Source organism: Oreochromis niloticus, linkage group LG11 (assembly GCF_001858045.2).
Source record: "Oreochromis niloticus isolate F11D_XX linkage group LG11, O_niloticus_UMD_NMBU, whole genome shotgun sequence".
Classification (NCBI taxonomy): Eukaryota; Metazoa; Chordata; class Actinopteri; order Cichliformes; family Cichlidae; genus Oreochromis; species Oreochromis niloticus.
In genome coordinates this window covers 18,722,883-18,841,325 of record NC_031976.2, presented here as the reverse complement: position 1 = coordinate 18,841,325, position 118,443 = coordinate 18,722,883, and the positions used below count along the sequence as shown (strand labels likewise).

At 40.6% G+C, this 118,443-nt stretch overlaps 10 protein-coding genes and 1 long non-coding RNA gene across 23 annotated transcripts; 10 read left to right on the top strand and 1 right to left on the bottom strand.

The window, feature by feature from the left end:
• The first annotated feature begins 624 nt into the window (after window positions 1-624).
• plekhg4b (pleckstrin homology domain containing, family G (with RhoGef domain) member 4B) lies at window positions 625-25,949 on the top strand. 4 transcript variants are annotated; one of them, XM_005472422.4, is made up of 25 exons: window positions 627-927; window positions 5,774-5,971; window positions 6,937-8,176; window positions 12,778-12,981; window positions 13,440-13,563; window positions 13,989-14,082; window positions 14,609-14,695; window positions 14,920-15,036; window positions 15,458-15,556; window positions 15,783-15,925; window positions 16,040-16,178; window positions 16,296-16,418; window positions 16,510-16,671; window positions 16,805-17,163; window positions 17,296-17,676; window positions 18,269-18,518; window positions 18,811-18,900; window positions 19,479-19,703; window positions 19,877-20,047; window positions 20,138-20,315; window positions 20,436-20,552; window positions 20,741-21,019; window positions 21,492-21,718; window positions 23,288-23,357; window positions 25,443-25,949. In XM_005472422.4, the coding sequence occupies exons 1-24, from the start codon at window positions 859-861 to the stop codon at window positions 23,330-23,332; spliced, it is 5,121 nt and encodes a 1,706-aa protein (XP_005472479.1). In that variant the 5' UTR covers window positions 627-858; the 3' UTR covers window positions 23,333-23,357; window positions 25,443-25,949. The 4 variants fall into 4 exon arrangements, with proteins under 4 accessions (XP_025767385.1, XP_005472479.1, XP_005472477.1 ...); XM_005472420.4 differs by having other exon boundaries at window positions 628-927; window positions 16,805-17,676; XM_005472421.4 differs by lacking the exon at window positions 23,288-23,357 and having other exon boundaries at window positions 628-927; window positions 16,805-17,676.
• A 7,333-nt stretch (window positions 25,950-33,282) lies between these two features.
• LOC100709813 (membrane-spanning 4-domains subfamily A member 4A) lies at window positions 33,283-36,204 on the top strand. Of its 2 annotated transcripts, none has more exons than XM_019364581.2 (7): window positions 33,283-33,397; window positions 33,481-33,648; window positions 33,808-33,903; window positions 34,023-34,079; window positions 34,463-34,561; window positions 34,667-34,783; window positions 34,873-36,204. In XM_019364581.2, the coding sequence occupies exons 2-7, from the start codon at window positions 33,487-33,489 to the stop codon at window positions 34,900-34,902; spliced, it is 561 nt and encodes a 186-aa protein (XP_019220126.1). In that variant the 5' UTR covers window positions 33,283-33,397; window positions 33,481-33,486; the 3' UTR covers window positions 34,903-36,204. The 2 variants fall into 2 exon arrangements, with proteins under 2 accessions (XP_019220126.1, XP_003454494.1); XM_003454446.4 differs by having other exon boundaries at window positions 33,294-33,401; window positions 33,483-33,648.
• A 1,875-nt stretch (window positions 36,205-38,079) lies between these two features.
• Window positions 38,080-47,743, top strand: ptdss1a (phosphatidylserine synthase 1a). Its single transcript, XM_003454445.5, has 13 exons — window positions 38,080-38,692; window positions 39,204-39,295; window positions 39,598-39,642; window positions 39,726-39,850; window positions 39,970-40,128; window positions 40,388-40,539; window positions 40,764-40,905; window positions 43,593-43,705; window positions 43,812-43,877; window positions 44,276-44,375; window positions 44,546-44,614; window positions 45,915-45,981; window positions 46,187-47,743. Exons 1-13 carry the CDS (start codon window positions 38,511-38,513, stop codon window positions 46,279-46,281), a joined length of 1,407 nt encoding a protein of 468 aa, XP_003454493.1. The 5' UTR covers window positions 38,080-38,510; the 3' UTR covers window positions 46,282-47,743.
• A 543-nt stretch (window positions 47,744-48,286) lies between these two features.
• On the top strand, window positions 48,287-50,560 carry LOC100709276 (E3 ubiquitin-protein ligase NHLRC1). Its single transcript, XM_005472425.4, has one exon. The coding sequence runs from the start codon at window positions 48,458-48,460 to the stop codon at window positions 49,694-49,696; it is 1,239 nt and encodes a 412-aa protein (XP_005472482.1). The 5' UTR covers window positions 48,287-48,457; the 3' UTR covers window positions 49,697-50,560.
• Window positions 50,561-50,829: 269 nt separating this feature from the next.
• kif13a (kinesin family member 13A) lies at window positions 50,830-89,821 on the top strand. 6 transcript variants are annotated; one of them, XM_013276993.3, is made up of 40 exons: window positions 50,830-51,183; window positions 51,410-51,500; window positions 62,109-62,121; window positions 64,559-64,619; window positions 65,550-65,642; window positions 66,227-66,407; window positions 68,276-68,363; window positions 68,885-69,019; window positions 69,138-69,250; window positions 69,335-69,446; window positions 69,539-69,751; window positions 69,860-69,970; window positions 70,062-70,196; window positions 72,265-72,395; window positions 72,663-72,749; window positions 72,834-73,009; window positions 73,499-73,718; window positions 74,043-74,205; window positions 74,338-74,481; window positions 74,573-74,722; window positions 75,104-75,268; window positions 75,397-75,570; window positions 75,698-75,849; window positions 75,929-76,061; window positions 76,175-76,321; window positions 76,872-76,904; window positions 77,845-77,944; window positions 78,030-78,156; window positions 78,258-78,313; window positions 78,395-78,519; window positions 79,419-79,595; window positions 79,700-79,792; window positions 79,877-80,029; window positions 80,151-80,219; window positions 80,332-80,382; window positions 80,475-80,559; window positions 80,635-80,786; window positions 82,467-82,631; window positions 84,775-85,993; window positions 88,215-89,821. In XM_013276993.3, exons 1-40 carry the CDS (start codon window positions 51,129-51,131, stop codon window positions 88,346-88,348), a joined length of 5,982 nt encoding a protein of 1,993 aa, XP_013132447.1. In that variant the 5' UTR covers window positions 50,830-51,128; the 3' UTR covers window positions 88,349-89,821. The 6 variants fall into 6 exon arrangements, with proteins under 6 accessions (XP_013132447.1, XP_019220127.1, XP_005472483.1 ...); XM_019364582.2 differs by having other exon boundaries at window positions 80,151-80,228; window positions 84,778-85,993; XM_005472426.4 differs by having other exon boundaries at window positions 80,151-80,228.
• On the bottom strand, window positions 85,905-91,137 carry LOC102078284 (uncharacterized). Its single transcript, XR_269547.3, has 3 exons — window positions 90,893-91,137; window positions 86,339-86,417; window positions 85,905-86,012 (listed from the first exon to the last, which is right to left on the bottom strand). It is a non-coding gene; the product is annotated as an uncharacterized LOC102078284 (long non-coding RNA).
• A 484-nt stretch (window positions 91,138-91,621) lies between these two features.
• Window positions 91,622-97,187, top strand: rbm24b (RNA binding motif protein 24b). Its single transcript, XM_003454396.5, has 4 exons — window positions 91,622-92,490; window positions 92,605-92,728; window positions 92,922-92,976; window positions 95,592-97,187. Exons 1-4 carry the CDS (start codon window positions 92,323-92,325, stop codon window positions 95,950-95,952), a joined length of 708 nt encoding a protein of 235 aa, XP_003454444.1. The 5' UTR covers window positions 91,622-92,322; the 3' UTR covers window positions 95,953-97,187.
• Window positions 97,188-98,652: 1,465 nt separating this feature from the next.
• grinab (glutamate receptor, ionotropic, N-methyl D-aspartate-associated protein 1b (glutamate binding)) lies at window positions 98,653-103,555 on the top strand. The gene is made up of 7 exons (XM_003454442.4): window positions 98,653-98,823; window positions 99,396-99,749; window positions 99,822-99,922; window positions 100,136-100,336; window positions 100,578-100,706; window positions 100,803-100,946; window positions 102,095-103,555. The coding sequence occupies exons 2-7, from the start codon at window positions 99,452-99,454 to the stop codon at window positions 102,245-102,247; spliced, it is 1,026 nt and encodes a 341-aa protein (XP_003454490.1). The 5' UTR covers window positions 98,653-98,823; window positions 99,396-99,451; the 3' UTR covers window positions 102,248-103,555.
• Window positions 103,031-105,158, top strand: LOC100708467 (speriolin-like protein). Of its 2 annotated transcripts, none has more exons than XM_003454441.4 (4): window positions 103,031-103,218; window positions 104,196-104,414; window positions 104,518-104,642; window positions 104,763-105,158. In XM_003454441.4, exons 1-4 carry the CDS (start codon window positions 103,059-103,061, stop codon window positions 105,093-105,095), a joined length of 837 nt encoding a protein of 278 aa, XP_003454489.1. In that variant the 5' UTR covers window positions 103,031-103,058; the 3' UTR covers window positions 105,096-105,158. The 2 variants fall into 2 exon arrangements, with proteins under 2 accessions (XP_003454489.1, XP_005472485.1); XM_005472428.3 differs by having other exon boundaries at window positions 104,512-104,642.
• Window positions 105,159-106,364: 1,206 nt separating this feature from the next.
• On the top strand, window positions 106,365-110,981 carry smpd5 (sphingomyelin phosphodiesterase 5). Of its 3 annotated transcripts, none has more exons than XM_005472430.3 (9): window positions 106,365-106,609; window positions 107,582-108,271; window positions 108,416-108,778; window positions 109,289-109,364; window positions 109,488-109,628; window positions 109,725-109,814; window positions 109,908-109,971; window positions 110,081-110,240; window positions 110,426-110,981. In XM_005472430.3, the coding sequence occupies exons 2-9, from the start codon at window positions 107,687-107,689 to the stop codon at window positions 110,531-110,533; spliced, it is 1,587 nt and encodes a 528-aa protein (XP_005472487.1). In that variant the 5' UTR covers window positions 106,365-106,609; window positions 107,582-107,686; the 3' UTR covers window positions 110,534-110,981. The 3 variants fall into 3 exon arrangements, with proteins under 3 accessions (XP_005472487.1, XP_003454443.1, XP_005472486.1); XM_005472429.3 differs by having other exon boundaries at window positions 106,366-106,609; window positions 108,413-108,778; XM_003454395.4 differs by having other exon boundaries at window positions 107,582-108,778.
• A 1,785-nt stretch (window positions 110,982-112,766) lies between these two features.
• Window positions 112,767-116,631, top strand: malsu1 (mitochondrial assembly of ribosomal large subunit 1). Its single transcript, XM_003454394.4, has 4 exons — window positions 112,767-113,177; window positions 114,382-114,557; window positions 114,646-114,727; window positions 114,819-116,631. The coding sequence occupies exons 1-4, from the start codon at window positions 112,856-112,858 to the stop codon at window positions 114,971-114,973; spliced, it is 735 nt and encodes a 244-aa protein (XP_003454442.1). The 5' UTR covers window positions 112,767-112,855; the 3' UTR covers window positions 114,974-116,631.
• The last annotated feature ends 1,812 nt before the right edge of the window (window positions 116,632-118,443 follow it).

Here is a 118,443-nt window from a genome sequence, read left to right as displayed (position 1 = left end):
GAGAGGGATATTTTGCAGTGCTTGTCACAATTCCTCATTATGGAATCAGGTAAAACCGATTTTAATATTTCAAAACATTTTTAGAGTCGTCATAAAGAAGTTATATCTGGCTTCTGTAGCGGGAGGATGTCTCCATATGTCACTGGTTTGAGTCAGTTAAAGGATAGGGCAGTCCCCTGACAATATTTAAGAGGAATGCCATTGTAATGAGTGACCTGAGCCAACCAATCCTATGCTGATGTCTTCCTTTCTTTTTTCTTTTGAAAAGCAGCAGAATAAGCTGAAACCCTAGTCCATTTGTATTGTCAGGACAAAGAGAGACCATTGTGGGCAAGAGGGGTAGAGGGGAGCTGGTGGAGGTAGGGGTGTAGAGGGTCAGGGAGGGCAGAGAGGAGTTAGTCAACGTCTGATGCCTGCTGGGTGGAGTGCTGGGGCTCACGGCAGTCAGGGTGTGCAGGTCAGGTAGTGTGTATGCGTCTTTTTTCTTGTTTTTCCCCCCATCTTTTTTTTTTTATGAATGATGAGCTTGAAGTTGCAGGAGTGTGCATTTGTCCAGCTGGATGGAGCTTCATTAGAAAAGCAAGCAGCAGGGCGGGGGAGGTTATGTTGGAGGAAGGGAGGGTGAGTGACGGGGAAGCCAGCGCACTGCCTCTCTCATGCTCTGAAGTTTAGTCTACTCCAGCTACAGACACCACAGCATAGAGAAAAGGAGAGAGACAGGGGAGAGAAATGGTGCCGGACCCGCTGATACCACAGCAATGACTTACTGCACTCACAGTGTGGATTACAAAAGTCTTTCACCTGGAGTTTGGAGACACGTGTTTTATTGAATTTTGGGATTGTTTCTTTGGTGGCTAAATGCTTCCTTTGGGCAAAATGCACTCCAGAGCAAAATCACGGAGCTGTGACAACTACCTGTGTATAAAGGTATGAGCTTGAAATATGTTTTAATTACAAGATTTCTGTGACTCTCTGGAAGTTTTTGCACGTTTGAACTTTTCTTACCTTTTTTTTTTCCAGCCACTTTATTGCGTGTGTGTTTCTGTATTATGGCGGTAGATGTTTTTGATGTCACTGTTCAGAGATGGCTGATATTTTGACTTGTCGCTGTGTAGTCAAAACACAGCAGGAAGCTTTTCATACATGCATTGTGTAAGAAGAAAAGGGAGGACAACACGAATGATGATTGGGATTATGTTATTGCTCGATATGCACATATATGACTTGTTTGTTTGTAGCGTGCACGGCCTCTCTGGATCATTACTTTTGTTGTGCAGTCTTTAAAGATGAGCGTTTTATATTTATTTCTTCACTAGTTATAGATCGTGTGTGTGTTGATGATGATTAGAAATTAGAAACGTGGACTTTTATCTGTAGGGGGAAAAGAGAAAGCAAGATATGATAAACAGACTATTATTTCTGGGAGTCACTGAGATACACAACTTTGTATCCTCTCTGATATCGTTATCAACCTCCCACTTATAATGGAATGCACCCACTCTATATTTACCCTGCAGAGGTATCAACAGACTTTGTCAGGCTCCTTTGTCTCTGTTGTCACTACTTATCACTGCCCTGATTGGCTGAAGGACCTCCATTCACTATTTTGTCTTCCTTAATGAGTTTTATTGAATTGAACATAATATTTAAATGTGTGAGATTCAGTGTTTCATACACACTGGCAGAACAATAAGCCTGTCGGTGCTGTTTACATCCTGAAGCAAAGTCATTAGTCGCTTTCCGGTGATATAAAATGAGTCTTTTCCATAAACACTGTGGGAATATGTGAAAATTACTCTTTAATCCATCAGTAGTGGTAGTTTTTGTTGGTCTTATTAAAAAAATTTAAAATAAATCAAAATAATATGACTTACTGACCCAGATTAAAAAATATGTTGAATGTAATCTGACAGAAACACCACTACTTACTTTACTGTAAAAAATAGTACTTTTGGCTGTGGGTATGTGGGTGGTCCAGTTTATCACCTCACCTCTCACACTTATCTGTGTTCATCACACAATCCTTTTGTCTCGCCGGGTTATCTGCTAAGATAACAACGCTACAATTTACAGCAACAGCTAATCTTCTTACGGACCACAGCATTAGTATGATTATGCTTTTCTTTCTTGAAGCGTGTGCTGTGTGTTGTACACAGAGAGCGTGGCGTTCGTGTGTACAGTTTGATGTGTAATTACATGTCTTAACAGCGATCTCAAGTAACCTCATTGACTTTGTTATGGCTCCTTGACATAATCAAAAACTGTGGCTTTTAAATGTATTCAGAGTACAGCGTGCACCTTTTGTCTGACCACACATCCCAGCCTCTCTCCTCTTACTGTCTTTCTCTCATGAGATAGGATTTCTATTGGTGCAGATCAAAAGCTGAAACTTACTGCGGGCTTAATGGGGAGGTCTCACTAGACTCTTTTGTTGGCATCCTGGCACCTGGCAGCGGGGCAGGTCTGAGCAACCTGTGGCCTTTGTCGTCCCGCTGCCTTTGAGGCTGTTAGCAGGTTGGTTAGCGAGCAGCCTCTGTGGGGGCTCCAGCGCTCTCCTGTTACACTCCCCTGGTGGCTTCATGCTCCACTGGAGTCCTGGCAGGCAGCGTCTTTTGTGTCCCTGACCCACTAAATGTGTCAGTGACCACCTCGTGTTTGCTTCTGTGTGTCTCTCACTTTTTCTTTTGGTTTTGATACGCTTCTTTCCGTATTTACCCGACTTTTCAGTCTTGACACATGATTTCACTAAGCGTTGGAATAGAAGAATCACCAACTAATCAAGCATTTCACCACCATCCGTATATGTTTAACTTTATAAAAAAGGAGGGGGGTTAACAAAACAGAAAAGGTCAAACATAACCAGGATCAACCCTCTTGGTTTGCTTTTTTCATCAAGAGACGAAACCCTTTAATGTTTAACCATCCCATTTGCTCTGATCACCTTTTTGACAGCTTGTTTACTGATGGCACAGACAAAAGTGTCCCACCTTGAGCTTTAAAGCCATTAATTACCACCTCAGTCTGCCATCAAACAAGCAGCCCATTAGAAAGATCTGGCATCAGAGAGGTTGGGACTTCCCAATTTGCTCCTCTCCTGCCTGAAGCTCTGAAGCTAGACATACACAGCTATATACACTGCATTCCTGTGTGGCTCAGAGCGGATGGGAGGCTCAGCTCTGGTGGCTAAACTCGGTCACTCTGCTGAGACGTGCAAATATATCTCGTGCTAGACAGGTGACACTTAATGAAAAGCCTCCATTTTTTTCATGCCAGTGGCAAGCTCTGTGTCTCTTACCTTAGGTAGGATTTTATTTACATGTGTCACTACTCTGAGTGTAAACAATGGATTATCCGTCTGTTGTTATTTTTAGTGCGGGTTTTTTGTATCCATACTGTAGCACTGGATTACATAGACAGCCACTCCTGCGCAACACGATGTCTAGCCTTTGAATCGTAATGTTGGCTAATTGTTCTTCAAAACACTGCGTCTGTCACTACCCTTGTTTTTCTGCCTTAGGAACCTGAATTGAAACTTGCTGGTGTGTCCGAACTATGCGGCCGAGGCTTTCCTCCCATTGTTAGCTCTCCTCCAATAAAACACCACGTTACTCCTCTCCTCCTGGGCGCAACAGTGACTAATGCCCAGAAACGTTTTTGTCTCGCTAAAGCAAGCCGACTGCTAATGGAAGTGGGTGTTTTGTTTCAGGGCACCGACACTGTACTGCACATACCACTTAGAGAGGCGGAGTGCACAATGAGCGCCTTGTAGTAGAGTCGTGGCATGTGTACGAATGCGCTCAACTGTACTCACTCTCCTCTAATTGATGGTGCTGCACTGCTTAGATCAACAAGACAGATCCTACAAAGGGTGAAACATGGGCTGTCTGACCACCAAAACTCAATAGTGTAAAGGCGATCTCTTGATTTGTTGGCAGCTTCTATTTACATGCAAATGTCGCATAGAGATTCAACTCAAAGTAGCAAAATGCATCGAGGAGCTGCATATTAAAGCCCTGTGTTGGTCAACATCTTGCAAAGTTGTAACACTTTATTATACAGCCCCCTACTGAGGGTGTAATTCGCCTGTACCTAACTGGAATTTCAATGTATTTTACTTGTAATTACAGTGTAGTTATATACTTACAGCTAGGTACTTTAGAATAAAGGCATGAAAAGGCAGGTCTTTGCAGGAAAAAATAATTATACTATAAGTAAATTGTGTCAGTAAAAATGTGTTAGTAAATTTAAAGTAATGTGTAAGTAATTTTAAATCATTCATGAGTAATTTTAAGTAGTGCATAACTTAAGTAGTGATCAATCTTTCCTTTTTTACAATATTCATTGTGTCAATGTAACTGATGGATGTTATAAGATTCAATTTCCCCACTTTATAGGGTTAATTCTGTGGTGTTCAATTTTGATTGAATTAAATCTAATGATACATTTCTATTTATTTATTGGAGTCTTTCTTCAGTCATGCAAAGGCATTTTTTTTTAATTTACTACTTTTGAAAGCTATGTTTGAACTGTGATTGTAAAAGAAGAAAAAAGTAAACTTAAGTAAATAAATTTAATTTACTGTACATACATAGGTCTATAAAAAATTTAAAAAGGGAGGACAGTCCTTGTAACATTTATTTTAGGTAGGTACACATTTATATAAATGTGTACCTACCTTTAAATATTTGTCAGTAAATAGAATTACATTAGAATTTCAAATAAATACATACAGGAATATTATGCCCTTAGTCATGGGCTGTATTATAAAGTGTCACCCAAAGTTGTTATATGTGAGACATTTCCTGACATTGCTATTTATCTATGCGCTTATCATGAGAGACAGATGTCTCTATTCCACGGCTGTGTTCCATTCAGGAAGGACACATACTGGAGTGATGTTTGGCCTTGGCACCGACAGAACAGAGGAAGGTCAGAGCTTGAACCATGACTCCAGCTACTACTACAGGTCATCCTCATTCAGATCTGTTGTAATCCCAAATATCCTGTCCTCATCATCAGACAAACTGTGTTGGACATGCAGTTTTGGGGACCAGTGGCGGTGGCCCGGGTCATGTAGGGGTCAGATCATACTGTGTGGCAACACGGATGCTGTTGGAAGGTCATGTTCCACTGTCTTGATCGCAACTGGAGTCCAGTTTGGACTTTCCAGTTTGCCTGTTTGTGTTAGCTGAAGGTGACGTCATGGTAACCAGGTGTTTCCCCTCTGCCGGGATGCCTGATATTCCCTGTCATGTTCAAACTTCCTGACAGTCTTGCTAAATGGGATCCTGCATGCATATGTTTGTCTAGTTATATATTTGTGTACTGTGCACAGATAGCTTTTATTTGACTGTCGTTGCATGCATTGCATTTCATGGAATTCGTTACAAGCTGTCTGGATTAGTAGTTACTAACCTGTGACTCCAAGAAAAATCTTACTATGAAATGTTTGTTTCTTCTCCTTCTTGTAAAACTCAGGAAACTTCAAAAATCTGAAAACTCCTTTACACAGCACTTAGGCTATAAGTAGACTTATTTGAATTGTAAAAAGTACTGGCAAGGGGATGGCACACACACACACACACACACACACACACACACACACACACACACACACACAGACAATCGGCAGACTGTTGCTTTTATTCAACAGGAAAAGGAAAAATTGGCAATTCATTAAAAGAAAAAATCTCCATGTCAAAAAGACTGGAAGCCGCTTATTTAGACTCACATCTGCTCATATGTTAATGTACCTGTCTCTTGTTTTTCTCAGGACGCTGAGTCTTTGGACAACTGTATCCAGAGCACTTTGTCTGCCCTGTACCGTCCCTTCAGTGCCACTGCTGTCACCGTCCTCTGGCAGCTGTTCAGTGTGGTCGAGAGGCAATATCGTGGAGACGGCCTCCGCTGCCTCATCGACTTCTTGCTTCCTGCCAAGAGGATCCTACAGATCATACAGAAAGAAACCTGTGTGAGTTTTTGATAGTAATGGTATCTGAGGTTAAATTGAGGAAACCAAGAATGTCTGTATTTTTTTATATGTCTGTTCTTTTTAAAGAGATTTAATTCCGATCTGTGTTTGGAAGAGAAGATGGATAGAAATATAGAGAGAGGACATGGGGATTTAAGAAATGAAACCAAAACTATCTCACTGTCTGGAAAGAGATAAACAACTAGAAGTTAAACTGTGAACAGTTCTGCTGAGTGTGAATATTTTTCCTGAGTGGGAAAAGTGAGACTGAAACAGAGTTGATTATTGTTCCGAAAACAGGCAACAAGCTGAAAAGCAGCCATCATTCTCTGAATAGCGAAACACAGGGAAACTGTGGAGTGCTTGAGAGGGAGCCATGGACTCTAGGGTCCAGCGTGAAATTCAATATTCTCTCTCAAAAGCTTTGATTGCTGTGGGTTAGGGCCCTATCACCAAAGCACTGAAACTTTATTCCTCTGCATTCATCTCTCTGGTGATTACACTGTGACGATAGCCACAGAGCAATAGTTTCATCTAAGCCTAGCCCCTGAGAACAGCTTGCTGTGCAGGAGAGTCTTTGTAATGTAGGCAATATGAGAGGCTTCGGAGGAAGATCACATCCTCAGCCTTTGCCATGACATTCATAAGAGATGAAAAAAGCCAACCCTTGAGCACCGTGTTTTTGCTCTTAGGGTTTCACGCTGTCACAACACAGATTTGTGTTGTGGTTGCTGTGAAAACGGGCCTGATCAGACAGGTTTTCGTCTTTAGCTGACAGTGATTCACTCAGTGCGCCCCATGAAAACACCTTGCCTCTCCATTACAGCTAAACATGTGTTTAAATACTGCTTTGCAGATGTCAGTCGAAATGATGCAAGTCGTACCACAGCTGAGGCATGACTCACATATATGATAACAATGTTTTATGCGAGTTGGTACTGACTGACTTCTCTTTCTCTTCACAGGTAAAGTTCAGAGGCTTGCTCTTTTATCATGAGGGATGGCCTCTTTGCATCCATGAGAAAGTTGTCCTGCAGCTTGCACCTCTGCATAAAGTCAGATTAAAGCAAGGAGATTTCTACCTTCAAATTGTTCCTTTAGGACGCAAGGCTGCCAAGCTAGTGATAAAATGTTTGTCAATCAGTGGGCAGGCCATTGCAGAAATCCCTATTTCAGAGAGCATGTACGGCAGCATCTTCACAGCTGAGTTCTTACAGAATGTAACACGTGACCGAAACCTGCATCCGCTACAGAACTGTCTGCTTACCACTGGTACGGCTGTGTTCAGGACACCGTGGAAGAACGTGGTCAACCCGCTCTTTGTCAGCAACACAGCAGACGCTATAATGCAAGCGCACTGCAGCCGAGGTGGTTTCCGTGCCCATCTCAGCACTTGCAGCACCAGCGGATCTACGGGGACTCTGGACAGCCATCGCAGCTCCAGAGAGTCCCTGCACTCTCAAGGAGCTGACTCCATTTTCTCTGAGCCCAACTCCCCGAACAGAAACCGCATGGACTCTAGCAGTGAGAGCCATAGCACCAGCACAGCTGACAATGCTATACCCAAAATTAAAATAGAAAGTCTCACTGAGGAGTGTGGTATAGGAAAGGGCGGTGAGGACAGCAGTGCAAGAGAGGGAGGACTGGGGTCCAAGATGCTCTCTTTCAGCACAGACCTCAGTAACCCAGGCCCTCGGCGCCGTCTCCACAGAGACTCTGCAACTTTTGAGACCAGGAGACTTTTCAGAAAATCTTACATGGAAGCACTACAGAACCCCATGACCCTTGGGTCGAGCTCTGAATCCATCTTGGAGGAGAGCTCAGAGCATAGTGCTACCCTAAGAGAGAGAACTGTGACACCGGGTAACAGTCCCGACACGCAGACCTCCTCCAGAGAACATTCATCGCGGAGGTTGGGTAGCCGGGGATGGCTTAGCAGTGATGACTCCAGACCCAGCACACCTTTACTTTACTTACAGAGAGGTTTGCGGAGTGCTGAGAGACGAGCAGATAGGCGCTCCAAGTCACTGGAGAGGACTAACAAAGCAGGCCAGGTTAAAGGCCACCGGGAACGCTCTTCTTCTGGAGGATCAGCTGGAATTTCACCCAAAAAACTAATAAATGGCTATGCCTTTCGTTTCGGAAAGCTGGATGTGGAGGCCATAATTCCTGGAATTGAGAGGAGAAACAGCAAGGATGAGTCGGGTAAGTCCTGATGTTAAACCTCAGTGCACAAAGATTACACTTAAAATCATAGATTTTGGTAATTTTTTGCAAAAATACATAAAGAACATTTGCTTATAAATGATTTTTTATGCTTTTCAAGTAAATTTCAAATGCAGTATTTGAAAAGTAGTCATTATATATAATCATTATTATGATCAGTAATGTCATGAACACAGCAAACCAGCAAATCAATTAATTGATCCTAGCCAAATGTAAAGACATAGGAGCCAGTTGGTGGCTCACGTCCTGAAAATCCTATTATGGCAAAATTGCTGCAATTCATTTAGCGGGTACTTATTAAATTTTTCTCAAGAAACAGGAATGAAAGAAACCAAACGGCTAAAATACCTATTTACACCTAATAAACAATACATAACTATGCTAGTGCTAACTAACCTCCGACGAATATCAGGAGCATTAATTAAACTCAATTTATACTGTATGGCCACTTATAGTATAAATTATCCTTGAGAAAACCCAACAAACAAGCTACTTCCACCCCCCTATGAGCACAGGACTTTGTGACAGTAGGAAGGAAAAACTCCTTTTTAACAAAAACTAAAAAACCTCCAGCAGAACTAAGCTCAGGGAGGGGCAGCCATCTGCTGCAACCATTTGGGGGATGAGAGGAAAGAGAAAAGAAAAAGAAGAACATAAGGAGACAGGACAAAACACAGACTAAGAAAAGCACCTCACACAGAGTGCTGCAACAGTCTGAGACTATAGTAGAGTAACAAAGAGATGGTTCAGGGTCACCTGATTGAGCCCTAACTATAAGCTTTATCAAAAAGGAAAGTATTGATAACATAGAGAGGGTGTCTGTCTCACAAATCCAAACTCGGTGCTGAAGGGTCTGCCTCCAATTCTATTTTTAGAAACTCTTAAGAAATACAAATAAGCCTGCAGTCTGAGAGTGAAGTAAGAGTGCGGTCTTTAAGATATGGTGCTGCCTGATCATTCAAGACTTCATATATCAGGAGAAGGATTTTAAATACAGGGACTCGATGAAAATAGGCTAATATTGGAGAAAGATGCTCTCTTTCTCATCCTTTTAGTACTCTTGCTGCAGTGTTCCAGATCAACTGATTGCTTTTAGGGAATGTTTAGAACAACCTGATAAGAATGAATTATATATATATATATTATCAGCCTAGAAGTAATGAATGAGACAGGATGTTCCTAAATTTACAAATGTTGTGCAGATAAAAGAAGGCAGTCTTACAAATTTGTTTTGAAATAGTAAATAAGGTGTTAATAGAGGCCAAGGTTATGCCATCCAGAGTAAGCTGGGCACCATGCTTCTAAGATTTTTAGGACCAAATGTAACAAGAAAGAAAATTACAGGACATACAGGATGTTATGTCTTTATGACATGCCAGTAGTTTAACTAATTAATTTGTTTCATCTAGCTTCATCTGGGTAGCAAATATATGCATTGTTTTCTAATAATGTTGCCTAAGAGAACCATGTGTAATGTAAAAAGTAGTGGTCCCAGCACAGAACTTTGTGGAACTCCATAACTAAATTACACATGTGAAGAAGCCTCTGTGTTTACCTGTACAAAGAGGAGTCTATCTAATATGGAGTCTATGATTCCTTTAATATTAGTGTCTTCTAATCTCCATAGGAAAATCTTGTAATCAGCAGTATCAAATGCCGTTCTAAGTTCTAACAAGACAAGAGGACAGATGAGTCCACCATCAGAGTCATTTGTAACATCATTAGGACTATCTGGATTATTTTGTAAACAATCTCTATGACACAAGAAGTCCAGAGACTGGGACTTTTTGCCTATTTATTACTAAACTAAGGATGTATTGTAGTTGCACATTTTCCTTCATTACCGTGAACAATGAGACTTTAAGTTGCATTAACCCCATTCTCGTGGTGCTGCTGTTGTACATATTCACTAATAAAATCATACAAAATAATTGATTTGTACTTTTTAAAAGACACAACTAAAAAGTGATACACAGTCAGGATAAAATCCACACCAAGTGTAGCCTAAAAATCCTGACATGCATGCAAGCATGTATGTACCTACCTGAATGGGCAAGGCCTTGCCATGCAGGCAAGTACGTGCATGGTAAATATGTGCATGCAGGCAAGTACGCTGTGATTAATAAAACTTTACAATGAATACTAAGTTTAAGTGGAAGCAAGTGGTGGAAGGAAAGAAACGGTGTTGATATGTCATCGCTAGCTGCTTCTTTTTTGTTTGTTAACGAAGAGGATGGGCTGGGTAGAATTCCACATAAAGATATGTGAGGGAGACAGCATGTAGTAAAAATCCAAAGTTATTAACTGACAATACAGGTTGTTTTTTTTCTTTTGTTTTGGGTTTGGGGGGTTTGCAATTTTTCTTATTTGAAAGAAGCAGGATAAGTTTAGAGACTCAAATGCTAATCAAAAAAAAGTATTAAGACCATTATTAGCATAACAGATGGTGATTTATGCCTCTGATAAATGCCTCTGAACTTCTGATTTTGAGCTTTCTTTGGTAAACTCTACAGCACCCTGTAGTTTTAGAAAACTGCACAAGGCATTTTCAAAAACCTGACTGAATCTAAAACTTCTTCAGTGTTAACAGGTTTGGTTTACCGATGGTTAAATCATCGTGACAATCTGAGGCTCATCATTTGTCGCTAATCAAATAATACACCCTGAGGTTATAAAAACCTCTTAATAACTAGATGGTGGTTTTGCAATAACAGCCTGCAGCAGGACTGGTTATAACAGTTCATTAGATGACTAGAGTTGGAGTCTGAATGCTCATAACTCTCAGCTACTCTGTTCCGATTGGTGACAGATAGCCTTTCAAAGCCCACTCTGTGTGTTTTTTGGCACGTCGAGGGAACAGGTACGGCCCTACCCTGGAAAGAGCACTTTAGTCACAATCCTGTGTTTTCTTTACTGCTGTCAGTCTGTTTTGTTTTCTGTTGGTGCGTTCTGGGTAGCTCAGGAAAACAGTGATGTGAGAGTACCACCTAGGGAATCATGTTGTTTTTAGAGCTTCTTCCGTGAATTGAAATGTGAGGTTAAAAAAGGCAGTTTTGTTCATTCTCTAGTATTTAACATTGGGCAGTGTCAGACATTAGCTGTGAGTATTTGTGTTTTGTTTTTTTTAATAAACATGCTTGTAATTATGTTGAAAGAGCAGCACTGGGCAAAAATACAGTAGTTAAATCAGATTTTTCAGAGATTACTTCAGAGGGATTGAATTTCAGCTTTTGGCAAGCAGGGTTTTCCAGCAGCATTATAGAAAATCATGTAAATTCTGTAAAAACTGGCATCCTATAGTGAGATGACCCTTATCGGGACTAGGAGCTGCAGCAATCCCAGATGGGTTGCTGGTTTACAGACGTTTACAAATCAGCCGCTGGGGAAGTTTTTGGAAAGCAAACTTTTATAAATTGAGCCTTTGTCTTTTAACTACAGAAACCTGAAAGCTCGCTGACTCATACAAGTCTGAAAAACAAATACTCTATGATTAATTAAATTACTTGTGATATGAGCCAACAAATATCCTGAATCATACGTGCGATCAGTAAGCGATAATAACCAGCGCTTGTTTAGAGTCTTTGATGACTTAAAAAAGTGTCAAACACAGAAGATAGAAAGCAGACTGTGACACAGGACAATACACAGGAAGCTTTAGCCTACTTTTGTCACATCCTCTCAAAACAAAGCATTTTAGGAAACCTGCAGCAAACACAAGCGTGGTCACACAGTCGCACAGGAAATGCACTAATTCTCTGAAGACAATAGAGGCTGAGCTGGGAGGGCTTATTATCACAGAACAGAGCAGGACAATACTCAAACTGCTTATAAAGACAACACATGATGGTTGTACATCACAGATGGATAGTCGCAAATTTATTACAGACAAAACATTGAGTTTGTGTAACGTTTAAGGATCTGTGAATAGTTGGAATACTTTTTAAAAACTTTATTTTTAACTAAATGGCATATACACCGTCCAAAACCCACAAAAATTCAATTAGTTATCATGTAGGACAAAGAAAAGCAGCAAATTGTCACATCACACATGATAAAATCAGTGTTTTCAGGGATTTTAGCTTCTGGACCACTATTTTCTGTTGATTAAGTCTTAGTATGTACCATGCATACTCATCTGTCTATTTCATCCCAGTTGTTGGCCAAGACACCATGAAGTATCCTGTAGGATGTAGAGATACTGGATTGGATATTAGAATGCTGGTTTGCAGCCTCAGGTTCAGGTCTGTAAACTGTGATATCTATTAAAAATGCCAGGAATATAATTCTTGTAAAAGGAGCCTTGAGCTATGTAGAAGTGAATAGGAGGAGGTGAAGGTATGAGAGTCTGCCTGTGACTCAGCCTGACTAAACACCTGGACTCTGTGATGACTCAGGTGAACTCACTAATTGAGTGCACTTAGCTGGCCACTAATAAACACACTTTCATGAGGTATCACCGCTAGGAAAGAGAGTACAGAAGTGAAAGGAAGCTTCTAATTTCTATTGATTGCACTGTGTTGTTGATTCCTTGCTTAGTAAACATCAGACTAGTGCTCAGATCTTTTTGTTTGTCTTTACAGGACAGCGTAACGACAGCCTGAACAGTGAAAGCAGGCGGCACAGAGCTAGTGGAGAAGAGTCACACAGTCCCAAAGCTGCAAATGGGACAACAATCAGAGCGGCCTCGGTACAAAGCTCATCATGTGACTATAATTTAACCTTCCCCAAACTGGTGTCAGAGGTCAATCAGGAGCTGCTCACATCAGCGGCTGTGATCCTGCCAGGTAAAAGACAGCTGATTCAGACCCATCAACCTGTACTGAAATTATTTCCATCCATCCATCCATCCATCCATCCATCCATCCATCCATCCATCCATTTTCTCATAAATCCTGAACCATGAAATAATTGCCAGAACATTCAACTTTTTTTTTGAAATTGCAGTGTTTATTGAACTTTCTGACAAATTAAGAAAAAAAAGACACTGAATATCAATTTCCATATATGAGTTTTAATCTTGATCATATTTGCTCATTTTATCACATTTCTTATCTCCAACATTTCTGTGCATCTTAAAAATGTTCACTTTACTTAAGTTTTTGGTGAAAATTATGATGTAGTGTCTCAAAAATTTAAAAAAACGATGAGAGGTATTTCACTTCTTTTCGACACTGAAATCATTCAAAAATAAAATAACAATAACAATAATAATACTGACCCCCATCTCTGCTATCTCTACCAGGAACCAGAGACCGCAGTGGGAGAGCAGTGGTGCAGGTGTGCACAAGAGCTCCGATGTGGGCAGGTGAGACCTGCACCGTCCACGATCTGACGTGCTTACTTAGCTACTACTACTCAACTCTGCGGTAAGTCATGCATGCAGCATGCCGGTTTATTTTGTCTGGGTTAAAAATGACTTCTACACCTATCATTAACTTCTAAGGTGAACTCGGTCCCATCCAAGCTAATGTTTTTAACACTTTTTCCAGTTTTCTTTCCATTCCAGCTTTTATTTGGAGCCTATAGAACAAAGAAGTCTTTCTACTAAGTTTAGTTGAACGTATTTGTTTGTACCTTATTAGATCTCTTATTAAACAACACAATGTGTTTGCTTTAAGGTCAACATCCATCCCAAAAAAATTGCTTATAGGTCTGAAACTTAACTTTAAGTGTCACTTCATCATCACAAAAATCTGTGTTCGTGTACAAATTTGTCAGGTGTCAAAATATTGTATCACATGCCAACATGTGTTTGACAGATGCTACAATAACTTTAATGCTTTGGTTTTAGGAAAGAAAGGCGTGATCAAGGTATAACTGTTGTGATAGACTGCAGAAGGCAGCAGCCTGTTCCAGCTCTGTTGTCATCGCTGTCTGAGTTTCAGGTGAGCCCACACTGGAAAACATGTAATTACCCTCCAACACACCCGGAGAGTTTTCAGGCCCTGCTGGAGTCTCTGCTGCCTCCTGCGCTGTAATGTTATGTGTCAGAGATAAAATACTGCCTCATTCCTTACACATTTCCTATAGTTCTGCCTCTCGGTCTCTTGCATAGTGCGGTTTTTCTTTTTAAGAGGCACACCTTAAACTTGTAGTGTGCGCACTTCCAAGACATTTTTCTGAAAAAGGCTGGCCTCAGGGCTTTCGTGGACGAGCCTGTCCTTGCTTGTCTGCTTTTAACCACACGCTGGGAGCAGGCTGGCTGCAGCTGACTCGCAGCAGAGATATCATACTATGATAATATTTCTTACTGATGTAAAGGTGATAATGCTGTAAACCTTGACACAAACATCTGAAGTCACTTTGAACGCACAGTACTTAGCTGTTCACAGCATAAGAACTATATGCTGTATTATAATTTATGTGCTTTAAGTGTATCTTAAATAAAACGTGCTCATCTGTTTTTTCTAGACTTTAATACCACATGCACTTTACTCAGTTCTGTTCCTGTCGGACAAGGAGGCAGCAAACAAACCCGAGAGAGACATCAGTGTGCAGGTAAAAATAGAATAAATGTGCAGTATTCATGTTGGTGAAGGCTAGGCCTAATTTTGTTTACACATTTGCAAGAATTCATTTCCATTTGTTACAGGGATGATTTTTGGAAGTTTCTTATCTAATGTTGTTACTGCAAGCCGTGATGACAGAGATTTTTTAAGCGGTGCAGGAGACGTGCTGTGACTGAAATCTGGATGTTTGTTTATATTTTTCTTTTTCTCCAGACAGAAACTGTGTCATCTTTGAAGGCCCTGTTGAAGTACCTTGACCAAACCCAGCTCACACGAGACCTGGAGGGCACCTTCCACTACGATCACAACCACTGGATCCAGTTCAGACAGGTGAGTGTGACTAAGGCGACTGGAGTAGAGTGTAAACATATATGTAATACCCTTTTTCCAGTTTCATGGTTAGATGCTTGATTTCATAATGGAAAAAAAGACCCAGATTTACAGGGCAATGCACCTCTAAGCCAGATAAACATAGGAGAAGTTTGCTTTGAACTCTTACTAAGAGATGACTAATGTAACCAAGGATTTTGCTGTCTAAACCAAATTATAGCCGAGTACTGAAAATAATGTAAAAGGGGAAAAAACGACAAGCGTTCTGGCAGAAAGCCCCAAAGGCAAACTTCCCCCACCAGCAAGCCAGTTGAAACATGATCAGTTTCACATTTGGTAATATCACTGTTTTGACACTGTAGGTGTTAACAGTCTCACTTCCCTTGCTTTCTTTTTTCCTCTTGTCTTCTTTTACTTACAGAAAATCGAACCTTTTGCCGCCAGCTGTAGTGCGGCCATCGCCTCCCTTCAGGAGTCTATTAGCTCACTGAGCGCCAGCAGCAACCTGAAGACCTCTAAGGTCAGAGCCAAGCCCTGCAAACAGTCTGGCCTTCTGATTTATGTGTCTCCACTCACACACAATAGATGTCTGCTGGCTTTTTCTTTGTAGTAAAATGTTTACCAGTTTGTTTTATTCTTAGTTTCCAGAATATTTGTAAAAAAAATAAAATAAAAAAAAAAGGGTTGATAACCTTGATCTACTGTGTAAATGTGTATCCGTTTACCCCTCTCCGTGTTTATATCAGGAGGTGTCTGAGGTGTTAGAGAAGCAGAAGCATCTCATGAAGTGTGTACTAGATGACACCTGTCTAAACCGACTCCGTCTGGAAGGTGGAACTGTACTTGCCCGTATCAGGAAGGAAGAAGCCTGCGACAATGAAAACTACAGGTAGATCATGATAGGACGCAATGGTGCCCAGTGATCATAATGAGTAGTACCCATGATGATTAAAAGGAACGTCTTGTAACCTGTCTGAATATTGGTTTTTTTTATTTATTTCAGGGACACTGTCGACATGTTAAATGCACTCTACAATCAAGTAGATGAAGAAGTTCATAAGCTTGTGATCCTTTCAAACAAGTCACAGAAACAGTTAGAGAGCTTGCTGGAGGCGCACAGGTTTGAGGAGCAAACTCAGCAGGTGACTTTTACATTAAATACCATCTTCCCACCTGCTCTGCAGAGCTTTTCTTGTTTGTTTTTATCTCTTTAAAAAAAAAGCATCCTCAGTAATTGACAATTCCTTTCTCTTTTTCAGATCAAACTTTGGTTCAGTGTAGCGGGAGAGAAGCAGCTTGCACCTTTGGAATCATTAACTCTGTCTGCAGCCAAAATAAAGGAGATGAGAGAGAGCTTGAGCCAATTTCTGGAGGAATCAGTGGTAAAGATACCTCAACTTTTATGTGAACTGATTATGTTATATGTAACTTTTAGAAGGGATTCGGTGCTAAATTGATCTTTTTCGCTCACAGAACCAGCAGAGACGTGGCCTGCAGCTGGTCAAAGAGTCTCCAGAGGCCCTTCCAGAGGTTCTTCTTGACTTTAAACAACATCTGGGTTCCATTTTGAGCAGAGTTGAGCAAAGGAAGGCGAAACTAGACATCCTAGCCAACCTGTATGAGTTCTATGATTCGGTAAGTGAAATTCATGCAAAGTGATATCACATTTTAATTGATCACCTTTCTTAAAAGATTGAACATTGAATGATTTGTGTTTAGCCATATTGTGTATATCTAAGATATTTAAACCACCTTTTTACATCTGTAGGCAAACCAGTGGACGGATCACTGTCAAGATTACTTCCATCAACTGAATCTGGCCAGCCCAGGGGGAAGATTTTCGCCCTCTGTGGTGCAGGTCCTACAGGATTACTGCACTGAGGCATCCAAGTTCTCCATGGAAAACTTCAGCACGCTTAATGACATGGTGCTTTCACTGGAGTCTCCTGAGCAGCTGCAGCAGTGGAACGCCGTGTGGCACAAATGTCAACAGACCAAGCAGCAGCTGGAGGAGACTTTGGCTCGAGCCATGGAAGCAGCTCAGGACTCCACAGCTGCTGATACGCCGGATTCTCTGAACCCTGCAGAAGTTCAGATCATCACTCCAGAGCAGCGTGGAGCTAATGGGTGTGTGCGTCTACCTGGACCAATTAAGCCATTAAATTTTGAGGACAACAAAAATCTCTCTGTCAGGCCTTTTTCCAAGAGTCCCACAAGTTCGATCTCCTCTTCATCGCACTTCCCTTTCTCCCCCGACAGCGAGAGCAAACTGAGACAGAGCCCACCCATGTTTGATGACACAGACAGCGACTGCACTATCGACTCGATCGTCTCCTGCCGCTCCGAGCCCATCTACTCTGGAGCCTCCCGGGTGCGCAAGCAACCCATGAAGAAGATCATGAAGAAGACCATGAGCCATGAGCTATCCCCGAGAGACAGCACCCACTCGGATGTCAGTCACATTCACGGATATACAGGCGTCTACATTAAGGGTTTGGAAGTGACCAATAACGTGTCTGCAGAGAAGAAGCTGCAGAGACCTGATGTGACGAGCCCCACGCTAGGCCGCAGCCGCAGCATGTCTACGCCCTGCAGGATCCATACCAGGCGCAGCGAGGGAGATGGAAAGAAACAGAGCAGGTGAGGAATTAATCAGTTATATCAAGAATACGCTGGGATAGAACCTGATGTATATGTAGTTATAAACAACACGTTTATGATGTTTTTGTAATATATGGGGAAAAAATAACACCAAAAGCTAACATTTTCATGACAAACTACACCAGCCTCAGTCCTGTTAAGCCAGACATGTGAATTTGTGGTTTATTTTTAAAAAGCCTTCATATTCTCATATTAAGTAACTGCTTTAAACCTGCCTCATACTTTCTTGGGACTGACCTGTTAAAACCAGTGTGTAGTTTTCAGGTGATTACTAGACTTTAATGACAGTCTTGTGGTATTACTTTAATGGTGTTACAGTCACTCATTGTCAGATTAGTCATAGACTTGCGTACCTGTGACTATTACAGGTAAAAACAACACAGACAACCCAAAATATTCAACTTTTTATATTATGAAGTGAAGTCGAACAAATCTAACCCTCAGATTTGGATATTTTTTTACTGTTTTTTTTTTGGGGGGGGGGGGACTCACTGTCAAACAATCAAAATTGTCCACATTATCATCCCTGTTGTTCTCAGTCGTAACCCTGATGCGTCCTTCTGTTCAACAGTAAAGTGCAGCACATCATGGACGAAATGATTTCCACAGAGAGGGAGTACGTTCGCTCACTCAGCTACATCATTGAGCACTATTTCCCCGAAATGGAGCGCCTCGATTTGCCTCAGGACCTGCGGGGGAAACGGAGCATCATTTTTGGGAATGTGGAGAAACTGTGGGACTTCCACAGCCAGTATTTCTTAAAGGAGCTGGAGGCGTGCACCCAATCCCCGCTGTCCATCAGTAGCTGTTTTCTGCGGCATGTGAGTATCTTTACACTTAATTTGAAACAGCTTTCAGGTCTCGTTGCTTCATCGAGATGTGTTACTGTGTAGCTACTAGCTTTAAACACCGGTTTAGTGTAGTTTGTCATGTAGTGATTGTTTCATTATCCCACACTGCTCCATTATTGCTTGTGTGCTCATGTACTCAGCAACAAAATGAAAGTACCTGGTGAATTACAGTCTCTGAATCATGCGGCATGCTTTGTGAATCATACTGACATGTCAGCATACATTTTGCTGTAGTGTTGTAACTTGTTAATGTTGTGTGCAGGAGGATCAGTTTGGAATGTATGCTCTGTACAGCAAAAATAAGCCGCAGTCCGACGCTTTGCTCAGCAGCCACGGGAACGAATTCTTTAAGGTGCGTCTGGAATCTCTTACTTTGGTTACATTCCTCACACAGTGACTGAATACAGGCTGCAAAACAACCTTTCAACCTCTCTGATTATAGAAAGGTTTACGAGAAAATGACCCTACTGTGCACTGAACTTATTCATTTATGTGTCTCAGTTTCTATTTTAGGTTTTTCTTTTTAATCCAGCATCCAGTAAATTAAGCATAATTAGGTGTTAAAACAGGATATAATTTAGGGCATACGTAGTTTGTAATCATCAACCCCTCATGATTTTGTAAGGATATCACAAACCCACGAATGAAGTGATGGTAGTTCTTTTTTTTTAATCCAGGCAGTATTTAAAACTGAGACTTGCATACAGAAATCATAAATAACAGTACACATTTACGAGTTGCTAATAGTTCAGCATGGGTAGTAGTAATGGATGATGTGGCTGAGAATTGGTGTGATATAATTATTTATATCCGGATGAAGCAGAATTGACCAACAGATCAGTGAATTTAAAAAAAAAACACTGACAAAAGTAGCCCTGTTTTCAAAATTGTGCTGATTAGTAGAGGAGTAATGATGATTTCTCCCTCCAGAATAAGCAGATGGAGCTCGGGGATAAGATGGACCTGGCATCCTACTTGCTGAAGCCCATTCAGAGGATGAGTAAATATGCGCTGTTGCTCAAAGACCTGATAAAAGAGTGCAGCCAGTCCCAGGAGCAGGAGCTGAGTGACCTTCGCACTGCAGAAGAGATGGTCAAGTTTCAGCTGCGCCATGGGAATGATCTGTTGGCTATGGACGCCATTCGAGGATGTGATGTAAGTTATAGGCAGGCACAGATATGAAACAGAGGTACTCAAACTTAGGTCATCAAAGCTATTTTTGCTGGAGTTCATTGTTTTAAATGTGATACAGTAGAATAAGGTCAGACTCCCACCAGGAATCGCATTGTTCTCGCTGATGTGTGCAAGCAGCCATGTTTCCTCTCCAGGTGAACCTGAAAGAACAGGGTCAGCTCCGCTGCCAGGATGAGTTCATGGTCTGGTGTGGTCGCAGGAAATACCTCCGCCAAGTCTTCTTGTTTGAAGACCTCATCCTCTTCAGCAAGACCAAGAAGATAGAGGGAGGATATGACATTTACATCTACAAACAGTCTTTCAAAGTAAGAATTTATTGCTTGAGGAGGATTTTTTTGTCTGGACTGCTATTAGAGTAGAGCTTTACTTTTATATTCTTATTGTTTTCTGTATAGACAGCAGAGATAGGCATGACTGAAAATGTCGGTGACAGCGGCCTACGCTTTGAGATCTGGTTCCGTCGGAGGAAGTCACAAGACACGTTTATACTCCAAGCCAGCTCTGCAGAGGTCAAGGCAGTGTGGACAACTATTATTGGGAAGATTCTGTGGAGGCAGGCGCTCAGAAACAGAGGTCTGTTTCTGTGAAAGATTGTGCATTTTGACACAAACTCTTAAATACATCACACAAAACAAATAAGGTGACACACACAAACATTTTGTCATTGGAGATATTTTTGTTTTGTCATTGTAGAGCTGCGCATGCAGGAGATGGTGTCTATGGGAATTGGAAGCAAACCGTTCATGGACATCAAGCCAAGTGACGCAGCTATCAGTGACAGAGCCATTGATTATACCATGAAGGGGACAGGTGAGCTGACTTTGGGAACTAAATATTCTTTTTCTTTCCAATGGAATATCTGTTTGCTATTTACGTCATAATCAGTACAATTAACGCATTAATCTTTCTGAAGGTGTGATAACAAAAAAAAAAGTACCACAACATTGGTTTTCATTGTTGCTTATCTAACAGCTCACTTCACTTCTCTGTAACGCCAGAGTCGAGGACGAGAGCGTCCATCGCAGTGTCCTCATTTGAACACGTGGCCTCGTTCAAGAGGCCTCACTCCACCATCTCCAACAGCAGCACCTCCTCCTCCAGCAGCCAGTCGTCCTCCTCCCTGCTGGGCTCCCTCAATCTCCACCTGTACTCCTCGCCCTCTCACCCGCACACACTTTCGCACCCAGCAGGCAGCGTTCCCTCCTTTACCCAGTGGCCCTATGACTGCATAGAGGAAGATGAGCTGGAGCAGGACACCGTGAGCCAGCCCTCCATGAGTAAGTGACCAGATGTTCATTCGCCGGTTTTGTTTTGTTTGTTTGCTCTGAGGGAGAAATCAGGCACTCATTGGTGATTGACCTTCATTCATCTTTTCTCCCTACAACATTTTCTCAAGCGTGAACTTTATCCAATCTAATCTTGTAGCACAGAACAGAGCAAACTTTGGTAATTTGCACTTCAAACAAATCCAAAATTATTACACAAAATTGCATCGCATGATAAACAATAGAACAAGTAAATAAAACATGCAGTTAGGTGTCTTGTTTGCTGCTACCACAAGGAGTCACCAAAGTTACAAACTCCTACACATAAAATGTGTAAACAAATGTCTTTTTGAATGCTTTAATAACATGCAAATGACAGAAAACTTTAAACTCGGCCTGTGAATGAGGTGAACAGAGTCCTCTCTTGCTGATCTTGTATTGCTTTATTTATATATCTAATCTTTCTCCATGCTTTCTGTGACAGTCATTGAGAGCTCTGAGACATCTTCTCAGTGTACATCCAGTGAAAGTGTGACAGGACTGAATACGCTCGCCATACCCGGGCACACCAACGCCACCATGGACTCTTACAACAACAACGAGTCCTCTTCTTTCCTCTGCTCCACCACACCTCCATCCTCCATAGCAGAGCCCTCGATTTTCCAGAAAGATGAAGACCTCCACCCCCAAGGCACCAAGTTTATCACAGCAGTGAGTGTTTGATTTCTGTCATTATTATTGTTATATATGTAAAAGAAAACTGAGGCTTTATTGTTGCAGCCATCACATTTTTTCATACTTTACCTCTGCCTTTTTAAAAAAATGTAATGTCATTAGCCGTGTTAACCAAATGTACTAAACTTTTTCTGCTTTCTACATGTCTTTCTATAGTTCTTCTGATTCCATCAATATGCACTGTTAGGCAGTGCATAGTAGTTTGTAGCTTCACTTCTTCCTTTCTCCTATGATAATTTTGGCACATTGTTCCCTATTTGTGGTTCACATGTGCCTCTTTGTGTAGCAGTCTGAAAAACAGAAAAGACCAAGACAAAACACACTCAGTTGCCACTCAGTTAAGGTTTTTGTGGAAACCTTTTTTAAAAGTGTTAAATTGTATGTGTGGTCATTGTGGTTAGTGTTAGCAGTTTCCACTGTTATTCAACTGCATCATTTGTTTCTGATAGTCATTTTCCATTCAGTTAATAAACGCAGGTGGGCTAAATAACACACTGTCTCTTTGTACAATGTATATAACAGGTCACCACAAACAAACCAAAACTAATCAACAGGACTTTTCAGTACAAGTGAGATTTCCTAAAACCCCTTTCAGACGTGCGCTCCCTGCCAGCAACGTGCTGATCTTTGAACATGTCGGCTCCATTTCTGAATTCATCTGTCACGCATTTTCGCCATTCTCAATCTGGAAGCGTGATCTTTCTCTCTTTCTAAGCCCGAGCGTGAGAGGCAGGTGCAGCCGCTGCAGCACGCAGTCTTTTGTATTGAGACGTAAACACCCAGACGATGCCCGCAAGCGCGAGACAACTAAACGATCCAAAGTGTGATGACAGTTCGACAGACTCATTTGGGCATTAGTGGCAAAAATTGCATAAATAAGGCTGTAATGTGTGAAAGTGGACAGAATGCTGTCATTTTAACAGATTGACGAAGCGAGCAACATTTGTAAAGCATTTTGAACAATTTCTGCAAAGAAACTGCATGACTGACTGGAATGGCTGCAGATATATGTGCCTGTTATTGTAGTTTTTAGTTTTTGAGATAAAACAGCTGAGGCAGAAATGAGCAGTTATGTTATTCTAAAATGTCTCTCTGAAAATTTAGGGGGTTTTTGCTCTTGCTTTTACAGACAAACAGCAACAACATTAGGATTGGAAAGAACAGCAATTCAAAAAACAGTTTAAAAACTGTTGAACAAGAAATATAAAAGTACTTTTTAAAGAAACCTCAAGCTGGAAACATAATTTACTTATAATTTTACTTTACATGATACTGCACTACACATAGAGCGGGCCATCCATCGTCTGTAAACCTTTTAAGATCTTTTCTTGAAAATATATATTTTTTCATCACGTTATCTACACTTGGATCTTTAGCTACGAAGCTCACACTCCTTATTAGACAGCATTACTAATGAAGCCGAGTGTCCTGTAAAGGGGAACTGATTACTTAAATGTTATTTTTAAGGTGGGTGTCAGACTTGAAGCAGAAGTAGTTGCTTCCATAGTTTAACTCACCACTTTTTTGCTCTTTTGTTTTTACCAGAGCAAGACCTCTCATATAGCAGTAGGCCTGTCTACATTGGTCTGACTCAGAGCTGAGGGGTTTTAGCTCAGTAAGTAACCGATGTCACAGGGGTGGACATCTGTAATGTTCCCTTCACAACCTCATTAACAACTGTGAGGATGTAGCCGTGGCCTGAATACTAATCTGTGTGGGAAAAAAAATCTTTTGTGTTGCGTGCTGCATGGGAGTTTGTCCTGATGGGTTGAGTGGGTTTAGTGAGCTGTCCTTCTGATGGGTGGTTTGGCTCTTTTTCATGTTTCTCCCCCTTTTTTCATCCATGCTTCTCTTTGGCATGAGGGTGAAGCGTGTATCATAATAAAAACACGTGTTCTTGAGATCGTGCATGCTTGAACACATGCATGCTATGTTTTAAGAGTGATTTTTTTTTTGTATAGCATCTGTGTGAGTTTTGCGTTTTTAAGAATCTTGCTGGTTTTTAGCTCAAAAAATGGAGGAAATTTTATTTTTTTAAAAACAAGCCATTTACAAAATAGCAAGTGCATCTGGCAGTATTAAAGTGTAGACGTAACATATATATGTAAAAAAAAAAAAAAAGAAAGAAAGCACAGGCTCTTTAAATTCTAAGATAATCTTGTCCTTAGCGGCTCTAAAAGTTAGTTAAATTACACCCTATCGATGTTTATGTAACTCCAAACTAAGCAAAATGCAGAAGCAGCGTGTGAAGAATTGGGTATGAAGAGCGTAAGTAACAGCCAGGCGCTGCTGATCTTCAGCAAGCGTGAGAACCTCGATAAAAGAAGAGGTCTGGGAATTTTGCAGTTTTGGGGCGTTCAGGTGTAGGAAGGGTTTCAGGATCATTTTCCAAACAATTTAAAGTTATTCTTTACACACTAGAGAATGTTTTATTCTCAAATGTAACGCTCAAGACATTTGCCGAACGTTCCCAGCAAATTGCTGGGGTCGGACCGTTCGATGCGCAGAGCTACATCTCAGACTCAACACTTCACTTTGCATGTTAAGTGTGTGGCAGTATAATTAGAAAGAGGGTGAAACTGGAGATGTTTGGCAGTTATGAACAGCACCATGTTTGGTAAAAAGCAAAGACAGCATATCACCACAAACACCTCAAAACAACTGTCAAGCGCGGAGGAGGAGGAGTGATGATTTGGGGCCTGTTTTTCAAACACAGAACCTGGGCACCTTGCAATCACAGAGTTGACCGTGAACTTCTCTTTATACCAAAGTATTCTAGCATCAAATGTGAGGCCACCTCTCCAACAGCTATAGTTTGGCCCAAATTGAGTTATGCTGCAGGACGATACAGAGCACAGCAGAATCACGGTTCTGCCGTCCAGTCAACGTCCAGATCTTGAAGAGCGCAGCGGATAAGCAAATATGAACCTCAGTAACATGAAGCACTGTAGTAATAAAGACCAAAATTTCTTCACAGTTGTGTGAGAAAATGATAAGGTCACACAGAAAACCATTACTTCCAGTTACTGCTGCTAAAAGTGGTTATACAGGCTCCTGAATTGTGCGCCGTACGTCATTTTTCACACAGTGCTTCTGCATTTTGACTGCATAGATAAAAACACAGTTTAAGTAGTATTTATATCTTTTAAAAGCTGGTAAGAACTGAGTGTCCTGATAGGTAAAAGCTTTTTATGGTGCCTTTACTTTTAGGCATATTAAAGGTATGCGTTGTGACAAATGAATAAATCACTCATGTACTTTCTGTCCAACTTTAATACATTTAATCAACATTACAGGTTAGAAAAAACACCTTCGCCTATTCAGAATGTTTTTGCTTTAAATGCCACACAAATAAAACGTTTAATGAAAGAAAAAGCTGGCATCTTTATTTCAGCTGCTAAAGGTTGTGTTGTTTTGGTCGTTTCTTTACGCAGTGCACAGTTTTGTCTACATTTTGCTCACCTTCCTGATGTTGTGTGAAACACTGATGCCTTAAAATCACTTAGCATTTTACAGTTGACAGATGTTCATCTAGCATGCGATGTGGTTTTGCTTTATTAAAAGGTGTATTGGGAGCGTTTTCTTGACTTGACATGCTTAATGCTGCATGTTTACTCAACTTAAACCCTTCTGATTGCATATTAAAAAAAGTATTCTTTTACACGTCTTTTAACATTTTTCCTTTTGCATTTCTTTGCAGCTATGAGGTCTGCAGGAGGCAGCAGCTTGTACTTCACGGCGAGGAGACGGGAAAAATAAGCGGATTAAAGCTTCACAGCACTACAACTTTAATGACTAAAATGCAACTTATTACATATTACATTTCGTTACAATACTGTAAATGTATAACTGACACATAATATACGCTGTCGTGATGGTACGTCAGAGGTCTGTACATTTTTTTTGTAAGCTAGCCATGTGTTTATACTGTAGATGTATTTTACAAAACGAAACATAGCTGACCAATCCCGACAATGTTGTACTGTCGCACTTCTCTTGCAGTCAGTCCTTGTACAGAAGATTAAAACGTTTTAAACACGTGGCTGTATTTGTTGTTACACTGGGGGAAGCTGTTCTTTTACAGACAAAAATCTTCAAAGTTGAGCAAAACGCTCAGTGCGTGAAAACATCTCAAAAGTGTGAGTGCACGCAAAAACATGCAACCGATATTTCCACTGATAAAAAAGTAGAGTGTAAAAACCACACACAGAGGGACCCTTGCAAATAAACAGAAGTGAACTAAGAGACTCAGCACTACCGTTAAACAAAGAGATGCAGGGGCTGAGTAGAAAAAAAGTGGTTTTTCCTGCACATGAGAGAAGCTGACACTCGTTTACCACAAGTCCTGTGTTCTCAGTCCGAGTCAGTCTTTACGCACAGACCACAGCCCAGGCTGTGCAGCGGGGGTTTGTACTCCAGTATAGGCAATTGAGACAAAACTGAAAGCCACACTCAGACTATAGAAAACACTAAAGGTTTGCATCACTTAACTTCTTTTAAGCATAAATATATTGTTCCCTATTCCTCTTCATTCAAACACTTTATTTACAGTATAGTATTATTTATTCTCACTTTCTTCTCAGCAAATTTCATCAGTTTGATTATTTGTTTTTCGCACGTTTCTCTTTGGAGAACCAGAAGCAGAGGACTGCAGAGAGGGAAACTTCAAGCCCCAGTACACAAAGCTCCAGTATCTCCATCTGCTAGAAACAAACAAATAAAAACATTAGATTTCTTTTACAAAAATATAAAGAAACAGCTCATCGTTTTGTCATATTTATAATGTGTCATACCCTCAGATGCTCTTCATTTTGTGGATCCCACCTGGCCAGGTCGACGCTTATCAGAAGAACTGCAAGAAAGGCCACGATAATGCAGCCACCGTTTACTGTGAGGCACACCTGTAAAAAACAAAACAACAAAAACACAGTGTTCTTTAAACCAATTATCACATTCACCATCTGTAGCTGTATTTTCAGACTTGTGCTGGGTTTTACTCACACTAAGCAATGCTGGGTATTTGAACAACAGGTTGGAAACAATTCCAGCGATTATGAACTGCGAAGGAGGAAAATAGAGTTTAGAAAGTCCCAGAAATGAGTCTTCGCTACTTAGTGCGTAATTTTCTGTTTGAGCAGAGACGTACCAGTGAGCCGCTCAGTTGGGAAACTCTGAACAGAGAGAAAAGCGACTCATGGATCTCCTGGGTTGCTGCAAAAACTATTCCCACTCCGATGCTGAGGAGGCCACTCACCATCTGCAAAGACTAACGGAGCGACAGAAAAATATTAATATTTACATGCCATTAAGATCAACACTGTTTTTTTAGAGATTTCTTTATTTCCTTTATAAGATGGGATGATATGGATGAAAGGGGCTGGGCTTGAATCGAATTGAGCCCCTTGCAGAAGCATTTGGGTCAACTGTATTTCGCATTAGGAAGCATTCTGTAGTGAGTTCTCAAGCATGGATCACATCATAGACAAAGTCTGAATTCTTGACTTCTTCGTTGTCACCTTTAAAGGCTTCTTATTGACACAGACTTGTGGCCGTGGCCTGGAGGTAGTGGAGGAAAGTGATTAAGCCAACAAGCTGTGGTGACACATTTCTTTGTATCAGATGGACTGCATGTGAAAAGACCGAGATGTTGTAGAACCTGGACTTATTTTTATTCATGCATATTAGCGAGTTCATGGTTTTATTGGTCGGCCTATTTGAGATTACATTGTGCTGTGTGCGGCTTGTGAGCCTAACATAAGAGGGATACATTCACCTGTTATGTAAAGCTCAGAAACACAAGGATTGCTTCATGACAAATACAGTTTTGTGAAAGAGATTTTTCACAGTCGGCTAATTATTCACAGCAGTTTCTTTCTCACACCACATGATTCAACAGCTTGTAGAGCCACTTTTAGCAGCAATAACTTCAAGTTCCTGTATGTATGTATAGTTTATCGGTCACTCACACTGGTGGGGAAGAATTGTGCCTCACTTTTCTTTACAACAGCTTTAGGTTCATTGAGGTTTGTGGGCATTCATTTATATGCAGCTCTTGCCACAGCCAGGGCATTTCAATTAGAGTTGAGGTCTGGATTTTCATTGGGCTATTGCACCATCTTGATTATCTTCTTTTTGGGGTTGTTTTTTCAACTTTTCTACTGGCCTGTTGCGTGACCTGCTTTTCAGCAAAACTGTTGCTGTTGGACAGATGACCTCACATTTGTCTCTAAAATAATTTGATATACAGAGGAGTTTACAGTCACCTCAATGAGTGTAAAGTCCCCAGGTCCTGTAGCTGCAAAAATAAGCACAAATCATCACACCTCCACCCTTTATCTTTGACAGTTTGCATGCGGTGTTTCTGCTAATATGCTATGTTTCTTTTGCCAAACATGCTGCTGTGCATTATGATCAAACATCTGTGCTTTGGTCTCACATGTCGAAAAGATTCCAGAAGTCTTGCTTCAGATGCAGTTTTGCAAACCTAAACTGTGCAGCCGTGTTCTTTTTACGGAGAAGATTCTTTCTTCTGGCACGTCTTCCAAACAAGTTATTCGATTTAGGCTTTTTTAAAACTGTACGATCATAATCATTCAACATTTAAGATACTAACTGAGGCCTGTAGAGCCTGAGATGTGGCTCTTGGGTTTTTTGCAATTTTATGAGAATTGCACGGTTTGACCTTGGAGTGAATTTGCTGAGACCTCCAATCCGGGGAGGATTACATGCACCGGACTGCTCCACACCAACAAACTGACAAAACTTCAGCTTTTCAGGTCCCACGAAAAGTTTCATCTTCACATGATGATATACGAAAAGAATCATCATTATCCCATGCACGCCCAGGCGCAACAATAATACTTTACAAATGAAAATTGTTGCGCTCACATGATCATAAGTGCAGGGACAGAAAACAGCATTGTGCTGTGGACAGGTATGAGAAACATTTACAACATTTATGGTCTTCTGAAAAGCTGGCTAACAGCGGTTTGATGATTTTAACCACTGTTATATCCGACACATACAAGTGTTTGGGTAAATGATAAGCTGCTTTATAAAGTGCACATTGCTAATCTTTCCAGGAAGCTCAGAGCGAAGGTTTTTATTTGAGGACTAAAATTACTTTACAGTTTTTTCTAAGAAAAAATAGGCGCAAGCAACTTTTCTTTCTGTGATTTATTATAGTCATGTACTGTACTGTCTCCTCAGGTTTACAGATTCTTGCGTACCACACTTCTCTACAGTTTATTGCAAAGTCTCTGAATCGCCGCTGCATTCTCTATGGTAGGCCAGTATGCAGAAAATAGCATTGGTAGTCATTTTTATCTATATAGCAATACAGTTTGTACTTTGTACCTTCTGCCCAAGTACCAATAGTTACCAGCTATGCGCCTATAACAGTTGCTTTTAGATGTGCCGAGGGTTTTGACAGACCTGGTGAAAGCAGTATTTTCTTACTACGCGCTGTGGCATGGACTAGTTTGCAGAAAGGGGTCAACTTTGACGCGTATATTTGTTAAAAATTGTTAAATTATAAGAAACAGTTAATGAGATGTGGATGAACTTTTCTAATGTGTTTGTGTTGGGTATTAGTATATTGTTTGTTATACTGTAGATTTTGTATTTTATGATGCGTTTGTTGTATTTTATACAGTAAAATACAAACATTTTATATGATCCCATCTTGATCCCATCTCTCTTGTAAATTGGATGGATTGACTGTATCTCAGTGGCACTTCCTGGTTAAATACAGGTAACTTAATAAATCCCAGACACATTTCCACAGCACCAGGACAGATCAACCTCAGATCCTCTTACAATAACCCTTTTTTATTTATAATTTCCTGAAGAGAACATTCTTAATTAATTTTAATGTGGAAAACTGTTCTTATGTATGTTAATCAGTTACTGTAGGTCATTACTCTAAAGAGCTACTGAATAAACATGCCTACATAAACAAATGAAGGCAAAAAAAATGCAGTATGCATTATGAGCAATTATTCGATGTTATTAATATTAAATAAACAAGTTTGTGAACTTTGTTACCTATCCTTTAGGTTTAAAAGCAACTGTGCACACTTTTTAGTGTTACCAATTAGCACATTAGAAAGGGTTGTATGAAACAGTCTTTATACATGAAGCAACAAAAACTTCCACCGAGCATTTCCTGTTGCTACTGCCCACATCTGCTCAAAGTGCTCTTGTTATTTTGGGTAGGTCTACACATCATATCTGCTTTGCATGAATACTCATAAATATTTTTAAACATTAAATTCAAAAGTAACAAATAAAAATTCCCCTGTGTATGTCTATGTAACATTCATACATTTAGGTATGAGAAAATGAAACAGTTTTGGTCCTTGTTTTTTTTCTCAATGTGCAACATGCGAAGTGTGAAGCATCTTAAATAACACACAAAATAACAAATTCAATATGAGACATTATGCAAGTCAGTAAATCTTTTGCATTTATGAGAGCTTATAGTGTTTAATAACTGCTGGTATCTTTGCTGAGAAAGTAGTTTGTACTATTGTATTTTCTCCTTTTCCTGGTATTAGCAGCCATCAGCGTGCAAACACTCTGTGGGACATCACTCAAATTCACACTTCACAAAGACTTTGCTCCCTTCACAGCTATTATGCTTGTTGTTTGAGCACTCTTACCCCCAACACAGCTGGATGTTTCTGCATCAGATCGTGCAGTGGCCCTTTCTTGTCTGGTATCATCTCAGAGGCCTGATAATAACGCACTACTGGCTGCTCCCTCTGTCCACCTCTGTGCCGATCATCCTCATCATGGATGTCCATATCAACATCAGCGCAGGCCATGGTGCTTCTGGTCTGGAGAGATAATTATTTTCATTAACATGTATAATTAAATCATTGTTAGCTAATTGTTAACTTGCATAGTGTGTGGTGCATTTTTTAGCCTTAATATGGCGCAACTACTGCAAAGGCCTTGAGAACAGTTACATGGTATTTTTTTTAAATAAAATACTGTAATGTAACTGTGCATGTAAAAGATCCAGCAATTACCTTTGTCCTCTGCAGAGGACATGCATATGAGAACACAATTTATGCAATCTATATGAGGCCTACTGTACTGTCAAGAGGACATCCTGGTCTTTCTATTGATACCACATTTGTGGGGCCTGGCTAACAGAGCACATGGACTTTCTTTTCAAAATAAGAGGAACTGCAGTTTCCACGTTTTATAGCCACACAGGAGTTTGAGTGATAAAATTTGAGAGTCTTACCTTTGATTTAGTGGGACTTTAGAAATGAATAGTAATTTTATCCCTTTGAAAACAAAAATATTTATCTCTGCACGAGACAGCAGGACTTACTACCTCTTATTTATTTTCAACCTGGGTCAATACTTCAAGAAGCAGAGGGCAGAGTGAGGCAGAAAGGTTTTTACTCAATATTGTGGAAGTAGAGTCAGATCAAGAGCTGTCAGGAGACGACGTGGGGGAAGGCCAGACATTAAAGGACGAAGGTGAAAGCTCAGCGGAGAACATACCAGGGTTTGAGGTGAAATGTCAGAAGAAGTATTCTTTGATAAAGGGCTTACGATTTCTAGACTACGATTTCACACACACACACACACACACACACACACACACACACACACACACACACACACACCAGCTTTGAGTCTGATGTCTTTTTTACCCTTTTGATTTATATAATTCATACTAGAAGTGCACGAAGCTTTACCTCTCCTGTCTTCATCAATTCAGTTTCAACCAGGGAATTATTTTTAACATGAAACATGAAAACAGAACAACATTGCTCTTAACCACAGCTGGTGCTGATTATATCAGATGGAAAATAGGTAAGTAGGTTTTAGAAAAAAAATGTCAGCACAGACCAGACCAGAGGGAGGTGCTCATCCTCAAAGGCAACATTAAAACCGAAAATACTCTTCAACATATCTGTGTTCACGCATGACTCAGATAACATAAGATCCAAATGTAGTGGTTCCTAGTAATATATATAGGTCAAGAGAGATTAGGCGTCCATCAAAGTAACAAAAAAGAATTAAAGCCCTGTTAAGAGGTGCTGACCACAACGCTGAGACCACCGAAGGATGATTCCCTTCACAGGTCTGTGTCCTGTATGGCCGCTGAGAAACACAATCCCACAACTTCCAAATCCTAATTTACACAATGCTTCCCATCCATATTAGGGTGTCATCATTTTGCTCCTGTTCAGGGCCCTCAAAACCTTTCAGTCTGGCCCTCCTTCACCTCATCTCCCGACAGCACTGAGTACGACTCCCCTTCTACAGGTCCGAGTAAAATCCTTTCTCACTCAGTCCTCTGTAATGCCATCCACGATCATTGTTAAATCATTGTTAGGTGAGTATTTACATGCACAGAATGGGGGGAAAAAGTTGACTATGAGGAGTTCTTTGTTATAATAACAGTATTCCATCATTTAACGGTTTTAATATTAATGAAATAAAAAGACATCCACACAAAAATGGACAAATATCATTACATCACATCAGCCTGTAAGCAACCAAGACCCGATGTCCACTACAAGGGACAAATGATAACACATATGAGAGAAACGTTGCCGTAATGTTTATTTCAATCACAATACTTAAATTATCTGAAAAAAATCTTTTAGGAGGATTTTAAAAAGTAAGAACGAAGGTTTCCTTGAACTTTTTCTAACACTTTGAGGTGATTATTTATGGTTATTGTGTTGCATTCAGGAAACAGTTGCATATATTATTGCTACTTCTTTGCCATATTTGGTGGATACGACACACGATACTGTTTTATTAAATTTGTTTCTTAATTATTTTAAGGAAGCTGGAAAGAGACAGCAAGAAAATTCAAAAGTGAAAGATATTATGTCTTAAAATTATAGCCGTTTAAAGAATCACACATTTACAGACCAAAAAGCAACAAAAATAATGTTAGTTATCATCAAACCCAGTAAGAGTAAAAACGACAAAAAGTGTCTGTGGATTGTGACAGCAGCTGTAATCCACATAGGCTTTAATGACTTTTTAAATTATTTTTTTCTAACATGAAAAAAACAAACAATCTACAAATATACACAGATGGATGTGCACAAATGCAAATATGTATTTTTAAGAAAGATTTTTTTCAGTGCAGTAGAGAAGATCGAGAGTCTTACCCTGTTTGGCTTGAGCAGTCTCTAAATCACACTCTGCTTCTGTCTCACTTCTTAGTGTTTCTCTTTAGACATGAATTCAACTTCCCTGCAGAAACTCAGATGAGGTCATCGTACCCTTCAACTTCCTCACTCAGAAAAAACTCTGCCATAATAATGTCCTCAAGTTTCCGTGCCTCACTACCATATGTTCTATATCAAGTGTTTTCATTTTATTCCTAAACATGATTTGTGAAGGATTTTTTTAAAAACAATGCTCACTGAAATCTTAGATTTTATGTTAGGTCAGTTTTAAATCTTGGCCGAAGTCTGCATGCAAGCCTTTTGTGGGTGTGAAAGAAGGGGGATGGGAGGTGTGCATGTGTGTTTGTGGGGTGGGGGGGGGTTTCAGAAACAAAGACAACTGATGCGTCAGGTCATTTCCTTGTCAAACTCAAAGAAGAGCCAAAGAAGAGAAATTCAAGTCTGAATCAACTTCAGAGAAGAAGAAGAAGAAGAAAAAAAAGGTATTATGTGTTTTGCAGAGATCACCTCAGCAACTAGTGAGTGCTACAAGGCGCTTTAATGCTCTTTCATCTCGTTCACAGGAGAATGAGGAAGACATTCGTATGTGATGAATCGATGATCATCACCATTCCAATTGGAAGTCTCAGGGATCTCCGAGATGGTCAGCTGATGCCAGAGAAATTCCACTGCGTCTTCAGAGACTCCTACAAGGTCTTTGTTATTAAGGGGAAACCTACACCTATGGGAGTAAGTTTAAACTTCATTCTAAGCGGATGGAAAGGCGGGCTGCCGTGCAATAAATAAGTGTAAAGAAATAATTTGCATTTTATCCAAACAATTCCCTGCTTGTTTGTATATTATGCACACTATTTTCTGCTTATTAGTACAATTTTTCTTTTTTATCAGGCAGCTCAAGCCATCGCTGGTGTGTTTCTTTTCACGCTTGGACTGGTTCAAAAAAACAGTCCATACGTGTTCATCTACACTCTACCGAGTATTCTGGTAAAAACAAACAAAAATGCTTTGTTTTGGGGGGGTTATAAGCAAATTGCTAAAACTTTTCATGATTTGGAAAGAATTATTTTCATGCTTTTAACATTTTATGTGTATTATTATTGCAGTTTGTGGTCTGTGGTATGCTGTCCTTTGCTGCAGGAAAATTTCCAAACATGCATGTGGTGAGTAATTTGATTTAAAATTAAGGTTTTGTTTTCATGTGAAATTACTTCTCATAGAAAAGAACATTTCTGCTGATTACAGCAATTTAGCATAAAGATTATGACATATTAGTGACTATTGTCTTGGTCAGACGAAAAAATATATTATTATGCATGTATTAATTATCATCACTTCATTATGTCAGGAAACAGTTTTTATGGTTTTACGCAGATGCGTTCAGTTATAGATATGTAACATTCACTCGAACCTGAACGGAGAGCTTCTTTAAAAAGTTCTTCTTTCGATCTCAGACTGTTGTCCTAAATGAGGAACACGCTAAACCCACATTGGTAGCACTGGTGCGGTTGATGCTTCTAATGAAACGTGTTTTGTAATCTTTCAGACCAAGCTGTCGTTCTCTCTGAACATTATCAGCTTCTTCTGGTCAGTTGCAGCATTTTCTCTCGCCTTGGTCCTCTTTCCTCATCCTCCCAGTGTCAAGGTAAGCTGCAGCTTACAGACACTCTCATTTTGTTTGGTTTGCTTTTTTCTTTTTAATTCCAAGCTAAGTTGAACTACTTCAACCTGCTTTTGATTTGCTTTACAGGTGGCTCAAGGAATCAGCGTGCTGATAATGACCCTGCTGGTTGTTGAAAATTTGATAGCCATATTCTTGATCTACTGGTTGAGCAAAGCTGTGTGCAGAGAACATTTCAACACTTTGGTATGTCATTTTATTTTAAATACTCCAAGACAGTTGTAGTGAAAACAAGATATTTTATAAATAATAATCTTCATCGTTTTTCTCTGCAGCCCACCGTACTGCTGAAACAGGGAGACTGAATTTTAGTGACAGATGGAAACCCGCGAACGACCTACATTTAACTTTCCTGTCAGTGTCATATGCTCCTCAGCATGCAACAAACAACGACTGTGAAAGCCTATATTTGTCATGCACTGCTGCTCAAGTATAAGTTGTATGTATTATTTTTCTTTTTGAACAGTCACAAGTTGCATTCCATGTTTATTTCTGGATCACATGAAAGCAGCGGCCACATCTGTATTCAGTAAAAAAAGAAAAAAATGTGTTTGTAAGCGGTCTTTGATTTTTGCAAAAAGGTAAACGTGCAGTAGTTTGTTTGTTTGTTTTTTTTAATGGGATGCAAACTATAATTCTGAACATTAATAATTTTTTAACAAGAATATTCATGGAGAAACATAATACAGGTGTGAGCTCGGTGCCGCTGGACTCCAGTGCTTGTCATCGACTCTTAGTTTGATTTTATGTCTCCGACTTTTACAATAACACAGAGACTTTTGCTCCCCGGATCCTCGAGCAGTCAAGCTGACAGAATTCCTCAAACTTTCCTGAAATTTAAACTTTCAAAAAATGTCAATATTCGTATTTTTAACCATTTGTAAACACCTATTTAACTGCTTGCTGTTTAATGCATTTTAGCATTATATGTTTTTTATGGTGTTTGTGAATCAGCACATAGTTATATTTTTAAATAAACAGTTCTCTGTGTGTTTTGCTCTGTCGTAGCCTGTGTAAATGTAATACTACCCCGATACAACATGCACAAATGAATCCGAGAAGCAAGGGTTATTTCATGTTTGCTACAAAGTAGAAAATAAGTGAAGCACGCAATGCAGTCTGTAAGATGTAATAGTTTTGATGGGAACAAATAATTTATATATGTAAATATAGATAATTATAATAACTGATTATTGATAACAATTTAAAGATATATAGTGTATAACAAAACATAAAGTAGGAACAAGTCATTTGGATATATTGTGTGTAAAGAACTTTTTATTGTTCTGCGCGTTCCTAAAATCTTGTTAAAATCAGCTGCCTTTGTAGCTCACTGCCTTTTCTGCTCTTTATGAAAAATGACACAGACACTCATCAGTAGGATAAAGCAACTGAGCAGATTTATTTACTTTTAAGGTGTTTGTACTTTCATCAAGTATTCAGCAACTGTTGATCTTTAGGACCGCAGATGGAGGGGCGCTTTTTGTTATTTTGTGCAGATAGTGTGAACGTTTCGAGAGGAAGTCTTTCTTTTTTCGCTTTCTCTTCACTGTAAAGCACTTTGGTTTTAAATGTGCTATATAAATAAAATTTTGTGTGTTACTTGATTTTGTGTCAATATCTGCTTTGGACTTATTTAAGAAGGAAATAATGAGTTTTATTTTCTGTTCCGCTTTCTCAGATCACAGGAAATTATTACTTTAAAAACCTAAAATGATGAAACAAAGGTCACCAAATATGACAAATAGCTTGTTTTAGAACTGATTTTAGGATATGGTGACTTCTAAGATCTGTTATATATGTAACATAACACAGCTGTATAATGGCATGCTTGTAGCTTGAGGTCCTTGGGCAGAGGACGCTTATCTGATCCTGAAATCAGGTCAGCACTGTTGGCGACCTCTTTTAAATGTTTTCTTAAGATGCACATCAATCAGAACATTTCCTGGTTTCACTTGATTTCACTTGGTCTTTGCTACTGTTGTGTATTTTCTCTTTTATTTTAAATTGCTTTTATTGCATGGCCCCATTTTTCTTCAACAAGCTTGCTTTGCTGCTTGTGTACTGACATAATAATCAGTCACTGTATTGCTTTACAGTAAGTTTAGACGCAACGGTATTTTCCCGTTGCGTCTAAACTATTGAACTTTGCAATGTACGTTTAGAAAAGTGTGTTTTAAACACAGCGTGCATTGATACAGCACTTTTATGTATGCCTAAGCGCTTTGTCTAACGTTTACATTTTGATGGAGGCATCTGGGGGAACTCAGTGTTCAGTATCTTGCCCAGGGATACTTTGACACATGGACTGCCAGATCAGGGGGGTGATCTACTGATGTTCTGATTGGTAGATGACTGCTCTACCACCTGAATCACAGCTGCCCATGGAATAATAATAGCTTATTTTACTGTTAGTAAATTTATGTTTGTGAGATCGCCTGTGATCTATGGTTTGGATACGGTGACACAAACAAAAAACAGGAGGCCCTCCCTGTCTGTCAGCTTTGGTAGTGTTACACTTACACTATATATTAATAATATATAAAAACAATAGAAAGAAACAGACTGACAAGACAAACCTAGAGAGAGTTTATAGAACTTCTCGTGGCAAAGCTAATGTGTTTGACACAACAATGCATTCAACACTGTGATTCTACCTTATAAAGCTGCTGGACAGGAAAGGCTGGAAAACAAAAGAACAACAACAAAAAAAAGTCAGGAGGCCAAGTTGGAGGTGGCAGTGCTGATGATGCTCAGGGAGTGACCAGAATGGACAAGATTTAAAATGAGTATCAGAGCTGAGGTCGAGCACTTTGGAGAAAAATTAGAGAGCCTAGGCTGAGATAGTTTGGACATGTGCAGAGGCGGAATATTAGCTATACTGGGCAAAGGATGCTGAAACATGGAGCTTCCAGGCAGGAGGAAAACAGGATAAAGACCACAGAGAAGTCACAGCATGACCTCCACTTAAGGAGGTCATGCTGTGACATGACAGAGGAAGAAGCTAGGGAAAGGTTGGGATGGCGGCAGATGATGACCCTTAAAGGTAGCAGCCGAAGGAAAGAGATTGTTATACGATTAATTTAGCCGCTGCAGTATATAAAATTTGCATAATTATGTCTAAACTGCTCATCTTCCATAAAGTAAATAAAAACATATCCTAGTATCTGATGATTTACTTTAATACTTTAAGCACTTTTTGCACATCACATTTAAATATGTTTACTTAAGTAAAATGTGAAAAGTAGGAGTTTTAAGTGCGAGTACTTCTTTTACCTCTGATGAAAGGCTGTATAAAGGATGCCTCTGACCCCTGCAGGGAGCGGAGAGCTTTCTTTGCCGTGGCATGTGAAACCATGAGAGGCCACAGGGGGGAGACAAGCACGCACCAACTTAAGCCTTTAAGCAAGTGACGCATCCAATTCAGAGAAAACACTCAGGAAACGCGTTCATTTTACATGCAAACGGATGTCCGCCTTTAATTTGTGCAAGCCGCCAAAACCTATGCATAACTTTTAAGTGTTTTTGTGTAGTCACATAATTAACTGAGAGATTTTTGAAGTCAAGAACGTGCGCAGTCACTCAAGCCATAAAATCCTTGCCTGGAAGCCATGCTAAAAACAATCAGCACACGAGCACGTGAACTCTTCCGCCTCGAGACACTCCCAGCAAGCATGTAAACCAATCAACATCAGAAGTGAACAGTTTGACTCTTAACAGTCTTCCCTCTTCTCTAACTCTGCCGCTTGCTTTGCATGCTGCCCCGTTAGTTATGTAACTATTTCCACTGTATCTGGTGTGTTTTTGTTTTTGCTGGTGCTCGTCACTGGTCGAGGTGGTTCACTTTCTCATGCTGCCGTGAGGAGCTGCTGCTGTTGCTGCTGCTGCTCTCCTGCCTGCCTCTGTACCAGCTATGGCGGCCGTGTATAGCGGATCCCATACCTTAAGCAAGAATGATGTGAATTACAGGATGCATTTCCGAATGATAAACGAGCAGCAGGTCGAAGATATCACAATCGATTTTTTCTACAAGCCGCACACGATAACGCTGCTGACATGCACCGTGCTCAGTTTGATGTACTTCGCGTTCACAAGGTGAGTCGCTCACAGCTAGCGCTCGCTAATGGGTTAGCTTAGCTGTGCTAGCAGGAGCAGTGATGCTCAGAGAGCGCCAGGTACAGTAGGAGGCTAGCTAACTATAGCGTTAGCTTTTCGCACTTACAGTACCTGGGACTGGGTCACATTCTTAATCTGTGAGGTAATTAGACTTTAACCTCTTCAGATAGTAATAATCCATTAGTTATATAATGGCACCATATAGGGGACTCTGTTTCCTGTGTTGGCATTAGCTACAACAGTGTAACTAGCAAGGGCATGACTCGTAATGTTAGATTTAAAGTTTTTGTTTGCTTTATAGGATCTGTTTAGAAGCTTAAAGCTATTTAAAGAGCATTCACATCACTTTAGTTTTAAGTAGGATGTTAACCATACTTGGTATACCATACCATACTTGTTAACCATGTGCCTTTTAACTTAACCTCAGTATCACTGCTTATGTTAACTGTCACTGAGATTTCAATTTTCTGTTTCCCCTCCCTGTCTGCAGAGATGATGGAAACCCTGACAATAATCTTTGGGTGGGGCTCATTCTGGTCATCTCCTTCTTCCTTATCATCAGTGTTTTGGCATTTCCTAATGGTAAGACAGCACAATATTATTTCTGTAAAGCTCAGTCAAGTGTGTTTGCATAAAGGGCCTTAATTACAGTGGGTTAGAAGGAGCTTCACACACACTTGTGTTTTATAGAACTGTAAATAACACCCTGCTTCTCACAAGAAGATCCGTAGCAAGAAAGAAAGAGGAACTTCAGAAAGGACCTTACCATTAGTGGAATAAAATGAACTGCTACCTACATGGCCCTTTTTTACTCTGTCTGAGAAATCAAGAGAACTTTGTTACTACATGTCTTTCATGCAGCATCTTAATATACCTTTCTTTAGGTCCATTCACCAGACCACACCCAGCAATATGGCGAATAGTCTTTGGTGAGTATTTTTTTTTTACACAAACTATCTTTATTCAGATCTTAGGTTTTCCTCTACTAACACTGTGTCCTTCTGCTGCCAAGGTCTGAGTGTCCTCTACTTCCTGTTCCTGGTTTTCATCATTTTCCTCAACTGGCAGCAGGTGAAGCAGTTGATGTATTGGCTGGATCCAAACCTGCGCTATGCCAAAAGAGAGGCAGACATAATGGTGAGCGATGGAGGCTTCCAGCAAAAATCATTTTCCTGTTGATTTACATGCTCTACTTGCGGCACTATCCGAGGGATTATTAATCATTTTAATGAGTCTGCATGCACTTCTGCCTGCAGGAATACGCTGTGAACTGCCATGTCATCACCTGGGAGAGAATCCTGAGCCATTTTGACATTTTTGCATTCAGCCATTTCTGGGGCTGGGGTATGAAGGCACTTCTCATTCGAAGTTATGGACTGTGCTGGACCATCAGTATTACGTGGGAACTTACTGAGGTAGAGACGCACACAGCAGATTAGGTTGCCATCACAAGCTGTCACTTTCTCTCTGCCTGCTGGCCTCTCTTTCTCTGTTTCTCTTGATAACGGTGAAGTTTTCAGGTCACCTAAGCTGGTGATGTCAGTGGTTTATCCTGTGGAAAATTGTGGGGTTTGACCATTCTGTATAATTTTACATATTCCTACAAAATATTGCAGGCTACATGCATGTAGTGTGTTCACTATTCTGTTAAATGTTGTTCCTCTGTGTCCATAGCTATTCTTCATGCACCTGCTGCCTAACTTTGCTGAATGCTGGTGGGACCAAGTCATTCTCGATATTCTGCTGTGTAATGGAGGGGGAATCTGGCTTGGCATGACTGTCTGTCGCTTTTTGGAGATGAGGACCTACCACTGGGCCAGTATTAAGTATGTCTATACTTTGATCCACTTTTGCACCGAGTTATGTTGTAGATGAGATGCATAAATTGTTGTTTTGAAAGTAACCCCACATCTTCATCAAGGGGGATTGGTTTGAAAAATTCATGTGATGGTATTGCTTTCATGTGGCTTTGTCTGCTAACACTAACATAATACTTATTGAAAATCTATCTGCATGCCTTTGAAACCCTCCTGCTATGCTTCCCAACCAGGGACATCCACACCACCACAGGGAAGATCAAACGAGCCGTGTTGCAGTTCACCCCTGCAAGCTGGACCTATGTACGCTGGCTTGACCCAAAGTCTTCTCTGCAGCGAGTGACAGGCGTCTACCTGTTCATGATCATTTGGCAGGTGGGTCCGTGAGAAATCTGCTTTTGCCGTGTCATGGTGACTTAGTGCTGACTAGTCAGAGATCATCCTGTGTGCTCTGCGTTCTAAGTCCTGGCTAATCTAATTGGCTGCAATCTAAAACCTGTCCCACACGTACCCACATAATGCTCAAGTGTCCTGCTGGCTGCATATTAACAGCTTATCCCATGAGAATGAGACGGGCTGAACTACTTGGGAGCATTTTATGAAAATGAGAAAACGATGGAGAATTTTAGTTAGCTTCATTGCTCTCCACTGGAGGGTCGAGTATAGCTGCCAAATTTTCTAGCCACAGGCTGCCAGGGTGATGAAAGCTAAAGGCTGGTGTTCCTCCACTTTTTGTGTTTGGTGATGAAACGGCACCATCCTCCACTTTCCCTCTCTCAGTCAGTTGAGAACTCTCTTCAGGCCTTAAATAGTAATTAGCAATCTTTTAGAATTAGTTGAAGAGCTTGGGCACGGCACAGCTGTACTCCACATGGTGACAGTTGAGCTGCTCTTCACTAAATTCAACCACACAGGCTCCTGGCTAAATGAGTGAAAAAACATTGCTGTGGGTCCTCCGCCTCATTATCTGCCAATGCGGGCTTTTACAAAGGCGCCCTCTAAATGCACTGCTGTGACTGTTGCCAAAGTCTTAATCCAAGTGTGACTTGCATTGGGAGAGAATTTTTTATGGTGTCCTTAATTCAACCCAAAATTAGTTCTGTAAATGTTACATTTTTCTGAAATGAATAAGCAGTGCAGTTGTTATAAATATTCTCCAACCAGCGTGACCAGATTCCTGTTTTGATGTGGGACTGTGCAGCGTTTTTATTACTTGTCCCACATCTTGAGATAGTGTCCCACATTTTGGCTACTTCTGCAGGACATGCACTTTTCCATTGTCTGTTTTTTACCCCGTGGATACAAAGGGAAGGCTTTTTATTATATTAGAGTTTTTCTGTTTGTTTGTTTGTTTGTTTTTTGCTAAAAAAAAATGTTTTTCAGTTTTGTGTGGGTGGTTTAATACAAAGTGAAGTGAGGCAATATATGAGTATTTTTGGATTAAAAAATAGCCAAAATTGGCATACTTTTTTTAGCCATATCTAAAAATCTATGGATACATACAGCCTGAAATTCAAAAAAGATGTTAGCACACAGAAGAGCAGCTGATGTAACAGAAAAATAAAATTGAAGGCGTTCAGATTACCTCTCAGTACTGTTGCTGTTTTCCCACTTTATTCCCCACACAGTGTTGCCTCACATTTAGTTTGTTGGGATGTGGTCCTCCTACCTCCAACAAAAAACCGTGGATGATATTGTTTGTCTGAATAATTACCTGAACAATGATAAAATAAACAGTGATCAGGTTAATACAGGTTACTATATTTTTCCTGCACGGTTGTTTTAAAGGCTGAAGGTGAACCCATTCAGCCTGTTGGGGTGACAGTATACTCTGCCATTAATTAACCTGTAATTAAGTCGCTAAAACTTAACAACAGTACATATCTGATCTATGAACAAATGCAGCATACATTTAATTAATACAAATTTTAATTATGTGCATATTATAATGTGACATACACATGTGTGAGAAATGTTAGGTCCTTAAAAAATCTTGTTGAACAACAAGTGAACCTCATGAGAGTAAATGTAGTTTGATGACACTGGACAGACTGCAGAGGCCTAAAGGCCTAATTGCAGTGGATTTAATTAACATATATCAGCAACATTTCTGTATTCACAGCCAAGTCCTTCTCATATTATCTGCTTGATTTTAAAAATGCTAAAATATGATGGGAAAAGTTTTCCTGGCTGCCTTTGCCTCCTTTAAATTATATTTTATAATAAAGTGTGTTAATATTAAAAAGGGTAATGCAGTTCTGCTTATAACTAGTAGTACATGCTAATATATCTTTTTGTCTTGAGACCACATTTGCCTTCAGATGTGCCTTAATCATTCATGGTATAGATTCAAAAAGGTGCTGAAACATGCCTGAGATTTAGGTCCATATCAACATGACTGCATCACACAGTTGATGCAGATTTATCAGCTGCACATTCATGATGTGAATCTTACATTAACCACATCCCAAAGGCGCTCTCTTGGATTGAGATCTGGTGACGGTGGAGGCACAGGTACACACTGAGTGAAGGAGTGAACTCATTTTCATGTTCAACAAACCAGTTTGTGAAGTTTATCTGAGGTGTGCTACATGGTGAGTTATCTTGTGTCAATATTCCCCACACCATTACATCACCAGCAACCTGAGCTGTTGATATAAGAGAGATTGGATCCATGCTTTCATGTCAAACAGTGTAATGTCACTTCAGAAATGGCAATGTTTTCCAAATTTCTGTTTTGCAAGTTTGATGACCTCATGCAAATTGTAGCCTCAGTTTCCTATGCTTAGCTGTTAGGAGTGTCACCCGGTGTGTGCAGTAGCACATCTGCTTTAAGGTTCCATCTAACTCCATACTTGCGTTATGGACCAGTGAAACAGGTGTACCTAACAAAGCGTCCGGTTAGAGTATATAAAAGGGTTTTGTGAGTTTAAGTTTAAAGTTTCAGTATGTTAAAATTAATAGAAATGTCCTACTGTCTGAATAATTATAAACAATCCTATACTTGCTTTTGTTTTTTTACCACAGTCCTTTTTATCATCTGTTCTTTCTTTTTCTCACAGCTTACTGAGTTGAACACATTCTTCCTTAAGCACATTTTCGTCTTTCCTGCAAGCCATGCTCTTAGCTGGTGTCGAATCCTGTTCATCGGTATCATCACAGCTCCAACAGTAAGGTATATCATTTCATGCATTTACCCTCATTATGTGGCAGACGGGTAAAAGGAAACATGAGACACAGACTAGAACTTCAAGTGAAATTTGCTTTGTTTTTTCCTTTAGGCAGTATTATGCGTACCTAACAGACACACAGTGCAAGAGAGTTGGGACCCAGTGTTGGGTATTTGGGTAAGTAACCCGATTTTAAAAACTGACCTGCTGAACATCTTGTATTCCTATGAAAACTTAGTGCTGTGTACACGTAGCCCAGGGCAGTGACAGCAGCTCAAGGAGGAGATGTTACCTGAGCTACCAGAGATTATAAACAGTTGTATTCATGCAGGCATTTCACTGCCTCACTCGAGGACTAAGCTGTCAAACAGCTGACCTACATCAGGAATATTTTTATCCAAAAAAGTTCAAATGTGTAGGTCAGTGACCCAAGCTGTGCTCTCAGATAAAAGCCCAAAACTACTGACATGTTTGATTTGGATGGTATTTTTGGTTTGGATTTCTCTTCTTTTTGCTGCCAGTGAGTTAAAATACTGAACTACATGTTTGTTTTGCCCCCTCCTTCTCATTCACAGGGCAATAGCCTTTCTGGAGGCTTTGGCATGCATTAAGTTTGGACAGGACTTGTTCTCAAAAACACAGATCCTCTATGTGATCCTCTGGCTTTTGTGTTTGGTAAGAAAGTCCATTGTGCACTGAAATATGTGTAATTTTTTCTATGCATATGTCTTTATTGTTTAATATGAATATTCTAACATACAAATAAAATATAATTGTGTAAGTTATTTTTTACACATTTTCCATGAATCATTTTACAGTTTATGTTGCCTTCATTCTGTTTTTAGGCCTTCATTACATTCCTGTGCCTGTATGGAATGGTATGGTACGCAGAAACATATGGTCCAAGGGAAAAGGTATGTTTATTGCTTTAGCTTTCATCAGTTTTTCCATTTAACTGCTCTACTGTGGACCTTAAAGCATTTACAAAGAATTTAAGGCCTCACTCACGCAGGCCTACAGACCAGTCGACAATCCCCTGGCAGCCTCTGGAAACTAGTGTAGTCCCTGCACCAAAAACGTACCCAGACTAACTATTCACGGAGCAGTAGTGAAACTTAAAGTGCAATACAACCAGAAACTGAGAACATTCCTCTTCGAACTGAAAGCTGTGCCTTACCACTGCAACCAAAACATTTCAAATGGGACAACTTTTACTTTGAAGGTGTCACACTTTCAGAGTAAAAGTATCCCTGCTCAGCTGGTAGCTAGTAAGTGTTAAGAGGCTATTGGTGCAGCGCCGTATACGACCATTTTCACCCAGCGACCACTAGCAACCACTTGCCAACCGGAACCAGAAAATATAGTTTCCTTAGTGACCTCTGGTTGCCAGGAGTCTGAAGTGTTTTTCCCTTCTGTTGAGGACAGGAATGATAGGAATTAGGAAAAACAAGGTGAATATCCATAAAACCACTTAACACATGAGCAAATTGGAGTTAATTTCAATCCCAACTCGTTTCTTTATTCTCAGCCTATCTAACAAATACAAAAAACGGATTAGTTAGTTATTTAAAAGGTAATTGTGAGATAATGTTCCTGGAGGTCAAGCTCATGGTGCGCCATTGTGGCAGTTCACACTGTTTGGTTGGCGTCCCGCACTTCAGAAGCCAAGAAAATCCATACCCCACACCCACAGTCATTAACAATATAAAAAAGGATTCAAGTTGAACTTTACTCAGATAAAGACCAGCGCCAGGCAACGCTTGGTGGTTAATATTTTTACACCTGGTTGCCTGTGCCCCACAGTTTGAGAGCTACTGCTCTAGTGATTAAACCAAAACCGGATTATAAAGCCATCATTACTGCTAACATTATTATCCCATCGCGTGATTTCTATAGCAGTGTCACACTTCAGTGCCTTTCTGTAAACTCTTGTTACGTCTAAATAAAGCTACAACAAACTGAGATCTGTGCCTGAATGGCAAAAGGCCAAATGTTCTGTGGTGAAGCCAACCATGCTCTGTAGCTAAATAATCATCTACTCTCAAAGATCATTAGTAAATTTTAACATTCAAGGTTTTCCTTGTAGGGGTTGTTATTGGCTTGTTTACAGAGAAAGCTGTACGGGGTCAGTTAGCCGTGATGCATGCACAGTATGGTCCCTGTTCAGTTGCAGGTATGTGTGTGTCATGTGTCTTAAACCTTTTCTCCCCTCAGAGCCTCTCAGAATGTGAAGACAGTAATTTCGCAGAGTTTGCTGACCATGTGTCTGAGGGATTTAAAGGTACACTGACTTCACTGTAATTCACCCAGCACGCCACATTTAAAAAAAATGCACACCACTATTCAGTTGCTGTCTTGTAAAGGGGTGACCTCTAGTGTTTATTATAGTGCTTTACTCATGCATACTCACACATGTATGAGAAAAAACACAGTGCAGTTCCGTCTCTTTATGGGTTCATTTGAAATGAGTGATCTTCATGTTTCAGGAGAAACTGATGTAGACGGCGACAGCCCTAAAGCCAGACAGAGAAAGAAGGACACAGGAAAGACCAAATCCATCAACGGCCTCGACAGCCAGTAGGAGTTGGAGGCGGAGGCTGTTGGGTAACTCCTGTAACCCGAAGTGTGAAAGATTACAGATGGAGAAGAGGGTAAAGCTACGACCGCTTCCTGATGTGACCGAAGCCTAGAAAGCCACCCACCTACAGTAGATGGAGTGCAGACAGCAGAAGTGGAAAAACAGGTCCATGCAGTGTTATTAGGAGTGCACAGTGGCTCATTCTACAGAGATACACACGTTGGTGTGTGCTGTAGTCATAAAAGCTCCTAAACCACTGATCACTTTTTTTTTGTGTGTTTGCTTTTTGGATGAAAGAGTGGGAGAATTTTATTTTGTGCGAGTGTGTGAGAGAAAGGTGTGGCAACAAAAACTGCCATTTCTAAATATAATTGCATGATCATTGTAGCTAGTGAGCTATAATTCACAGTTATCCTATGAAATAGTATCATTGAAGGCTAATGTACAATTGACTGGTTTATACCAACTCTGGTATCAAACCCATTTCAATGTTAAAAGCCATTATGTAGAATTTATCACTTAGTGGAGCGTCTATGTTTATAGCACAAAAGAAGCTAAAGCCTTTTTATATAAATGTCTGTCACTGATGATCTATTTACATCATAGATGTTCACTATTTTACGTTTTTTTAACTTGAATGTGGGCAGGAGTTCAATACCAGACAGCTTTAGCGTGGTAGGATCACCGGCTTTGGTCTGCGTTTGGCCTGTAATGAAGCAAAGCACACAGTTTAAGCACTTTGCAGAAAGTTTATTGAAAATACTGTACATTATGTAATGTTCGAGTATTTTGTGAATCATTGTGACCTTGAGTGATTTTACTCTCCTTGTCCTCCTGTGGCTGCTAATTTTTTTCTTTTCTTTTGTTTTTACTAATAAGAGAACGTAATTATTCAAATTACTGCATGTATTGTCAGGTTTTTCTGTCTGTGTCTGGTTTGGCCTTCTTGTTGCGTATATTGCATTTGCATGGCTGACTCCAATCAAATCAAGTGTTGTAGTAGGAAACCGTTATAAGAGTCTTTGTATTACACCACACAGCAGGATGCCAGTATTGTTATGTACACCTTTTTCACTGTCGTGGTAACATTTTAATTCACCCCTTGTGCCTGTTTGCATGTTTGTTTTGTTTTTTTAATTCCTATCTTCTTTCAGTTTCTATTAAGACTGACTTGTTTTGTGTGTCTTTGATTCTTCTGGCCTTGAGTATTTTATTTGAAGGTTATATTTCCATTTCATGTGTCAGTATCATCTCAGTACAGATATACTATCCCTCATAATCCTTGACAATCCAGACACTGACCTCTCTGGAACAGACCTGGCTCCCGTGCTACATACAGTAGACACTAAATAGGACCTCGTCTGTGGATTTAGATGTCATTTGCCAAAAACAATTCTGCTGAAAACGACCTGTGCTGTTCTTTTCCACTGTGAAACGTATTAAAAGTGTTTTAATTTCCTCTTAATCTTGTTTGGTCATTTTTACTTGCTGTCACATTCCTACTAGCAGGAAGCCCCTCTATGTTTGCGTACTTAACAAGAGAAATTTTCAATGACATTGTTTGACCCCTGAGGAGTGTCCCGCTGCAGCAAAGGAGGGCTGGATTGGCTGATTCAAGCACGGCCCATAACAGATCAGATTTCACTCCGTCTGCACAGCATGAAACTCAGACTGAAATAGCTGCCCCATGCTGACCTACAGCAAGATGTATTTGAAGGTACGGTTGCTGTTCCTTCGGAAATAAACATCATGTAGTCTTAAACATGAGTAGTGGCAGAGCTTCCAGACACACTGTTGCACATTCAAGAGATTGTGCACTGAACTCTAGCCAAACATATTTCTTTCTTTCCTTTTTTTAAAAGTATTTAATATACAGGCTTTTTTCGTCACTGAATTTACTCTGCGATATCTGCAATTTGGGTTCTGTGTTCTGTGACTGTTTTCCAAAGGAGGGCAGCAGAGAGCCTTAGTTATGTGCAAAATACCACGTGACAGTTGAGGCCTAAAAGCCCAGGGCACCAGTGCTTACACAAAATTGTGCTTCATATGCCTCTCTTCACGATTCTCTATTTCACCACGTAAATTGGCACGTGTTCTATTTTGGTTTCCTGAATTTGCTGCTGCCTGCATCAGCTGACTGAACCATCCCACAGGGTTTAAAGAACAGGATATTTCAGTCATGGCCAAGAGTCTCCAACATCGTGGCTGCCTCAGTCCAGAGGGGATAATCAGAGAGATTCAGATCAACCTACTGGAGTGCAAAGTCTGCTTCGAGACGTTTAGCTCTCAGCAAAGGGAGCGCAGACCACAGAACCTTTCCTGTGGCCATGTACTCTGTCTGGAATGCATCACAGCTTTGTCCCACCCTCTCCTGAGGAAGCTGGAGTGCCCTTTCTGTCGACAGTTATGCAGTGTTGACAGCACCTCCCACTGCCAGGTTCTTAGTGACCTAAAGGATCTTCTGTTGTCTCAAAGTCCCTCACCGTCTGCTCCTTCGTGTAGAGCAAAAGCTGGTTTTATCTTTCCCACAGCTCTGACGTGCACAACTCTTCTCCTGCGTACTGCATTTGGTGGGTGGGGGACTCTTATCAACCCAACTGGAATAGCTGTTTTGGGGTCCTCAGGAACAATAGTTGTGGTCCATGATGGAGAGAAGAGAGTGGTAGTGTTCAATCTACAGGGAAAGAAGCTGCACAGCTTTGGGCAAAAAGGAGCAGCCAGTGGGGAGATCTGTTACCCAGTGGACGTGGCAGTGACCCCAGCTGGTCATGTGGTTGTGACTGATGCGGGTGATAAAGCTGTAAAAGTGTTCACGTCCAGGGGGAATCACGTGTTGACAATCAAAGATTCCTTCCAGATGCCCTGGGGCGTGGACACTGACAGCTGTGGACACATCCTGGTCTCTGATGTTGAGGCCGGCACCCTCTCCAAGGTGAGGGTGGACTATAGTAATGGCGTCATTCTAGAGCATCAAACAACCATTTCAGACCTTCAGTGCCCTAAAGCGGTGGCCTACTGTTGCGTGAATGGGAACACTGCAGTGACGGAGCATCTAACTGATGTCACCAATCCAACGGAGAGACACCAACACAGAAGGATCAGGGTGTTTACAAAAGAGTTCCACCTCCTTTACCAGACAGACACTTTCAGCCTGACCCTGCAGTCCACAGTGAGGCTCAGCTTCTCAGGTGTGGCGTTCGACAGAGATGGAGATTTAATTGTGATTGACTCAGACCAGGGGATGATTTGGAGCTTAGGGAAGCTCCAGAGTGGCCCAGTCCTTACTCCTCTTGTGGGAGACCATCTTGTTCGCCCCGTTGGATTAGCGCTACTGAACAACCTTCTCATCACACTGGACAGTGGCGACCATACAGTGAAGATTTATTCTCCCAAATCTGATGCTGGACCTGTGACATAGTTTATGTATGAACAATCCCAAAGTAGCTGTTCAAGTGAGACGAATTAAATAAAGTGAAGTGAAACGCAGCTTAGCACAGGATGAAGTGATGATAGGTTGTATTACATTTTTTTGTTTGAGTTGCCTTCTGTGACTAGTTTTGAAAATACAAGTTTTACTTTAGATAGAGAGTAAAATGTCATTGTGTTACTTTGAAAGTGTCAAAATGAAAAAAAAAAAAGGTTGTATATGGTGAAACCATTTTCAGCAGGACGTCAGGAATGAAATTATGTCTGTTATTGTGTTAATATTGTAGCAGTTGTTGAAAATGATGTTGTATTATTTAATGACGGTGTAATATAGCAATGTGATGATTCTCAGTCTCTGAACTGATCCAAGGCTTTTGAAAAATGAGGCCAAATGAAACTATCTGAGAAAAAAAGGTCCAGCTGCTAACAGCAGACGGTGAGGACATACATAGATGAAGGTGTTGTAGGATTACAAGTAACCAAGTTTAAACGTTATATGCCACAACGACAGATTATATGTTTACTTTTTCCCCTGGATAACAGAACACTTTTTAAATTAGATTATATCACATGTGTTAAAACACAACTTACAGATTTACGCAAATATATATATTAAAAAATAGCTTTTTAATGCAAAATTTTAAGGTGATGGACAAATGGTAAAACTTAAACTTAAAAAAAAAGTAAAAAAAAAAAAGTCCAACATAAATGCTATTGTAAGGGTTAAATTTGGCAGCTTAGGGATATAAGAGTGAAAAACAGACATTATTTTTAGGCTTTACGTCAACAGAAGTGAGGTGGTGGGTCAAAAAATGATTCTGCTAAATATTATAATAAAGTTATATAAACTGTAAAATTTTTAACCCCTTTTCTTGCTTACCAAAAATGCAAATAATTAAACAATTCAGTGTGTATGTGTGTGTGTGAGAGAACTAAGCGCCAATAAGTCATAGTCAAAAATCATGTGATAACAACTGTTTAAAGCTGACTCCAAGCTCCGCACTGCCTCTCAATGCTCACTGATGCATGTGAACTAACTTGTCACACACGCTCACATTTCTCGTTCATTGGTTTCCCCCAATGCGCCGATGCGCCGGCGGGGTGCGTAAATCCTTTCCCCCTCTTTGGCACAGCCTCTCCAGTCTGCCAGAGGATAGCAGTCGTGCTCCCAGTGGAAGATGGCGGTGGGGATGCTGTCTGGGGCTGGAGCTGAGTGCTGGATTTGCACAAGAAGCGAACCCGGATGGATACTAAGACAAAAATGAACGCTTTCCCATCACTTCTCATCGAGGATTGGACTCTTTTGGGATTGTTTAGCTAGATTCTTTTGCCCTTTTTTCTGGCAAAAAGCCGGGCTTTCTTGTCGGAGACTCTGCGTTGATAGCTGGGCGAATAGACAGGGTGGGAGTGAAAAGTGGACGAAAATGTCGGATACAAAGGTAAAAGTTGCAGTGAGAGTTCGGCCCATGAACCGCAGGGGTAAGTGTTATAACGACGATTTCTGCTTGCAGACTACTTTTCTGTCTCCTTGGCTTCGTGCCACATTACCATAAACTTTTGGTTTCTTCGCCATTGCTGCTTTCAGTTTGAGTTGTGAGCCTGAAGTCAGACTTGAGAATAGTTTAACGAAGGCCAAAGTAACTCCGATTTTATTCTTCACACCCCCGCATTCTGCTTCACTTTCCAAACAAACTTTTCTCTGCAGAAATTGAACTGAATACAAAATGTGTCGTGGACATGGAGGACAACCAAACTGTTCTGCACCCACCGCCCTCCAATGCAAAAGGAGAGAACAGGTAAACAAAACTCACATACTGTCAAGAGTTTAAATGAATATTTGTGCACTAAGTTATTTAGAGAACTATTGTGCAGTGGCCATCTTTTGCGTTAGGGCGCCTTAAGATTTTGCTGTACTCATGGGTGTTTTGGAAATGTCTGTAACCCACCCTGGTTGTAATATGGTAACAAAAGCATTCAAAATGAGCAAATAACTGTACACACAGTGACCTCCTGCAGCAATGTCTGAAAATACACTAAAGCAAGAGCACTTATACACATGACAAACCTTTATCTTTAATTCCAAGGAGAATTTAGTCAAATAAAATGTGTGCAAATGCAACGCTGCTGCTGCAGCAGAGGACATGGTGTCTGTCACCCACCTGCTTGCAATATGATATTATGTTATGTAATTCATGTGAACTTTCCAAGAGTAATCATCTCAGCATAATAACACTACCTTGGTATTTTGCATGGCTGATTTGGGGTTTTCAAAGCCACGAGAGGAGGTTGAGCCTCTTTGATATGAAGACATGTACAAGGCTGAGCAGATAAATGTCTGGCCTCGGGGTGCCACTGTAAATCTCCAAAGTCAGAGGTAATTTGTCATGTTGCGTTCAAAGACATGTTGGATCACACTGATGGTTTTTAAAGACACAACGGGCTGCAGACTTTATCTAAGAGTAAAGAAAAGCTTCTAAGAAAGCTAAGCATCCTTAAACATTTCACACTCTCCGTGCACTCTGAAGGTCATTAAAACTTTGTGCTGTGTCCTGACATGATTTCATACTGTACTGAGGACAAGTCTGAAGCCACACGGAATATAGGCCAACGATGAGTGTATGCTCGTAAATTTCATGCCTGTTAGCAATAGTCAGAGATGTAATATTTCCTCCCATCATGGCTGGAGGATTTTCTGCTGTTTTTTTGGGGGGGTTTTGCGCTTGGTTTGCTTTCTCTCTTGTCACACATGGTTAGACAGCTGACCTGATTACCAACAGGCGCAAATAAAGCTAAAAGGATGCTCAGTCTGAACACAATCCAAGGTTCTTTGTTGCCCCCCTCAACCCACACACAGCATATTTATAATTTGTGTAATGTCCTTACTGATTAGTTAAAGTGAACAAACAAGTCTTCGAGCCACAGTGTGACTGCTGAAAATGAAGTCATAGGAGGCAACTGCCTCCAGTCAAGGCTTTTCTCATGGCCTGCACCCAGCCCTGTTAAAGTTTACAAGTAACTCGCAGTCAGCGTTAAACAGCGTTAAGCTCACTCGCCCAGCAGCTCGAGTACACGCACATTAACCTGTACTTAAGGCAATTATCACAACAGAAATTACCATACAATGGCTGCTTTCCAGACAGTTAAACAAATCCCGCTCACAGCTAACACATGTGGAACGGGAGAGCTGAACAAAAAGCTGCTGTGAGCGAGCGGCCAGAGGAGCGACAGTAACCGAGATGCAGATACGTGCATTATATTCGTCTCCGAGTCTGGATGTTTCCACTCCTCCCAGTTGCCATGTTGATGGGTGAGACACAAACACATTTCACATTTTCATCCAGCGTGAGTTTCCATATCTGATTTTGATGCTGTATCAGTCGTACAGAGATTCCTTTCATGGATGCTCAGTTAAATGTTTTCAGCTTCCCCTGGATTCACCTTATTAGATCCTGAGAGGGTTTGTTGTCTAGCTGCACATCAGCCACGACCTTCGGTGCTCTGACTCGCTTTGGTTTTATTATGTCTCATCGCTATTCTATAGTGCAGTCCAGGCATATAATTACTTGTTAACATTTCAGTACTAGTGCTGTGTGTGTGTTTTGGGTCTCTGTGCTTAGGCTGCCACGGTTTTCCCAAACCATATAATTTTCCCCTTTTGCTGCTTGTGGAGCCACAAAAGAGGATACCCTGATCGCTAAGACTTTGCCTTGTTTTGAAGACACCTGTTCCTGTGTGTTGGGAATGTGTCAGATTGAGTGGGTATTAGCATACCAAATATGGCTGTAGGACCAAGATCCTGGGAACTTTTTCTCTCTCGTGGGAACGATGAGGCACAGCCCTAGAAAGGGATAAGCAGTAACAGATATTTTTAATGTAGACACGTCTTAATTTAATAGGTATTTTGTTTATTTCTTTGGCTGTATATTTTGAAATTCAGGATTTATAAATGGAAAAAGATGACAACATTTGGATCTCAGTGAGACTCTTTTTGCCTCAGCGGTTTTGCTCAGTGCCTAAAATTTTTAAATATTGCTTCAGTCTGATGAAATACAGAAATGATGTCTTTTTGGGAGGAGGAATCGAGTGAATGAGTTTATCAGGTTGGACAACACCTCTAAAAACGTGACTCATGTAAAGAATTTAAAGAAAGGATTTCGTTTGAAGCCTCTCCACCACAGAACGTTATGGCTACACTCGTGACTCCCACCCCACTCTCCTGTTTCCCTGAGAAATGAAGAGTAAGCTCAGTGGTTTGCAAATGAAACGTGGGCTATGACTTCAGGGCTAGAGGTTAAATTTCCTAAGGTTCGTCTTTCGTCTGCTTGCTAAGCTGGCACAAATGGCATATTTGAAACAGGAATCTGGGAAAGGTTTAGTTTTCGTGTGACAGTCTGTCACAATCAGGGTGGGGGTGGACAGGCGGAGAAATACCTGAGGCTGCTGTCTGCACAGGGGATGAGTGCCTGAGCAATATGACCAAAAAAACTCCCTTCCAGTCACACAATAGAGCCATATTACATCTATCAAGTCCCAGCATGTCCGTCAACGTGCAACAACTCAATACAAGGTCATGTTGTGTTGGAAAATCTGCTTTATGTAAATCTCTTGCTTGTCTTGTTCAGATGCACAGTTATTGGAAAAGACAAAAAGCTAACCACAACTAACTTTTTAGACAGACGCAATGGAGTCTGTTTTATGTCACATGGAGGTGCTGCCTTTTGTCTTCTTCCACGAGGTCATTTTTTTTTCAGAAGGCATTTGTCTTTGTCCTGTCGAATATGCAGCTTTTTGGGGCTTCTCATCCCCCATGTCACTGTAGCTCTGCAGTCCTGCATTTCAAGATGATTAGTGGAAGCATGTCTTTATCTGATAATGTCTGTCCCCAAGCTTGTAATTTCACGTCTAATCTCTTCTTATCTCCGATGGTCACAAGAGCTCAATTGGGTTTATCTGCACTTACTAGTGTTATCTTGCTTACTTGGATATGTAATCTGTGCGGTGTGGAGTGCAGCTTCAGTTAAAACACCCGCTGCTTCTTCTGAAACTTCATGAACAAATACATTCTTTTAAATATGTTCAGAAAGATGAGTAGTTTGGCCCGAATGTCCTCATTTCTCTATTTTTCTTAAATGTTCATTTTTTTGAAATAAGGAACTCAACTTTAAAATGTTGTTCTGAGAAGATTTATGCAACCCTCACTGTCTTTGCAATTAATAATAATTAAAAACAAAATCAACCAACACCTGTAATACTTCCATATAAATAATTTAACTGGATTAAATGTAATTCTTATTGATATAATGAAATACTCTGTAATGTGTTTTGCCGCCTGATGGGCCTCAGATTTAACTCTGAATCAGTTTCATTTCCCTGTTATTTAGTTAGCTGCAGTTTACATGTTGAAGCAGCATTGGTGTGAAGGTAGAAGAATAAAAAGCTGAAACAGAACGGGATCAGATCATCTCCATGTTTGCTGCGTCATCTCCGATCAGGAGTGCTGAAAGTGAAAGTCAGTTTCTGATTTCATTGTTGTTTGCCTTATAGACTGTTTCAAGATGCAGAGCTAAAAATCAGAGGGGGAAGTACATTTTTATTTAGATAAAACACAAAACAAAAACCAGTTTATGTAGTAGGTAAGGGATTCCTCTCCATCCTCCCAGCATAACTGTACACAGTAATTAACAAAATATAATATATTTAAAAACTAATTTACCTTTATGTATCGTTAGCTAGCTGCTTTTAGCCTTCATGTTAAGCTAGGCTGATATTTTTTTTATTTACCATACAGACGTGAAGTTTAATAGCAGTCTTTTCATCAAAATCTCATCAAACATTTCCAGAATCTCAACTGTCTCCTTTAAATGCAATCATCCTATTTTTTACTACTTTTTAGCATCCAAGAACTTTGTTTGCTAACCCTAGCTAAAACAGCTAATAAAGACACTGGGCTTTCTGCACTAATGTGTCGAGTAGACGTGACAGTGCACTGTTTTTTAGAGCCTTGGTCACATTTTCTCTTCGTTGCACATCACCAAGTGTCATCCAGCTTTCCAAAACAAGCCTTTACTAAATGACAATGCTGCTTTGTCCACTGGCCGACCTCAGGAATGCTCTCTTTGTTTTTTCACTGGTGCTTCTTGTGTGCCAATAATCAACACTAAAATCTTGTTCTCACAGTTAGTTGCACACTATCAGCACAGATTTTCACTTTAAGGCTGCTTTCTTTGCTATTAGGAGAAAGTGCTAGGAGCACGCTGGTATAACAATTACATTCCCTTGAGGACTGTTCCCTGTTTGTTTAGAGGGTGGGACATTGTTTACATCTTGATCCGGAATTGAGAAAAGATGGTGCCTTCCCTCTTTGTCAGGCCTGTGCCTCATTAATCTCACATGTGGCCTCTAATTCTACAGGCAGTATTTGTGAAAATTCACTCTCAAACACTTTTTCTTCTATAATTATTCTGGTTTTTGTTCCTGGCATGATTCTCTGAGATGAGGCCTTTTTGAAGTTTTTGAGCCCGCTTGTTATATTCTGTTTGCTTTCATAATGAGGTAGTTTTTTATTGTGGACTCGCTTTTGGTCTCGTTCTGTGGAAGTGGAGCCATTCAAGCCCATAACTCTGTTAAAATTACATTTCTGCCTGCAATTAATGACATTAATGATGTGATTTGTACTTCATAAACATTCTCACTCTGGCTTTTGTTATAATCCTCGGCTGCCATATGCCAGATCTATTCAGCTAAGTGACATCCAGCAGGCAGATGGGGTTCACGAGAGGTGTGTCCCGGTAGTAAATGTGTCACTTCATTTGCTCTTCATTTGCTCAGTACTGTACCGAACAAATTGATGCATTGCACTTCTTTTCTGGCTTGTTTGGAACTTACTGGACTTAAGAGTAGATGTGGTCTGTGTTTTAGCATACACGCACGTAGCCTGGTGACCCGCCTCGTCACATTGTTGTCAGAAATGCCAGAGAGGATCAAATTAGACCCTGCCTGCATCATATGTTGCTGTTAACATTTGTTATGGAAACCTCGAGGTACCACACAGCAGTTGGTATGAGCATCACGTGTGCTGCTGGTGACAGTGCTCTTCATTAAGGGTTGTTTTTGGAGATCGTAAATTCGCCTTTCATACTCCAACTTTGACTCATGAGGCTGACTCGCCCTCCATGTTTACCACCGTCACTTAGCAACGGCAGTTTCAAGATACAGAAAAAGTCCTGAAGTTATGTTGATGACTTCATGAGTGATATGATATTCTCCAGCCGCTCATTCCAAATATTTTCAGACTAATTTTAGCTTTTAGAACAATGATGCAAGGACTCCTTTGTTTTAGGCTTTTTAAAAAATGATCATTTTGCCATGACCAGTAGTGGACGCTAATTTAGTGCATTCAGTATTTTAATTTTTCACTACATGTCAATATTACTGCATTACAAAGCAGTGTGCAGGTGTTACTGATCAGTTTGCAGTTTACATTACCAGAATTGTTGCCACTTTTTTGGCCTTAGAGCTCTAATGGCGTAATTTAAATGTGCATACTTAAGTAACACTGAGTATTTCACAAAAAAGCCTCATGTAATCAGCCAATCAGACAGCAGAAACTCGGTGCATTTAGGGTCATACGGTCAAGACGACATGCTGAAGTTCAAACTGGGCATCAAAATGGCGAAGGATGGGAACTTAGTGACATTGAATATGGCATCGCTGCCAGTGCTAGACAGACTGGTCTGAGTATTTCAGAAACTGTTGCCCTACTGGGATTTTCCCACACAACCATCTCTAGGGTTTAGAGAGTGGTCCAAAAGAAAGGAAGCTCTCTGAGTGAAAATGCCAGATTAGTTTCTTGAACATGACAATTCACTCTATTCAAGTTGTTTCCACAGTCACCAGATCTCAGTCCAATACAGCACCTTTGTGATCTGGTGGAACCAAAGATTTGCATTGTGAATGTGCAGCTGACAAATCTGTGAGACGCTGTCATGTCAATATGGACCAAAATCTCTGAGGAATGTTTCCAGCAGAATTAATGCAGCTCTGAAGGCAAAAGGGGGGGATCCAGTTTTTCAGTCTATACCTAATAATCTTTATGCTGTGGGGACCAGTGCACTACAGTGTCAAACTGTAATAGTCGCTTCACCTCAGCTGCTAAAACAGCAAAAAGCTGCTTTCGCATACATGACAAATTATTAATGTGCACATAGCTGATAATTCTATGCTTTTCTTAAGAAGTTTTTTAAATGCAAGGCTTTCATTTGCAGTAGAGAATTTGAGTTGCGGTCCTGGTAAAGGATCCAACACTGACCAAGATGTTGCATATTTAGCTGACAAAGTCTGAGCTTGTATGATATGAATTAGCTGTCTCAGTAGCTGAAATCTGGTTTTCTCATTAACAAATGATCTTCCTTCAATGCTGTCTTGGAAATGTTTTTGTCCAGCATGTAAAGCTCTTAACAGTTATTCGTCATGTTTAATTTAGGATTGTACTCATTTTTCTTGACAGCGTGGTCAGTTATGCATAAAGGCTGGGTGCTACATGGGACCCCCCCTCCCCATCCCCAGCACCCCTCTACTGTAACTCTGCTTGGTGTCTATGCAGCAAGATGACCTCTGCTTTGAGCGGGGACAGGCGTGTCCGGTTCTAAACTTACTGGCAGGCAATTTGAAATGTTAACCTAACACTTAAACACACACATACACACACAGTCTGAAAATTGTGTTTGGCTCTAGAGCTTGCTGAAATCTAATTGTCTTGAAGCATGTCAGAAGCTTACCGAGGAAAAGGTCATATGTGTGGTTAAATTGAGGTTAAAAGGTTGCATGTATGTGTGTGTGTTATGGGGGAGTAATGTTTCAACCATAGATCAAGAGGAGGAATTCGAATATGCGTGTGGGAGCGGCAGCAAAATATGTTATGTGTATGCGAGAGTATGTGCAGAGGGGATGAATGCTGTGCAGTCTTAATGGGGGGGACCTCTTCCATGTGATGTCCATACTCCATTTGTAGAGCAGGATTATGTCATCATAAAGTCTTTGAAAGGCTGCTGAGGAATCTCAGTAAATAATGGCAAGTAGTATAGTATATATAGTAGTATAGAGCTTGTGGGCATAGAATGTAATGCAGTGTAATTTTTTTAAGAGTAGATCTCAGCTTCAGTGGGTGGATAATACAGTACATTAATCTGATGTGTTGTCTGCTGGTTTAGAAGAGTGCATTTTTCAGTGGCACGATAACCCAGTGGCCTTAATCTTGCTCCATAACCACAGGGGGGGGGGATCCCAGTGCTGATTTTCCACTTTTTATACCTTCGTTTTGGCCACACCCATGGATTTAAGCTGAAATGGCCACAAAGATCTGTCAGACCCTTTCCAGACTATCTTTGAAACTGGTCACGGTCTGGTACTGAAGTGATATTTCTTATCGTTTAACAAGAAACAAGGATATTTTCTCCTCTAATCTATCACACACCGCGTGCAGGAGGAGAGTCATAGCAGTGTGAGAGGCCAATTTCCTCCCTTTGGCCAAGTTAGTCATACATGGGTGCTTTGGCGTCAGGTAGCTGGAGTTGCAGGAACCTAAGCGTTCCCCTAAAAGGAAGCACAGAGACACACTTAACCCATCCTGACAGGATTTTTAAGTCCCTCATGCATGTGCTGTGGTACATGAGGATGTCAGCTTTGCAGTATGTCGGATTGAGCACCCTGCTCACAACAACGGCTGGTCAAGCCTTTGCATTGTTTGGCCTCCAATACACAACACGTCACATTGTCACTCGTTTTGTGAGTTGCTCGGCTCATCAGAGAGTGACCTAAGCAGCAAAAGCATGCACACAATAATAATTTCATCTAACTACCTCATGTTTGCATTAAGGTTAATAGAGTTCTTTATGATTCATTTTCTCTCTCTCTCTTGCCAAGCCTGGGTGTGAAGGGTGCGGTCGGCCTGCGCAGCACCACCATGCAGCACGCATGCAGGGAGAGACCCTGCTCTTAATGGTGGAGAGAACTTAATATTCAAAAGTGTGGTTACACATCACCAGAGTTACTGCTTGTTGCCACAAGTGCAAAAAAGTCTTTGCTTTGATTGCAAATATTGTGTGCACACTGCCATGGGTGTGTCTGGATGATGCAAAAGTGGACTATATCTGAAAGACAGAACGCACTAAGTCAAACTGACGAAGGCAGAAATGTTATATTTGCCATGTCTGAAAAGGGCTTTAGATTTCATTCATGCCCTGCTGAGGCTGCAGTGGCTTAGTGCATCTGCCTCTGAGGGGATAATAACCTGATACCACCTGGCACTTCTGTGTCATACATGCGTGTCGCACATTTGTACTGTCCAACCACAGCATAGTCTTTAATAAGCCCTCAAGACATAACTTGACATCCATGCTGATTATTTAGCAAACAGCCTGTGGGCTTCATGCTTGAAGCGTACCATTTTTGACCGCTCTGTCACTGGTAACAATTCTCGAACAGGAATGATGTGAATACAGATGCGTTAGGCCACATTAAACTATTAAGTGATTTTTGGACACCAAGCTTTTTATTTGTTTTATATTTTTGGATCTTATATGGACCAAATGATTCACTGTTGTAATATAAACTACTACATTTGACAACTATAGCCTGAAAAATTATTATTTTTTCTGTGTAAGAAGCATCATTAGAAGTATTTACACATCCAAATGTGACTTCATATGTTGTGAGATCAACGTCAGGGGAGACAGCTTTCAGTTAGAGAGTATGTCCAAAGCAAAGGGGGAGAACTGGAGGATAGTGTGTTTTAACTTACTGAGAGGGAGGTCTTGGCTGTGATAGGGCAGGGTAGGAGGTTAGGGACTCTTTTTGAATAGGAGGCTAAAATGAAGTCAGCTGTTTGGAATTAAATGAATGTCTTGTGAGATTTTGACAAGGAAGTAGGAATTCTATGAAATCCTAAATATAGCCAGTTAGGAACAGTTCCTCTTATTGTCTTGTTCAGCATTCCCAGCATACCGTAACTGGATACATTAACTGTACATACAGTAGATGACACAGTGAGCATGAGCCGCCAAACCACTGCAGCAGCCCCTGTTACTGCTGCTTAGTTTATGCTGCAGATGTAGAGATTCTGCTGTGGAGTGCACTCATTCAAAAACAGCGAGTCTTTCATCTTTTCATCATCAAGTGTGTGTCTCTGGCTCTCTCTTTCCACTCCTCCTCAATTTTCTCCTTTTGTTCTTCATCAGTACTCCATCTTTATATCTCTGCCATGTTTTTTAATTTAAATTTTGCCTTTCAGTTTAGCATGCATTAAGACCTTATCTGTAGTCCCTCTAGCCTGCATATCTCATACTGTAGCGCTTCCTGGGCGTCCACTCTTTGCGCTGCAGTATGGAGTGACAGGCCGGTGGAGGGGAACTGCCTGCTGCAGTCTCTGTGTGCTCTGATTAAGACCAAGTCTCAGTTGTTGTAAGTGGCCCAGATTTAGATACAGGGTATGAACCCAGATGAGGCCCTCTTGCTTTTTGTTCTTCAGCCACACTCTTCTGTCGTAAGAGCTAAAACACAGTTAATACTTTATCTATTCACCTTGCTTTTTTTATTATTCTCAAACTTAGACTTGATAGATTTGAAATTAAAAAACAGAGGCTATTTTTAAATGGATGCTGAGCTCTCTGTGGCCCTGCCGTTGTTGGTGACTCAGCTCAGTTTGTGTGAGAAACATTGGTGCAGTGTTTCAGTCTTCCCAAAGCTTCTGCTCTGTATTGGTTACTGTGTGAAGGTGATGCCCACCTTTGTCTCTGTGCCAGAAGACTTCTGCAGGAGGAATCTGCTGAATCTTGAACTGGATTGTGGAGCATGCATGTCTTAATTAACCACACACCGTAGAGGCTGTAACTTACTGTAAGATGAGGACTTTAGAGAATTAAGAGAATAATCCTGCATATGTTAGAACCATATATGCTACGCTTTTGTCCTTAGTTCCGGGAGCTTGTAATGCACTGTGCAGCTTCCCCAAGCTGGCCTCTGTGTTAAGTCCACAGGCATAAGAGCTATTTATTCAGCAGAGTCAGTGGGACATTGAATCCTAAATCTCTTCCCTTCCTCACACTCCACTGGCTCAATTATGAATCCAATCACAGCACCAGCTCCCACCAGGAAAAGCAACAATGTGGAAGTGAATGAGTGAGTGAGAAAAGGACAGAAGGAGTGAAAGAAGTCAGAGAAGGAATTTCAAAGAAAGAACTGAGGTTACAAGTTTCTTTTTTTTCAGAGCACTGTGGATATCAAGGATTTTCTGAGTGTTAACTTGTTCTGACTGTGAAATTGTTTGCTAACTATGTTCATTTCTCTGTGTTTTTCTCTGTTTTTGGTTCACCTGCTGGGTTCCTACTATTTCCCCTCAATCTCACCAGGAAACAACCTAAGGTATGTATGTTTTATCTGTTTCTTCTACAAAAAAACCTGCTGACATCAACAGAGCTGAATGCCATTTATAGTGACTTCTCAGATCGTTCAGTAGCAGAATGCGGGACAAGCAGCGCTATTCCCCCGAGGAGCTGAGAGACATCCTGCACAGTTCAGTCCACTGCTGTTTCTAGGGACATGACTGAGGGTGTTTTAGTAGTTTGGTTGGTCAGCGGGAGCCGGATAGATGTCCGTGTGAATGTGTCAGCGCTCTAAGATCTCGTGAACACCCACAAAGGCGCTACAATGAGAGAGGGATGAGCGCGGACACTGGGGCAGTGTGTGCGCACATTCAAAGCTGCATTGTTGGAGTGCACCCCCACTTCCCCCCTTGACAACACGCTGGTGACTAGCTCAGAGATGTTTCACACACCAGGGACGGGCTTTGTGCTCAGTACAGTCGGCCCCTGGCTGGACCAAGGGGAGCACTAGTCCGGGCCACGGGTGTGCATGGTCTCTGGGGCCTGTGAACCCGAGCTACCCTATAATACCTTTCAGCTAGACAAGCACGTGGTTGTCTCCTGAGCTATAGTGCCACTCAAATTCTCCCTGCCGTCTACTGGGGAAACAGACGCTGCAGTCCAATCGCATTCGGACAGTTTTCATACTAGAAATGACAAAAAGGGCTTTGTGCGCCTCAGCTGCATCATTATTTGCACTGCTGATTAATAGTAATTGTCCAATCTAGAACAATTTGTGGTGCAGTCACACCCTCAGGCCCGACAGAGACAGACCAAAGGAGGCTGAAGCCCTAGTTACCAAACCAGCCTTAATTGAGAATGATGGCACTTTTGTTCCTTTGAATGGCACCCACTCACTTGTCTGAAGTCACAAGAGGAGGTCTTGCTTTCAAAGCATTCAGTGATCTCAGTGCTTCCCATGCTGACTGTGCAACCACTGCTTCCCTGGCCAGTGGCCCTTATTATGATTAAAGGTCAATTATTATGGGGTATTTGTGTAGAGAAAAGTGTTTTGGCAGAGCACTAAAGCCAGGAATTGTACCATGTGCAGCAGTGCTGTACTTGCACTGCAACAGTGACAGGACAGCAGCTACTCTTCTAACATCAGAAAAACACAAGCAAACAAAATATATGTACACTTTTGGGTCCTGACCAAGATAGGCTGCAATAATACAGATGTGGAAAAAAACATATCAACGATAATCCGAAAAAAATCTGCAATGCATTTTTAAAATCCTGAATATAATGATTATAATTTTAAGCTTTTTATCCTAAATACAAGCTAGATGACTGCTTAAGCAACCAAAAATCTGTCTAAAAACTTCAAAAATCAGATCAAGACTGAAATGTTAATCTGATTTTAAAGGTTTAAGGCAAATGGAGGGAGAAGCATACATAAAGCTCCCATTACCGAGTTCAGGCCACACTTTTTGTCCTAGTGCTTTGAATTCTTGAATCAACACAAATGACCTCTTTTCCATCGATGGAGATAATGTTATGATATTATTTAGCATTACATTATCACAAATATCAGGGTAATTTCCTTTGGCAATACAATATCTGTGGGCTGCATCTCCCAAACATCAGTGAAGTTCCTGCAGTAGCCCCTCCTATATCCGCTGATTTCAGTGTTTCCAACTTTTGGGTCCAGCGAGTACATGGTGCCATGACGACTGCGGTCTTTTTTCTTTCTTTTGGTTGTTTTTTGTTGGAAATGTGTGGAAATGGTTGTGGATTGAGCGCTGGCACAGGTAACGGATTTCTAGAAAATGGGTAAATGAGGTGTTGCAACAGCAAACAAAAATATGTAGTGGGTGACTTGCATTGCAGCTGCTTAAAGGATACATTTAAGAATGTTACAGCAGATAAATATGGAGTCAAGTGCATAAACAGATACATTGTAAGAGGAGCTGTTCTGTCTGTGAGGGGCTGTTGACTAATGCTCTTTCCCCAGAAAGAGTATCCTCTCTGTGTGTTATGTATCCAGAGCGCTTGCAGGTGCCTGGGTGATAGAAGGGCATGCTGCTGCAGAAGTCTGTGTTGTGGGACTTAGAGGGCTAAGAGCCAGCCCGCACCAAGTGGAACAGCTATGCCCCTGTCTCCTTGGAGATGAGGGTCACTGGGTGCTGGAATTTCTTCTGGGGAGCGCTGACCCTGATTTATGAATTCATTTAACTCCAGCCACTATGACAAAACAGCTGAGAGTGAATTTGTGCAGACAGACACGATGCGGTCTTAACTAACATTACCTTGAACAATGCTCAGTTAGGATTCATCTTACTCACTCAGACAAGCTCAGTCCTGCTGATTTACATGGCACTGCACATCAATCCTGTGAACCTCAGAAGACGACCACCACTAAGAGAGACTGGCTTATGTTGTACTATACATGCTTGGGCAAGTGTGTGTTTACACTCCCTGTGCTGTCGCCTCTGCAGGTGTTCGCATTTGACCACTGTTTCTGGTCCATGGATGAGTCCAACGTTCCCAAATATGCTGGTGAGTCACAAATGTGAAGGCTAGAAAAAAAAAACAATCCTTTACTCAACCAGAGAGCTCAAATTATGTGCCATGCAAAGACCTGCTGCAGAGCTTTGTGTTACCATTGCAAGGGCTAAGAAGCTCGCTGCCTGATGGCAGGCTGTTTTTGCATCATGCAAAACAGAGTATAGTACAGGTGTATATGAAAATTTGCATTTTGAGTGAATGAATTAAAATGAACAAGGCAGTTGTGTTTGTATTGTCTGGACTCACACGTCTGTGGCATCACAGTTGTTCACACACATTTATCATTGTGTTTATGTATTTATCCACCACTGCTACACTCCCGTGCACCCACTAACCCGGTAAATTCGCTTTCTTCTTTCTCCTCAGCTGCAGTTTTTGTAACATCTTCATAAAAGAGGTTATTACTGCCAGTGTGAGGCGGATTTACATAATAATTGAGGATACTTTGTGTTTGTCAAATAACTCTTGTTTAGCCGATGGAAATGTTAAGCTTACATCTTCTTTGTGCTGAACCGACAAGGCAATCTGTTCAGTTAAGGGCTGCCTCGAGGGCCCGAGCCAAGGCTTTATTTAGCTCATTAAACAGCTGGGCCATTGAGCAGGGGCATGACAGTGAGCAGCACAAGAGTTTTCTCTACACAGCTCTGCATTTTCCACATGACCAGACAGGAATCTGCCACCTTTCATGAATCTTATTCACAGTTTCGTGGCCCTTTGTGGCCCTTGTCACCCCATTTATACAGTTTTTTTTTTTAGTACTAAGACAGCCAAACAGTATGTGTGATCATAGTGCTTATACAGTATAACTGTGTATTAACTCAGAGGCTGGATCCTTAAAAGGACGTGGCCTCTGACCGTGTGTGACACAATTATTCCTCTGTTTACCATAATCTCCATGGTGACCGTGTCTTTCTCTGAAAGGTCAAGAGGTGGTGTTCAAGTGCCTTGGAGAGGGGATACTTGAAAATGCATTCCAGGGATATAATGCCTGCATATTTGCTTACGGACAAACAGGTAACTGAATGACTTCATTTCCTCCCTCGCCCTAAAATCACATTAGCTATTCTATCCTGCTTCCTGTCTTAGAGGGACACACCTGCACACTCATCAGTTGGAAGAAAGAAAGAAAACAAATCCGATATAATCATCTGGTTGAAGCAACATCCTGCAAGCAGCACATGAGTGATGACGGCACTTCTGGGCAGTCTTAGTTTAACTTAGATCACAAATTGTAAATAATGATGTGAAGTGATTTGAAATGAATCAAGAAGTTTCACTTTTAACGTGCTCCCATCACCTTTAATTTTTAGTGCTAATAAGCAAATGTTAGCATGCTAACATGCTAAAGGAAAACCATTGTACACCAGTATATGCAAATGTGCAAGCACAAATGTAGCCTGACACAGCTGCTGGCACAGCTGGAGACTCATTGTCTACATGTTCATTTTTTGCAACACGATGATGATGGCGATTATTCTCCAGATTTAAATACTAAATACTTCCTTAAAGCAGACTATTTGTGGCCATAGCAGAGACTACGCTTAACTAACTCGCTTTCTGAAGTTGGCAACTCATGTGTGACTCTGTCGTGCATCCAGGCTCAGGCAAGTCCTTTTCCATGATGGGCAATGGAGAGCAGCCAGGCTTAATTCCTCGACTCTGCTGCTCGTTGTTCGAGAGGGTCCACAGGGAGACAAACGAAGGCCATTCTTTTAAGGTGGAAGTTTCCTACATGGAGATCTACAATGAGAAGGTCCGTGACCTTCTGGATCCCAAAGGGTGAGTTTGATGTTTGGTTTTAAAAATGCACGTTCCAGCTCACCGAAGCAGCTTTCGGACCCGGCAGCTGTTTTCACAAACTATGGTGTTGTTTTCTTGTTGTCTTCAGTCTCTCCAGCTCCAGCTCAAGCGGACAGTGATCTGTCCGTTAGCTCGCATTGTCTTCTGGTTTGCGTCGCTTTTTATAGCTCTGTTGTGTCTAGTACCCAGGATGGGGGGATGGAGATAGAATGATGTGAGTAGGAAGCTCAACCCAGTTATTTCCTGCAGAACAGCAGCCAGTGTCGTCCTCTGACAGTGCTGCTTTCTTCGCCTCTGTGGTGCGATGTGGGTTGGCAGACAGACTGCTAAGAAGAGTGAGCTGTGAATGGGGATGTTTCAGGGAGATCTGGTAGTAAAGCCGTGAGCGAGAGAGCGGTCAGAGCTGCTGCGAGCCGAGCGCCAGAAATGGACTACAGTGCAGCGCTCTGTGAGTTGCAGATGTGAAAAGATGCAGCTTCCTGTCACGTATATAGTAACCTCCAGACGCTCTTGATCTTGCATCCTAATTGACTCTGTCAGTTATAGGAATAAAGGTTAGCTGTAGTACTGTATAAAGCAGGGATGGGTTAGACCACTGACAGACAGACATCTTCAAACCAAGTCTGCATTTGGTTGTGTGTCTGAAGAAGAAAGTGAATATTGCAAATACTAATTTGACTAGCCTTAACCCTAAGATATTTTTACACGCATTTTAATGGACAAATGTTACGCAGTAGTGTCTACAGAGGTTGCCTTGCATGTTCTCACTGCTAAACACAGACATGCAGATTGTCATTGTGTAGAAATATAGCTAAAAAGCCTGAAACACTGGAACCCACTCTGCTCACTGTAAAAAGGAAAACAAGACCTATCCTTGTATCTGTCTCCTGTTTGGATCTTCCATGTGACGCGCTATGAATTTCAGTTCAGCTGTGTTTCGCTAAAATACCAGTATTATTGTGCAGCAGGAGTATGTGGGGCTCAGCTCTAAACACTCAGAGTAGTCCTCAGAGTAAAGAACAACAGGATAGAAACAAAGTTTTGGCTCCTATCTTTGAGCTCTCCGCCCCTGCCAATTATGCACTGGTTCTGATAACATCTCCCCTTCTCTTTCCAGATAAATAAACCATCCTAGCAACTATCACACACACACTGGGTGCAACATAGGACATGCTTTTTGGTGTTAAATGTAGCGCGATTTACAGTAAGGTGCCTGCCACAAAAGAAGACGTCAAACCTTGAAGCAGATGGCCCACAAAAGCAAAAGACCACACCACAAAGAATTCAGATCATCTCAAACTGGTTTCGTGAACATGACTTCATTTTACTCATATGGCCTCCATAGTCACCAGATCTCAATCCAGTAGAGCACCTTTGGGATGCGGTGGAACGGGGGATTCAAATCCTGCACTTAAAGTCAATGCGGGCTGAACATCCCTGAAGTTGAATCATAGGTAGATTGTTGAATCTATGCCGTTAAGCATTAAGGTCGATAAGAGCCTTATGCCTTAAACAAGAAAAATCCACACCTGTGTGTATTTTTGTTTGCCCTTGCTCTCAACCTGTTGTGAAACTATCTCTACTGGTGTGCCAAGTTGGGAATGTTACCACAAACACCAGATTTAAAGCACCGCTGCATTGTGAATCACAGGAAATTTACTTGGTGCTGATAAGCTTAATCAAAATGATGTATTATTCCCTTTGAAAAAGCTTTGATTCTTATAAATGCTCATGTATATGTTACAGTTCCATACTACAGCTTGTATGCATTTAATAAAAGATTTTAAGGTTCTTCAGAGTGCTTCTTTGTTCTCTTTTACCTTTTTTGCCTTCTCTATTTTTTGAAGGAGCCGACAGTCCCTGAAAGTTCGGGAACACAAAGTCTTTGGTCCGTATGTGGACGGTCTGTCTCAGCTGGCTGTGACCAGCTTTGAGGTGAGTCTTTCACCCGTCTGTCATCATGCCGCGACCAGAAATGAGGCTGTATCCACCCTCTATCAGAGCCACATAGACATGATTTATAACATCCAGCAGAAATTACTTTGTATCTTCAGTCGCCAAACCACTGATTTACATTTGGAATAACCTCGCTGTGTAAAACCCTCCCAAGTGCAGAGACTCCAGTGACACATATTCCTGATGTGGGATGTAGTCATGGAGTTTCGTGTAGTGTGTATGCCAAGCCTTGGCAGGCCCTTCCATAATTAAGTTTAAACACCTCCACCCTGCTCCTCTGCGCTCTGCTCTGCCTGATATTAGTCCAGTGGATTTCCCACAGCCTTGGCCCTCTCTCTGTTGTGACCCAATTAAATGAAATGGCATGCAGCCAGATGTCCACATCTATAACAACTATCAATTTTAAGATTTAGCCACAGAAATGTGCTCGAATCCTGAGAAAGAAAAACACTTTAAATAGTTCTGCTGTCCCAAACTTCCTCTTTTTTTGTTTTTTTTAGGACATTGAGGTGTTGATGTCAGAAGGGAACAAATCTCGCACAGTTGCAGCCACCAACATGAATGAGGAGAGCAGCCGATCACACGCCGTCTTCAGTATCATTGTCACGCAAACGCTCTATGATCTACAGTCTGGAGTAAGTCTTTTTGTTTTTTCTTGTTTCACACACATTTACAATCATTTTTTTTTTATGGGGACAAACATTTGTTTATCCATTAAATATATTTGTCTGGGCACACTGTGACTGTCAACAGAATTCAGGGGAGAAAGTGAGCAAAATGAGTCTGGTTGACCTGGCAGGAAGTGAACGTGTGTCGAAGACCGGAGCTGCTGGGGAGAGACTCAAAGAAGGAAGCAATATAAACAAGTGAGAACATTTTTATTTTGTATATGAGGTGTATATAAAGTCCAGTCATTTATCAGGTTAAATGTACCTTTGTTTGGCTTTTAGGTCTCTCACCACATTAGGATGTGTGATTTCTGCTTTGGCTGATCAGTCTGCAGGCAAAGGGAAGGCCAAGTTTGTGCCTTACAGAGACTCAGTGCTCACCTGGCTACTGAAGGTTTGACCCACCTTCTGTTTGAGTTGTTGTTTTGTAACTTTCTTGTCATGAAAGTCTATTTTAACAGCTTCTTGTGATTTTTTTAAACTCAGGACAACCTTGGCGGAAACAGCAAGACCGCCATGATAGCCACGGTGAGTCCAGCTGCTGATAATTATGAGGAGACTTTGTCCACTTTACGTTACGCCGACAGGGCCAAGAGAATCGTCAACCATGCCGTTGTGAATGAAGACCCCAACGCTCGGATCATCAGAGAGCTCAGGGAAGAGGTGGAGAAGCTGAAAGTTCAGCTCTCTCAGGCCGAGGTGAGAAGAGAGGTTGAACCACAGATGCTGTTCAATTAGGAATAAATTATGCCAGACATCCGACTCTGATTTATTCTCCTTTTTTACATTTTTTTTTATTCCCATCAGTCCATGAAGGCTCCTGAGCTGAAGGAGAAACTGCAGGAGTCTGAGAAACTCATCCAGGAGATGACAGTCACCTGGGAGGAGAAGCTAAGAAAGACAGAGGAGATTGCCACTGTAAACACCTTACTCATGAAAACTGTGAAACCTCAACTCTAATTCAGTGTGTTTATATGAACAGCTACATTGTTATTATCCATGTTCACAGGAGCGTCAGAAGCAGCTGGAAAGCATGGGCATCTCCTTGGAAACGTCTGGGATTAAAGTGGGTGAAGACAAGTGTTTCCTGGTCAATCTGAATGCTGATCCTGCCCTAAATGAGCTGCTGGTCTACTACCTGAAGGTAATGTTGTTTTTGCAATGTCATTTTTTTCCAAGCTCAGCTCCTCAGTCAACCCGTTTTTTTTATAAAGCAAATTTAAGCACAACAGGCACTAACCGAGGTGATGCACAGAAATCAATAAAACAATTAGGAGGCAGTAATTTAAAAACAATAAGGGATGTAATTAACATAATTAAAATCAATCTCTAGTGTTTACAGAAACACACAGTTGTAAATTAGACCTAAAGTAAAAAGGTTCATAAGACGAGATGAGTTTTTAAGTTGAAGTCTGAGAGTTGGGCAACTGCAAAAGATCGGTTAGCTGTAAGAGCTAGTTTGGTGTTTACAGTTAAGTCACCAGTCGAATCACCTGGTCTTGCACTGAGCATGTAAAATTGTAACATGACGAATAGTTACTTAGAGATGTGCTGATGCAAGCACTTATAAGTGAGCAAAATTTAAAGGTGAATCCTAATCGATGCTAAGATAGATGAAATGCATTCATGTGTCTGTCTACCAGTCAGGGGTCCAGCAGCTGCATTTTAGACCAACTGCATTCATGATAATAGTGCCTTGCACAATCTGACATAAAAAAAAACAAACTGCAGGAATCCAGTCTGGGCGTGATAAAAGCATGGATATCCTTGCCAAGGTTGTTTAAAAAAAGAAACTAAAAGCTAAAAGTGCACAGATTTAATCTGCAAATCTAATTTCAGAAAGGAATCAATGAAAGCACCGAGGTTCTTTACAGCAGCTTTACAATATGATGCAAGAGGTCCAAGACCCAAAGTATCTGTTGATATGAGCATACTGGATTATATACTACTCAACAATTTGTTTGCTTAATGCAAATATAGCATACAGCTTGTTTTTAACAGTGAGTCTAATTAGACATTTATGCCTCAGTTTAAACACATAGCCTGGATCTGCCGTTTTACCTAAGTTGAGTCTCTTAGAAAAAAAAGACACGGAGATTATTCACACTGCATTGCCGTATTGCATTTCTGTGATTATCCCAGTAACTTTGTAGGATTATTTGTATGATTTTTTTTTGGTTTAGAAACTCAACGAGTGCCTAATGTTAAAGTGAGACTTAAGTGTACTGTTGGTAAATGGTAAATAGACTGGTTCTTTTATTTGTGATGTCAGTGTTAGCATTTTGATAGCTAATGTGGCTAATATCACCGTTAGCATTGATAAAATGCTCCCAGACCAGAGCTGGGGGCACAGCTGGTTACTGTGTTTTGATGTCATCTTATGTCCTATAGTGAAACCTAATCACTTGTCCTTTATTAATCTACTGTGAATTAACGCAATTAGAGAGCAAGATGTTCCTATAATGTTTATTATAATCACTGGAGCGTTTTGCCATAGTGACTGCAAAAGACCAGAACGCCTATACGGTGGAAAACAAGCCGAAAAGATCCCCTTGTACTCTTCATTAGTTGCCACAAAGACCCAGTTAGTCACTTATTCAGTCACTCGCTAATACTGCAGTTTACTGTTTAAGCATTCACAGTGAGTCTCTTCGTGCGTCACATAGCACAGCAGTAATATTTAGCACTGACAGAGGCCCTGAAATGCAGCACACATGTTGTAGTGAGAGAAGTCCAGTAAGAGCAGGTCTGGACTTTGAAGTGGAACAGCCAGCCGTCTAGTTGGATGTGTGAGCGCTGAGGCATGTGAGACAGCAGTCTGCACAGCTTACAGAACAACAGGCCTTTGTCTAGTTCCTGCAGGCTAGCCTGGCATATCAGTGTGGAATGACTATGGTAATGTGAAATAGGTTCGTTCGCTGCAGGGTAGGACATCCTTTAGAAGCTAGGATGTTTGTTTTACAACGCCCCCTCGGCACACATGGTTTTTCGCTTAGGCCTGGTTGTGCTTTATGTCTAGTTGTGATTTTCCCAAATTCGTATTCTTGGGTTTATTGTTTTTTTTTCATTACTTTAGTTCAGATCAGTTCAGTAGATAAAAGGTAGCAGCTTTTTGTGGTTATGGCCAGAAAGTTTGAATAAGAAGGGTGAGATGTAATTACATCCTGATCTGCCAGTGTAGTTTCCCTAATCTTTCCTGCACCTGTGTGTAGGAGCACACGCGTGTGGGTGCAGACACGTCTCAGGACATCCAGCTCTTTGGGATCGGGATACAGCCAGAGCACTGCGTCCTGGAGCTGTGCCCAGATGGTGATGTCACCCTCATGCCAATAGGGAATGCCAGGTGAGCTGTCGTGCAACTTATTCCAACAAACTCTCTGTCTATGTTTCCGTCTGTGATCTGTGTTCTTGGATGACTGGACCTCAGAGTTTCACATGACCTCACTGCACAGGAATCTCATGATCTGAGCTCCTCACTTTGATATCAGATGCATGTCTCCCTCCCCCTAAAAAACCATTGTTCCTACTCGATTAGCCTGCTTCCCCTTGAAAACCTGCAGGTTACAATGCAATCCTTCACCAATAAAATATAAATGTATGTTCTCTGCAGGACCTGTGTGAATGGAACTATGATCGACTCATTAGTACACTTGTGGCATGGAGACCGTATCTTATGGGGAAATAATCACTTCTTCAGGTATGAGTCCTTTGTTTTTGTTGCCACATTCAAGCGTGTGAACAGCTATGAAGTCACTGACTGGATATTCGCGCTGCTCTCCAGGATCAATCTGCCTAAACGAAAGCGGCGGGACCGTTTGAAGGAGCTGGAGAGAGCATCTCCCAGAGAGAGCTTTGTCGAGGCAGACATTGAGACAGCTAGCGAGGCCTCTTCTGAGCAAGACTACACTTATGAGTTTGCCCAGATGGAGGTCATAATGAAGACTCTTGGAAACAATGGTATGACTGGGACCATGTACATATTTTATGAACTGCCAGCTCATTCCAGCAGCTCTGACTGTATCCTAACATCCTTTTAAAATACCATTCCTGTATTACTGGGTTTAATCCTCTGAATAAAGAGAAAAAAAGTATTTCTCTATTTGACTTACAGTATCCATGTGTAAATAGCAACTCATTTTTCTTAAATGGCACAAATAATGAAGTTATTCTTAGAAGAAAAACAGTTTATAGCAGCTCATGAATATTAGGTCAGTGAGTCATTGTTCATGACTAGAACAGCTGATAATAACTAATATTTGCATTTCTGTTGAGTAACTTCACATTGCAGTTGTTCTTTGTCTTGATCATGGCTACATGCCTAAATGCACTGAGCTGCTGCCGTGTCATTGATTGATTGGATATTTGTGTTAACGAGCAGTTGAAACAGAACGGTGTAGCTAACAACGAGCGTATGTTTTTAATAAGTGTTTAATGCACTGTATGTAGACCCCATGCAGAATGTGGTCCAGGTGTTGGAGAAGCAGTATCTGGAGGAGAAGCGGACCGCCCTGGAGGAGCAAAGGATGATGTACGAAAGAGAGCTGGAGTCGCTGCGGCAACAGCTGTCTCCAGAGAAAACCTCACAGCATCACCGCAGCAGCAGCGACCGCCTCACGTTCTCAACGCACGCGCCGCACAGCAAGCTGCGACTGTGGACGGAGGAGCGGTTAGTGTAGCTCGCACACACATATGATGCCTCATACATACTCCAGAAAATGTAGGCGTGCTACTTAAGATGTTGACATCAAAAATATAAATGCATAGCCACAGATGAAACTAGTATATAATAATTTAGATGCATAATTTTTTTCTACTTTCACATACTTGTTGCACACACAAATACAAACTATAGTGCACAATTTTCTCTACTATAAAAATGCCAAAAGAAGTCAAATCTGAGTGGAAGGAATTAGTGATTCTTTTACTCACTCAGGACACGAGAAGTTCAAACTATAAAATGCGTTTCTGTGTATTTGTTTCTTTGTGACAGGGATGAACTTTTTCGCCAGAGCCTTTCCCGACTCAGAGAGCAGGTCGTCAAAGCCAACACTTTGGTGCGAGAAGCCAACTTTTTGGCAGAGGAGATGAACAAACTCACCGATTATCAGGTCACCCTTCAGATTCCTGCAGCCAACCTCAGCGCCAACCGTAAGGTCAGACTGCTGAACCTTTTTGAAACGATTACACTTCATTCGGTTATTTCAGTGTTTTGGTCGGTTAAGCTTAGGGTTAGGGAGGGTGTGAATATCTTGTAATCTGATCTAAAATGTGACACTTTAATGTAGCGTGGCGCTATCGTGAGCGAGCCAGCCATTCAGGTGCGGAGGAAAGGGAAGGGGACCCAGGTTTGGACCATTGAAAAGCTGGAGAACAAACTTGTAGACATGAGAGACCACTACAGAGACTGGAAAGAGGGCACAGAGGAAACGGTGAGTAACAAAGGACCAGAGACAGGAAAAAATGAGTAAGGAAGCGGGAAACTAATTAAAAGTATGTTCTTTTGTTTTGCTTTGTTTCCAGTATAACAAAGCAAGCAGTAAGCACTGTGATCCGTTCTACGAGGCGCAAGAGAACCACAACCTGATTGGAGTGGCCAACATTTTTCTCGAGTGCCTTTTCCATGATGTCAAGCTGCAGTACGCTGTCCCCATCATCAGCCAGCAGGGAGAGGTAAGGTCACACTGTAGACTTGGCGTCTGTGACGTCAGTCATCGTGTTCGTGAATTCCTCTTTTGAAGCCCTGATTTTGTTATTTTAGTTGTTAATGCTAAATGAAATACAGATACTAGATACTAGAAATACTAGATCACACACTTCTCACGTGGGCTGTTAGTACAATTAGTCTTATACTTTTAGTCTTAATATATTTAAAAGCTTTTCATAATTCACAGTACTTTTATGTCCATATGAAAAGATATAGACCAACAAAAATCAGCATGCTGGCTAAAATGAATAAAAAATGGCCAATTTTCTCCGGATACATGGATTCGTTCTCAAACAGTTTAGGTTTTGTCCCACTTTTCTACAAACTCGTTCTGCTTGTATGTGCAGGTAGCAGGCAGGCTGCACGTTGAGCTGATGCGAGTGAGTGGAGCTGTACCAGAGCGCCTGTGTAGCGGGGACGACTCTTCGGAGAACTCCAGTGAAAATAGTTGCTACGAGGTCATGGACACCAACGGCGAGATCGTCCACATGGCCAAAAGGCTCACCTGCAGGGTACGAGTCAGCCATCGGTGGATTTTAACCAAAGATTTCAAAATGGATCTGTGCAGGCGGCTCACTGCGAGATTTCAGTTCTAAAAACATCAAAGTCTTCAATCTTCATCTTGTCTTCACTGCTGTAGGTGCGGATCAGGGATGCCACAGGACTGCCGCTCAACCTGTCCAACTTTGTCTTCTGTCAGTACACCTTCTGGGAGCATGGTGAGCCCACTGTGGCTCCTCCCATGGTCAGCCCAGACAGACCTTCCCCTCGAAGCCCAGATGCTCAGTTCACGGTCCAGTTTGATCACTGCAAGGTTGGAAAAATGAGCTGGTTGTTGTTTTAGTCGAGTTTTTTTTTAATGCCTTGTTTCGGGCACGTTTTACATTCTTGCAACTTTTGTTTGTAACTTTCAGCTTCTCTTCCCCAAACTCTTTTCCCAGGACTACGTTGTGCATGTGACAGATGAGTTTTTAGAGTTTATATCAGATGGAGCGCTGGCCATAGAAGTGTGGGGTCACCGCTGTGCTGGGAATGGACGTTCTCTCTGGGAGTTGGATGCACTGGAAGCCAAGACCCAGACACTCCGGGACAGGTCGGATGCATCACATGTTGCACTGACATTTTTGCACTTATACAACATTGATTCTAATCCCGGCTGTTACATGTTCAAGGTGGAGCGAAGTGTCTCGCCGGATCGAGCTGTGGATCGCCATCCAAGAGCTTAATGAGCAGGGAGAGTATGCATCTGTGGAGCTGCAACCTGGGAAAGACATCAGCACAGGAGGAGTCTTCCAACTCCGACAGGTCAGAGAAAAACTATGAAAGAGGTTTCCTTCAGGTCAGGCTGGCTGCTTTAGGCTAAACACACATTTAAGAGGATCAAAATTAATTATGTGATTATGATTTCTTTCAAACAGGGTCACTCCAGGAGACTGCAGGTGTCCGTGAAACCGGTCCAGAACTCAGGCACTCTGCCCTTGCTGGTGGAGGCTGTGCTGTCTGTCTCTATTGGGTGTGTGTCGGCTCGCTCCACCAAACTACAGAGACCGCTGGACAGCTACCAGGTCTGCAAAATGCACGTTTGTGTTTTTCCACATGCACACAAATGGACTTTTACTATGAGCATATCGTGCTGGCTTCATTAGGATGATAATTTGCCTTTAGATGTTTCTGTATCAAAACAGGAAGATGTTCTGGGGGACATTCTACTTGTTTCATACCACAAAGACACAATATTACACCAATTCAGCCAAACTATGTTTTGTCTTTCTCAGCTTTCATGCCTAGACTGGCCCATCCTGGTAGCTGGCAGCTAGCATAGAGCAGGCCAAGAAAATAAAGACTCGTTAGTGTCACAGTTCTGTTGTGGGGTATAGAAAAGGGCTGCTTGTTAATTCTAAGTATTCACAGAATCCCATTTTTTTCAAATTAACTATGAAATAAATTGACAATTCTTGTTATAAATACAACTATTTGCTCAGTATGTGAACATGGATGTAAACGTCGCTGAAATTCACAGTAAGCTAGATGAGAAGTGACTAGTTTCCTCTGACGTGTCAAGTGAAGGCCTTGACTGCTTCTCCACATCTGACTCAGTGTGTTCTCTCCTGCCAGAGAGAGATGGAAGACGATATGGATAGTTATCAGGTACCCTTCGAGTCTCCTCCTGGTGCTGCTCACCCTTTAGTTCACACTGCAGCATGAAGGACACCAACTGATGTGATCATGTGTTTGTGACTAGGCCTTTTGCTGAGGGCATGAGAGGCAGGAGGTCCCTGCCGACTAAAGAAGCGCTTTATTAAACAGCATCTGCATCAGCTGCACACGTGGATGTATTCTGATGTGTTGTGATTACCAGTCGCAATAACAACTATTTGGCATCTCCCAGAATAAAAACGAACAAATTACAGGTTCACCCTGAGCTTCCGGGAGCAGCATGTCTGCCAGAATCTTGTCCCGCCTTCTCTTGCCTTTCCCCTCAGGTTTTGCGCACTAATGCTACTGTTTGCTTGTCACTACTGAAGAGCTGCAGAAGTAATACGCCTCACTTAATCACTTGGGCATTGCATGGCTGCATGATTTACAGTACTTTGCATTGTGAAAGTGTGCTGATTGCAGAAGCGTAACATGGTTGGTTCTGAGGTATTTTGGGGATTGGGGATGTTGCAGAGGGGAATCTACTCTCTGCTGCTCTGTCAGAGAGATACTTCCCGTGTATTCAGGTAGGACTTTGGGGACCTTTGGCTGCGTGCGAGGAGGTGCATGCAAGTGAGCGTGAATGATGAGTGCGATTGCAAAAGGGGGATAAGGAGAGCTTTCGTGCATGTTTATTAAGTGAAATCACATTTGTTTTATAGTCAGAATTGGAGAGCTTAAGACTTTTACTTTTTAACATCTTGGGTTTGGTAAAGCTGTTACTTTTCCAAAGTATTAGCTGGGGGTGTTTGGGAGCAGTTACAGTATTCCCTCAGACAAATCAGCCCAGTGCACGCTCATCATCCGCTGGTAACAATTCACTCTGCCCTGTAGCAGAACCTTTGCTTCACTGAGCCAGCTGGCATTAATTCGGCTCTTTGTTTGGTTCCAGGAAGAGGATCTCAACTGTGTTAGAGAGCGCTGGTCAGACGCACTAATCAAACGTCGGGAGTATCTTGACGAACAAATCAAGAAAATCATCAACAAACAGGGTGAGTTTTAGGCCCTGATCACAAGATTGCTCGTTTTTTAAACATTGTTTTCTTTTTTAACTTCTGTCCTTCTCACTGCATGTAGAGAAGTCAGAGGAGGACATTGAGCGTGAAGCTCGGCTGGTGGAGCAGTGGGTCGGGCTGACTGAAGAGAGAAATGCAGTGCTGGTACCTGCACCTGGTAGTGGCATCCCGGGAGCTCCTGCAGACTGGTGAAAACAAGCAAAACAAAACATTCAGAAATGAAAACTTCTTGTTGCCTTTTATTTAATTTTATTTTTGAACCAATACCCTGTTGTTCAACTGCTTGTAGGACTCCACCTGCAGGAATGGAAGCTCACATTCCCGTACTCTTCCTGGATTTAAATGGTAAGGCAGACATATACTTTACTTCACAGACTCCTCGCTGGCTTTACAAATGCAAACGGCCTTTTTTCTGTACGCCACCAGCGGATAATCTGACCGTAAACGAGCAGCTGACCGGCCCACATGCTGCAGGCGTTAACTCTATACTGCCCAAAGAGCACGGCAGCCAGTTCTTCTATCTACCTATCATTAGGCACAGTGATGAGGAGGTAAGTAGCAACGGTCACTTTACTGCCCTCTACTGGTGAAAAATAGAACTTTAATATTATTATTTTTTAATTGAATTGAATTGAATTATAGGGAAAAAAGATTAAAGTGTTTTCTACTTTGGTTTCTCTTGGCAACTCAAGAGAATCTATGGAGTACCAAAACTACCAAAAAATAAAAATAATAATAATAATGATGCATCAAAATAATAAAAAAGGCATTCATTAATTTATTGAATTCTTTATTTATTGAATTTGAATTATGTTTTTAAATAAGCTTATATATTTTTAAACACACACACATACATATATATATTTGTTTAAGTATTATTATTCTTTTGCCTTTTCCCTTTACTTACTTAGTGAAGCTCACAGATATCCAATATCTGCTCTTATATTTAGCTCAATATAGTGTAATGAATGTACTGTAAGTAAGTTTACTCATGGTCTGTAGAGTATTTTTGTTAAAATATATAAATTTCTGTGTCCTTGGTTTTACTATGGCTCCATGTCAAATTATCTTCATTTGCTAAATTGCTGCTATAAAGTTTGTCTTCTCACATAATTGCACAAATTGACACATAAAAGGGTTTTAAGGCAACTTTTTTCCTACAATTATGTGTGCCTAATTGGATGGATTGCAGCATGTGTGGTGTGGTAGGAAGTAATTAAATGAAATTAATCTTTATTCCTTTTTGTTTGATGTTGAGCAGGACTAACCATACAGTAATTGTTGTGCTAAACGCTGTCTAAATGGTAATTAGACAAACCCAAAGCTATGGTCCACGTATGCCATCGTGATCCGTGCGTCTCCCTGTGCTGTCACAACCCACTGCCACACATTCTTTGTATAGATAATTGTGAAATAAAATGAATTAAACACAAGTTTGAAATTTCATCAGGTGTCAGCAGTGTGCTCCTGGGATTCATCCATTCATGATTCTGTTCACCTCAACCGGGTCACGTCGCCAAATGAACGCATCTACCTGATCATTAAAGCCACGGTGCAGCTCAGCCACCCTGCCTCCATGGAGCTGGTGCTCCGCAAGAGGATTGCTGTCAACATCTACAACAAACAGGTTAATACTTGAAACTCTAGATGTAACCAAAGGAGGTTAGTCCAAAGAACATATCAGGCCTACGTTTTAACGATCAACATCATTTGGATATTTGTTTCTTACAGAGTTTCACTCAGAGCCTCAAGAGAAGAATGTCGCTAAAGAACATGCTTTACTCCTGCGGTGTGACTTATGAGATAGTTTCCAACATACCAAAGGTATGTTGGAAACTCTGGTTCTGTTTTATCAGTGTTTGGAGTTTAACATCTCTTTCTAAGCTTCCTTCCTTTTTTTTCTTCCAGGCTTCGGAGGAGCCAGAGGAGAGGGAAACCTTGGCTCTCATGGCTGCTCGCGGGGACAGCGAGGAGACTCAGGATGGGGAAACTTACATAGAAAAATACACCCGGGGAGTTCTGGAGGTGGAGAACATCCTTAGCCTGGAGAGGCTACGACAGGTAACCTACGCAGTAACACATCTAATTTAGTAAAAAATGTAATTTAGTGTACATCGTAATCATTAATTATTTAGGGATGATGTATAGAGATAAACTTGCCTTTTTTTAATGGTCTCTGCAGGCTGTGACAGTGAAGGAAGCACTCGCTGCTAAGGGGAGACACTTAAGGAGGAGTATCAGCACACCAAATGTACAGCAAGTAATTAAAGAAATCACTCACTGCATGTCCTGCTGGCTATATGGAAATAACTTGACCATAAAATTATACACATAATTTTACTGTCCTATTTCTTGTTCTCCAGTCTTTATGTAGTAAAACAGACCTGACTGGTTGTGAGGATGAAGACTGTAAGGTGCGTCGGGCTTCTTGTTCAACATTTTCTGTAACTGTCATGCAAGAGTACATTTGTGTGATGACTGTGGTCTGTTGTGACTGTAATCACAGGATCACTGTGACCGTGTGGACAGCACCAACTGTAATCCACAGGACGGCTCCCTTTGTACCACACCCGTTAAAAAGGAGAGCTCAGGTAACCTCAGAAAAAGCACGTGTGTGGAAACATCCCGTTCTGACTTTAGAGTTAACACCGAATGTTCCCATACAGGGTTGGTTCCAGAGAGTTCGACCTTTTTTATTGCCAGCCCCTTTAAAGTCCTCTCCCCACAACCTCCGAAATTCCTCAAGTCTCTTCTTCCTGTCAAAGAGGAAAACAAGGCCAAGAAAGTTCTTGAGGCCCGACCGCTGCTGGGACACGAGGTAAGGAGGATGGAGCTGAAATCACTCTAAATGGGTGGAATTCATTTCTGTGGTTTTTTTGCATGTTGCTCCTTTTGCCATTGCACTTTTCTTCCAGTTCCACATTTCCATTTTGTCAGATCACTGTCAGAATTTCACCACATCAAGTTACACTTTCAAAACATGTTCAGTATAACGACGCGGACAAAAAGCACTAATTGTCCGAAGCTGCGTGATGACATCATTCACTTTGTTGTTGTCACTTTATTGAGCAGAAGGTACGTGACGCATACGAGCATGACTTCAACTTGACTAAGCTGTGCTGTGTCATGTCTCATTTTACTTGTGGAAGTTGAATTTCCAGATATTTTTGTCACTGTTTCGATCATTTAAACTAACACTGCACATTTGTTTTCTTGAAGTGGACTAAGAGAGGTGTAAGGACTGAGGTCATATCAGGAATACTGTGGTTCGCAGATAGAAGTTTCTACAAACCCAGTTACAAAGATTTTTGGACGCTGTGTAAAATGCAAATACAAACAGAATATGATGATTTGCAAATCTTATAAGACCATATTTTATTCAAAATAGCAAATAAAAAAAACATATCAACTATATAAACTAAGAAATTCACCATTTTCAGAAAAAATAAGTTGGGATGGGTATCTCCTCTTTGCTTAGCTACAATAAGTAAATGGCTGGGAACCAGAGAGACCAGTTGTTGGACTTGAAGGTGCCAATCCCATAGACGCTGATTCACCCCCATACCACGAGACATGCTGGCTTATGAACTCAGCACTGAAAACAAGTCAGCTGTTGCCTTTGCTTTTTAATCCAGAGGATGCAGAGTCCATGTTTTCCAAAATAAGTTTCAAATTTACGATTCATCTGACAACGGAGCAGTTTTCAACTTTGCCTCAGTCTATTTTAAGTGATCTTTGTCCCAGAGAAGACAGCAGTGTTTCTGGACCATGTTCACATATGGCTTCTTTTTGCATGATAGAGCTTTAACCTCCATTCGTGGATGGCACAGGGAGCTGTGTTCCTGAGCCCACGCAGTGATTTCTGTGCTTGTTTTTAAAGCAGTGCTGCCTTAGAGAGCATCCAATGCTGATTTTCAACCTTGTCTTTTTCACATAGAGATTTCTCCAGATTCTCTGAATCCTTTGGTTGTATTGTGTACTGTAGATGAAGAAATTTTTAAAGTTGCTGCCTTTAAATTCAAAGTTTTTGTCATGCAATAGTAAAATCCCTCAGATTAAACGTTTGACATGGTGTTCTTTTTGTTCTGCTATGAATAAAATATGAGTTTTATGAGATTTGCAAATCGTTGGAATCTGTTTTGATTTACATTTTGCAGTTCCAACTTTTTCAGAATTAGGTTTTTAAGTACATAAATAGCAGTAGTCTGTTTAAAAATGGTCTCATGCATGTATTAAGCGTGAGCAAGTGCTTATGTGTTTGATGCAGATTATACTTGTTTGCAGGGCATGAGAAAACGAGTGCAAGAAACTACACGGACTAACTGCTCACCAGTGTTCTCTAATAAAAAGTGCTGTCCCTCGTACTTAGTGCACTTCAAGCAGTGTTTTTGTGAAATGTTAAACTGCATGGCACTAATGATATAACTGGCCTGCCCAGCTCCATGCATGCTGTGTGTGTGAGTGTGAAGTGTGTGCTGTTGTTCTGACCCATCTGCAGAGCATGCGCTCATGTGTGGACAGCCCTGCACTGCTCCCCCCTCCCTGTCCCTGGCGCCGACCCAGGGCAGGCAGCGAGGGCCACTGCAAGCCTTCCACCTCCACCTCCACCCCCACCTCCACTCCCACCAGCAGACAGCTCAGCCACACACTGCCACACACTGCTGTAAGTGTTACGCACTCTCCACTGAGGGTTACTCTAGGAGTTTTGCACAGACATAATACGCGCTGACGTAACAAGTAGTCGGTGTGCTGTAAGTATCGCACTCACAACTGTACACTTGTCTGTTTGCTGGGCAGATAATCCATGAACTGACAGCATTTACAACAAGAGTCAGACAGCTTCATTGGGTTAGTAATAACATAGCATTAGTCAGGAAAGCTAGTTAGAAATAATAGTTTTTAGGTTGCTACTAACCTGGTAGAAAAAAAGTGTTTATATCAGTTCAATACTTTGGTTAAAATATGTAATACTGTGATATTAATGGGGTAATACTTTTGATTATAATGCAATACATGCAACACATCTAATACATGCATATTAAATATTAAGATTAATAGCATGGTAGCAGATTAAATGCTACTATGAGCCCTAGATTACCATCAAAATCGCATTTAACCTCTGTAAGCTAATATAGATTATGACCACATTTAGGTAGCTGAAAAAGCAGAGCTTCATGGGTTTTATGGGTTGGCACAAATATATGTTCTTGGAGCAAATATTATGATATATTATAATATAATTTCTAAACAGCCTCGTTCAAATATTCAGTGAAATGCTAACCTATACTGTTATACTATACATTTTTTTCGATTTTTCCTCCGTAAACCAGGAAAGTGGATTTAAAATCAAACAATCAAGATGAAACTGAAATGCAGGCTTTCAGCTTTAATTTAAATTAAAAGTCAATTTTAATTAACCATTTAGGAATTACAGCCATTTTCATATACATCTATTTTCTCAAAATTAGTTTGTTAATTGACTGAAAAGCAGTTTCATGGTAAAGGGAGGGTTATTGTATGATTTCAACACAAACTGAGCAGACATAATATCGGTTGTTGAAACTGGATTTTATAGCTTTTTATTGTCATCATCCCCAAAGAGACGTCAGTGTAATTCAGGGAGGTCATCATTAGGCTTAAAAAGTAAATAAACTTATCAGAGAAAAACTTTAGGAGTGGCCAAATGATTAACATTGTTAAAAAGGTCTCAGCAGGATCTGAATACCTGAGAGACCACAGAAGACAGCTAAAGTGCAAGAACACAGGATTATTGTTGTCAACGTCTGTAATCAGGAGACACCTTCATAAATGTATATACAAAGGGTTTGCAAAACAGTGCAAACCACTGGTTACACTAAAGAACCCGAAGGCCAGATCAGACTTCGTCACATCTAACATCTAAAAGAGCCGATCTGAAAAAAATCCTCTGGTCCGAAGAAACTAAAATGAACTTGTACCAGAATGATGGGAGGGTGAAAGTATAAGATGCATCCTCAGTCATCCAATCCCAGTCTAGCTTGGATGAGTGCCAAAACATTTCTTCCACATAAGAAATGTCGAGATGAACAGAATCAACTTTCTGGATCATAAGAAAGAGTTTCTTTAATGATGAAATCAGTCACCTGATCTCAACCAACCAAAGCATGCTTTACAATTAATAAATACAAAAAAGAAGGCAGAGAGGCCCACAAACAAGCAGCAGCTGAGGTGGCTGCAGTAAAGTTCTAGCAACGCATTTCAAGGGAGAAAGTTGGTGATTTAGTGACAGCATTTCTCGATGTCCATGGGTTTCAAACCTCAATGACTGCAAAAGTATTAAAAAGAATCCTTGTATTTAAAATTATGTTGGTATGTCCACTTAAAACTTAAAATTTTGGGGACTGTATATACAAATAACTGTAATTTCGAAGTTTTGTTAAACCTCTTGAATTAAAGCATATATTGATTGTTTCATTTAAAGTGGCGGTCTACAGAGGCAAAAATACACAAATGATGTCTTTGCCCAAAAAATCGTGGACCTAAATGTAGAATGAGTGGTTTAATAGGGTATGATAGTGTTTAACTTGATGGGTCACGTTTAAGGGCATGCAGTACGTCAATGCGATATTAAAGCAGCAAACACCAGTAAAGTTATCAAAGATCAAAGTGTCACAATATTCATACATTATGCTCTGTTCCATCATTACATTCAACCATTTTCATTGTCTCCAGTCTCTTTATGTAAATAGGCTTTACATAGGCTACACATGCTGTAACTAACATCCGACCTGGTGTGTCTTTTGTCCCGCTGCTCTTCTTTTGATCAGCAGGACTCTGAAGACGAGGAGACGGATGTACGCATGGCTCTAAGTCTAAATCGTGGCTCTCAGGACCAAAGCACCTTCCAGCCTTACATCCCAGAGGACTTTGCAAACTTTGAGATCTACAATGCCACTCTGGAGAGCCAGGAGGGGTTTCGCTCTGACTTGAAGGGGAGCCGGTGTGGAGGTGGGAGCAGCGAGAGAGAGGTGCCGCGAAGCCCCACGACCAGCAGTTGCACTAGTGGTTACTTTTCACACAGTGCCTCCAATGCCACGCTGTCTGACATGCCTTTCAGTGCCAGTGAGAGCTCTGACCATATCAGCTGCACCTCCAGAGATTCCCATGACCCTCTTGGCTGCCCTGTTGGAAGAGGCGGCACCCGAACCAAAAGTGTTTCTGCAGGGAGTGACGCTCAGCCACGACCTCTTTCGGCAGATGGGGTTCAGGACCTGCTCATCCATTCAGCCTCCTCACCTATCAGTATTCCTAATTGCACTGATAAGCCACAGTCATTCCCTTCACCAAACAACTGTGTACTCAGTACCAGCCAGGAGTTTACTGACTTTAAAGGGGCTGATGACAGCGTTGGCGTAGCTGATTTGGAACATTTTACAGAGGGATGGGAGGAGGAGGGGTTGGAGGTTTGTACAAACGAGCAGAAGAAAACAGACAATGTAGAAACACGTGACACTGACAATCAGCTCACCTCTGATGTCTCTGGTATTCTTAAGACGTCTCTTCCCGAAAAGACAATATGCAAATGTCCTAATTATGAAAACGCCGTTAGTGTAGCTGTGTCCTGCCCTAACACAACAGTGTTTTGCACTTCAGTCAGAGCCCCAGTCTCCACCTCAGCTCCATGTCCGGCCCAAATAAATCCTGCTGCATCGGTCCCACCTCCACAATCACCATCTCCACTCACACCGTTACCTACAGCCACGTCTTCAGCTCCAACTCTGCGAGCAGGAGGAGAACCTCCCATTCAGGAGCCAGCCCAAGGGGATCTGCCCCATGGAAGTCCCTGTCCCAGTCCAAATCCCAGCAGCGCCGAGCCCTCTGGAGACTCCAGTGGGGATGAGAGCACTCCTGTGGCTCAGCTTCCTGACTGGATGGCACCTGGTGAACAGGTGTGGGTGGGGAAGAGGAGAGGAACGGTCCACTATGTGGGAGGGGTGGAGTTTGCCAAGGGGATCTGGATTGGTGTGAAGCTGGACATGGCAGTGGGTGAGTTCATTTAAAACTTCTGTTTGTAGACCCCCAAGAAAACTTTATTATTACAGGAACGAATGATTCGTTTAAACAGTCTGAATGCTCCATATATCTCATGCCCTGTATTCCTTAGTCAAAAACGTAATGATTAATTTATATATGCTGCCTTTAAGGCTATGCAGTTATTAACAGCAATATAAATATAGTATTTATTAATCCCTTAAGTACTGGTGTCAGTCACGGCTAACGCACATGTGGGGCTATGTGGTGAAACAAAATCGCTGTAACCCCCTGTTGACTGTCTATTATAGGAAGCTCTAATATAGAACATGCATGTTAAAGATTAAAAGAGCGACTTACAGGAGAGCGAGATTTGCTTTTAGTGGTGGGATTGTTAATCCACTCTGACTGGTCCATTCGTGTCAGCAGGCTGTTGTTTCTAGGAAACAAAACAAAAAAACAAAAGCAAAAAAAAAGAAACACTTAAGTCCTGTGCACTCAGTGCCAAACAGGAAAGATCTCACAGGCTCTGTTAAAGGCTAATGGATCAACATAGTGGAGCATTTAGCAACTGGTATTTCTCTTTGGTCTGTTTTGGAGACTAAAAACAGAGTGAAGGTTAAATATTGAAATTACATTTTTCAGGTGAACACAAACTTTACATGAATGCTAATGATGATTTGGGTTTTCTGGCTGTACAAAACTGGAAACTGTCTGCGCATCCAGTTTATACATTGTACTTAAAAATGTATTGATTGGCTGAGCTAAGTCAAAACCAGTGAGTACCCAGCTAACGAGTTAGTACATTAGTTAGGTACATCAAAATTTTGAGATAATAACCTGAAAATTTTGACTTGAGGATGGCAAAAAATATTTCTTTTTAAGTAGCAGAAACAAGCTTTCGTAGTTTTCCATATCAATCTGATAAGGGATCTTGTATTTTTGAGGGGGTTTCTGCTGCCCCCAAGTGGTATACAAGAGGAAAAAAACAGGGGGAAAAAAGTTGTCCTAGTTTTGATGTGTTGTAGTCATCACAGACTGACTCATAGCCTAGAAAATGAGTCAGACTGTAACAAACGGCAATAAACCTGTGACCCCGGGGCAGTTTCCACTTAATATACTGTACATATCAAATGACATGTGGGGGTTTTTCTGTGTGCTACCCTGTTACTAAAGCTGAAACACAGCGTGTATGTTAGTGAAACAGAACACAGAAATGAGTAAATCCCTATATTTAAAAGAAAAAAGCAGAAATACATTCTATATTCTATAAAATTCTATAAATTCTATAAAAAAATGCACATTTTCCTTTTGATGCCAGTAAAAAAAAGCCAAAGTTTTGTGTGTGTGTGTGTTTTTTGCGGGTTTTTTGCAAAGCATGCAAAACTAAGAAAAAAATACCATAGTAATACAAACTGTGTACAAATTACAGGGAACTAAACCTGACTGAGAGAGAAAGGAAAAACTAAAGAGGAAGCTAAACAAACATCACATTCCAGTAAAGGCAACACAATACATACTGTTGGCTCATATAGCATCCCTGAAAATGCAGAGGTGATTAGGTAATGAAGAAATGGGTCCCAGGTCTGGTAGAATAAAAACGGGTTATCCTTTAATGGTGCAGAAGAGCTTCAGATAGAAAGAGTAGGAGTCCTGTCAGTGATCCACTAGACCAAGATAGATTTCCAAGCACAGCAGAGCAGAACGTGCCAAAAGATCTCTGTAGTGAAAACAGGCCATTACATTAAACTGTTGAACAATTGTGATCCAAACCTGCTGGACGCGGGGACAGCGCCAGCTGGAGCTGACAGACGTGTGGAACAAAGCATTTAGTACAAAGCTCAGAAACACATTTTTAAAAAGTCATGACATCAAAATGTTTTTCCGTCCATACTTGATATAAGATTTCAACTGCTCAACAGTCCAGCCTTCATTTCACAATGTGTCAAATGCTTTGCACTTTTTTTCCTGCAGTTGCATGTGCAGATTCTTGTTCATCTTCTTCTTCTTTCGGATCCTTATCCACATATTTTTTTTTCCTGAAAGACAGCTTTCTGGTTTTGTTGGCATCAAGTTTAAAATGATTTTTTTCCAAGGCTTAACAAGTCTTTTTTCATTCTGATTTTATTTACATTTTACTTGTTTTGTAAAATATATTTGTAAGAGGAGTCTAAACGTGACATTAAAAGTGATTAGAAGTGAGTCCTCTAATAAGTTATGCCTAATCCTCCTATAGGTAAGCACAATGGGACAGTCCAGGGCAGGGTGTACTTCCGCTGCCCCCCAGGCCACGGCGTGTTTGTGAAGCCATCTCGTCTCACCAGAGGACCACCCTCCATGGACGCAGAACCACAGACTCTGATCAGATAGGACCCAAAGAAGGACATGTTTTCTGGGGAGTTGCAGGGATCTGAGGGTGGTCCTCAGATCCCGTTCGGCTTCCCTTCGTATTATCTTTTTGACCACTCAAGTCTCTGAGCTGAAGGAGTCTGTGCTGTCTGAACGCATATCTTACCTGTGCATTTAATGAAGGTATATCCTAATTATTGTTCACTGTCAACAACAAAAAAAATCACTATGCACATATCTTAGTTTTCTATATGGTGATATTTTTATAGAAAACTTCACTTTAATCTGGGAGTCTTTATACAATATTACCCACTTACTTTTTGTTACATTGGTTCTGAACACTATATACCATATTTTTGTAAGACAATGCACTCCAGCCACCCCTCCCCCCCAGCTCCCCTAGGCTCATAATGGAGTAATCTGGGATATGAAGATTAAGAATGTACTACTGTTAATAAACATTGATATTTACATCAATATGAAATATCAGGGCTAACCAAAGAACTTCGGTTCCATATCTGCTGTTATGAGTTACATGTTATTTTTCTAATGTGCGTATGTGGACGTATTTACTACAAATCGATGTGTCCAATTAAAGCTTAGTGCCATATCTCTAGGAGTAATGCCACATACCCTGAGCATAAGACGAATCTGCAAACCCGAGTTGCAGTTAGAAATGTTGCTGTTGACGTACTGTAACACTGTGGAGGAAATAATCCCCATCCATCCAGCACGAAACTGTTGGTGTTCGAATGCTTGCACTGGAAAGGATTCTTGGAGAGTTTGTCGACTGTCTTCCACGTTGGACTGATGAAATATTTGCAACCGATGAACTGTGTGTCAACACTAGATGTACAAAGCTGTACAAAGCAGCTAGGTTTTGTCTGAGGCTGGATATACTGATGCCTTATTGCCCTGTTTTTATAAAAAGAGGCACATAAGTCCCCAAATACTCAGTAGTTATAACCATAGCTGTATGAATCAGAACCTGTATGTATATTTTGAAGCCCACAAGTATTCAAAATGCCATCCTGCCTTGCTGACTGACTGATTGAATGCCTTTTTAGCTGATGTCCATCTCCATTTTACATGCTAACAGACTGACGAGTGATGCTACACGTTAAAAGGTACTCAATAACAGTTTTTCACATGGAGGATTGAATGAATGGGCGATGGACAGCATCGGGTTAGAGAAAATTAGCATAGGTATGAAGAAGAGTTTCCTACAAACGTGTATTTTATCAAAGTGGTGAACTGTGGAACTGACTAGAAATAGGTAAATATTCAAGCTGTAATTGCAAGTAAAAGAAAGAAACCCAAGAACCTTACTTTAAAGAAGAGAACAAAGCTGCTCTCCCTAAAAAGGAGTTGTAAATAGAAATGTATTTGAACATAGTATTTACACTATTATAATGTACAGAATTGTATTTATAATGTATCTTGAATTGTTTTAATTGGTACAAAATGTTCTAGAATAGAACATTTACAATCAGTGTATGTGTTGACTCTTCATTCTGCTCATGCATGCTAACCCTAGGGTATTTACCCACCTAGTATATGCAAGTAAATTTGAAATTCAGGATTCAGATGCAGGAAATGTGGCAATACCTTCAGGCTGACAAACCTGTTTCCTGGACATATATTAAAATGTAGTCTAATATTAACTTTTTTCAATTAAAAAAAGGTCTGATGATAATGTAGGATTAGCCAGCAGTTTGTGTTTTTAGTTCCATCCTATGCTGGGATGTAGTGCAGTTTTAATATTTGGAATAGGAAACAGCAACAGTAAACAGCAATTTAAATCCTTGCGAAAAGAAAGTTTTCACAGGACTCTATGCAGGTCGGTGAAAAACTAAGTGCACCCTATGATTCAGTAGCTCTTAGAACCACCTTGAGCAGCAGTAACATGTGGGAGTTCTGTTCTCATTGATGTGGAGGAATTATGCTCCACTCTGCTTTGCTGTGTCGCAATCATTTATGCACAGCTTCCTCAAGCTCCTGCCGCAGCATTTCGATGGCGTTGATGTCTGGACTGTGACTGAGCAGTAGCAACACCTTCATTCTTTTATTTTTCAGCCACTCTCTTGTAGATTTGCTGCTGTGCTTGGGATCACTGTCCTGCTACATGACCCAATTTCAGCCAGGCAGCAGCTGTCAGATAGATAGGCCTCACATTTGACTCTACATTACCAAAGTAATGTAGAGTCAACTCAGTGACTGGAAGATGCCCAAGTCCTGTGGCTGTCAACAAACCCTAATAACCGTTCCTCCACCATCCTTGTTCACGCTGGGAATGATGTGTTTGCGCCAATAGTCTGTGACTGATTTTCACCAAACACGGCATTATTCAAAAGAACACACTGGCGTCCAGAAGTCTTGCTTTATCTTTAGATTCAACTTTGCAAACATAAGCTGTGCTGCCATGTTCTTTTTTGGGAGAGAAGATGCTTTCTCCTGGCAACCCTTCCAAATTCTTCCTAATTTCTAATTGTACTACCATGAATTTTAACATTTAACATCCTAACTGAAACCTGTAGTCTTTCCCAGAGTATTGCATGTTCTGACCTTGGAGTGAATTTGCTGGGGCGTTCACTCTTGGGAAGACCGTGGCATTGTGTCAACACACATCTGATTGCTCACACACACCTGTGAATGATCTGTTAATCAGGTTAATCAATTACCCTCTTAATTACTATGGAAGCAGTGAGGGTGTACTTTGTTTGAAAACTTTCTTTTTCATGTGACTGCACTGTTTTGAGATCTAAATAAGAATTCTGGGTCTAAGGTGTACAGGAGAAGATAGCATATGGGTAATGAATTTACAATCTCATGTTTCAAAAATTTTTCAAATGATGTTATAATAGAACACATTTTACTTTAAGATGGGCAGCATGTGTGAAATATCGCCAGGCACAATATAAACATCCTAACAGAGTAGAATTCTTGTAAACAGGAATAATAGGCACATTGCCCCCTTAAAATGATGAAGCCCTTTAATAGTTTTAAATCTTTCCAACCAATTCATTGCTTCAAACAGTCTGAACCAGTGGTGTCATGTTTGAGGTGCTTTTAACCTACAGTTATGGTCAGCTGTTTACATACACTCATCACAGGCTTCAGTGTCATGGTCATTTTAGGCTTTTAAGGATTTGTTTAAACTGTTCTTTTTCCAGGGTGGAATGATTTTTACGGCATACATATTTGACTTCTTTAAACTGGTTTGAATTTATTTTATTTAATTTTTCTTAAAGTCATTAAAGATGTATGCTGTGCAATAACTCCACATTAAAAGCATCAAATTACAATGGCAGGTCATGCTCATGGTAATGTAAACTTCTAACCATAACTGTAAAGTAAGTTCCCCAAATTGTTCCCCAAACAAACAAAAAACAAACTATTTTTTAAAATGTTTATTATAACCGGATAGTGATGATTAATTCTGTTTATTTCCAATATGAGGATATGCTATAGGTAAATTAAAACAAACAAAAAAAACAGCTTATACTACAGTAAACTAAGACGATAGTAAAGAATGAATTATTTGAGCGAGATTTTCAGCTTGTTTTTTGGACTTTCATTATGAACTTATTAAATTACACCCCAGCAAGTGCTGTGCACCCACGGACTGCACGAGTTTCCGGTGTGAACTCTCATTCCCAACATGCCATTATTTCCCAGTTAACCCTAACTTATATATGAACATACATAGCCGAAGTAACTGAGTAACTTTATTCAGCTCTACGCTGCGTACCCTTGTGACAGTTTCAGCAGTTGTGCGACAGTAGGGACGGTGTGGTGGTCTGGATCTGGGTGGAGTTAAGGATCCGTGTCACACACACTGACAACTGGGAAACACACACACAACAAACAGGTGTCTTCCTCCTCGTTCAGACGCACTTTCGGGGGGCCTCCTGTCCGCACACTGAACGCTCCTCTTTCCTTTATCTAACTTTTAAAACTCCCCGGAAATCATTTTGAAACACAGCTTCCACATAATGCACGCGGCACAGAAAGACACCACCTTCACCAAGATCTTTGTGGGAGGTCTTCCTTATCACACAACCGACTCAAGTCTGAGAAAATACTTCGAGGTGTTTGGCGACATCGAAGAGGCCGTCGTTATCACTGACCGGCAGACGGGCAAATCCAGAGGTTATGGATTCGTAAGTAAAAACCTGTAATTATATAATGATCCGGTCAGCTGGACGAGTAAAGTAGACTGCGCTGTTTCGTGTGAAGGAGTATCATCTCATGGAAAACGCCTTGTCCTAATTTAGGTGACCATGGCAGACCGGGCCTCTGCCGACCGAGCCTGCAAGGACCCCAACCCCATAATAGATGGAAGGAAAGCCAATGTGAACCTGGCGTATCTTGGGGCCAAACCCAGAGTCATTCAGCCAGGTGAGGGACTGGACCTCAGTTTTGTTTTTATTTCCTTTTACAATCGAATATAAAAAGAAATAAACCAAATTAAGCTAATTAAAGTTTATGGAAACAAATCTAAGAAAACTTGTAGGTACTTTTCTTCGTGTTTTTTTTTTTTTTTTTTAAAGATTTTAAACAAATGCTTCACAATGGTCTGTCTCAACTCCAGGCTTTGCATTTGGTGTGCCTCAGATCCATCCAGCATTCATCCAGAGACCTTACGGGTATGTGAAGCTACATTTTGTTTCTGTCACAAAAATCTGTCTCTATTAGAAATGCCCTTGACTATATTTTTTTTTCATTATTGTTGTTTTAAATGTGTATTTATTATTGCTTCCATCTTCTTTCACCCTGACTGATGACATGTGAGTGTACATGTGTGCCCCTCTGCTTGAGGTTGATTGTGAAGGAAGTGAGCGTTTGTCCCCAGCCACTGCAGGACTTGTCTTCATGTTGTCTATCTCTCTCTGATCTGACAGGGTCGGTAACGGTTAAAATAGCTGATGAAGTGACATGATGATTTGAGGAATAGCTGAGTCTGCATTGGGCAGAGCGCTAAAGTGTTACCTGTATACTCTGACATACACAAACGAACAGAAATGGTGACTAGATGCATGGAAATCTTCTGCTGTTGTTGTTTTTCTTTGATGATTTTTTTTTTTTTCAGTTTTCCATAGTACATAGATTGGTGTGTGCCTTGTTTTCAGTATGATGTGGCGTTCAGCTTAACTGTGTGCTTACTTCTACTTGCAGTGGGGGATGTGGGGCGTTCAGAAGGGTTTTTTTTGTATACAGATTTTTCCAGTCATCATAGGGAGTTATAACTCTGCGATGGGGTGTTGATTCTTTTTCCTGTTTTAATGATTGTGCTTTAGCCTGTGTTTTTATTTATTTATTCCTGGTTTCTGGTTAACATGAAGTTCACTGTGTTTTGTTGTCAAAAGGGGTTGGGGTTGACGATCACTCAGTGTGTTAATTTCAAATTCAATCCCCGGCAACAAAACAAACACTGGCTTGCATGTTGGAGTTCATTTTCTGTTTCCTTACCCATGATGCTGTGTTTTTTGGGGGGTTTTTTTATTGTTTTTTCAATTAACCTACTGCTTTCATTTGTAGCTTACATCTACAGGTACATATACTGAGATTTTCTTTCTGATCAGTCACAAATATTCAGTATTTTATTTTTTTTTGCCATCACTCCAGAAGTGTGTATGGGTGTGTTCGATTGCCTCCCTCTTTGCAGAAAGGCTGTGCTTTGGTGAAGTAACTTATTTTTAACAAAAAGGTGGATCACTCTGTTGAAATTTTATCATTATGAATTCATTATTTTAGCTATGACACATGAATTTAGGTGTGCTCAAATAGTCCCTGCAATACAGGGTGAAGACAAGAGCTCTTAGCTCGTCTCTTAGGCAGCAGCTGTTGGCTACAGTGATCCGCATGGCCTCTCAAATTCAGATGGAAAAAAGGGAGTCACTCAGCAGCGCTGTTAATAATGTATGGCAGAGACGGAGTCGCTCGGCTGCGGACGACAGGTGGGACGAGCCATGCGCCCATGAGGCGTTTTGGTTATGTGCTGGGGATTACCCATGTGCCCTGGTGATTTACAATGCACCTTTATTTAGCTCTCCACTTGCAGGACGACAAAACCTCCATGCCCTCCTTTCAGTAGTCACGCTTAAAGTCAGCTGTGACCTTTACAGCATTTAAACACTTGGTACTAAAACCAAGTCGCGTCACAAAGCGAGGATACCAGCATGGTGGCTTCTGTCTTGTCAATTTGAAAGCTGTTAAAGTAATCAAACGGGTCGCGCTCAAAAACAAGCATTGGGAGTTTTCTGGAATCGATGTGCCGCTATAAGACATAACAGTCAGCTTGTGTTTCCCCTCCCGTTTTTACTTATCAGTGGGGACACCTTCAATCTGACCGTAGTGTGGTGTAGGCAGTTGTTGAGGAGAGCTCTGCCATGTGTCACTGAAGGAGAGGATCAGCTTGTCCTTTTGCAATGACAAGAGGAGCAAAAATAGCATGCAGCCAGCCTCCCTTGTCACTCAAGTTGGCCGTGCGTGTGTATTTGTGCGGGGTGGTGGTGGTGGTATGTCTGGAAGGGTAGAAGAGGTGCACGTGTCAGTGGATAAATATACTTTACACCTGCTCTTCAGTGTATTTACTTAGCGTGACTCTGTCAGAGGTTTAAAGTGGAGGCAAGTTTACCCAGATACAAAGGTTGTATGTTTCCATCGTCATCAAATGGAGATATCCCTTTATTACACAGTCTTGTTTATTTCTTTTTCAAACAGCCATCTGCACAACATAATACAGCTAAGCACCTACTTTTGATAAGATGCTGTATGGTTACTTTAACAGCTACGTGCAAAACAGTCATTTTTCTCTTTTTTTGTTTGCGTTGAAGGACCTATTAACATGTGTGGGCATGCTTGTATGTGTGGTGTTGGTGTTGCAGTATGTGGACAGAACCATGTCCATTTCTTGAACTGATATGTTGTGTTTTTGCGATAAGCTCGCATTTTGTCAAATATGGTTTTCAGTGAAGCGTTGGGGTGCAGAGCTTGGCTGTGTCTTCTTTTAATGCCTCACTGTGTTTCAGATTCGGGTGCTTTTTGAAATTTAAAGCTACGCTTGTGTTTCTTTGTGGTTTTTGCTGCTTTTTAACGTTTCATTTCTAGGTAGGGTTTTTATTTTTTCCGTTAATGAATGGATTTGCTGTGTTCTGAGGACTGGACTGACATATTTGGCACCTGCTTTTCAGTTTTCCAGCGTTGGAAAGATGACTGACTGTGGCTCTGTTCTGACCCTGTGCATCTTTGTGTCCTACAGGATCCCAGCTCATTATGTCTTCCCTCAAGCCTTTGTCCAACCCAGCGTGGTGATCCCTCATGTACAACCGTCTGCGGCTACAGCAACAGCTGCTGCTGCCACTTCCCCATACCTTGACTATACTGGAGCAGCTTATGCCCAGTACTCCGCAGCTGCTGCGACTGCTGCTGCTGCAGCTGCTGCCTATGAGCAGTATCCGTACGCAGCTTCACCAGCACCGACGAGCTACATGACTACAGCGGGGTATGGGTACACTGTCCAGCAGCCGCTCGCCACCGCTGCCACCCCAGGAGCAGCTGCTGCTGCTGCGGCCTTCAGTCAGTACCAGCCTCAGCAGCTCCAGACAGATCGCATGCAGTAAAACTTTTAAGACTACCTTACAGAGAGGAAAGAAGGGGAGGTGAGCTCTTCCCATGAAGAAGGTGAAGTTAGGAGATGCAGACAGATTGAGGCTGACAAAAAAAAAAAAAAAAGGTTGTCACTTCCAGGTTTTAACTTAGCAGAACCTCTAGCAAAGAGCGAGAAGACAATGTTGAGACAAGTGAGGAATGTATATTTTATTCAAGTGAGGTCAGTATTGGATATAAATGAATATTTAATATTTATTCAGCAGTATGAAATTTGTCAGGTTAACTGAAGTTGACTCACTGGACATCAAGACAACTGTTGCTGAGTTTTGTATATATGTTGCAGTGGTAAGTCCAAAGTGCATTCATGTCTTATGATCAGATTTCTTCCACGCTAATTTAAAAATCAGCGATAACACCTGGCGACAGTATGTTACACCATCATGCAGTTCTCAGTATTGAAATAGTTTCGGACCATTTTTTTTCTTTTTGTTTCACAAAGCTATCCAAGCACTGATGGAAACGTCAGTGTTTATTAAGACTTTTTTATATATATACATATATATTATTGTTTGGAGTGAGGTAGATTAGAGACCCTTGGGAAAAGAAATCCCTTTTAAAAAGTATTTTTTTCTGCGGTACATAAGACAAAATGCTCTGGTGACAGCTGAAGCTGGTAAAAGCACTCGCGCATCTTCCCTTTTAATTACTCGAGTATCTTCAGCTAAAGGGAAGAAACACTGTTGAATGTGAATCTTTCATTTTGATAAAATGTTTCATCGTGTGTTTAAATTATGCTATTTATGTATTTATTATGGAGCCTTACAGCAATAAACCCTTTGTTTTCATATGTTAGTATAAAAGTCTACTGTGGAACATGTCCATGTGTGCTGCTGCATTTCTCATGATCAAGAGCATATGATGGATGTGAACGCTCGGCTTTGCAAAGCTCTGTCGTCTGTATAGAGAACAAATGATGAGTGGAAAGGTAGCAGTAACTTTAAAGTGTTTCTTTTTTTCTATACTGTTCTGTTGTTTTTATGTTGTCTAATAGATTAATAGCTCTTTAATGTCACTTTTGATACTTGACTAATTTGATAACTTGACAGGCTGTTTTTAAAATTGATCACATTTTATGTCTTTTGACATTAAAGGTTTTCTGATGCAAGAGCAACAGCTATTGACCTTGTAATGCATGACTCAACTATACAGATTTTATTTGGGGAAATAAATCAAAATTTACCTTCAACTGTTTCTGTTTAATTGTCTGGCAGTATGAAAGAAGATTCTCCAGGTTTCTAAAAGGACGTTTAAAGCTGTTCTTTGGATGTTGGCTGCCTTTTGTTCTGTTCTCCATCAAAATGACTGTGTTTTAGGGATAGCTGTAAACGCTCACTGTTATATCTCTCTCCTGACCTCATCCATTCATACCGATGATGATTTGAACCCAAAAACTTCACATTTGGATTCATCACTCCATAAAATGTGTCCTCACTCATGTTCAGGGCTGACAATCCTTAAGAATGGCGTCTTGACAGCCACCTTCCTCTGAGACCATTTCTGATGAGGCTTCAGTGAACAGCAGATGGAACCGCTTATAGGCCAGGTTCTGTGTCAGGTCTTTGCTGGAATTTATTCCCCCCTATTTCTTAAGGAAATGACCTTCAGATGCTGTTCATCTGCTAAAGATAGTTTTTAGGCTTGTCACTTCTTCCTTTGTCTTCTCCTTGTCCACTTTCGTCAGATTTTTAAGGACACACTGCTCTTTGAGAATAACCTTGTTGGGGCAAAAATACTATTTTATGTCAAACGTGTTACCCCCCGTGTACACTGCACTGAAAATGAGTGAAAAAGCAACAAATTTTCAAAGGAAAACTTCGAAATAAGTCCATAAATCCCTGGGAGTTGCTGCTCAAGACCACTTTTTAAAAGTGACAAGAATACCCGATTTTTTAGAACAAAATATAAAGAAATGAGGGGTGGCTCAAGACTGTTGCCCAGCTTCATGTTTGTGATGCTTTACAACAATGTGAAACACTCATATAACCTGTTTGACTTTACTAAACTGTCTTGGAGTGTTCCTATACAGTTGTTTAGAAATACGTTCTTGTGTAGCAATAAACGATTTTTCTCTAATATCTCTCGGTTTTTCTTACCAAAGCTGCTGCCTCCTGACACCTGCTGGTTAATGTGAGTATTGCACACCATTTAGTCGTGACACCTTGAGCTCTGTGGTTATGTTTTCCCACGAACGCCTGCCTCACATCGACCTTTGAGCACATTACTTTCAGTTTTACCCACACGTTGGGCGGAGCTGAAGGTCAGTGGCACTGCCAGGCCTGATGCATTCAAGCCATATCTAAGTTATTTAAGGAGGTTCTTTGATTTGTTTTTAATTTTAAGATTTGCTAAAGCATTTACGCACACACTACACGTTGAATACGAATGAGAAAGGAGGCGAAATCTTCTCTCACAAAAATGCTGGTTAATCACGTGAAAGTTAAGCGAACATGACCTGACGTCGGTCAAAGTAACTCATTTAAAATAAATTTAAACATGGCTTAGTTGATATCGAGTTTTGGTGTTTATGTGACGTATTTAAAAAAAAAAAATTATAGCCACATCCTATCAGAAAACTTTCTTTCTTTACGGAAAGAAAAAGCTCGCAAATCCTTGCGGGAAACGGTGACAACATCGGTATCACCTGTCCCATTTCTCCCATGTTTCATGAACGCAGCGCACACATTCCGTCTGTCGTGCGCGTTTGGAGGAAGTCGTTCTTTAGCAATCACAGTGCCTTAAAATTCAAAAAAACCCTGCAAATCGACACCCACAAATGATTCAAAGGGAAGCCATTTGGAACTGAAACATTTCTTCCCAGCACTGTGAGTAGCATTTAGAGACTTTAGCTATCATAACTGTTGATCTCTGCTTCCTTTCGCTTGCCTTTTTTTTTTTTTTTTTTTTTAGAAAAACATGTCTATTATGTTAATCAATTTAACAGAAAAAACTCACATGCTAATTCGTTCTTTGTCAGAAATATGGCATGTATTCCCATGTATTATTTTAATTCAAAGGGCCTGCGATGTGCAGAATACGTGAGCTAAAAGGTCGTTTCGTGGAAGAACGTGAGATTTGTGGCCTATTTCTTTTTTCCCGTAAACCTCGCGATTCTCGGGCTGTTTCAAACGTTGCCGATTCTGTTTTTTCGATCCTGGTGTCAAGTGAGCTCCACATGTGGACTCGTGCTAGCGGCAGAAGCACTGACAATATGTACAGTGGTTACAAAACGCTTGTTTTAATTGAGATATTGGTGTTTGTGGGAAAACAATAGGTACCGGAAGTAACCGCTTCCACGTGACTTCTGTATCGCTGCGTGTGTAGTGTATACTTCGCTGCCAACATTATCTGTCAAGTAGCATATTTGTTCTTCCACTTTGTATTTTATGCTTTTCAGAGGTTATCTCGTATCCCTGCGCACCGGACGGTATCTGCTCCTGATCTAAGGCGGAGATGACTACCGAGAAGACTGAATACACTCCCGTGGAGGTGGGAGCATCTCAGCCACCTCTCCCCGGGCAGCCAGCGTTTCCCGTTACCTTTGGCACGAACGTGCCGGGTCCAAGTACGCTCGAGGGCCACGTACCTGGTGCTGGTGTCTTTCCCTTCCCTCCACCGACTGCGTTTGCACCCGGTGTCCCGGGAGATTTCGGAATGGCCGTGAACCCCAACCAAGGACAGTCAGGATTCGCCAACCCATCATATCCTTCATATCCTCCACCAGCATATGGCTTTAATGAAAATGTCGCAGGTGGGTGTTTGAAACACTGCCACTTATTTTTTTTCTTTTAACTTTGTTCTCAGTTTGTCATTGCCATTGCAGGAGACGTTTTCCATAATGAGGATCCACCAGCTTTTCATGAGAATCAAGAGTTTGATTTTGGATTGGATAACAAGACAATACGACGAGCGTTTATACGAAAGGTAAGAAGATGCTTCAGTTATTTTGAGCCACGTATATTTGTAATATTTTCATCAAGTATCTTTGAAATAATCAGCAGGGTTATGTTACTCAAAGCTGAAACAAATGACTAAAACTAATATTTCCTACTTGGTAGGGTCAAACAGGTACTTCAGTACAAACAAGATATTCACCTTGTTTATTATTTACAAATCTGTGTTCACTTTTCCCTACAGGTATTCTTGGTGTTAACCGCTCAGCTCACGGTGACATTCGCATTCGTGGCTGTTTTCACCTTTGTGGAACAGGTCAAGGTGTTTGTAGTGGCGAACATGTGGACGTATTTGGTGTCTTACATCGTGTTCTTTGTGTCCGTTTGCGTGATCAGCTGCTGTGGAAATGTTCGTCGAAGACACCCTTGGAATCTTGTTGCACTGGTAAGCCAGGGGGTGTTTTCATCACTGTGTAGATTTTGGGGAAGGAAATCCTGCTTGCACTTATGTAATTCCTTCTTTCAAAAAATGAGTTGGTTAATTTATAAGAAGTCAAGTGGTCAGGCACCTTTTGTCCTGAAGTGTCGACATTTTGTATTTGAGGTTTACGGTAAAAAGTGATGTAACTATAAAATCATCTGTGATTTATCTGCCCACTGATGTACTGTGCTTGTCTTGTTTACAGTCCGTTTTGACTCTAAGTATGTCCTACATGGTGGGAATGATCGCCAGCTTCCATAAAACCGATTCGGTGATCATGGCTGTGGGCATCACAGCAATTGTGTGCTTCACGGTGGTCATCTTCTCTCTGCAGGTTTGTACCTGTACATCTCTGCCTCTGGTCTACATGTCGAGTGCGTTAATCATGCTTCAATATGTAAATAATCATAGGTTTTTCTTCCTCCAACAGACCAAGTATGACTTTACTTCCTGTTACGGGGTACTCTTCGTCTGTTTAATTGTCTTGATCATCTTTGGCTTGCTCTGCATCTTCATCCGTGACAAAATCCTGCATATTGTCTATGCTGGACTGGGAGCATTACTCTTCACCTGTGTAAGTCCTTAAACAAACTCGTCACTACTGCTAGGTCGGATTTTGTGCGAAATTTTGTCTTTGTGCCGTTATTTTGTAATGCTGTACCCTAATCTAAATTGTTCACACATCAAAACAACAGTAATGCTCAGCTGACATTTGTTTAGGGTCTTTTCTTTAGAGTTCAGGGTTTATTGATGTACCTTGTGGCCGGATTTCATACAGATGCTTTTCACAGAAGTCTGGTCAGTGGTTATAAGAAGGAGCAGACAGCCACAGAAAATGAGGAAGAGAGAAATTAACAAGACAAGACTTTACGAAACACCTGTCTTCAACCCAGACTTGCCACAGCACCCCAGGCAGCATTAAAGTTGTAAACATTCGGTGTGACAGCAGTGTTTGTTTTCAGAAACATTACCATCACAGAACAGCTTTTTAATAATTAAAGGACTACACTCACCAGACACTGTTAGCTGTACCAGGCTAGACCCCGTTTTGGCATTTAGAACTCCTCTAATTCTACATGGCAAGATGGATCCATGCTTTTGTATAATTTACACCAAATTCTGACCTTGCATCTGAACGTCACAGCAGAAATTGAGACTCATCAGACCAGGCAATGTATTTGCAGTCTTCTGTTGTCCAACTTTGGTGACCCTGTGTGAATTGTAGCCTTAGCTGCAGGAGTGGCACCCAGTGTGGTCTTCTGCTGCTGTAGCCCATCTGCCAAGGTTCCACCCATTCTGGTGCTCATTTTAGCTGTAGCTACATATTCCTGCCTTGTTATTGGCTAATTAAATATTTGCTTTAACAAGCAGTTAAACCGGTATACCCAGTGACGTGACTGGTGAGTGTACATTGAAACAAATGGCATGTTAAGTCTGGTCGGAAAGGGAATAAAGTGAAAGTGAATGTAGTGAATAACAGTGGTGGTTTCGCAGAGGCACATTATTGAAGCTTTAAAGGTTATTTGAATGTTCATCTGGACAAGCAAAATGAAACCAACCTATCTCCGTAGCTTGATAGTAGTGCTAACTGTAATTTGGATAATGGGAACTGGAACTAATGTTGCACCACATGAATAGAAGTCAGATCTTTATTTATGATTTTTATGTTTTTTTTTATTTATTGGTGAAAATCTTTGACTGTATTAAATTTGTGTGTTGCAGTTCTTGGCCGTGGACACTCAGATGCTTCTTGGCAACAAGGAACTGGCCCTGAGTCCCGAGGAATACGTCTTTGCTGCTCTAAACCTGTACACAGACATCATCAACATCTTCCTCTACATTCTCGCCATCATTGGCAGAGCCAGAGGAGGCTGAGCAAAGGGAGCGACAATAAAAACTGTTTTCAGTTCAAAAACGGAAGCGAATTCTTATAATGTTGATTTTTGCTTTGCTTTGTAGTATGTGTTCATTACATAGTTGAAGATTGCTTTTGCTTCACCCAGTAAATGTAGTTTTTGTATGACGCTATGTAGTGTAAGTAGGACCACATAGCCTCCAGCTTAGAGATTGCTACAGTTTTCTGCAGTATATGTACAAAACTTGTATTTTGGTTTAGAAAATTGTATTCTATGCCAAACAAAACCATTAAAAAGGACAAAGGTTTGTCAAAATGATCCCAAGGTTTTTTTTCTTTTTGTTTTGGTGTTTTTTTACCAGGAGGAGTTTTAATTAGCCAGAAGAGTGCTTTGTTGATATCTAGTCTCATTAGCATGTGGACTTTGGGATTGTTTTGTCAAATTTTTGTTTGCCGGGATCAAAAGTGAATCTTTAATGCTTAACCTAAAAAACCAGCAGAAATAAGAAGGGCTAAAATGTGCAGTAGATGAAACCGTAACAGCAGCCAAACTTAAATATAAATGTATGCGACTCCATGATAGCCAGGCAAGATTCATCCACTGATGAAACCTTTTAAAAAGAGATGATTTAATGGTCATTCTTTCATGTATTGAGGAAAGTTTTAAAATCTTGATATTCATTCTCTCTCTCTCTCTCTCTCTCTCTCTCTCTCTCTCTCTCTCTCACTCTCTCTCTCTCCTGTCAAAGTCAACTGTTGCCAGAGTTCTGTTGTCATTTGAATTGATACAGTTTTGTTTTGGGGGCATTTTGTGGCTGTGAAACTGAGACAATGGATCTGGAGCAAACCGTTGTGGCCTTGCGGTTAAAAAATGACCAGCTCAGGCAGGAAAATGATCAGCTGAAGTCGATATCAGGTCTGGTCAAAGAAAACATAGACCTCAGAGCTAGGATGCAGAGCTTCAACAAAGACACTCTGGAGGAATTAACAGGTATTGTGGTTTTCTTTGCCACTAGGTGGCATCTGTGGTGGCATCAGTGTTGACTTCTGGCTGGTTTTGCTTAGAAATCTATATTTTTTACTTCTTTAAACAAGTAATGTTATGTCTATGTGATGTATAGTAAAGTGTAAGCATTTATAAATATATTTTTTCTGTGGTAGAATTTTATTAATCGTTCTTAATATGTAGATCCAGCATTTTAAAAAAACAACACTTCGTAGTAGAATAAATGGACCCAGGCTATTTTAAAGAAAGAAATGCTGTGTTTTCAATCACTTTGTCCTCAATCTCTCTGTATTAATGACTAATAAATATTATTTTCAGTGTACATTAAAGTAACTTTCGAGTTTATTTTTTGAATGGCATTGGCCTGTTCTTTGAAACAGGCCAATGTGAGCGTACAAAGGCTAATAGATCCTTGGTAAATGCATGTACAGCATAATGACAATTACTTTTATTTAATTTAATTTAATGTATAGAGGCGTATTTGTTGTTCTTACGAGCAACATGCTTTTCAGGCTGTGGTTAAAAAAGAGGGGTTCAAATACAGTACGATAATATAAAGTACTAGAGAGATAAAAGGGGTCATTTAAGTCAAATTGGGTTATAAAATGGGACATTTTGGGAGGAATATCATTACAGACACACACTCTCTAAATGCAGAAGCTCAGTGCCCTTTGGCAGCCTTGAAAGGGTACTGAAGGATCAGAAGTATAGTGAGGACCTACACCACAATAATCCTTTGGTTAATCCATACTTTAAAATCAGGTCTATGCCATGGGGTCAACCAGCTCAGAAGGACTGAAACAAGTGTGATGGGGTCACGCCTCCACTCTGGAGCTACAATCAAAGAAAGGCTTTTGCAATAATCACTGGTTTATTAGAAGCCTGTAACTTTCACTGTGCGCATACCTCTGATTTTCTCCTTGTTATTAATGACAAATAACAAGGACGTTGTTTTTTATCAGTTTGCTCCACCTCAGGAACAGAACCATTAACTCAGTGGCAGAGCACCTTTGATGAGAAACAATTCAGAAAAGACTTGCAACAAACCAAACCCAAATGGGAACATCGATCTTCGTCTCCCATCGACTTCAATTCTTTCATCCAAAGCTCTCTGCACACAGACGCAGATGAGACAGCAGAGCGTCAGAGCCCCAACACTGATGTTCCTCTTGACAGCAAGGGTGATTGTTACTTCAAATGCAGAAAATTTTTGAGCTGTAATTGCACTGTTGACACTTTAAAAAAGAAAGAAAGAAAGAATTCATTTTGATTATCTAGTTTCAGCCCCAGACAGGCTTCTTGGAGAGATTTGCTATCAGCTGGATAGGAGAATTCTCTCCTACATCTTCCAGGGTCACACGAGGCTCTACGGTTTCATAATGGCCAATATACCAAACAAGATCATAGAGGTAAGAATTCTCACAATGATATAATGAGGAGCTCAATTTAATTAGTACAAATGTGTCTGTTGAGGAGTTTCCTGTTTAATATGGCAGTGCTCATATTCACCTTTTATTTACTCATTACAGGTTAGCACGCATCCACTGACAGGGAAGGTGGATCAAGGCTATCAGCTTCATCTCACTCAGAGGCATGCAGAGCTTATGGAAAGGCTGAGCCAGCTTGGGTATAAAGAAGCACTTCACCCTCCTTTTACTGAGTTCATTGTCAACAGCTACGGGATCCTAACGGAAAGGTCAAGTCAACACAGCACACAGGGAATGGACTACAATAATCCAGACTTCCTGAAGAAGGTGATAATGACCACTGCACCTAGAAAGCTTCACAAGGACCTGCTGGTTGTGCTCACTTGCCTCTGCATGATGGCAGAAATGGACAGAAAGCCGCTTCTTTTTTGGTAGCTCCAGATCCAAATTTGGCTTTGCACCATCCTGAAGCTGGAATAAATGATTCGACATAGTAAATAATGTGTGTCTATGATTTTGTGCTTAATGAAAAATGTCTGCCATTTGATAGAGAGAAACATAAAGATGAAACTCACAATTGCACATGTGTTTAGTCATTTCAGCAACACCAATCAGCCAGCTTTATTTAACCATAAAAACGATGAAGTATCCAGGAGTTTTAAAACTGTCATACACAAATAAGAAGCACAGCTTGATGACAGATGTCTTAACAGTAATTTGATTTCAGCCAATATTCTGTGCAGTGGGGACCCCAACATCGGGGATCATGAGATACAGCATCAGGAAGTTTTCGTGGACCTAACTTTAAAGAGGTGATACTACAAAATGGAAAATATGGGTCTAATGCAATCTGGAGTTCTGTTTCCTCGCTTTGTTTCACATGTGAAGTAATCTGTTATTATACAGTACTTTTCTAAAGTCTCAAGGCACCCCTCATTTTTGCTTGCAGTGACGTTCTTGTCATTTTTAAATAGTCCTGAGAAATAGCTCTTCAGGATTTCTAAGGATCTATCAAAGTTTTTCTTTGCACATTGGCTACTTCCTCAGCCTGATAATGTCAGACGAATTTATTTGTTTGCTTGTCGGTTAAACCACGTAAGACAACACAGTTTGACATAAAATAGTGTTGCTGCACCTAAAAGGTGATTTACAAAGAGCTGTTGTTACCATGTTGTGCAGTGCGTCCCTAATAAATAAATAAATAAGTGAATAAATAAGAGGAAATTGGATAAGTTTAGGTGAAAAAAGGATAAGTGGTGGGTCTAAAATATATCTACAGCAGATGAACATCCAGAAACTGACTTTCAAGCTCGTAAAAACATACAAACTCTGCCCCCCCCATACACAATATTTCCATTAATATCTGCATATATATTTTTTGGCTGTATCGTTAAATATAAAGAAATGAGGGTTGACACAAGACTTTTGCACAGTACTGTATGTGCTATGCATTTTTAAAAACTGAAATTGAAGCAGGACAGTTGGGACTTTATTATTTTACTGTTATTATCGGAAAGTTTAATTTATTACGTTAAGTCATATTTACGTCACTAACAATAAGTAAATATACTCAAAACAATTCAAGAAAAAACAACAAAATAAACAGCATAGTGACTTAGAAATATCAAATTCAACGCAGTTTTTCATTTGGCGAACAGGAGTAGCTGTAGGTCGCCCCAGGTGGGGTCACGTGCCACACGGGGCAGACACCATGACAACGCTGTAGGGGTGTGGCTTAATAACGTGACACACTCCGAGCAATAAGAGCAATATGGTTTTATGTATGTTCAAAAGGACTGCTTTACTAATGTTGTTATCTGCTTTGAAGCTAGACCGTACGTGTTTTCTACCTAGCATGTGCGAACAATACAAAGAAATGAAATAAACACTTCAACCGGATGCTCGTTGTGTGGATTCATCAGACGGACTGTGTCAGCTTACATGCTAAGGTAAGTAGACGTGTGACTTCCACGTGTTTTAAGCTATCAACGCAACATCAAGGGTGTATAATAATAAACGATGTGTAAAGAGAAGTGTCAGCATTTACTGAGAAAAAGATTGTGTGAATTCAAAAGTATGAATTTGAGAAGTGAAACTGTTAGCTTAAGCTTACCTGCAGATGGCCGATGAAGAGAGAACGTGTCATTCAGCTACATTTACCATTTACCTGTACGAGTATGTTACGAGCAGTGGCACAGAGATCTCTTGCTGATTAAGAGGCTAGATGATGATTTAAGTTACGTTAGCCTGTGTTTGTGTAACTTAGTTTTGTTCCGTGTTTTATTGTGCTTTTGTAATGTCAACCGAAAGTCAGAAATGGTCCTCAACCTTTGAACGCACCACCCTGGAGATCCATTGTTAAGCAGTGTTTGTAGTATGATCTGGATTTTCACTGTGAATTTATTGCATCACCAGCTCATATTGCTACAGTTAACGCCCTGATAGAGAATATGCTCGCCTTTGATTGATATAATTGTGTATAATATGTATAATATCAGATATGTGCTTTTCAAACGACAAAAAGCAGCAGTACAAGGTTCGAACAAGACAAGCATTTGTACTGTTTTACTTTACATAAACTCATGGGCCTTAGATGGTATGTTAGATCTGTAAAGACACAAAGGTGTGGTGCTCAAGGCAAATTTTCACTGAAGCCTTACCTTACCTTTAGTTAAATAAAAACTCTACAGATGGTGACAGCTGGATAATGTCAAGGCTGTTTCTGTTCTTTTAAAAGCAATCATTATGCATTGTGCAAACAATGAGTAAGCTGGTCTGCTGTTTCCTGTGCATTTGATTATACTGCCTTCAGTTCTGTACAGATGCCAGTTGCTTCATGCTTTCCAGAAATGCATGTATGGGCATGAAGTTGAAGAGCAGGTTATTCCATGAGAACGGCTATTTCCTTTTCCTTGTTTCAGTGTCCAGTGGATCCCATGAAGAGGAGACGCTGCACAGGAATGAGGCCAGGCCAAGAAGCTCTGACGTTATTCAACTTGATTGTTGTTTAGAGACGGTACAGCAGCATGGCCCTGCAGGCTTCTGCCTTTCCTAATGGCTTTGTTGCGGGCATCCATGCTGTGGGATGGGCTTTTATTGTGCCATGTTTCTGGTTTCTTGATCGCCTCATTGCTGTGTGCAAGTCCACCACTCTGGAGCAAAGTCAGCGGCTGGAGCAGGAATGCTATCTTCGCCCCCTCGAGGTCTTTTTTGGCTCCATTACCTTCTTTATTCTTTTTCTCGCTACAGCCCCTTTTGCTTTTCTCGGCTTTCTGCTTTGGGCACCTCTTCAGGCCTGCCGCAGGCCATTTAGCTACCACAGAGAGATGCCATTCTTACCAGAGAAGGCAACAAACAAGGGCTTTGAGCTGACGGGTAAGGCGTCATTTGTCTTTGCTTCAGCCAACCTTTGTCTGCTGCCTGACAGCCTGGCTCGCTTTAACAACTTGGCTAACACTCAACATAGGGCAACTGCTATTGGCCAATGCATTGTGGGGGGCATATCTCGCCCTAATATCCGCATATTAGTTGACTCCCCCAGCAGCTGTGGTACTCTCAGCCCCTCCAGCAGCATTCTTCCCACAGTGAACTCACCTACATACGGGGCTACAGTAAGTCAACATCCTGACCCAGCTGAAATGCATGATCTAAATCTAAATTCTAACATAGATTGTGTAACCAGTGATGATACAGAAGAGCCTTTGAATGAGTCCACCTTTCCCCTCCTCAATTCCAACCGTAACTCTAATCAGCAGGATCAATCGAGTCAGCAAAATCCCCGAGCTTTCAGCTCTCAGGGACTCCGCCAGCAGAATGATGTACCCTGGGAGATATCTCCACTGTTTCCAGCCAACGTTGACATACTGTGCCTTGAAGAAGTGTTTGATAAGAGGGCTGCACGGAAGCTCACCAATATATTGAAGCTTGAATTTGGACACATACTGTATGATATAGGTGTGTATGCATGCCAGCCACCATGCAGATGTTCTTCTTTTAAGTTCTTCAACAGTGGCCTCTTCCTCGCCAGCCGATTCCCTGTCCTCGAGGCCCAGTACCACTGCTTTCCAAACGGCCGAGGCGAGGATGCACTGGCTGCCAAGGGTCTGCTTTCTGTTAAGGTGCATTGCTTAAAGTCCCCCTCTTTAATCTGTCTTTCTTTTTTTTCCTTTTTTTTTTTGTTTATGTTTTTAAAATCTTCAGATCTGCTAGTTTTGGATGTTTGAGCATCATCATATAGGGATAAATTGTGTTCACAGTTTAATTTTAGAAGTATATTTTCATATTTATGCACAGGAAGTGGAAATTTTTTTCAGAGCTTAGCTGATCTGAGATAAAGAACTGAAACTGTGAGCAAAATTCATCACACTGCAAAAAGTTTAGAAGTCAGTTTTGGTCCATTAGTTAACTTTATGATGTGGAAATATGTGATATATAAAAGCGGATAAAGTGCATAATAAGGAGGGTCATCTTATGAAGTTACAGACATTTTTTAGTGAGGTATGGAGTGTTGATTTTATTGGAATTTGTTGCTTTTATGTAAAATAGGATTAATACGTGGGTTTTTGTTTCAGTATGAATAAACAGAAAATATGATGCCATGATTGTTTTTGTTTTTTTTAAATTCCCAGGTGCTTATCGGGCAGAACCAGAAACAGAAGAGAGTGGTTGGCTATTTTAACTGCACACACCTTCATGCACCAGAGGGTAGGTCCCAATTTCTGATTTGGGTTGATTAAACAAATTATAAAATCTTTTCATATTTAAAAAAAAAATAAAAAATACATTTTTAGTTGTGTTTAGGAGACCCTCTGTGTAATCCTATTTCAGGTGAAGGGGAAATTCGTTGTATCCAGTTAAACATGGTAACTAAGTGGATCGCGGAATTTCAAGCTGCCCACAAACTACCTGATGAGGATGTTGTTTTTGATGTGCTCTGTGGAGATTTCAACTTTGACAACTGCTCACCTGGTGTGTTGCTGTCTCATGCAAGACCTTATTCTGTTAATGTTTTTCCTTTTTGTTAATATCGTGTTTTTAACCAGTTTTTAAAATGTATTCATCTAGATGATTGTCAGGAACAGAATCACTCTGTTTTTGAGGAATACAAAGACCCTTGCAGGGCCGGACCTGGAAAGGAGAAGCCCTGGGTCACCGGTTTGTACTATTTATTCCCTGTAGCACTTCATAGTTTGACTATATGACAAATTTCAACAAAGATTAGAGAATTTTTATGTTTTGTTTTTGAAGGTACTCTGCTGGAACAGCCCACATTGTATGAAAAAGATGTAAACACCCCAGAAAATCTACAGAGGTACTCTCGCCACTTTGTTGTTTTCAGGAAAACTAAATTTCTGATAAGAACTCCTTACACACTGTTTATGGTTACAGCAACCTACCCTTTTTTTTTCATGTTCTTGTAGGACTTTGGAGAGTGAGGATCTGAGAAAGAGGTATATCGCTCGTCCTGTACCTAAGGCGGACTCTCCGTTGGTGTACCCTGAAACTGACCAGCCGTGGATCGGACGACGGATCGACTATATCCTGTACCGCGAAAGCTCCATTTCGAAGCAGTGCCGAACAGTATGTGCCTCTCTTATTTCCCTGTGTTCAGTCCCCAGTCTTTTCATTTGCTCATTTGTGTTTGAAATGTTTATATCTGTAGATCATTCAGAAAATATTTGCAAATTGCAGAACTACTGACATCTTCCTCATTTAGAAGAATAATTTATCATTACAAAATGCATAAAATCTTTTTTTCCATTTAGGAAATTGAAGAGGTGACCTTTGTAACTCAACTGGCTGGGCTTACAGACCATATTCCTGTGGGACTGAAACTGAATGTAGTTATGGACTCAGACTCTGCTGATGAATGAGGACTCATTCAAACAACAGTAAAAATGCACAAAAAAACATGCACTGCTTTACTCTGTACAAGTACAAGAGTGTTTTGACTATATGCTTGAATTTGTCATTTTAATGACTGTGTTCTGACCAAGGAGATTATACCTCAGATGAACTTTTTACAGATTTATAGCATAAAGGTTTTATAATCGATGCATTTTATATATCAGGGGTTGTTCAGGCCAGAGGTGTTGATTTTATAAAACAGTAGCATTCTTCTGTCACAGTTTCCTACCAAAATAAATGCAAATAATGAATTTTATACTTTTCTTTCTGACAACATTTAAGAGGTGCATTTTTTTTTTACTTGCCCTTCTGATACAGCAGACAATAGTACTGTTGTGACTGTCATCCAGCTGCTAGACAAAATGTTGACGGCACACAATTATGATTATAATAAACAAAAGCTTCAACAAACAGTGCATTAGTAAGTAACAGCTTTGTTTTCTTATATACACAACCATGCCAGTCTTACCTTACAAATAAAAAAGCAGACAGACAGTTCATCAAAGTAGCAGAGGCTTTGAAGAAAGTAAATACAAAATAAAAAGCCAGAGTGATTTAAATGTTGCTGGAAACCGAGCTTGAAATTAAGGAAATAATGAATATATGACAACAACTCCAATTTAAGAGCTGCAACATCTCATCTGATGAGATGCAACAATAAAATATGGCAGGTGAAGTGAATATCTACAATTAAATGTTCTTCTGGAAAACCTTGAGTCCTGGCATTCATGTGGATATGATTGTGACGCACACCACTCACCAAAACAGTGATGCTCACATCCACTACAAAGGCACCTCCAGACGGCAGGGCGGGACAATACACTTCATTTGAGACTTGCTCAGAAGAATAGACCAAGCTGTTGATGCCACCTGCAAAGTCTGCACATCTTAATGCAATTGCACATCCACTGGATATACAAGAACAATCAAACATCACAAGACATCTCCAGAGTTCCTGTGTCCATTCCCTGATGGGTCAGCTGGTTTATGGGTCAGGTTTTCATCATATCTTAAAGAAGGAAGTGTGTATGCTTCATTTAGTGGTTTTTAGATCTGGACAAATATAAAAAATTAAATCAGGAGTTCCTGAGTTGTCTGAGGACTATTACTCTTTAGCTTTTACATGGTCCAGCATAAAATATCCTATGCAGATGATACACAGTCGTAGTTATCATTTTCCTCCAATAATCTAACCCTTGTTTGCAAATGAATGGAGCAATAAATGATCATAGTATCTGCTGTCATCATTTTCAACATATTTTTAAAACTGAACAGAGACGAGACAAATATTTGTTGTTGGTCAAAAAGGTCAGAGAACATTTGTTCATGTTTATCATCCATTTCTCTGAAACACAGTAAGTCTGGTTTGATAACTGGTTTGTTCACTAGAAGGGCTTTCTATCACTTTAAAGTGCATATTCAAAATGAGGAATTTTTTACCTCAACCTGACTGTGAGAAATTGGTCCATGCATTCATATCACGCAGGTTAGACTATTTGAATGCTCAATTTGCATCAGTGCATCAATTTGCATCATCAACTTCAAATTCAGCTCATTCAGAATGCAGCAGGCAGAGTCCTTATGCATACAGTATGTGGAAACTTGAGCATATCCAAGTGTTGGAGTCACTTCATTGGCTCCAGTTCAATACAGAATTACCTTTAAAATCCCTCTTTTAGTTTATATTGCGCTCAGGTCATCAGATGTAGATCTTGTAACTATTCACAGAATTAGATCCAAGTGTGCTGAAAGTGCTTTCAGTCACGGTGGTGACAAGCTACCTGCTGACCTGAGCAGGTCAGCAGGTAGCAGGTCAAGACTCAATCGTTTTTACTCTCACAGGCCTTCACTTAACACCTGTGTGTACATTTGTGTCATTCTGCAGAATGAAATGTGCAATAAATAAAATCACAATTGCCATTTGGTTCCACAATATAAGTCAGGTGTTTAAAATGAAACGTTGTGATTGATTTAATAACTGTTAATAGGCTTTAAAAAAAACAATTACATCATTAAAATGTGATTTCCAAGCATGTTTCACATGTTTAAAGTGGTCTCATCAGTCAAGCCAAAGTAAATCACAGGGCAATGGACTAACCTTCCATGTAGGTTTGGCTGCCGATAGGGGGAGCTCTATATTTTTTTCTCCACAATCACGACCTTAAAGCCAACAAAAATGCATTAAGAGCCAATCAAAAGCCGAAGACATGAAACACTTCCTGTTTTTAGCTCTGTAAACTCGTGGATAGCTGTTTCCATGATACTGTAATGTTAGGCAGGTGAAGACCATGAATTTACTCTGTCACTCGCGGAAAGTGCTGTCCTCGGTGTTGAGAAGTAGTGTTTTACTAACGCGAACAGAAGCTTTTGGAAGCGTTTGTTCAATCTCCAAAGCTCGGTGCATTAGCCTGTCTGTGCCTCAACATTTTACAGCAAATCTGACCTCATGTCAACACTCGCATCACGCAGCGTCCTTCACCGGGCACTTTGACATAAAAAGATGTTATTCGGAAAGCGAAGAGAGCCGAAATTCAGAGAGTAATGGCGTGATTGAAGATGATTCACATGAGCTGGACGATAATAGCAGCGAAAACAGCTCCCTAAGTCGCAGTAAGTACTTAAAGTGTGATAGAGGTGTTAAGGTTTCAAGAGCATTCGCTTGCTTGCTTTATCATGTGTAATATAATTGAATTTCTTGACGTTTCACGGTTACGCGACGTTTGATCTTGAAAGTGTGATACATGAATAGGTTTTATGGTGTATCTTCAGGTTGTGAGTTGGAAGCACAAAAGCAAAGTCCTGCTTCTTATTTCGGACAAAACTGCCAATATGACGGCAGTTGCCTAAATTCTCGCTTAATATGCTTATTATTTTTATGCCAGTAATTAATTGGCAGGTAATAGTAAACACTGGGATTTCATGAAGGATGAAAGAATGTAAATATCTACTACTTACTTACAGATAAGACAAAGGAAAATAGACAGTTGGGATACTGGAAAAGATGATTCACACGGTTTAGATGGTTCACATCAAATGTGTGCAGTTTCATTGAAAACAATTAAACTCTGATAAATATATTAAATATTTTTAAATCTGACATATGATTGCGCATTAAATATAAAACTACTTGTCATTTATGCTGTTGTGTTTCATATAAGCCAAATCAGAGTCAGATGTGTGTCATTTACTGTTATGAACACTACAGCATGCAACAGGCTGCACAAACCTGCAGCCTGTTGATCATGTCCACGGGATATACAGAATTTATAAATAATTAAAAAGTAATGTAATGTTTACATTTGCTGATGTATTACTCAGGTTTTGTAATGTTGCAGACACTGCACAATTTTTCTGACAAACTCCACACCTTCACATATTGACAAGAGGAAGTAATGAAGAAGATGAAGAAAAATAATTATAGTCATAGAAGTATAGAATTACACATGTAACACTTAAAAACTAGTATTAAAGGACATGCAAATGTGCTAGACAATTTGGAGGGTATTTGCATTCATATATCAAATAAACAACCTTTGATTATATCTAATTTCTTTTTATTCAATGATTTCAACCAACACCAATGTAAAGTTCCTCACCAGGACCAACTCTGTATAAAATTACTGGAAAATACTAATTAGTTACCCAGGTAAATGCAGTTTTGCCATTTCATTGTGGGTGACTCATGTTCAAAGTACCAATATGTTTCAGTAAAATGTCTTTTTCCAAACTGCTTTGCAGTGACTCAAAGAAAGTAGGATCCCTGTGCTGCTGACATGCTCACACTGCTTTACTATTTTCTTTTCTTTTTGTCAAGGATCCTTAGAGACTTTCAGTCTTGATGTGCTGGTGTCTCTTCTGCGTCAGGAAAATGCAGTGGACCTCTGTGTGATTAAAGTACCAGAGCAAATCAAATACGCTGAGTACTTCATTGTCGTCAGCGGTGTGTCACCAAGGCACTTGCGCGCAATGGCACTTTATGCCATTAAAGTGGTAACTTACCTCTGTTTATTCTTTGTTACATGTTGCATGCCAAATATATTTGTTCTTTAAACTCATACAAATGATGCTTTTACTCCAGTACAAGTTTCTGAAGAAAGATGAAGATCCAAATGTCAAGATTGAAGGGAAAGATGCAGAAGATTGGATCTGTATTGACTTTGGTATGTATATCCTTATTATTTGTTTAACAATTCCTATCCATTACATTTACCATCTATAAAAGTTACTAGTATTTGTTTTTCTGTGTCTCAGGTAATATGGTTGTTCATTTCATGCTGCCAGAGACTAGAGAAGTGTATGAACTCGAAAAACTTTGGACTCTCCGCAGCTACGATGAGCAGCTGAAGAGCATCCCAACTGAGACACTTCCAGAGGATTTCATATTTGATGTTGAAGTTACAAAGTGACAACATCTAAGGCTAAATAATAAGATGTGCCCAGACTGAACTACTTCCTTTGAGTTTTGGATACATTCTTTACAGTCAAAAAACAAATCTGTTGGATTTCCAAAAGTACTTTAAGTGACAGAAATGCTGAAGCCCAACTTATCAGTATATACTGATCTCAGAAATATTAACTGTACTATCTACATTATATCTCATCTGGCCAAAGGACCAATGAGCATAATATCCCATGGCAAGACATCCATCTGTCTGCAGTTCACAAGAATTGTTACTCCTTCTACTACTGGCCAAATTTTAATAAAACTTGCACACAATGAACATCTACTCCAAATAGTTCTCAAGGTTAAGGTTGCATTTTGCCAGATGAGCTACTATCTGAAATTTTTAATGGAACAGAAAGGAAAAAAATACATGCTTTTGGCTATTTAGAAATTGTGGCATCACATAACTTGTCCAACGAAGTATGCACCGACTCCAGTGTTTATAACACTCTCAGCAAAGCTGTGCAAGCAGTGGTTCACTTAAGAAGGGTCTTAAAGATGAGTTTGAGTAGTTTATGTAATGTGTGAAAAAAGAAAAAAAAAGTGTTAATTACCACATTTGACCAAATCGGCTTATCTTAAAGGGGTGACTGAACAATATTCTGAAATTAGTAGTAGTAGTTTTTGTTATTCTTTCTAGTGCACTTGAATGCACTAGATGCTTTAACATCAAATATGCAGAAACAACAAATTGTGTAGACTTATGCACGGTGCCTTACACTTTGTTATGACATACACACCACTCGGACACAGGCTCCTGCAAATTTGCAGATATAGAAAGCATGTTACTGACATGACGCCTGCAGAAAGATGATGTGATGGCTGTCACACTTTAAAAATTTCAGATCAAACTAATTCTAATATTAGACTAAGACAACCTGAGTAAATGCAAAATGCAATTTTTAAATTATTTCATTTATTAAAAGAAAAAGGGTACCCAAATCTACCTGGCCATATTTGAAAAAGTAATTGCCCTCTAAACCTAATAACTGGTAGTTTCACCTTTTGTTGGCAAGAACTGCAATCAAGCATTTGTGATAACAATCCAGCAGTGAGTCTTTCACATCACTGTGGAGAAATTTTGCCCCACTCTTCTGCATTGGTGAGCCAATACTGATGCGAATAATGCTGGAGTTTTCTAGTGCAGATAGCCTGCTTAAGGTCATGACAACCCATCTCAATCTGACTTGAGTCCAGGCTTTTGACTAGGCCACACCTGGTGTGTTTTGGAACATTGTCCTGCTGCATAACCCAAGTGCCCTTGAGCTTCAAGGCATGAACATTCTCCTTTTCAGAAAGCATCAAGAACTCTGACCTTAACTGAGGCAAATGGGGCCTGCCAGCATTTACAATGATAGTGATTTATCTGTGATAGGCTAATGTATACTTGTATACTGGTCAGGCTTCAGTATTTTTCTTTAGATAAATAATCCAGAAACCCAACACCTTTTGTGTTTAAAAATTGACAACCCCTAATGATTCTGTTAATTTTTCATACAGTTTGACATCACTGGTGCGGTGATATGGTGTTTGTAAAATGCTTAAATGACTCATGAGTTTGCAGATAAAATGTATGTTTTGTCCTGTTTAGATTGTTGAAGTAAATTATTTTTTCTTACATTCTAGACGTGTTGATTGATGATTAATATGGTGTGGAGGTGAGGAGAAAGAAGAGGCAGAAGTTACTGTCGAGCAGACAAAATGCATAGGTTCGGTGTTGTTTCAGTCTCCTCAGTTGTGAATATACTTATTCGTAAGCACCTGCAACTGTGTCTGAACAGCAAGAGCCTTTTAGTATTTAAACCTGACAGGAGCAAAACAGTATTCACATTTGCAGGAATAATTAAAAAAAAAACAAACTCTGTATTTAAAATATATTTAAGTCTCAGAAACACATTTTCTACAAAATTCAAGCAAGAATAAATAACTAAAAGAGAAAAAAGAATATGGAGTCACTAAAACAAGTCATTTAAGATGATGTTTTCAGCCAAATCCATCTAAGTGCTTCACATAAAAAACAGACTTTTGGACATTTTGACATTTAAAGAATACAGAGCCTGAGGGTAGAAACTAAGCCAAAACATACACACAAACACGGATACAACTCGCACTATATCCCCATAACTTTCTTGCATGCAAGCATTATGCTTCATTGACTTATTGTCAGGACATTAGCTAAATGTGAAAATGTAATGAGGCAGGAGATGCCTGCACAGAGCTGACTGGACCTGGTGTTTGAATGCTTTTAACTTGTGGTCGTGCTGCTTGCACATGAATGGAAAATGAATGAGTCAGACTAATGTTTAAAAACAGATGGGGAAACAGTGAATTTGGACATCTTCGTGTAACATAGTCTCTGGTTTCCAGTACACTCCCAGTAGAAACCCATTGAGATGAAAGAAGTTGGACTTTGTTGATCACACTTGCTTATTCAGTAGTTTAAATAAAGAAAAATAAGACTATCAAGTAATTATTTTTAATATTATTTGTCTTTATTGTAATATAGTCATTTATTTTTTTAAACTAGCTTATTTCTAGTCGATTTAAAAAAAAAAAAAGGCTCTGGGGGAAAATTGCAGTTTGAAAAATCTTTTTTTTTTGTTCCACTCAAATGTTGCTAGTGTGGATAATGTTCTCATTATCTATACAGCTGTTTCACCCACTGTTCTCTCACCATTAAGGACCAGGTGCTACAATGGAGGAGATTATGAAGGAAGGGAGGTTAATTTGCAAATAGTAGCAGAGTTTATGTCTTGCATGACTCATTGCTATACAAAGCGCACAGTCGGCTTACTTTCACATACATTACCAAAGTGCATATGCAATTAAATTCTATCATGGTCTTTGTGTAGCATTAGGTTTCTGCATAAAGAAAGGAGTATATTATTTAGTAGATGGTCATTACTACCCAGTTCAACTGGCTAAAATAAATAATTTATCTTCCAGAATTCCTACTGAAAGTTTTAGCTTTAGTCCTCAACTAGAAGTCCATCTGGGCGTCAGGTTTTAGATATTTTAGTACGAGTAAATGTATGTATTTAGGTCTTCTGATAGTCCTGCAGGTGGGCTCTCTCTTTGTAGATAACGTTTGTGAGGAGCATTACGAGAGAGCACACCAATTTTATCAGAAATGACACTTGAAGGACTCTCTGTGCTTTATCCACCTGGCCCTCATTTGTCATCACGGTACCTGATGTCACAGTCCGTAAAAGGCGTTCTGCATCAAGTGCAAATGTGCTTACAAAGATTCTGAGAGTATTTGTAAAAAGTAAATAAATAAATAGTTTTGAGCTTCTTGTACCCCAACGCCTGTGTCCGGTGATGACAATGAGGTAACAGATTGATGCCTGGTTGGGAGCTCCTGTGAACATAGACCCTGCCACAGCAGTCAGTTGGTGTCTGCTCCAAGCATGCCAAGTTTGACTGATCTGA

What these genes read in the sequence shown, in the direction of transcription:
- plekhg4b (XM_005472420.4), top strand. Translation starts at nt 859, where the DNA reads ATGCTTCCTTTGGGCAAAATGCACTCCAGAGCAAAATCACGGAGCTGT. An exon ending in AATTTCTGGAGGAATCAGTG is followed by an intron (nt 16,419 to 16,509) that starts GTAAAGATACCT and finishes TTTCGCTCACAG; the next exon opens with AACCAGCAGAGACGTGGCCT. An exon ending in CGTGAGCCAGCCCTCCATGA is followed by an intron (nt 21,020 to 21,491) that starts GTAAGTGACCAG and finishes TTTCTGTGACAG; the next exon opens with TCATTGAGAGCTCTGAGACA.
- LOC100709813 (XM_019364581.2), top strand. Translation starts at nt 33,487, where the DNA reads ATGAGGAAGACATTCGTATGTGATGAATCGATGATCATCACCATTCCA. An exon ending in GGAAACCTACACCTATGGGA is followed by an intron (nt 33,649 to 33,807) that starts GTAAGTTTAAAC and finishes CTTTTTTATCAG; the next exon opens with GCAGCTCAAGCCATCGCTGG. An exon ending in GAGAACATTTCAACACTTTG is followed by an intron (nt 34,784 to 34,872) that starts GTATGTCATTTT and finishes TTTTCTCTGCAG; the next exon opens with CCCACCGTACTGCTGAAACA.
- ptdss1a (XM_003454445.5), top strand. Translation starts at nt 38,511, where the DNA reads ATGGCGGCCGTGTATAGCGGATCCCATACCTTAAGCAAGAATGATGTG. An exon ending in TGTTTTGGCATTTCCTAATG is followed by an intron (nt 39,296 to 39,597) that starts GTAAGACAGCAC and finishes ACCTTTCTTTAG; the next exon opens with GTCCATTCACCAGACCACAC. An exon ending in ATCACAGCTCCAACAGTAAG is followed by an intron (nt 43,706 to 43,811) that starts GTATATCATTTC and finishes TTTTTCCTTTAG; the next exon opens with GCAGTATTATGCGTACCTAA.
- LOC100709276 (XM_005472425.4), top strand. Translation starts at nt 48,458, where the DNA reads ATGGCCAAGAGTCTCCAACATCGTGGCTGCCTCAGTCCAGAGGGGATA.
- kif13a (XM_005472426.4), top strand. Translation starts at nt 51,129, where the DNA reads ATGTCGGATACAAAGGTAAAAGTTGCAGTGAGAGTTCGGCCCATGAAC. An exon ending in GAAGGAAGCAATATAAACAA is followed by an intron (nt 69,251 to 69,334) that starts GTGAGAACATTT and finishes TTTGGCTTTTAG; the next exon opens with GTCTCTCACCACATTAGGAT. An exon ending in ACTCTTCCTGGATTTAAATG is followed by an intron (nt 78,314 to 78,394) that starts GTAAGGCAGACA and finishes GTACGCCACCAG; the next exon opens with CGGATAATCTGACCGTAAAC.
- rbm24b (XM_003454396.5), top strand. Translation starts at nt 92,323, where the DNA reads ATGCACGCGGCACAGAAAGACACCACCTTCACCAAGATCTTTGTGGGA. An exon ending in AATCCAGAGGTTATGGATTC is followed by an intron (nt 92,491 to 92,604) that starts GTAAGTAAAAAC and finishes GTCCTAATTTAG; the next exon opens with GTGACCATGGCAGACCGGGC. An exon ending in TTCATCCAGAGACCTTACGG is followed by an intron (nt 92,977 to 95,591) that starts GTATGTGAAGCT and finishes TGTGTCCTACAG; the next exon opens with GATCCCAGCTCATTATGTCT.
- grinab (XM_003454442.4), top strand. Translation starts at nt 99,452, where the DNA reads ATGACTACCGAGAAGACTGAATACACTCCCGTGGAGGTGGGAGCATCT. An exon ending in GACGAGCGTTTATACGAAAG is followed by an intron (nt 99,923 to 100,135) that starts GTAAGAAGATGC and finishes TTTTCCCTACAG; the next exon opens with GTATTCTTGGTGTTAACCGC. An exon ending in CTTGGAATCTTGTTGCACTG is followed by an intron (nt 100,337 to 100,577) that starts GTAAGCCAGGGG and finishes TCTTGTTTACAG; the next exon opens with TCCGTTTTGACTCTAAGTAT.
- LOC100708467 (XM_005472428.3), top strand. Translation starts at nt 103,059, where the DNA reads ATGGATCTGGAGCAAACCGTTGTGGCCTTGCGGTTAAAAAATGACCAG. An exon ending in CACTCTGGAGGAATTAACAG is followed by an intron (nt 103,219 to 104,195) that starts GTATTGTGGTTT and finishes GTTTTTTATCAG; the next exon opens with TTTGCTCCACCTCAGGAACA. An exon ending in TGTTCCTCTTGACAGCAAGG is followed by an intron (nt 104,415 to 104,511) that starts GTGATTGTTACT and finishes TTGATTATCTAG; the next exon opens with TTTCAGCCCCAGACAGGCTT.
- smpd5 (XM_003454395.4), top strand. Translation starts at nt 107,687, where the DNA reads ATGGCCCTGCAGGCTTCTGCCTTTCCTAATGGCTTTGTTGCGGGCATC. An exon ending in ACACCTTCATGCACCAGAGG is followed by an intron (nt 109,365 to 109,487) that starts GTAGGTCCCAAT and finishes ATCCTATTTCAG; the next exon opens with GTGAAGGGGAAATTCGTTGT. An exon ending in ACCCCAGAAAATCTACAGAG is followed by an intron (nt 109,972 to 110,080) that starts GTACTCTCGCCA and finishes ATGTTCTTGTAG; the next exon opens with GACTTTGGAGAGTGAGGATC.
- malsu1 (XM_003454394.4), top strand. Translation starts at nt 112,856, where the DNA reads ATGAATTTACTCTGTCACTCGCGGAAAGTGCTGTCCTCGGTGTTGAGA. An exon ending in AAACAGCTCCCTAAGTCGCA is followed by an intron (nt 113,178 to 114,381) that starts GTAAGTACTTAA and finishes CTTTTTGTCAAG; the next exon opens with GATCCTTAGAGACTTTCAGT. An exon ending in CACTTTATGCCATTAAAGTG is followed by an intron (nt 114,558 to 114,645) that starts GTAACTTACCTC and finishes CTTTTACTCCAG; the next exon opens with TACAAGTTTCTGAAGAAAGA.